Source organism: Lygodium microphyllum, chromosome 16 (genome assembly GCF_053477565.2).
Source record: "Lygodium microphyllum isolate KBCC chromosome 16, Lygodium_microphyllum_v1.1.10, whole genome shotgun sequence".
Classification (NCBI taxonomy): Eukaryota; Viridiplantae; Streptophyta; class Polypodiopsida; order Schizaeales; family Lygodiaceae; genus Lygodium; species Lygodium microphyllum.
In genome coordinates, this window is record NC_141150.1 from 6714484 (window position 1) to 6858662 (window position 144179).

Below are 144179 nucleotides of genomic sequence, written 5' to 3' on the forward strand. Positions count from 1 at the left end.
CAATTGCTTTTCATGGAGTCTGTATAAGTAAAGCTATTGGATGTGTAGGTAGGGGGTAGTTGTCAATATACGAGGGAGAATTGGAGGAGGTGTGCTTTGTGGTGGCCTAGTGGACGTGCAATAAGGCAGCCTATTCGATGGAGAGAAGAGGTTGACGAAAGTTGGTTGGCATGATTTATGGCCAACTTGCCTGCATATTTTGTGGGTTGCATGTGCATCATGCTGGGATGAAGGAAGTAGGTCAACATGTAGAAGAAGAAGGTTGGAGGCCTTCATAATCATGATGGTTTTGTTGGAGCTCATGCTATGTTAAAGGGGATAACCCATGGCCTAGTTATTGGGGTAGAAGTATTAACTGGTAGAATGACTTTGTTCTAATTGTGGTGGAGAATGTGGCATTATTTGGTTGAAAGAAGCCTATTTTGGAGTCGATGATAAGGCACAAAACATGTCTATTGGATGGCAAACCCTACTACAAATTTTATCATAAAGTATTTTGTTTAGACTATTCTTTTAAGGCATATCGAAGGAGTAGAAAATAGCTATCTCTATAAGGGAGGGGAAGTAATGTTGTGGATTGTAGTTCACGAGTTGGTCATGATTATCTAAGAGGCCGTTTCGGTTAATGTGAAAACTTTTCGATTTAAGACAGTTATTGTGGCATTTTCTCCTTGTCAAAAAATAAGAGTTGATCTTAAGGTTATTTATGTTTGTTTTTTCCATATGAATCTTATGGTAAGTGATTGAAGTTTTTTATGGAAGAAATTATCATTCTACAGTTAGTCGGATTGTGTCAACTAATTTTTTTGAATTTGGAGAGGCTAACCGAGGCCACAAGTATGTACAACACTCCTTTTTCTTTCATGTATTAGGTTGTATGGGAGGGTTATCCTCGATCACCACTCGTGATACATTATTTCTTGGTGCCCCTATTGCTATTGAGGAGTGCCAAAAATTGACTTTATTAGTTATTTCCAAATTGCTTTGCTTGAGACTATTTCAATGGCAATTTCTTTTCTGAAATTTAATGACACAAAGGGAGAGAATCCTCAGCGACGATTCCTCAAAAAATTAGATCTTGGGATACATCATCCAATGAATAACTGACTCGATCTTGAAACTCCAAATCTTAAAATTTCAATTATTGAATGAAGGTAGAAATTACTTTGAGGATTATGAAAAAAATCTCAAATTACAAAATCCTTTTGTTTCTATGGCATATGGAACTACCAAACAGGCGTTGTTACGCGAGCAGTGATCGAGAGCAAGCCTCACTCACAACCCGATAACGAGACATTAAGGAGTACCGGTTGGGGTAATTAACTTTGTCGAATGCACAACACAACTTAAAAAATTTAATTATTCAATCATATACCACAAGCCATACAAAAACTAAACAAAGCCTTTTATAGCTCAAAAATTTTTTAAAACCCATATACGAGTAGAGCATCACACAACCACAACACAACAAAAATACCAACAATTCGAAAATAAACCAAGTGAAATAAATTCTCATACCTTAACAACCTTGAGTCGACACTCGGCACTTCGACATCCAAAAGCTCCAACTTTCAAATTGGCATGACAAGAGCTCACTCTAGCATGAGATCCTCCACTCTCCTCTCTCACAAAATACAATTGTATAAGAGGGGGAAGGCCCTTAACTCTCCAATCTCATCTCCTTATATAGTTCTCTATCCATACTCACACATATTAGGCTTTTTGCTTTCAGTTTTTAGCTTTTGCTTTCCTACTGCTTTTCACTATTTTCGTTTTTTTTTTCCTATGTCTGTTTGCAACTTGTTTGGATCATAACTTCGTCATTTGAACTCCAAATATAGTTATTTGGGTACTCAAAACGATTGGAATGCATCTGTTCGATAAGCCATCGTGAGCAGAATTACGAAAATCTATCAAAAATAGGCAAAAATACTGATTTTTGCAAATCGTATCATTTTTCTCCATCTTTTATCTTGGACGACTTATTCCTTTCCTTGGCCTATTGTTATTGTAATTGCACACACTTTCAGCACACATGTCCTCTTTTTCTTCAAGAAATACGCGCTGACGATGTAAAACGTACAATCTTTCCTTTGATCCTTGAGTCTTCAAAATAAACATTCTCTAGATATGAACTTGTTTTCTATGCAGTGTGCCCTAGCAGGAATATGGTCTTTTGAAATGAACTCCGTACCCAATCATTCATGATTTGGAAAAATATGCAATGTTGGATCCATGATATGCAACCAATCAATCGATGCTACACATAAAAATAATGTATGCATTGAAGAAATTGTGCCTAGTCTATCTACATGTGATCGTGCGTCATGAAAAATGCAAACAAAATTCCTTGTTAATTTAAATTTCCTTATCCTCATCTCTAAACTCTCATTAAAAAAATATGATATACTCCGCTCCACCCATCCAAAATCTCACAATCACTCTAGAAAATGATGGTCCTCAAGATGCTGACCAAATATGAACAACCCATCTCACAATTGACGGCGTCCTTCACGACCCTCTAACTCACCCAACGTCCTTACACACTCAACCAAAGGTTCCTAGCTTTGTGATGAGTATCCCAAATATCGTATGTAAGAAATGTGCGTGCTCAATGACAGGTGCTCTCTCATGTGCGTGTGCATCTAAATTTTACTACATATAGCTACAACGGACCTCATGCCATGCAAGTGCTCAATGATGGTGCAAAACGTGCATAATCCCAACCCATGGCATGGAAGTATTTGATAGAAATAGGAGATGACCCCGGAGTGCTATGCATCAACAAGTGCAACGTGAAGTGCTCGTGAACCCATTATCCCTGTGATGTGCAAAAGTCTCGAAAAGAAAAGATACCTTGCTCCATAATGTTTGGTAGCTAATAACAAACTCCTACTTCAACCTGTCCAAAACAATACCAAGCTCGACCAAGGCTATTAAGTTTCACATAAATCAAACAGAATGACAGAAACAAATCCTAAGCTAGACAAACAGAAGAAATCCAATTACGAAATAACAAAACAAACTGTCATACAAACAACTAAGCTAGAAAAAATCAAACCTAACTACAATTTGACTAGGGGTTTTCACTTTTCGGAAAAATGCTTGACAGTGTTTCTTGATCGATTTAAAGAAACTAAAACTTTCCATGCCCTTTTGCAAAAAATAGAAATTTTCTAGAAAAAAGAAGATCAGACTATAGGATTTTTTTCCCTAGAATACACTCGATTGTGGGACCGTTGGAACACATCATTAGGCCCAAGAGAGAGAGCACTTGAAATGCTAAAAATTAGAAATTAAAGAGTCGAGCACCTTTGAGGAAGCATTAATAATAGCAATGGAAAAACAAAGAAATTTTGAGAAAATAAAAAAGAGAAAAACATTAAGAGCACCAAACATAAAAAATAAATACCAAAACTAGTAAGGGGATGGACAAAAGTATCAAATTTTAGCGAGACATAATACTCAATTAGCTCCGAAGGTTGAGGATCAACCGTCTAGGTAAATGTAAAACATGAGATTAGGAGCATTGAGAGGAAGACCTTGGGGAAGAGGAAGTGGGGGACCCATAGGAAAAACCAATCACGAAAACTTAGAAGGTACAAGAGGAGGCAATGGGAGGATATTTTTAAAGACCAATGGTGACTTGTTTTTTGTGTGGAGAGATAGGTCATATAAGCACAAATTATCCTTATCCACCTAGAGTAGGAGGGGATATGTAATGTTTACCTCAAAACCTTCTGAACAGACAAAATGATTATGGGATACAAATAAAAGACCATACCACATCCCAATCATCAAGGCCAATGAAAGAAGATAAAGGGAAAAGTGCCATTAATTGTATACTTCTGGAAAAATAAAGTAAGAAAAATAAAACAGTTGATGTAATGCTGCAATAAAAAGAATGAGGGATGTAGTAGGAGATTAACCCTAGACTAGTAAGGTTGGTGAGGAAAGAGGAAGGAATATAAAGAAATGAGAGAAGAAAGAGAAAAAAGAAGGAAATAAATTGAGAGCATCCAAGAAACATTATCATGCTTTTGATGCTCCATTGGGCGAAGGAGAAAGTGATTATGACCTAAAAAGAGATATGATGGGTAAGAGGGTCGATATATCTTTTGCTCTATTAATGGAGTTGTGCCCTAAGATCAAAGGACAATGGAAAAATTTAGTGAATCCAAAATCCAAGAAAAGAAAGAGAGGAACAGTGAGAAGTTTGAGTGTAGAGGAGTTACCTAATGTTTGCCCTATTGTTGATGCCTGATATAAGAATTAGAACATAGGTGAAGCATATATTGATGGAGGAGCAAAGTTAGTGTGATTACTTAGGCTTGTGTAGAGAAGTGTGGACTTTGAAATATTCAAGGATGAAAGATTTGAATCAAGCTTGCTAATCATGCTAAAGTGAGGTGCCTATTCATAATTCAAATTTTGGAAATCAAGGTTTACGGTGTGTTTATGAAAATTAATTGTCATGTTATGCCAATAGGGTTGGGATTTTTTCTGCTTATCCTAGCTAGACCATGGCTTAAGAAAACATGTGTAATGAAAAATTGAGGGAGAGGAATCATAATGATTTATGATTGTAGAGGAGTAGCAAAAAATTTTGATATGGCTTCGAGAGAAAAATTAGTGAATGAGGATGAAGTGAAGAAGAGGAGGAGGAGAGTGATAGTTTTGAGGAAGATGATAGTGAGAATGAGAGTTTTGAAAGTGATTCTCGTTAAGAGGTGTCCTCTATTGTAGTAGAGTTTGTAAATCTTGAGAGAGATGGGGTGGGACAAGAGAGTCAAGAATTTCTTGATGGTAGATGTGATTGTTTCAGAGATGAAGAGAGTATTGAGGCGGACTTTTTGAATTTTTCAGAAGATGATGAGGGGGAGGGCTTAGAAATTGAAAGATTTAATGATGAAGTTGAGGATTCGGATTTGTTGCCGAAAGAGATTGATGTGCTTGAGTGTGATAATGAGCTTCTAGGTGTAGGGGCTAATCGAGAGAGTATTGAGGTTACGGATTCTGACTCTTATTGTTATGGTGTTGTTGTTTATGACTCTGGTGATTTTTGTGAGTTGGTTGATGATAGTTTAAGTAGCTTTGGAGAGGGTTCTGTTTGTGAAGTTGCTAATGTTGCTTTGAGTATACCTAACCTAATACTTCTTGATATTTGTGTGGATGATTGTATGGTGGAATTGGGCAACAAGGAAGAAGACAAAACTTCATCTAATAGTCTTGCAATTTCTTTAAGTTTTTCTAGTGTTTTAGATCATGATTGCAATTATTCTAATAATTGGGGTTTTGAGGATTTGAAAAGTGATAAAAATGAAAATATGAAAGAAATTTTGAAAAAGTCTTTGAAAAGAATTGAAACATTGAGGAAAGAGAGATCTAAAACTAGCGAAAAGGAGATGAAAGGTAATTGTGAGGAAGAAGTTGAAGCGGACTAGAGAATCAAAAATGCGGATGAGGTCTATGGCCCTAATTTGTTACTTAGAATTTTAGTTTCTTATGAAAACTCTAGAGAGAATGTTTGTGGGGATGCTATGGAAAGGGTTGACCATTGTACTTTTGGCGTAGATGAGTTGGAGTCTTGTTTTGTTAAAGAGATGAGTGATTTCAATGGTTGTATTAGATAGACCCTTAATCTTGATGAAAGTGGTTCTCAAATTAATGAGAGTTAGGAGGGGATTTAGTTTGATATGAGTGATAGTATGATTGGGTGTTTGATAGTAATGGGATATGTCTTTTAGCATTTTCTAATTATTTTTTTGACTATATGGAGGTTTTTGCGGATGGAACTAAATTTGGCAACATAGAAAGGGTTGAAACCTTGTTCTAAAACCCTAGACTTGTCATTCTAATGCACAAATGTGACAAATAGTTGTGATATACCAAGTCGGAGCAAATGTCCCTTCATCACAAGTCTAACCTTTTCTGGCAATCAATAATGCCATGTGGCTTGCCTTTCAACTTTTGAATCCACTTAGTACCAATGTTGCTTTTGCCATATGGTAAGTTATATAAGTACCAAGGGTTATTTTTGACAATAGCATCATTCTCGCATCACATACAAGGATACGGAGGCATAGCGACGGCACTTTCCGACGCAAAATAGCAGCATTGCGATGCAAATAGCGACAGTGCTAAGACAAAAAAACACGGGCCAAAACTCAAGCACGTTATTTTGTGTGAACGAATGAAAGAGAAAGCGAAAGGGAGAGCAAAAGGGAGAGCAAACTCCATCTTGCATTTGAGAGGGAGAGGGAGAGAAAGAGAGAGAGAGGGAGAAGCAAAGCTTCTCATCGCCGCCGTCGCTGTTCGCAAAGAAGAGGAGGAAGTATACGAAGGGTGAAGAGTGTTAGCTATATATAGTCTGTCTATATATAGTGCTCCAGGTCCCCTCTATATATTCCTATCATGTGTGATCAGTTGACACACGTCTGGGGTTCCACTTCTGGTGTCTCATATCTCTCTTCTCTCCTCTCTTCCTTTTGTCTCTCGTCTTATTTGCAGTTTCCAACATGGTATCCGAGCTATGAGACCTATATATAGTCTGTCTATATATAGCTAACACTAGTAGTAGTAATAGTAGTTTTCTTGTTTGTTGTTGTTGTTTTTGTTGTAGTAGTAGTAGTTTTTTTTTCTTTTCTTGTTTTTTTTTAATTGTAGTAGTAGTTGTTGTTCTTGTTCTTGTTCTTGTTATTTCTTCTTTTCTTATTTATTGTAGAGGTAGTGGTAGTGGTTTGTTGTTGTGGTAGTCGTAGTCGTAGTCATAGTCGTCATAGTTGTGGTTGTAGTAGTAGTGGTGGTTTTCTTGTTTGTTATTGTTGTTGCTGTTTTTTTTTTCTTGTTTATTGTTGTTTAGTTTTCTTGTTTGTTGTTCTTGTTGTAGTAGTGGTAGTAGTAGTAGTTTTTTCTTCTTTTCTTGTTTTTTGTTGTTGTTGTAGTTGTTGTTGTTTTTTTTTTCCTTCTTCTTTTCTTGTTTATTGTAGTGGTAGTGGTAGAGAGAGAGAGATGTTTTGTTAAAGAAAATGTGAGAGGGAGAGGAAGAGAAAAAGGAAGAAGGAACGAGAGAGAGGGAATAAACATACAACATAATAAAGAAAGAGAAAAAGAGAGAGAGATGGAAGGAGAGAAGAGAATAAATGGATAAAAAACAAAGAGAGAGTGGTGGCGAGGTCCAGTGAGGTCTAGTGCAATACCACGAGACGAGAAACACTCCAACATACGTTAATTTATGGATGGATGGAGACTTTACATACGTTAATATTGCTAAGTTATAAGAGAAGAAATCCCTTCTTAAACAATTTAAGAAATAAAAAAAGAATGATAACAAAAAAAAATTGTTTGTCGTAACGTAGACAAAATGGAAAATGATGAACGTCGTGATGTTCAAGATCGCGAGGTGTATCTTAATCAGTGTGTCCCATGTCATTACTCTCAATGTAAGCTGGCAATTAGACGAAAACATCGATTGTCTATAGAACACGCACATCGCTTTAGCGAGTTTCAATCTAAGATCATTGATTAGGCGATCTCAGATTTTGAGCAAACGGTAAGAAAAGTGTATATCAATCATGCATTGTATTCGCAAGCTAATTGAATACCATATACAAAAACACTAGGTGTGGCTGGCAAATTTTCTATCCAGGGAGGTAACGTCTCATCCCAAGGAGGAGTGCACCCTTTGCAACTAGTTAGAAGAGTTTGTGGGCGTGCGATGGATGGAGTGCCTGAGCCAATCCACCACTTGGAAGGTACTACCCAATCTATACCACCAATACCAGAGGAGACAGGCAAACTTCCAGACTTACCTAATATCTTGGAGCCTGAGATGGAGGCAATGATCGCTACATTGATGCCCATGGATGTCGAGACTTTTAATCCGCTTAGAGAGGAAGTATCCATACCATTATATGATGGGTGCCAAGTATCTCGCCTGAAGACACTGCTTGTACTCCTAAGTGTGCAAGCAAAATATAGATAGAGCAATGGGAGTGTGACCAAGTTGTTCAAGTACCTTGTACGTACGCTTCGTTGATTTCTTTTCGGCACTCTCATTAAAAATATTTGTGCTTTTTCAAGGTGTTTTATGATTTTTTTTCAAGTTACTGAAGTATTATATATTATCACTTGCAAATACCATGCCTGAGTCTCGTGATGATGCACGACATGTTTTACGAAAGCTTGGCATGGACTACAACAACATCCATGCATGTGTCAATGATTGCATACTGTTTTGAGGAGAATATGAGACTATGGAGACATGTCCAAAGTGTGGTGTTCATAGGTATCGACAGGACTTGCAAGGGCAAACCACCCCTCAAAAAGTTCTTAGACACTTTCCGCTTATCCCTCGCATAAACCACATGTTTCGTACATCCGGCATGGCAAGCTTGACAGCATGGCATGCACAGAATAGGTCCACAAATGGAGTTCAACGAATATCAGTGGATTCACGCGCATGGAGCTACATTGACTCTACCTTTTCAGGCTTTGCCCGAGAGCTAAGGAATCTTCGGCTCCGTCTTACTATGGATGGCATGAAACCATTCGGTCTGCAATCAACTTCTTACAGTGTGTGGCCTATAGTCCTTGTCAACTACAATATCCCTCGATGGCTTTTTACGAAGAAAGGACATCTCATCCTTAGCTTACTCATTCCCGGTCGCTACAAAGTCTAAAATATGAACGTGTATCTTCATCCATTAGTCGATGAGCTTAAGATTTTGTGGGAGGAGGGGTTCACCGTGCAAGATATAAGTAAGCGCGGTGGTCGACGATCCGCCAATATTCGATCCATTCTCATGTGGACCATGCATGACTTTTCGGGATTCAAAGAGTGCTCAGGTAAGTAGGCTTCTGTTCTCGTTGGTAATATCTATCATAGCTCGTTCAAGTTTGTATTCACTGGATAGAGGTGTTGGGACAGGTCTGGTTACCTCAGGTTATCATGCATGTCCATTGTGCGGGCCACAGTTAGACTCCCGAAGGTCATGAACCATGAAGAAGATGGTTTATAAAGGACATGCCACTTTCTTGCCAAAGGGTCATGAACTCAGGGAAGGTTTTCTTGGACGACCTCTAGCATGCATGAATGCCCAAAGCTGGTACGAGCTGAAAATGATCCACACGGAGTTACATCCAAACGGAATGCGACGATTCTCAGTTTTCTGTGAGTTGCCATATTGGACCCACTTACAGATTAACCACTTGTTGGATCCCATGCATATTTTCAAGAATGTAGGCAGCTTGCTATGGGACCACATCATAGGAAAGAGAGACACTGTAGGGGCACGAATGGATTTGAATGAGGTAGGCAAGATAGAGGCACTTTGGTCACAATCGAGTGCTGATGGTCGCTTGCAGCTACCTCACTCCTTAGGTTTTGCCCACTAAAGAAGAGCGCATTGTGAAGCAAATAGTCAAGTCAATCCCCACTGCGACATGTATGATGCGTTCTCTTAGGTTTGCATTTTCTAAAGACGACCAATTATCAGGGCTAAAATCCCCTGATTGGCATAAGATATGTCATGTTTGTACTGTGAATGGATTGTAAGTGGCCTGCATATTTTGCTATTTGGAGTGTAGTCGTTATTCATAATGCTTTCTCGTTTGGGCAGTTTGAACTATCGATCGTGATCGCAGATGCCTTACTCCAAAAATACACGGGGCGATTTACACGTTGTCGACTTTAGTGCAATGGATCTAAGAGAAGGAGATTAAGACTTCCTCTATTGAATCTACGAGGTAGGAAGTAGTGGAGACCGTTTGTCTCTTTAAGAAATACCTATCTACCAGCATGCTCACGATACAAATCCACCTTCTTGTGTATCTTGTAGATGAAGTGGAGATTGCTAGGCCTGTCCATACGTGATGGATGTTCTTCTTGGATGCTTTATGAAAACCCTAAAAGGCTTTGTGTGACAATGAGCTCGACCAGAAGGTAGCATGGTTGAAGGTTGGTTGGTATTTGAGGCGCTAGTGCATATTTCACAATGGCTACCAACGATGGATTCAGACAACAATATGCTATGGTTGCTGAAGGACGATGATAGACTAACCGGAGATGTGGTGGTTGGAAATGCGGTAGAAAAAAGAATGGATGCTGCAATGGAGGAGAAAGTGAATCGCTTTTGTATGTTTCACCATGCCTCAATGGAAACGTGGCTCGCTAGGTACCAGCAAGCTAGGAAAGATCGAGAGGAAGCACGATCTAAATTTCAACGTAGTACGTGCCATCAACCGATTTGATATCCCGAGGGCATGGAGGAGATGCCAAGGTTTATGTCAACACGATGGTTGCATGGAGCTTCGACCATAGCGTCTCACAAAGGGGCGATGTCGGAGGGGTTTTTGTCGAAAGGTCAAATCCACCGGGGATCTGAAGTAGAGGGAAGTAGAGATAGGAGATGGAAGAGAAGATAAAGAATACCCAAGTGGTAAACACTACAAAGACAAATCACAATGAATTGAATCAATATGTATTGAAAGAACTTGGAATCTTTGCACTACTCAGAAGTAATCTTCAAGCATTAGATCTTCTGGAGCTTCTTCGTAAAACAAAATGTGCATCAAAATTATGGCTCCTTCTCTACTGCTCAGAATCCAAATCTAATGGTTCTGTTGGCTCCGAAAGGAGATTAAAACCCTAAGAAACTTGGTTACGAATCTCCCAGATCACTCCTCTTCTTTCAGTTCAATCTACAATTTTCATCCTGTTTGTAGCGATCGCGACATACACGATTTTGTTAATCTATCCCTCTTGTGAAAATCCCATAATTGGCTAAAAAAGCAACTAGCATTTTGCATGCCACCTAATCTAAAAACTTTTTCTAAATATTTTGGATTTTTTACAATAAATAATATCAAAAATAGGCTAAAATTATCCAAAAATCTAGTATTTTTGGATAATCCATGCAACTCACACTAGTACTAACGGCTCAGATCACATTGACTCTCTAGATTAATAGAGAAGTCGAATGATGATGCATTCCATACTTTTTCACATTGTGTCCTCATAACATCACGACATCCACCCCCTCTGAACCTGCACATCCTCCGGTATGTGCCAAAATCCTAGTTGTCACCGGATTCTAAGTCCTCCTCATCCTCTGCAACCATATCCTTTACTTGTTCATCTTCCATATCTTCCTAACTAGCCCCTGTATCATGACCACTATTTTCTTCCAAATCTGGCAACTCATAGGTAGTAGATTCCCGCCTTTTGAATAATTTGATTCTTTTCCCTGCTACTAGAAGTTTGATGGCTATCCAATCTAGCTCATTTAATCCATAAGTAGCATTATCAAACACATGTCTTACCAGATAGGGTCCAAACCATCTTTTGGAAACGTTACGCATGGCACTATGTTGGTTATCTAAACTGTTATCATAAACCAATACGCAATCCCCATCTAGTATGGTTCTTGGTCTCAGTCTATGTCTTTTGTCAAACCGTTTCTTGTTCTCTATCCTTGCTGCCCTTAACTTTGCAGTTGCTGCCTCTATGTCTTCTAACTTTCTTTCCAACTGTCTAATGCGTAAGGCCAACTACTCCTCTCGATTCAACTCCTCCTCCCAAGGTAACACACTCCATGTGACTGACATCTCTTCTATCGGCATGATAGATTTTTTACCATACATCAATTCTGCAGATATATATCCTGTAACAGTACTATTTGTTGTTCTGTCGGCCCACAAAGCATAAGGGAGCAATCATGGCCACTCTTTCACCTTCTCTCCACATGTTTTTGCCAATTCCTTCACAATAGGTGGGTGACGTCTTTTACTTTTTCCATTTTCTTCAGGGTTATAGGCTGAAGTTAAAGCAAGCTTTATCCCCAACCGTGCAAAGAAATCATGAGCTTCATCTGCATCCAACTCACCCCTATCTGGTGTAATTTTTCCCACACAACCATACCGATAAAAGATCTCTTCTAAGAGAAAAGTACGCACAGCATTTGTTGTCTTAGTATGTAAAGCTTTCCCTTCCACTTGATTAGTCAAGTCTTCACGAGCAAGCACAACATACCTCATTTGCCAAAGACCTATAGGCATTGTGACCAAATCCACCACCCACTTAAAATGAAGAGACAATGGATATGTGGGTTGCAATCCATTCCGATGTCTCAGAGTTGAATACATTTGACATGTCGTACATATTTCCACAAAATTTCCACAAAGTGAGCAACATCCTTATACATACCATGCCACCAATATCTTCCTTTGATCTTTGTAAAAGTACCCCAAACACCTCTATGACCAGCCCACAAGCTTTCATGAAATTCTTGCATTACTTTTACTTCTGAAGCTTTGTCACCCAAAACTCGCAATGGCATACCTTGTTTCTTTTTAGCATGTTTCCATAAGTATCCATCTTTTTTTTTTAAAAACCCATACACTTTCCTCTTGATTTTCTTAAAGTCCTCATCTGACCATTCATCTCTCTTTGTTAATGTACTGAGGTATTGACCAATTCTCAGCCACTCTCCTCCATATTTGTCTTCCAGAAACACTTCTACACAAGATAAAAAACATCTAAAGTGTCTTCTCTTTGTTGTCCAAGCTTCTCTTGATGCTATAGCAACACCTTACATTGCTAAATTCACTCTTGCAACATCATTTTCAGCCATAAGAAAGTCATCTCCTTCCTCCTCATTCATTATCCCATCTTCATTCTCATAATGTGCTCGAGATAACATGTCTGCCATTGGGTTATCTCTTCCTGCAATATGCTGGAATTCAAAGTTCAATGATTTGATGTATGCAATCCACCGGAGCATAGCAATGTCTGGAGTAGCACAACTAGCAACCACACCCAATAATGACAAATAATCGGTCTCAATGACTACATGAGCACCCATAAAATACTCCTTATCACATTTAAGGGCTGTCACAATTCCCCATAATTATCTTTTAACGTGTGGATATCTTCTCCGTCGTTCAGTCAATATTTTAGCACCAAAGCGAATTGCATATCTTTTTTCTTCCTCATCATCTTGCCCAATTGCCCATCCAATCTCGATTGGGTTTGTATCAATAGTAATAATGATAGGCTTTCCATGTGAATAGTCAGTCTTTCTCAATGTGGGAGCAAATTTGAAGAGTTGCTTCAATTTCTTCATTGCTTTCTAATGCTTCCTTTCCCAATGAAATTTCTGACCTTTCCTTAGAAGCTAATAAAGAGCATCTGCTACATGTGCAAAGTGAGAAATACATATCGAATAGAACACGCATGCACCCAAGAATCTCCGCACCTCTGATACATTCGTGCATGCATCTTGCATTCTATCAATCCCAACTATTTTTACTGGTGATGGCCTTCGCCCATAAGGCCCACACATATGCCCAACAATAAAAAGATCTTCAACTCCAAAGACAGACTTTTGTCCAAAAAGAATTAAATGCACCTCTTCTAGACGTGTCAAAATCCTCTCACAATCCACAATATGGTCTGCAACAAACTGTCTACATCCATGAGCATCCATCTCTTCATTCTTTTCATCCACTACACATCCTTTGATTGGAATATCATCCAAGAAGGACATAGTCAATTGTGATATAAAATCCCTGAGTACCCTATTCATAGCAATTGCCATGTGTGCCACTGAGTTTATTGCACCCTGTGGGAGAGTACACATCCATACTAACCCCAAAGGAGTCTTCATGGTTGTGATATCCCTGCTTTCAATTGCAAGCTGAAACTGATCATAACCCGAGTAAAGATCACCCAGAGAATAGATCGCTCTGCTTGCAAAAGTCTCTGCAAATTCATCAACCACAAGATCTGCACCCACATTTCTTATAGTCACTTTATTGACCCGTTGCATGTCTTGAATAAATCTCAAAGCCCCATTCTTTTTGGGTACAATAAACCAACGATTTGAGTACGGGGCTGAAGAAGGTTCCAAGATCTTCATGCGAATCTTTTCATTTAACAAATCCATCAGCTTTGGCAAATAAGCTTTAGGCACTGGAATAGGCCTCAAGTTCCATGGTACATGTGGCACAATAAATATGACCATAGGAGAGACAACATTTGGATCCACACAACCTATTTAGCTTGGCTGAAATGCAAATGCCTTTCCATGCCTAGCCAACATCTGCATAAACAGTCTCTCTTACCAATAGGCAAAAGAAACCCTTCTGCACCAACTTTCAATTCCTCTAATGTTTCATATGTAAAGTGATGACCTATATCTTTAGGATCCCATAAGCTTGGCTACCTTGACACTTTTTCATACATACCCTCACTCTCTAGTGGAAGTGGCAAAGTAATTGGTTTCACCTTTTTGTCAACTGTATTATATTTTGTCTCCACAAGTGCTTCAGCCCATCATAATCCTTCCTGCTAAGCAAACAATGCTATAACATCATACATATCTAAAGAAGATACTGACAACACTTTGTTTTCAGCCTCATTTTTTGCATGTATAGTTGTTGAAATTTCAGCCATAGTGTTAGTAATATTCAGCCCATAAAAGATGTCTGAAATGCCATCATTTTCAGCTAGCAATCGCAATTCTCTTAGTTTCTTAGTAGCCCATTTCATAGATATGTGTTCAGCCCTACACATAGCTTCCATAGGCTTAAACCAACATGAACTGTTTGCTGTAAATTGAGAATGACCACTACTAAATACATGCTTCATTCCATCAAGAGGCAAGTACACCCTCTGAACAACACTACTATAGCCCCGCATTACAGCAGTGCTTAATGAAAATCCAGATCTTTGAATTCCCTTGCATTTGGAACCAAAGGAGACTCTTGAAGCGTATCACGATTTCTAGGTAACACAAACAGTAAGAAATTAGACTGCTTTTCTCCCATTCTTGCTTCTAACTCTTGCATAAGCAGAATCATCGTCAAGCACCTTTGTTTCCATACACACACCTGTAATATAAAGCTGTCCCAAAATCGTTGCATATGAGGAATTATCTTGCACAAAGAAGTGTTGCTCTTCCTGTATATCACCAATCGTCACTTTTACATTAGGACATGCAGCATAGAGCTCCCCTGAAGAATTACTTGTAGCCCTCATTCACCAACCATGATCAGTGTCTATAGGCCATGCACCATTTTCATACAATCCATGCTCAATGACATTTATCTCAGACCCATGGTCAAATAAAGCAACACAAGGAGTTTCACGCTCCCCTATTTTCACTGCCATTTCAATGGTAGCTCTAGCCCAATGATTTCTTATGTAGTGACTTCGAGGAATAAATCCTAGAGTCTCTTCTCCATATTGTTGCATTTGCCTTACTCCACCATGCATATTGCTACAAGATAATGTATTTTCAACTGCTTTCTTCTCTTTTCCACATGATGTCCATTGATTAGTAGCATCATGCATAGACAATTCTATACTTACTTCATGTTCATATTCAGCCCGAATACCCAACAAACCAGTTTCCTCTTCAAATTGTAGCAATGCACTAGTGGTATCACCAAGAAACTGACGCTTCCTTTTAGTTATGTCAATGATCTCATCATGAAATTATCTATTGGCAATGCCAAGTATCTCTCCCAAGGTAAATTCCACCCGACTGTTTATGATCCGTTCTTCAAGAACCTTCTTAAGATCTGTGGCTGTCTCAATGTTAAATTGCAACTTATATCCTGCTGCTTGCCCTTCTTTTTTCCCTCTTGTCTATTATCTTGTTTTTTCTCCTAACTGACCTCTTCCATAACATGCTCGGGAGATGGCTGATTTGCAGCTTTAGGCTGATCCACGCTTCTTCTTCTCATTCTTTTAGATGTCCCTGCAATATCTTCATCTCTTTTTCATTTTTCTTCCACAAGTACATGTGTGTTTTGTATCTTTGCTAAATATGCATACATTGAATATGCATCTACCGGTGATTCCCAACCAGTTATGCCACAAATACTTTCCCTGAATGTAACATTTCACTATCAGTGACCTTTCTCTTTTCAGCTGCATGTAAAGCATGTGTCCATATTTTAGCCTTTGGACCAACCATCACTTGGCCATGCATTCTATCCAATTGTAGACCGAAAGTACAAGCATGTACCACTGCTTAAGCATTTTGGAGAGCCAAGTCTTCCAACAACTTCTGCATATCTCCCTTTCCAAAATTCAAAGCAAGAGGCAATCACCTTTCTTGTGCATGGATCTTGCCATCAGCACAATCCTTTCTCTCGTCTTGCAAACTATCACACCATATACATCTTTTTCTAGGCTTAGGGGTTGTTGCCCGTCCCCTTTCCTCTTGTCCTTTTTCGTCCAATTTTGCAACCTTCAATTGAAGTTCGTGCATGCCTTTTACCAATTCATCTAAGACATCTTTCCTAACAGAGGGAACAATAGCAGTACAACCATAGGGTTAACCATAGAAGTAGGTGGCTTACTGGATACTTCAACTTTTTTTTCCATAACACTGGGCAAGCTAGAGACACGCAATATTTCTCTTCTTCTATGCTTCTTCACAAGCGCAGTAACAACTTCCTTGACATGTCTCCACTCTGTTTTCAAACCTGTCTCTGTAGTCTAATCCTCCAGCAAATCATCAAGCTTCTCTTGAAGCTCAAGATCAGCTGCTTGTAGAAACAATTCAATTTTCTGACTTGCAAGAGCTTGCTGTTCTGCGAGATCCAACTGCTCAAATCGACTTTCAAATTCTCTTAACAATTCTGTACCCACAAGACCCTTATTGGGTTGTATAACCCACTCTTGAAAAGTCTTATGCATAATCAAACTGGTATCCTCAATATTAAATTCTTCCCTAAGTGTCTTCTTGAAGGATACCTAGTCAGCATTCTACAAGTATAATTCAGTAATCCATGCTTTCAGTTCATGAACAATAACATGTACAAAATACCGGCTCCATGCAGATTGAGCCACTCCAAAGAACTCCATCTTTTGAGCATAGGTATGTACATATGCAGATGCATTCTTGCTATTGAATAACTTCACCTCACACTCAACTACTTGTAAAGCATCCATCACAACACTATCTATTTGAGCAAAAGCTTGCATCAGCTGTTGTTATTGTTGTACTTGCATAAGCATATTCATATTTTGCACCCAACTATTGCAAAACATCACTGGAGATTGTATTCAAAGGTTCTCCCATCTTATCTTTCCTTCTTCTATGACGACCTTTCACGTTGAGTTCACCAATGTGAGAGGGGTTTTTGTTAAAAGGTCGAATCCACTAGGGATCAGAAGTAGAAGGAAGTAGAGATAGAAGATGGAAGAGAAGATAGAGAATACCCAAGTGGTAAACACTACAAATAGAAATCACAATGAATTGAATCAATATGTATTGAAAGAACCTGGAATCTTCGCACTACTCACAAGCAATCTCTAGGCATTAGATCTCCTGGAGCTTCTTCGTAGAACAAAACGTGCATAAAAATTACAGCTCCTTCTCTGCTGCTCAGAACCCAAATCTGATGGCTCCGTTGGCTCCGAAAGGGGGGGTGAAACTACATGACACCTGCTCACGAATCTCCTAGATCACTCCTTCTTCTTCTTTCAGTTCAATCTGCAATTTTTAGCCTATTTACAGCAATCGCAACATGTGCGATTTTGTCAATCTGTCCCTCTTGTGAAAATCCCATAATTGGCTAAAAAGCAACTAGTTTTTTGCATATCATCCTAATCTAGAAGCTTTTTCTAACTTTTTCAGATTTTGTACAATAAATAATATCAAAAATATGCTAAAATTATCCAAAAATCTAGTATTTTTGGATAATCCATGTAACTCACACTAGCACTAATGGCTCAGATCACATTGACTCTCTAGATCGATAAAAAAGTCGAATAATGATGCATTCCATACTTTTTCACATTGTGTCCTCATAACATCACAATAGCGAAGGTCTCAACCGAGAAGTGGAAATTCTCGAGGGAATGTAGTCCAAAGGTAATGACATGTTTAGGTTTTTTCGTATCTATATTTTATATGTGACAACTGATTGAGTGTTTGAATGTACATTACAAAATATATAATGCAGCGTGGTTACGAGGACAAAATTTCTACGTGGAGCGTATTGACAAAATGCATTCCAAAACACATTGTGGTATCATGGCAAGCTTCAAGCAAGAGAGCCGACGACGAGCAATGGATCCAACACGGTGTCGGATGTTATGAGGACACAGTGTAAAAAAGTATGGAATGCATCATCATCCGATTTCTTTATTGATCTAGAGAGTCAATGTGATCAGAGCCATTAGTACTAGTATGAGTCACATGGATTATCCGAAAATACTAGATTTTTGGATAATTTTAGTCTATTTTTTATATTATTTATTGTAAAAATTTGAAAATTTTAGAAAAAACTTCTAAATTAGGATGGCATGCAAAAAGCTAGTGGCTTTTTTAGCCAATGATGGGATTTTCACAAGAGGGACAGATTGACGAAATCGTGCACGCCGCGATTGCTGAAAATAGGCTGAAAACTGCAAATTGAACTGAAAGAAGAAGAAGGAGTGAACTAGGAGATCCGTAATCACGTGTCCTAGGGTTTTACCCCCCTTTCGGAGCCAATGGAGCCATCAGATTTGGGTTCCGAGCAACAGAGAAGGAGATGTAATTTTGATACACATTTTGTCCTACAAAGAAGCTCCAGGAGATCGAATGCCTAGAGATTTCTTTTGAGTAGTGTGAAGATTCCAGGTTCTTTCAATACTTATTGATTCAATTCATTGTGCTTTGTCTTTGTAGTGTTTACCACTTGGGTATTCTCTATCTTCTCTTCCATCTCCTATCTCTACTTCCTTCTACTTCTGATCCCCTCTGCATTCGACCTTTCGACAAAAACCCCTCCAAAATTGGTGAACCCGACGTGAAAGTCAGCGGAAGGCGAGTAGACATGGGTGACTTATCACGAGGCATAGTTCCAACAGTGAGCTCTATAGCGGATTTGAAGCACCTTATTATCAAGTATTCTTGGATAATTAAATTTGGAGATGCAGATATTGGTTTCAAAAAGTTTTTATTGAACACATGTAGACAGTTGTATGAGCAATAGAAGCAGATAGAAGAGCAAGGACAAAGCATGCTGGAAGAGGTGAAGACTGAAAAAGAGTATTTGATCAGGGATTATTTTCAGTGGATGACACAAGAATTTGGTTTCTTTGATGGGTCATATGCAGCAACATATCTCAACTATTTTGACATAGTGATGCAAAGGCACGATGTGCCTTAGGTACAAAGGGTTGTCTATTTTCTCCAGTTGGTGCAGCAAAATCTTAAGGACCGAATTGAGGGTATACAGTGAAGGCATGGTTCAACTTGGAAAGGGTTCAAGGATGCCTTGAAAGAAGAATTCTCTGAGTCTAACAGTGTTGATACGCATGTGCATGATAGCAGTGATGGAGATGTCTTGCCTACTGCAGTTTCTATTAATATAGATGATATTGGGAGTTTATCCAGTGATACTTCTTTACAGGTGAATGACCATGTGCATGAGACATATTCCTTACTTGAGGCTCTGGTTAATGAGCATGTTTGCAAGAAGATGTTACCCTGTGAAAGGCTTCTGATGAAGCTATAGTCGAGGTTTTCTATTCAAAGTTGGTGGTTGAAGTGTTTGCTCCAGAAGTGAAAGTGAATGCAGCTTGTGATTCTATGGCAAGTTTACAAGAGATTGCTGAAGATATAGAGATCCACAAGGAAGAGACTAAAGTGTTAGACCAAAGGACTATGCAAGAAACATCAGACTCTCTAGCTACTTGTTTGCATGCAAATGACAAAGAGCATGTTGGCAATATTAAGGTATTTTCTGAAGAGGCAAAGGGATCCATGTGTGGTTCATGTGAGACTCACTTGATTTCTAATTCAAGTGATGACTTTGATACTGCTGCTATGGATGAGGCTTGTGCTCAAGAGGTTCCACAATATTTGGAGCAGGGTAGTCAACAAGATGAGAAGGATGCATTAGATGATTGGACAAATGCATTAGAGGATGCCGTGGTGAGGGATGATGAGGACGCACAAGAAATTATGAATACTTTTCTTGATGTATAAGAGGCAGAATCATTGTTTGCTATTGAGCAGTCAGTTCTTGATGCCTTATGTATTACAGGCAACACAAGAAAAGATGCTTTGCAAGAGTACGTATCAAAGCCAGGAGATGCCGAGGAGAGTGTGCTTCAAGAAACCATGCCTATGGCTCTTACGCAATCAGAAGACCTTACTGGTGAATGCAAGATACCATTTGATGCTTTGCCAGGAACTACAATGGATACCTTATTTTAGGATGCTCATGATGCTATGGATGGCTTGGATATGGATGATGTTCTGAAGATCTTGGATGTGAAAAATCAAGAAGTAAAGTATCAACATGGGTTTCTTCCAAACCATTGGATTCAAAAGAAGCAACGGTGTTGTTATGTCTATGAAGATGGGCACATTGTGAGTATGTTTATGGTGTCTAGAGGGTCTTCAAAAGTGAAGCTATGTGGCTTGAATAAGTTGATAAAACCTTATGATCCAGCAGGGGCGAGTTTGGATGGTGAGATGTTCCTATGTTGGATGGAAGAGCATTGGATTTTTTATCCTAGAGGTGCTTTGTCTATGCAGCAGCTACTTTGGAAGATAATGTTGTGGCCCTTCGATCTAGGAGGACTATTTTGTGGCGCATACTGGAGGATGCGCAGGTTCAGAGGGGGTGGATGTCGTGATGTTATGAGGACACAGTGTGAAAAAGTATGGAATGCATCATCATCCGACTTCTTTATTGATCTAGAGAGTCAATGTGATGTGAGCCATTAGTACTAGTGTGAGTTGCATGGATTATCTGAAAATACTAGATTTTTGGATAATTTTAGCCTATTTTTTATATTATTTAATGTAAATTTCCGAAAAAGTTAGAAAAAAATTCTAGATTAGGATGGCATGCAAAAAGCTAATGGCTTTTTCAACCAATGATGGGATTTTCACAAGAGGGACAAATTGACGAAATCGCGCGCACCGCGATCGCTAAAAATAGGTTGAAAACTGTACATTGAACTGAAAGAAGAAGAAGGAGTGATCTAGGAGATCCGTGACCAAGTGTCCTAGAGTTTTACCCCCCTTTCAGAGCCAACGGAGCCATCAGATTTGGGTTCCGAGCACCAAAGAAGGAGATGTAATTTTGATGCACGTTTTGTCCTACAAAGAAGCTCCAGGAGATCTAATCCCTGGAGATTGCTTATGAGTAGTGTGAAGATTCTAGGTTCTTTCACTACTTAGTGATTCAATTCATTGTGCTTTGTCTTTGTAGTATTTACCACTTGGGTATTCTCTATCTTCTCTTCCATCTCCTATCTCTACTTCCTTCTACTTTTGATCCCCGATGGATTCGACCTTTTGACAAAACCCCCTCCGACAACGATTATAGATGAGATGGAGTATTTTGGGAACTTGCAAAGTATTATCACAGTGGATTACCATAGCTTCTCCATAATCCTATTCGATGTGCAGTGGTTCAAAGTGGTATTTGTTTGAAGAACCTGGGGCAAGAGTTCCACGAGTTCCGTCTGCATTTCTCGAAATAGATTCCGAAAAAAAATGGATGGATTTATGCGACACGATTGTGTTGCCGGCCCATTGTGAACAGGTGCATGAACTCATGTATTTTTTAATTGTATTACGACATGGTACATATCACAAAAGTTAAATCTCTCTTGTACGTGATTGTAAACAAGTAATTTTCTATCCAAACCCTCGACAACCTCGATGGTGGTATGTTATACTTTCAGCTCCCCAAAGTGCGAGAGTATATGATCAAAGCGATGTTCTGAGCATAGATGAGGACAATATGCAAATAGAGGGGTCGATATTGCAAGGGGTGGAGGCCATCGAAAGCTTAGAGCATGTAGAGGAGCCATCATCGGGTAACAATGATGAAAATACAGGAGTCTAAGAATTCTTTGAGAACGAGGTGGACTCCTGCTTTTGTGGTGACATGTCTATTGGACTTCCAGTGTATGCGGAATTGTGTCAGGAGATTGACATGGGACCATAAGGTACTTCATACTTGGAGCATCCACCTACTCAATCACTTATAAGGGTACATAAGATATACATTTTAAGTAAGATCATTTTTTTAAGATTTATATTATTGTGCTTTATATGATTTATATTGATTATGCCAACATCATTTTTTGTCTATGCAGGTGATCTTTGTGGATATTTAGATCATCAGGATGAGTCAAGGGATGAGCAACGAGGAGCTACAAGAGATCTTCACACGTATGTCTCCCAATCAGATGGCGAGATTCAAAGATATGGTAGACCAGGAGCTATCTCGGACACCGTCATGCCGCTCTATTAGATCTACTTCGGTACGCTCTGATGCTTGAGTTTCTAGTAGACGAGGTTGACGCTCCAGACTTGGGCCAAATGAAGGGAGTGGTTTAGGGGGATGCTACAGAGATCCGGATGTAGTGAGCCCGTGGTTGGCTTGGGATACAGGTGCTACTCCTCGCTCCCATGGCGGTTCAAGAGAGTATGGCTCATGCAGTTGCTGTGGAGGTACGGACGCAATGTCTCCGTCTCGTCATTCTGTTGGAGTTTCGTGACCTTCAGGATTTGTCACACCTGTGGGGATATCTACTCAAGTCACTCTAGCTTTTGCTCAGCCATCCGCAGGTGGCACCCCTGTAGGTGCTACTCCAATAAATACTACCTCGGTAGGTACACCAAATGTATAGGGGTCTCCTGGATATACCTAGGAGCGTGGTCGCACGTGGGAGAGGACCCATCTTAGGCATACCCTAGAGGGGTATGCCTACGGGGTATGCCTACCTTGTAGATGACAGGTAAGGAGCCATCATCATGAATGATGAGGGGAGGAGGGTGATGGCTCGCATGAGAGAGTTGTACCAACAAGTTTTTTAGCACAATGTCTTGGATCATTGGAAGAACATACCGGAGGAGAGTAAGGACTACATAGTAGCATCCTTGCGTCAGGAGTTTCCGGTACCAGCCGTAGCAGATAGGTTTTCTATGGGCTGGATGATGGAGTGCATGCGTGCATATATGTCACACAGACGATTGGACGCACATAAGACACTCAAGAGTGGGGCTTCACAACCCGAGTGGCTAGACGCATATGGCTGGCACCGACTCAGGGAGGAGGCTACAGATTCTCTAGGATGTTGGAGACAGCAGCGCGAGGCGGCGAGGGCACGACTAGAGGCCGGAGTGGTCCATCATCTTGGGAATGGCGGCCACAGGACATATGTGAAGGACATTGTATGTTTTTCTTTTGTTTTGCTTGCTTTTTTTTTGCGATATCCTTTGTACTGACAATTGTGTTTCTGACAGTTGTATTTTGTTTTCTTTGCAGCACTTCATTACAAATAGCGATCCCACAGGCCTTGAGACTCGATATGCAGAGAGGCCCAGTCTCACTGCATTGATCGACCGATTGTAAGGATGCGGCGGCCCTGTACGCCACTCATCTTTCTTATCCGTAGTTACTATGTTTAATTAGAATGCATTATTGTATGGTGGACTGATCTATAGTTGTTTCTTTTTTTTGTATAGTCCGTTCAATGTTCCTTTGTGGCGAGACGAGGTTTCGAATGGCAAGGATCTATAGCTCGCCCTTGGATCCCTAGAGCTCACACACCCTTCTTTTTTGGTCACATGATTTGTGTAGACATTTTCTATGTAGTAGTAGTATATTGCCATGATTGTACCGGTCGCTTTCATTATGCGATCATGTATTTATTTCATGTATAAGTGTTATGATTTGAGTACACTTTTCCTTTATTTATACAAGCATTGTACACATCATTGAAACTATTTTGTATGGCCCAAATAAAGCACATAGTGTGTGCCTTGCTACAAAAAAAAATCCATATTACCATCGCTATTAGCATCGAAAATTTACTCCAGGCGTCGCTATTAGCATTGCAAAATGCATCGCAAAGAGTTGTTATCAATGTCATTATTTGCATCGATTCAGTGTCGCAACACTGATACCAATGCAAATAGTGACGCTGATACCATTTGTTCTATGGCATTGCCAATAACGACACTTTTTGCAACGACGGGGGCAAGTTTCTTTATGAATATTCTTGTCGCTTTTAACATCGTTATAAGACCTATATCTTGTAGTAATAATAGCCATCCAATTTTCAAAATCTTGTGCTTCTTCAAAAGAAACGTGCCTATTTTCTATCATGTTGATAAACACGGACCTAGAACTAGATCAGCTATTGTGGATGCAAGTCAAACACACGATACGTTGTCAGAATAAGGAATTGTAACTCAAGTGAATTAGGTTCCAAGATAGATTAGCTTGGACTCATAAACACAATCTTGAGTGACTCAAATTGATAATGCCATTACAATGAAATGAGTGTCAAGTACATGCTGATATAGATTTTGGGTAGTACCACTTTTCCTCTCTGTGCTTATGGAATTTTGGACATCTCTTCCTAGAGCATACATAATTGTCTCTCTCATATACAAAGCCACTTATGGGCAAGCCTCTTTTGGGCACACATCCAACCTCTACGAGCATTCATGTTAAGCATCATTTGCTATTCTCAACACCCCCCCTCAAATGACGAGTCTCTACCCTTGCTAGCTTTTGCCAGCCCTGCATGTAAAACATGGACCAAGAGACTAGCTCTTTGGAACCGTAGTCAAGTTAAGGCTTTGAGACTTTACATCCTTGGTAGGTTTTTTACATCTACTATGGGAAATTCTTTGTTGTCAGTAGGAAATTTATTTATCTTCTTGTCGCTTCTAGTCTTCTTTGTGAGGTTCTTTTGGTATTTCTTTCTTAGTGAAATTGAAATGAGTATGTGCCTTTTTCTCCCGTCTTCTTGACACAATCTTTTTGCTCAATGCTTTTGTGATGCATATACACAATTACATTGTTTAGACGTCTCTTAAAGCTAAAGTTATACTCTACATGCTCTACTTCAACCGAGCTAAAGTTGACCATCTTTGTACTCTACATGCTCAACTTCAACCGAGCTAGCTGGAAGAACCTTCATAGTCTTCTCCAATTGAAACCTTTTATCCACTCTTCTCAAAGAATATCCATTAATTACTAATACTGCATATACTTGTCCCATTCGTTGTTTGTTGATCTGAGCCATAGCTGATGCTAGGAGGCATATTCCACGGTGGATTCCGTGAGGTTTTACGGTGGATTCCGTAAACTTAGATAACCGGGGCTCATACACAAAGAGGATTCTTTGTGCGAGAAGTTGATGGGGACGCCTGTCCTTTTCGGGCGTTTCATTAATTTAGTGTGTACGTGGGTGATTCCATAGCGGGTGATTCCGCAAAATGCATATTAAATTAATAAACGTTTATGAGTTTAGAGTGTGCACTCGTAATAAATTAAGGTTAGGATTTATTTCTAACCAGTTGATTTATTTATGTAGCTGAAGACTGCTAGGTATTCACTTTTGTCGGTTTAATTGTATTATTTTACTAACGATTGTGAATGCTTCAGTTGATGTGTAGAGATAGCAGCAGTGGCGGAGGAAAGGATTGGAGTTTAGCGAGTATTCGACCTTTGGATTATATTTTTATAGGCGCCACGCCTATATTTTGTTATGTCTATTGAGACATTGATTATTGATTATTATTTTGTATGCGCCTATGCGCACGGATATGTTATTTCTATTTGGACATTGAGATTGGGTGTGCCAGACTCTATGGGCACCGTCCATTAGCTTTATTTCCTATTTTTGTAGAAAGCAAACTCAAAAGCTAAAAGCTTGTCATATTTTTGTAAATTGGGCTATTATTGAGCATGAAGATGGAAATATACATAAAATACATGCTTTGTGAAGCGCACACACAAGGCATGGGGGGAGATTGAACCCAATTGGTCTCTTGCTTCTTGTCGTTCATGCTTTTACATTGTTTTTTGTGCAAAAAGGTAGAGTTCATTGTTCTTGGGGACCTTCTGGGATTCACTACGTGAGCATACTGAGACCGATCTGCGCACCAATGGTATCAGAGCGGAGCTGAGATCAAGAGCTTCCTATCGCTATCAATCTCGGGCGAAGGCGGAGCTCCAGGAACGATCGGGCTCTACAGTCAATCTCATCGCGAACCGTCGATACAGGCAGACTTCTAGCGATCAAGAACCCCTGTTTCTACTGTCAGATCACGAAGGACCAGGCTATGCAGGCGGAGGACCACGTATCCATCTCCTTCATCAAGTCGTGGAAAAACCAGAGATAAGCTTCATTATTCTTCTAATTATTTCTTTCAAAAAGCTCAAGAGAAAGCTTAGAAGCTTGGTTAAGAGCAAGAAAATCAATCGATTGGTCTGAAGGAGGCCCGCGTTTTTCACACCGTCACGAAAAACGCCCCCCCCACCAAATTTTGACGACTGATCATCAAGCTTATTAAGATTAATTTTCTTAAGTCAAGCCAAGCTATTCAAGTCACACAAAACAAGAAAGTCACCAAACTCCGGGTCCTGCGCATCAGAAGTCAAGTTCTGCAAGTCGACTGGAATCAAGTCCTACAAGTTCATCAAGTCCGCCCAAGTTCTGCAAGTCTACAACTCTGCAAGTCGGCTAAGTCTGCAACTCTGCAAATCAGACTAGTCAACTGGAGTCAGAACTGACTAGTACTCAAAACTCCTAGAAGACTTGTTCCTACACAAAAACTCTGAACTGGAAAGTTGTTCATGGCAAAGTGTTTTACCTATCTACAGGTTCGCTGAAGTATTTTCAGCAAACGAAGACGAAAGTATTGCAGATTTTCTAAAAATTGAGAAAGAAATACCCAAAAATACATAGCCTTGTAACCCCGAATTTGAGCTACGCTCATCCCGCTAACTTGATTTTGAGTGAGAAAGGTTTATTGAGTTTTACAGGATGACGACCCCACATATGGATGATCCTATGACTGAAGACGACCTACCTGAGCCTACCATGGAACAAAAGCTGGATCTAATCATGCTACAATTGGAAGAAGAACGAGGGGCTAGGCAAGCATTGCAAGCGCAATTGACAAAATTACAAAGAGTGTCTACTGACAAAGAAGAACCTCAAGCTGAAGATTTGATTCGACGTACCATCGATGCCACTCTTGAAGCACAAACCATTCGCAAGGAATCAAAGATAAGTAAACGAAGTTTCAAATTTCGCACTTTCAATGGTATACGAGAAGGAAAGACTGTTTTATCATTCATTAGCCAGTTTGATGACTATTTCCATGAGGAAACTTATCCAAAAAAAGATAAAATCAAGTGTGTAACTAATCATCTGATAGACAGAGCATCACTTTGGTGGACTGTAGTACGCAAGAGCATAGAATGTCCTACTACTTGGGAAGATTTCAAGAAGAAGTTCATGCAAAATTTCCTTCCACCGCAATTTCATGAGAAGGCTATCAAGCAATGGGATTTACTTCAACAACGGGATCGTGAGCCTATTCCACAGTATACAGAGCGTTTTTGGAATGCACTCTTACAGCTACGCATGCTTGAAGACGTACCAGAGACGACACATAAGCGAAAGTATATGTCTGGACTCCTTGGACATTACTACGCTGAAGTGAACATGTTCAAGCCTGCTACCCTTGAAGACGCCATCTCTCTAGCTCACGACACTGAAGATAAGTTACGCGGAAGAGACAGACGACCACAGCAATTCCAAGCCAATGGTAATTATGGATCTAAACAATTCAATTCCAATTTTAGAAGGTTTAATCCAAGTCGTTTCTCATCATCATCTTTCCGCAAGAATTGGGCTAAACCACCTGCATTACCATCCAATGTCAATCCAAATCCTAAGCCTATTCCACAAGCAAATCCAAATGTACCCAGACTTCCAGCCATTGCAAATAATGTAACCAAAGCCAAATCAATAGTATGCTATAAGTGTCACCAGCTAGGGCATCTCGCAGCAAATTGTCATTCAAAGAAGCCACCAACACATATCAACTATCTTGGAGCCATGGACGAAGACGAGCATGAGGATATGCCTGATTTCACTGAAGATGAGGATGATCCTACTACTACTTCCGACACTTTACGAGGTATGCCTACTCCACATTCATTATTAACTATGAAATGTTTGGTGCATGGAAAGGAAAGAACTATCTTGCATGATGATGGTAGTACTCATGACTTTATTTCAGCAAAATTGGTAAAGGAATTGAAATTACAGACTGTACCTACGCATTATTGCATAAAAGCTGCATTTTTAGGTACTAGGTACAATGGCACACAAGAAGTACAAGATTTAGAGATTCAAATTGGTTCATATATTGAAAGACGAAATTTCTTAGTTGTCCCATTACAGTCAAGCGACATTATTTTAGGAATGCCTTGGAGACACCAGCATAATCCAAATATAGATTATTCCACGCACACAATGAATATTAATTTTCAAGGAAAATCTATTACATTATATGGTATGCATGCATCTAATATTTTTCCACTGCTTTCGCATACTCAAGCAAAACGTGCACTACGCAAGAGTACTAAATCATATCTCATTTGGGTGAATGAATTGCAAGCAAAGGAAAATCATATGCATCCTAGGCATAAGGAATTTCTTGCATATTTTAAGGACTGTTTTGTAGAAGACCTACCACCAGGTTTACCACCTTCACGTCCAGAAGACCATAAGATTGATTTAATCCCTGGCACACAACCACCTTGCAAAGCACCATATAGGCACAATCAAATAGAGCAAAAAGAAATCCAGAGTCAAGTTGAAGAATTACTAAATAGAGGCTTAATTCGACCTAGCATTTCTCCATTCGGTGCACCTGTACTCTTAGTCAAGAAAAAGAATAATATCTATCGTATGTGTATTGACTACCGAGCATTAAACAAGATCACTGTAAAGAATAGGTATCCTATACCTAGAGTTGATGACCTTATGGACAAACTGCAAGGATCTTCTATATTTAGTAAAATTGACCTTAAGTCTGGATATCATCAGGTGAGGCTAGATAAATCCGACATATTTAAGACTGCATTCAGAACACAGTTTGGCCATTACGAATTCTTAGTCATGCCATTCGGATTAACTAATGCACTTGCTACTTTCAGTAGAATGATGAACCGTATCTTTCTGCAATATCAGTATTATCTGATTGTTTTCTTTGATGATATTTTGGTGTTTAGTCAAAGTGAAAAAGAGCATTATGAGCATTTATCATTAGTTTTTCAATTACTGAAAGAAAATCAATTGTTTGCAAATCCTGAAAAAGAGTGAATTCTTTAATACAGAAATTGAGTATTTAGGTCATATTGTATCAAAAGAAGGAATTAAAGTTGATCCTAAGAAAATTGATGCAATATTGCATTGGCCTGTTCCTAAAAATGTACATGAATTACGCTCATTCCTTGGTCTTGCTAGTTTCTATAGGAAGTTTGTACGTAATTTTTCATTACTTGCTTTCCCATTAACCAAACTTCTTAAGAAAGGAATTGTTTATCAATGGACTGAAACTCAGCAGAAATCCTTTGACTTACTGAAACGTGCATTGACCAATGCCCCTGTTCTACAGTTGCCTGACTTTAACAGACCATTCTTTCTAATTGTGACCGATGCTAGCGGATCAGGAATAGGAGCTGTACTAATGCAAGACAATCATCCAATAGCATATTCTAGTTCTAAGCTTAAACCCTCTGAGCTCAAATATTCCACTTATGATAAAAAACTATTAGCAGTTGTACAAGCATTAAAACAGTGGAAACACTACTTAATGGGTTCAGAGTTCATGATAAAGACCGACCAACAAAGCATTAGACATTTACTTAGCCAACCCCAAATTTCTGACCGACATATCAAATGGGCTTCCTTCATTCAAAGTTTTCATCCTATCATTCAATACCAACCTGGAAAAGAAAATGTAGTTGCTGATGCATTGAGTAGAAGACCTGCAATTCATAATATTTCTGTCATATCTTTTGATTCTTTGATTGCTATGAAAGATACATATCACCAGGATATTACTTTTCATTCTGATTGGCAAAAATTAGTTCAAAATAATTTCATTCCTATTGATTCATTGTCATATAATGATGGATTTATGTTTTTTGAAAAGAGACTGTGTGTTACTATTCCATTCCGATCTTTTGTTTTGAATGAAATTCATTGTCCCCCATATCAAGGTCATAGAGGTATCATATCTACATTACGCATGTTAACTGAAGATTTTTATTGGCCGCATATGGATGCAGATGTATCTAATTTTGTTTCTGAATGTTTGATTTGTCAAAGAATAAAAAGACATCATGGTAAACAGTATGGATTACTAATGCCTTTGTCTATTCCATCTAAACCTTGGGAACATATTTCTATGGATTTTATTACTGGTTTACCAAATACTAAATCTAACCATGACATGATTTGGACAATTGTAGATAGATTTAGTAAGCAAGCATATTTCATTCCATGTAAGAAAACTTTAACAGCATCACAAGCAGCACAGTTATTTTTGAAAACTATTTTTACTAACCATGGACTGCCAAAAGTAATTATTTCAGATCGTGATTCTAGATTTTGTAACAATTTTTGGATTACACTGTTTGCAAATCTAGGCACAAAGATTGATTTCTCATATGCATTTCATCCAGAAACAAATGGACAAACAGAAGCCACAAATAGCACCATTCTAGATCTTTTACGTGCATATACTATCTCTAAACCTCAGACATGGGATACTCATTTGCATTTATTACAGTTTGCATATAACAATACACCGCACACATCTACAAAGAAAGCACCTTTTGAAGTCATCTATGGATATAGATTATCTACACCTGTTACATCTTTGTCTAATAGAATTCAGAGTGCTGATGATATTGCTACTATGCATAACAGTATTTTTGATGAGGTTAAGGATATGATTGCTAAAGCCCAACAATCATATACCAAACAAGCCAACAAGAAAAGACAAGCTATGAATTTCAAAATTGATGATCATGTTTGGCTTAGAATAGAAAAACGTAGACTGCAAAGTGTAGATAGACATCCAGTTGTCAAATTAGCTCCTAGATTCTATGGACCATTTAGAATCATTCATAAGATTAATGATAATGCATTCAAGTTAGAATTACCATCTCATTGGAAAATTCATAATACATTTCACATTAGTTTATTGAGACCATTTAGAGGCCAATTACCTATCCACCCTGTTTATGAAAACCCACCTTTGTTAGAGGAAGAGACCGAAATACTTGAACCAGAAGCCATCATAGACACTGACTATATGACCACAAGAACTGGCCGAAGGTATTCTAGATATCTAGTTAAATTTAAGAACCATCCTGTAGAGGAAGCACAATGGATGCACCTTAGAGACTTAAATGCTTTCCCCACTCTGTTAGCTCCACATTGAGCTAATAGCAATTGAGGTCAATTGCTATCCCACCCCGGGGGTATGATGCCAGGAGGCATATTCCACGGTGGATTCCGTGAGGTTTTACGATGGATTCCGTAAACTTAGATGACCGGGCCTCATACACAAAGAGGATTCTTTGTGCGAGAAGTTGATGGGGACGCCTGTCCTTTTCGGGCGTTTCATTAATTTAGTGTGTACGTGGGTGATTCCATAGCGGGTGATTCCGCAAAATGCATATTAAATTAATAAACGTTTATGAGTTTAGAGTGCGCACTCGTAATAAATTAAGGTTAGGATTTATTTCTAACCAGTTGATTTATTTATGTAGCTGAAGACTGCTAAGTATTCACTTTTGTCGGTTTAATTGTATTATTTTACTAACGATTGTGAATGCTTTAGTTGATGTGTAGAGATAGCAGCAGTGGCGGAGGAAAGCATTGGAGTTTAGTGAGTATTCGACCTTTGGATTATATTTTGATCGGGTCACGCCTATATTTTGTTATGTCTATTGAGACATTGATTATTGATTATTATTTTGTATGCGCATATGCGCACGGATATGTTATTTCTATTTGGACATTGAGATTGGGCGTGCCAGACTCTATGGGCACCGTCCATTAGCTTTATTTCCTATTTTTGTAGAAAGCAAACTCAAAAGCTAAAAGCTTGTCATATTTTTGTAAATTGGGCTATTATTGAGCATGAAGATGGAAATATACATAAAATACATGCTTTGTGAAGCGCACACACAAGGCATGGGGGGAGATTGAACCCAATTGGTCTCTTGCTTCTTGTCGTTCATGCTTTTACAATGTTTTTTGTGCAAAAAGGTAGAGTTCATTGTTCTTGGAGACCTTCCGGGATTCACTATGTGAACATACTGCGACCGATCTGCGCACCAATAGCAGTCTGATCCAGTGTATCACGCTCTCTCCCTCCCAAAACAAGGTTTAAATGTTTTTGAATCAGTTCAAATGCTTCATGTGAATGCATTGCCTCTAGTTCCCTCATCTTGGCTTTGACTTTATCCACCTTGGTCAACTGGTTGTGGTGGAGCCACTGAATGGCTTGCTCCATCACATCCTCGACCTTCTTCTTGTATGTGGCATCCATCTTCTCGATCCTAGAGTTGCAAGCAACACCGTCGTAGAATCCTCATCATCATCACAGCTTTGCTTTCAATTGCATTGCTACAAAAGCACACATGCAGAGAGAGCGCCCACGATTGATTGTCTTGCAGGTGGCCTGCCTATCTACAACCATGATACCACTGTGTCGCTCCCTTGGTGCCCTCGCACGACTTGCTCATCCCTCCTCCCCTACTCCATCACAGGTCCTTCCTACCTTTGCTTCCCGATCCTATCATGAGAATTTCGTAGACCACTACAACAACCCTAGAAACGTCAACTCCTTTGACAAGAATGATCCCAATGTCAGCACCGGGCTGGTTGGAGATCCCCCCTATGGGGATGTCATGAAGCTGCAGATCAAAGTTGACCCTGAGACTAGGAAGATTGTGGATTCCTACGTCAAGACATTTGGATGCAGCTCTACCATTGCTTCTTCATATGTTGCTACTGAATGGATTAAAATAAGGGTATGGACGATGTGGTGACTATCAAGAACAATGATATTGCAAATCATCTGGCCTTGCTACCAATGAAGCTTCATTGCTCCATGCTCTCACAGAGGACTCGTAAGGACGCCAGCAAGAGTCTAGCCTATGGAAGACTCATTTAGCATCCCTTGACAATCGCCCCTACAACAACTATTAGTCAATCAACCATGGTTTCAAGAGGAAGATGGGCAAAGAGGAAATCACACCACTAGCTACCTAACTCAACCATGGCTCTAATACCATGTTTATAAACACGGACCTAGAACTAGATCAGCTATGGTGAACGCAAGTCAAACACACTATACATTGTCAGAATAAGGAATTGTAACACAAGTGTATTAGGTTGCAAGATAGATTAGCTTGGACCCATTAAGACAATCTTGAGTGACTCAAATTGATAGTGCCAATACATTAAAATGAGTGTCAAGTACATGCTTATGTAGCTTTTGGGTAGTATCACTTTTCCTCTCTGTGCTTATGGGATTTTAGACATCTCTTCCTAGAGCATACATCATTGTCTCTCTCTCATACAAAGCCACTTATGGGCAAGCCTATTTTGGGCACACATCCAGCCTCTACATGCATTCAAGTTAAGCATAATTTGCTATTCTCAACATATCACAGGGTAGAAATAGCCAATGCTAATAATTAGATGTATGAGAGGTAATGTAAGAGCTAAAATGAGTTGTGTATTCATTTTATTGTATTATAATTTTTATTCTTGAGATTTTGGGATAGTTCTAAACTTCTCAAGCTGTATTCTCTCATCAATAAGTATTTTATTCATATTTACATTTGAAATATGCTAATCCATGGATATATGAGAAACTATCTAGGTTGAAAAACTCCCTCATTAGGAACTACATTTGACTTCACACCACTTAAAAGGGACAATGAGGTGTCATAGACATCTTATGAGTGTACATTTATCTCTTTGGTGTATGAAAGTATATATTGAGCAATATATTTCATAAAGACAATATCATGAGTAGCTAAAATATGCTTAGTTTGTAGATGATATAGCTTGTACCCTTTTCCTTTACTATTGTGACCAACAAAGATGCATTTTATGCCCTTGCCAACCAAGTTTTTGCATTATTTCACTAATAGTATGCATAATCCATGAAACCAAAAATATCAAAGCAGACAACATATGCCCTTATACCATACCAAGGCTCATATGGAGTGATAGATTGCGGTGCCTTGGTGTTGCATCTATTAAATATGTTAACTATGTCAATTGTTGCCTTTTAATCATGCATCATGCCATCTCCGTGAGAGACATGTTCTTTCTCTCAACTACACCATTTTGTGGTGGTGTATGCGATACTTTATAATGTTGTTTGATCCCATGCTCAACTAGATATGCATTAAACTCCTTGGACATATACTCTCCCCTTGGATCAAAATGGAGGGTTCTCACTTTATATCTTGATAAATTTTCAACCATGCTTACAAATTGTATGAAGCACAAAGACACTTCAAACTTAACTTTCAAAGCATATACCCAAACATGTATGGAGTAATTGTCAATAAAAGTCACGAAAGATAGGTAGTTTGTCATTAACAGTGGTGTTTAGATTAGTGGAGGGGTTTTAGTCAAAAGGTCTTATCCACCATGCATCCAAGAAAGAACAAAGTAGAGAATAGGATATAGAAGAGAAGAAAAAGAATAGATAGGAGCTTTAGATGGATTGCAAGAATGGTAAAAATCAAGTGCTCTTCAAGACATTTCCATACATCATGAATAAATTATAAAACCTTCTGCCAAGTCTGCCAAAGCCTTTGCACGAGATAACAACAAAGGTCAATGATTCAGAATCTACATATATTATATGTAAACTTTGTTGTACATCCAAGACAAAGAGTCCAAACAATCCAAATGTCAATAGGTTTAGATGATTTCTTGGTAGGAGAATCCCAAGTACTTCTCCCAAGAGCATTATGTATTAATAGAACATAAGAAGGGAAACAAAAGCCCTGTATGGGGCTCCAAACACACTTCAACCTTATGTATTACTAGTTATCACAGTACTCATAAGCTAATCATTTGATGGCTAAACTCCCAAGACAAATGGTTCTTGGATTATCTAGACAATGTCTACTACTACTCAAAAGTAATCTCCAAGCATTAAATCTCCTCGAGCTCCCTATTATACCCAAAAACGTGCACCGAACACTAGCTTCTACTTTGTTGCTCAGATGACAAATCTGACGGTTCCCTTGGTTCCGAAAGGGGAGTAAAACCCTAGGACATGTGATTCGAATTCTCTTGGATCACTCCTCCCCTCTTCCTATCCGGAATATTGTTCGCTACATGAAAACTGTGATCGTGTAATTCAGGAGCCCTTCTTTTTTTCTAACGAGATTTCCTAAAACTCATTGAAAAGCAACTTACTTTCTGTATGTCACCCTATTCTAGAAGGTTTCTACACCTTTTTATGATATTTACAATAAACAAAATTTAAAATATCAAAAATAGGCTAAAATTATCCAAAAATCCCATATTTGTGAACCGTCCATACTATGGACACTAGCACTAATGACTAGTATGACATTAACTCTCTAAATTAATAAGAAAGCCAGATGATGATGCAATCAAGGGCTTTTCACACTACGTCCAAGTGTAGCGGCATGACAACATTGGACCACAAACATCCTTATGTAAAAGTTGCGATCTTACTTCTCTCTCCTCTGTATGTGTGTTCCATTAAAGGAATATTATCATGACCCTTTATATCCTTATCAAGCAAGGGTGAATGGAGCTTCCATAGATTTAGCATCATAATTAAAAAATTATGGTCACATGTGGTTGCTCAACTATTGAGCTGATGCTTCATAAAAAAACCTTTACACTAACTATAACTATTAGTTACAAACTAGTTTTGATACCAATTACTCTAATTAAATACATTATTTTGTGTATTTGTATATAAAATATTCATATTATGTATTTATATATAACATATTCATATTATGTATATTATATTATTCATATTATGTAATAACAATATTAACTACTCATAATTTTGTGTGTGTGTGTGTGTATTTGTGCGGTTGGCGGACCAAAATATGCTATAGAATACCATAGAATCAAATTACAATGCTTGATTTTAAATAATGTGGTGAAAATGTATTTCATAAGTTAAAAATTGGATTTACAACATCATAATGGATGCAACATGGCTATGCCAAGATGGACAATTTCTTTAGAAAAAGTTTATAGATCCAGGATCGGGCCTTTAGGTGGATCAACATAGCTACAAGTTCACATTTTAGGGAGTGGGTAAGCTAAGAGCTATCTAGGGTGGGGGATCTTTTGAAGACTACATCGTTTCTCTTGGTCCGTATTAGCTCTAGCACTCTAAACCATCTTGCTATATGAAGCATGCCTTAGAATGTGAAGTGCCCTAATTGTCACTACACCAGTGCACAACATGACCTAAAACTGGTGAGAAATAGCGTGCAAATCAAGCACCAATGGAAAAATCTCGACATGGAATGTCTTGTATTTCTTTAAGATCTTTAAGAAAGGACTAGGTGCTCCGCGCCTAGACTCGCCCATGCGCTTCGCGCCAAGGTAGGTGCGATTTTTGTGGGCGGAGACGGGTGCTGGATGCGCGGCATCCACCCTTGCATTTTCTTTTCTTTTTTTGTGGAGAGGTGGGGGCTGCCACGTGGCACCCGCCTCCCACCTCTCGTTAACTTATTGTATAGATGTATAGATGTAGACCATGGTGCTTCCGAGCAGCATGGCACTAACCCCACGTACTTCCAAAAGAAGATTTAGTGCAAAGATGGGTTTTGGTATCTACTTTTTGGTGCATACAGGTAGATAGGCCTATGGGCCCAGGAGGTGGAAAAGTGGAGACACCTTGGGCAGCCAAAAAGGCTCATTCCTCCCTCAGAGACTAGAGACTAGAGAGCGTCGAGACTCTTGACTCTTTCTATGACTTTCCAAAAGAATGGCTTCGAGACGCGGGCTGTGAAAGGACAGCCTAAGCCCAACAATCAGTATTCCCGTTTTTCTCTCCCGTCTTCCCCGGGCCTACTCAAAGCAAGTGCCAAGCACACAGACAGACAGAGAGAGAGCAGCAAGTGTGTGAGGGAGAGAAGGAGGGAGGGAGGGCGCGAGTGGCCCTGCCACGCTCGCACCTGCAAAGCACGAGGTGGGCCTGCAACCCACCGTCCCTTCCCGAGACACGCCCGCCTTTTCTTACCATTCCCCGAAGTGGCCGCGGACACGTGGCCGGATTTCCCGCAGCTCAGAGGATTTTCCAGTCGCCACATAATATCGCCCAGGCTGTCAGTTCCTGATTGGCCAGGTTCGCTTGATCTACGTGGCCCAATTAAGAGTGATGTCACATGTAACCTGCCAAACCTTTCAAATAAGTCGAGTTTCTACGGAGTGACATGCCCTTTTTCTTTCTGACTTACGATCATTAATTTGAAATGCTAGAATATACATCTAGCATGACCCTTAACATACATCAACTTCATCTCGCCAATTTGGAACCTCTGCCCACCACAAAAACAATTCCCAACTCTGGTCAAAGCCCACAAACACTCGCTTTGCTTGCATGAGCTAGTTTTAAGAAACTGGAATACCATGTTCAGAGCTTTTCATGTTGTGCTGATGAATCGGAAAATGATTGGCAAAGCAAAAAAACTCATGTGCAAGCTAGCAACAAACTTTTCTAAGGGGTAGAGCCTTCTCCTTTGGCCTACAAACTGATTGTGAACTATAAAGTATGTGAGCCAATGAGTCCGTCGAAGAGTGTAGAACCTAGTTGGGAATCTTTTGTGTTTTAGAACTTACCAAACTTTGGTCAAGCATTTGCTACATTCATTTCCTGCAATCAGTCACAATGAATAGCAACCTTCTTGAGGCTTACATATCCTTTGTCACTTACTCTCAAACTCCAATACCATTCCTTGCCTAAGAACCATCATCTACAAATAATATTGTAGTTTGAGATGCAATTGCAAATTCAGAGTGAAGCACCTCCTACCTTTGAAGGCCAATGTTATATGCTCTTCCAAAGGGGGAAATCTAGAGAATGTTTTCCTCCTACTAAGTTAAGGAAGGCACCCTTGAAAAAGTTAAAATGGCATAACTCTTCCTTTGAAACATATAACTTTCAACTCTAAACAGACAAATTTTCCCAAAAAGCTTCCACAATCTTTGAAATCAAGGCTCACGAATCAAAGACAATTATACGATTGCTTATTTTAAACTCTTTTGCCTCAAACCTTCATTGAAGATAAACACAATGTAATATAATTTACATTTATCATCCCATAAAGCACTCAAAAGATTTGGTGGGCATGATGAAAATGTACTACTCTTGTGGCATCTATGTTTTGAAACATGTCCACTTCACAAAAAACCAACACATCCTAATTTTCTCTATTACGATGGGATTGGTGTCTACATTACAACAGAGAAAACGAAAACTCGTAGTTTGCTTTCACCTTTTATTATCTAATCGATAATTTATGCTTTGGCACTCTTTGAACCATGTTTCTCTTCACACCCACCTTAGGCTAATAGCATGGATCCCTCTAGTATAGTAGGTACTAAGATCCTCTCCACCTACAACATAATGGACGTATAGAGGGGAGAATGAACTTGTGCATGCATTATCCATGGGCTAGCACTTTATGGATACACTTCATGCAACTAATGAATAGGAACAAACACATGGGGACATGCACACCCAAAGTCAACTACTTGTAACATTCAAAACTAGCATGTGATAATGCTACCATAAGACCTTACTTATTGGTCAATTCTTATAACCACGTCCAACTCCATGAAAGGTGTTATGACAAATGAACCTTTACCCCAAGTTATCATCCATATAGAAATCTATCTATTCTGTATATTATTGAGAGCTTTGTTGTGGAGATCTTGAACCAACCAAAAGACTCCCGAGCCTATGTGGCATAAGGAGAAAGAGTTCGGTATTCAAGAAAAAAAGATGGATTTTTCTTAAAGGGTGAGTAGGGGCTATATTTATTTCTATAATTTTCCCCACCCAATAGAACACAGGTATGCGTGTGCACGTGCGCGCACATGCACACACACACACACACACACACACACTCTCTCTCTCTCTCTCTCTCTCTCTCTCTCTCTATATATATATATATATATATATATATATATATATATATATATATATATATATATATATATATATATATATATATATATATATATATATATATTGAATTGAGGATATAATCATCGAAAGGGAAAATGTGAGTCTTTGAAAGTTTATATGTGGCGCGCTCTCTCTTTCTCTCTCTATAGAGAGAGATGAATTTCCTTTCTAAGTAGACATATGAAATGAAATTGTATTTTAATGGTTGAACATGTTGATGCAATGTATACATACTCTAAAACCATACACAAATGCACATAGACTATAAAAAGACAACCAATATATGCACACATATATACATATGTGTGCGCACATATGCAAACACATACACATATGTATGCATGTACTAAGACATGCTTATACACATGTAAATATATACAAGTGAAATAAAAACGAGAGAGAGAGAGAGAGAGAGAGAGAGAGAGAGAGAGAGAGAGAGAGAGAGAGGATAGAGAATGGACATACATTTATAAAACATACATATACATGTGTACACATGCACACATATGAGGTGAAGTAAGGTAAGATACAATAGGAAGTAAAGGAAATGAGAGAATATAAAATTGATGAGAGGGAGAGAGAGGACACACATTTATGAAACCATACAAATCCACACACACACACACACACACACACGTACATGTGTACACACACATATAAAGCATAGAAAACCAAGAATAGGTAAAAATAAAAAAAAGTGTGTGTGTGCCTGTATCACACACACACACACACACACAAAAAGATCCCCACACCCACATACATAGATTGATTACATATTAATAATTATCTCTTAAATGTTATTATAAAAATCATATTTAACTTACTATATTATATATATATATATATATATAGTTATTTATTATAATAATTAACATTAAATTATTATATCAATTACTTACAAGTATAATTATACATATCATTATATATATATATATATATATATATATATATATATATATATATATATATATATATATATATATATATATATAGTAATAAGTAACTATAATTATACACATGATGTACTTACACATTAATCAAATAATATATGTATTAATTATAGCTATTAATAATTTTATATAGTTGATTATGTATTAATTAGTCATCATTAAAATGTTAATTAATTGTAATAAAAATGTATAATGTATACATAGATAATAATTAATAAATAGGTTAATGTATATATGTATTATATGTTATGTATCTACATTACTATATAATTATAATATATAATATTACTTAAAATATTATTATTGCAACTAATAATTGTTATATATGTTTGTCTTTCATGTATTATTTGTATTAATGTTAGTGATAATATACATACTATAATTATTAATGATTTTATATAGTTGGTTGAATATCAATCATTTATTATTAATACATCGATTCATTATTTAAAAAAGATGTATAATTGTTTATACATATATAATTATGAACATATGTTATTAGCTATTAATTATGAGAGAGAGAGAGAGAGAGAGAGAGAGAGAGAGAGAGAGAGAGAGAGAGAGAGAGAGAGAGAGAGAAGAAGAAGAAGAAGAAGAAGAAGAAGAAGAAGAAGAAGAAGAGGTGGTGGTGGTGGTGGTGGTGGTGGTAGTAGTAGTAGTAGTAGTAGTAGTAGTGGATTTTCAAAAATTATGTGATGTTATTGAATTAGTATGTGAGGATAATATGCATACCATGATAGACTCAAGGTGAATAGAAATTACTATTAAATGTATTTGTCTTTGAGAAACTCTAAGAAATAGTAATAAGCTTTCATTAGAGATATAACTTAGGCTTGACCATATTAATATTAGTCTTTCGCTCCATATATGTTAGTGAGTGCCACATCCCCATATATTGTATTTTCATGTATTTAACATTGTATTAATCTAAGTTGCCAAAGCTTTCGAAATTCAAATTATATTACTTATATCAAACTTCCATGAACCCTCTTATCACATGAATCATGCTTTCAAACCTTGGGCAAAGCATTGGGAGAACACTGGCACGAAGCATTGAGAGAATTTAGTTGTGGAACCCCTGGTTAATGTTTATGTTAGCTTGACCAATTTTCATAACCATAATCATTGTGGGACATACTTTAACTTGTTGAAAGGGCTACCCACATTGGATACAACCTAGGGTTGAAAATAAATTTTTTCTCTTATGATATAAAAGCATTTTATAAAGGCATTCATAATATGGAATTTTAGTGGCTAATCTAATTAAATTTTATATTATCCTAGAATAAAATCAAAATTATTGTTCTAAGGTTAAGCAATTTATATTTTTGAAATTTTCTAAGGGCTTGCCACAAGTTCCCATAAATGCTCTAAGTTTGGGGTGTAGTCTAAAGGAAGTTAAAACTTTATTTTATGTTTTTTGTCTAAAGTTCAGATACATTCACCAAAATGTTTATAGAGGATTTGAAACATGTAAAGATGTTCAAAACATGTAGTCTAAAGGAAGTAAAAGTTTTATTTTATGTTTTTTGTCTAGAGTTCATCTACATTCACCAAAATGATTATAGAGAATTTGAAACATGTAAAGATGTTCAAAACATCCTTCATAAATATATGATTAATAATAGATTCTTCCATGGTGCCCCCTTTTCTAGGTGCAAGCATGTCAGGGGCTCCTATTTGTAGGAGTTGGAATTGGCTCATTTTTTAATGGCCTAATAGTTTTTTTGTATACCATTCCCTCTTTTATTCATTTCAATCCAACTCACTTACCTTCTAGTGAGCTTAATGTATACAATAACTTTTATGTTCCCTTACGCCAAGCCTTCTAGTTTCTCTCATTCTAGTTTTTATAAACAACAATCATACATCCCTAAAGTGTCCCTTATTTTGATATACATTCTGCATGCTATGAAGGAACCTCTATGAGATTCTTAGGTATGATAAATGGTTTTATGTCATGGTAGTTATATCTTATCTATTAGCATGTATTATAAAGACTATTGGCAATTTGCATGCTATGAAACAACTTCCATGGAATTCTTAGGCATGATAAACATTTTTATGTCATGATGGTTATATCTTATCTCTCAATACTATCACCATGTATATATATTTTATGTAAATTTTCTCTCTCCATGTGTAGTCTTGTCCATGCATTGTCCCCTTATCTCACAAGATGCCCCTTCAAAATGCATATGTAATCTACCTTGCTTTTTCACATTACATAAGTATGAAGAACATTACACTCAAAGTTGGTGTTTTCTAAAGCCTTGTAACTTTTCTAGACTAGTTGTTGTGGTCTATCCATAAAGCCTTGTTACTTTTTTATAATAGGTCCTAAAGGTTCCATTGCTATGTTAGGTTGAACAATCAAGTCCTTGTGAGGGGGACCCCCTACACCTTCCTTAGATTTGCAATTGAGTAGGTTGAAGAGTGAAATGAATGCTTTGGCCTAATGTGGAAAAGTCCTATTGTACTTTCAATTGGCTTGAGTTTTTCCTCAATTTTGAAGCACTTGGTACAAATTAATGGAATACCTCTCTGCTTTTATGAAAATTTAAATGTAATTGGATTATCTTGATTTTAAATTGCATGTTACAAATCAATACAATGCCTACTTTCTCAATGATAATTTGAAGGAGGTTAATTCAAGATGAAAAATCATTGTGAGTACATTGTCCTTTTAGTGCATTTATATAGGTCATCATTTTATATGTCCATTTTCCCCAGCACATACTCTACATTAGGTAATTTCCCCTCACATGCTTTTTGATGACAAGGTATTCATTTACATTCTCGATTACTAGGAACTCAATATACATTCGAAAATATGACGTTCTTGTCATTAACATCCTATAGCATTGTATTGTGTGTAGCACATGACAGGCATGATGAGGATATAAAAGATTCGTATTGAACATTTATGGTAATGTAAAGTGGTATGGTGGTTATTCTCTACGATCATCTAGTGCATTTACTCTTCAACTTTTAGTATTGCTAGAGAATCAATGTGGATGAATTGAGACAAAATCTAAACTTCAAGAAACAACTCATGTGTTGGTCGTTACATCAACATGTTCCAAATTATCAATCATATTATTATATGGTGCATCAATGCTTTTAAGAAATTTTATTTTGGAAACATTCTAATTTTTTATTTAAGGTTCTAAATACTCATTCACACATAAATGATAAGATGATGTATATAATTGGCCAAAAATGTGCATGTAAAGAAGCTTTAATAAAAAACAATCACATTAGCTTCCTGTACATCCTTGGATAAGCTATGACTTGGTTGCCATGTCTAATATGCAAATATATATTATGATATGAAGACCTTTTGATTTGAAATTGTTGAAATTTTATATTTATAGCATACTCCTTTATTTCATAAATCTTAAAAAAAAAAACATCCAATAGAGATGCCCTACTACATGCTATGATAATGCTAATGCAATATAGGGGTGAAGTTGCACGGGTAGGTGGTAAAGCATAAGGATTAAGCAATCAAGAATATATAAAGAGTGCACAGATGGCAGACATGAACAACATTGTAACTTATTTCCCAAAGGTTAGCTATGAAAAATGCAGCTACGTATGTATATGGTATTTGGTGTTTCAGACTATAACAATATGCATAATACCATATGTGTTTCACATTGTAGGAATTTTCAAAAGAATAATATAGTTTTCTTAAAACCTATAGGCAATATTGTATACAAAACTACATCATATACTAACATTTCATATTGTTAGAAATCTCGAAGGACTTTTGGAATCACCCTACGATGGCTTATTCAATCCTTCCCAAAAACATTTAGGTTGTGTCACCAGGGTAGGAATAATCATAAGATGCTGGAAAGGTAATTTTGAAGTATAAAGAGTGCTAAAAACAATTAAAGGGGTGCCACATTTTTGTTTTGCTAAATTGTGTGCATCCTTCTCTTCTATGTGTCCCTTATTCTCTTTCTTCTCCCTCTCCTCTTTCATCTACCATGGTCATGAGAGTGAAAGACTGTAACTCTTACCTTTATTGCTTAAGCACCTTTGTAGTACTGTTAGATGCTGAGCTTTATCTCTCATCAACCCTTTGTTGTAGATGAGTGTGACATGCAAGCATTAGAGTTTGGAGAAGAATTGATGGATGCAATATTTCCATGAGAATGGGAGCGAGGAGAAAGTAGCCTTTTGTGTGCACCTAGGGAGCTATGAAACCAGCGGTGAAACAATGTAGCCTTTTGGCTACACCTAGGGAGCCATGAAAACCACTAGTATATGTGCAATAGAAAGACATTGTAAATCCTTTAATATAGATTTGTAATATTTAGAGGGGTTCAACTTAGAGAGGGTGTTGTTTGTTGAATAGAAAATGGGTATACTTTATTTATTGAAAAACAACATATAACTATGTACAAAATAGTAGTGAACCTTAGTGCAATGCAGCTTACTAAGAAGAATTAGTAGAGTCCCTCCATATCATGGAGATTCCCATGGTGTTCAAACTAAGGATATGAGAGCAATTGACTAGCTTGACTTTCGGTAGATAGAGCTCTTTTAACCTAGATTAGTTGAATTGAATATGTGATATTTTAAAGCGTTGTCTTTCTAATGTCATATGGTTCCAAGATAGATTTTTTATGGTGTTTCTTTGCTTTTCCTTTATTGTTTGTGCTCTATTTATTCTATTTGCAACTAGTTTTGTGAAGATTTGCCTACAATATTTGTGTCCACACTCAAAAGAGAATAAACATGGTGATGTGTAATAGATTACATTTAATATTTTATTATCTCATGTCTATAAGAATGTCTTAAATCTCTATTTCTAACCATTATAGAATTTTAGTTCAACTTTTGCTATTACTTTTCATGCTTTTTGCCTTCCAAACTCTTGTTGTTCATTTCAATGCTTTTTTCGAAATCCTTTTCTTCTATGCATGATTGCAATGTGTTTCAACCATAACCATTTTATACAAACCCAGAATAGGGTCATTAGGATACTCAAATCAAAGAAAAAAAATCACTCAACATAAGTCCTAGCACACCGGTAATGGTCTTTGATACTTAATTTGGGTCACTTACATTTTCATTATATTTGTGGTTTACCAATTTTCATGTACTTCTTGGAGTTTATATGATGGAAATATTTATTTATTCCCAATTTTAGGCGCACACACACACACACACACACACACACACACACACACACACACACACACACACATAGAGTAGTTGTATACTAGAATAGGCCATAGACTACACTAGAGTAGACCAAAGACTAGAGTATTTGTATGCTAGACTAGACCGTAGACTATGTTAGATGATGCAAGGTGTAGGTGTAGGCAAAGACCGAAGCATACATTAAACATAGCTCCTAGTGTAGGCTAAGTGTAGGCGTTGGCATAGTTGTAGGTGTAAATATAATTTTAGGCTAACCATAAACTAGATATACTATAAGGAAATGGAAGCATAGTAATGACCATTTTCGATGAGATTAAGTGGTGTCGCTAAAAGCATTACTATTAGCATCTCTATTTGTGTCGCTATTAGCATCTCCATTTTTCTCACTATTACCGTAGTATTGACTCTAATAGCAATGTTAATAGTAATAGTGACTCTAATAGCATCTCTATTTGTGTTTCTATATTATAGCAATGCTAATAGTGACTATAATAATGACACAAACAACAATGGCATACTAAGAAAAAAAAGCCAATATTTGAGCATGGCATTTTCCAAGGTCATAAACAAGCCAGAGCAAGAGAGCAAAAGAGAAAGCAAGTGAGCTCAAAGTAATGGAGGTTGAGAGAGAGATAGAGAGAGAGAGAGAGAGAGAGAGAGAGAGAGAGAGAGAGAGAGAGAGAGAGAGAGAGAGAGAGAGAGAGAGAGAGAGAGAGAGAGAGAGAGAGAGAGAGAGAGGTCATTACTATTGCCACCACCAACACCACTATTCGTGAAGAGGGAGGAGATGGATAAGGAAACGAATAGAAGCCACAGAATATATATATATATATATAGGGAGGGAAGGAGGGAGGGAGGGAGGGAGGGAGGAAAAACTAAAGAGATGGAGGGAGAAATGAAGAGAGAAAATAAAGATAGGAAGGAAGACAAAAATATAGAGAGGAATAGAAAGAGGGAGAGAGAAAAATAAAGAAAAGAAGGGAAAACAGAGAGAGAATATTGGGAGGGAGGGAAAGAGAGATAAATAAAGAGAGGGATGGAGAGTTAAAAATAGATAAATAGAGAGAGTTAGAGGTACATAGAGTAGAATGCTCTTGCCATATACATACCCACAAAGGAAAAAGGATGATGTCGGGGGAGATAGTGGGACAAAGGAGAGGTGACCCTTCGTCACTATAGAAGATTCCGAAGGGGTGTGACCAACCAACCTAGGAGAAACTTTTCCCTCCTAGTAATTCGAAGCCCATATAGGGAGCCTATCTCATCAACTTATCCCTCACATAAGTACTGTGAGTGGAGAATATGAAGAAGATTTCAGGTGAAGATCATTCAAATATAGGTGGAAGATCATTCAAATATAGGTGACTAGATTGTAGGGATTACAAGTTGTTTCTAGGTTCTTTTGGTCTTTATTAGCATGATGAAAGTACTTGCAAGATATAGAGCACTAGGAATTTATTGGGACATATTTTCAAGCATTTACAAGTACTACATGCTATTCCAAGCCAATAATAGATTTCTTACAGTTATTACAAAGAAATAGGGTACTAGTGGTCATTTTGGTGGTATTATTCACTTTCTATTACAAATGTTATAGGGTATTTCATAGTTTATATAGGGCTCATACACATTATTGCTCATGGTTCTTAGTACCCACAAGTCATATGTAGGTTATTGTAGGAGGTTTAGAGACCTTACTTTGGACCCATTGGTGCTTGAGAAAACAAAACAATGAATTTACAATGAGCTGTTCTTTAAAGCAAAGAAAGAATATTTCCAAAATATTTTTATTCAATTTAGAAGTAAAATGTGATAGCTCATCTCGAAGAGATATTTGTTAACTTCATTTTAAATTAAAAAGTTCCTCATTTCAATATCATGGTGGAAAGTTATAACCAAATTTGTGATAGGAGGTATACTTGGACTGCACTTTGACAATGAGTTGAAATGGCTAGAAATAAGGGAAAGAATAAAGCCAATGAGGATATCTAGCAACAAATCAAAGAGGGATATGAAGTGATAACTAAGCAACATCATGATGAAGAGGAATCACATGAAAATGGTACATATAGCATGCTAAATGCCACACTTTGTCAACATGAGGCTAGGCACACCCCATCAAATGTAATAATCTTGTTGCAAAGTTAGATCAAGTGGTTGAGTAGATGGTTTAGTCAAATTACCAAATGAAGGAAGTCATAGAATAGATGGTCATGCTTGTGGCATAAAAAATGCCTAGATTAGGTCAAGTCTATTATCGACCACATTCATTATACACATTGGTATTCCCTCTTCAAATCACACGTAAGAGCGACTCCATGGCATGGCATCAGGTCCCCAAAAGACACACTAGATAGGTCTTGAGATGACTTGTCACTTCATCACAAACTACAACAACCATTCCATGTCTCACGCTTGACCAACAATCCATATACGTAGCCTAGCTCACTGCAAAAGATGACCCTCCTAATGTCCATAGAGACATAGGATACAAAGCTTATCTCTCTCATAACAATGGTCTCCCATAAAACTCTCATAGATCCCTAATAAACATAACTCTAGCTCTTTAAGCACATCGATTGTTAGCTTCCCAACCTCACTAAAATATCTGCCAATATATAGGTTATAATATGACCTGAACAAACATAGCTCTAGCTCTTTAAGCACATCGATTCTCAGCTTCCCAGGCTCACTAGAATATCTACCAATATGCAAGTTACAATATAACCCTCTTGAAAGCACGTCAATCCCTCTAGACACACATGTAGCCTTGACGTGGATAGCATGTCTTGGAAATCACCCCAAGTCATTCTCTCAATTCATGTAGGTTGAATAGGGATTATAGTATATCCAAATCAACCACAAGATGCCACCATGCTATTCCTTGATTCTCGAGCCAAGGTTGAGGATGATATTTCACTTCACATTGATTTTAGGATCACCCATTCGCAATCACAACCTCATAGTGGAAATTTCAATGTCGCTCATCATACAACACATTGATGATGTAGTATGCTAACCTTGTATATGATTTTTTTGCTTTATAGCTATATGTAGTCCCTTCCATACCTATATTTTCCATCTTTACCTTACCTAATGAGAGTTTTCCCCCCTTGTTTCGTATAGATAGAGTTTGAAAGAAAATACTTGATGTATGTAGCCCTTCCCCAAGGTTTTTCAGCAGTGAATGCTCAACATCATGACATAGGGAAGCCCAAGTTCTTCATAAATACATTCGAGAGTATACACATCCAATATGTCCTCAACTTTTAGGTGAATAATCAATGAAGCAAATGTCCAAATCCCAAATACATCCAACAAAGCTCAATTGTGAAGCTCAAAGTGCATCTTAAGCATACATAGACACATAGATTAATACCAAGCTTCTGTATGTTTATGTAGAGTACATGAAATATCCATATAGGCATGTAGAGTACCTGAAGCACTATCGAAGCAAGTTAGGAGCTAGTGATGATTACTGAAAGCTAAATGGGGGGTAGCTAGGATAGCTAAGTCATCTAGCACATTTGACACTAGTTGTCTTGGGGCCTCTACTACTAATATGGTTGATGGAATGAGGCACATAGGACTCTTACAAATGCCCAAACACTCACCAAGAAAGGCTCGAACAAGTTTGAAACAAGAAGCTGGAGTAAGAAAAAGATCAATGGGGCTGATGCATACCTTAGGGTGTGATTGCTATGAAAGCTTGAGATAAAGCTCTTTTTTTACGGCTAAAGCAAGTGATGAAGAAGCAATACTTTTTTAGATTGATTATATCTACCTTTTACGTTCCTTCTTTTTGACAAATCATGATATATAATTTGGGATGTTAGGCGTATGTTACATTAATGAATGAATTATGAAATAATATTCAATTTATGTGGCTAGAATGGTGGCATGCCTACATGCCCTCCCACCCAAATTTATTTCCCATTTATAATCTTCACTATTTGCATAAAAAATTTAATGTACAACTATCGTTATTTTTTATGCTATATGAATTGCTATTTCCAACATTATATGTGTTGGTATTTGCATCACTAATACTAATAATAGCGATGCAAATAACAGTGGATCTATCACATCCATAATAGCAATGCGAATAGTGATGATGGGGGAAATTTTCTCCATGAATAGTTCCGTCCCTTTAAACGTCAGTGTTGAGTCTATATGTTGTAGTAATAGGCCTAAGCATAGGCTAGACATGGCTTGGTATAGACTAAGGGAAGATATAGACTCATGTTTAGCCAATGTGTATGCCTAGATTAGTACATGCCTCAGTGGTGCCTAGCCTCTACGTAATATAGTGGTTGGTTAAGTGTATGCTAGGTATGGTATAGACATATGGTAAGCTAAATATGGCATAGATGAAAGGCAAGAATAAGCCTACATTGAGCATGGACCTATTCTAGAATCTATGCCTATGCCTAGCATATGCCTATGTGTAGTGTAGGCTAGCCTAGATGTAGGTAGAGGCATAAGTAGCTCAGTGTAGCCTAGGCTAAGAAGAGAGTAGATCAAGGACCTGCACTTATGCAAAGCTTAGCCTAGTATATATATATGTGTGTGTAGTCTATGGTCTACCTGTGTGCCTATACCTATGCGTCAATTGATCAACCTATGCCTATTTCTTAGCATATGTGTACATCCATGCCTAACCTATACCAAAGGTAGCCTAGCCTATATTATGCCTATCCTAGGCTAACTTATGCATAGTCTATGCTAGATTTTGCATAGCCTATACTCAGTTGTGACTACATATGCATAAGTAAGAATTAATATTGGCAAAAACTTGGCTAGGGAGTAAAAAAATCAGCAGTTGCTTAAGCGATGACAGGGGTCGTTGCTTAATCGGCAAAACCATCCTTTAAACGATGTCATTTGAATTTTTAAATGTTTCCCTCGCTTACACGAGGAGGATTGTTGCTTAAGTGTCCTCACGAAGGCCATCGCTTAAGCACCATGTGTGTGTAGTCTATGGTCTACATGTGTGCCTATACCTATGCCTCAATTGACCAACCTATGCCTATTTCTTAGCATATGTGTACATCCATGCCTAAACATAGCCTAGCCTATCGTATGCCTATCCTAGGCTAACTTATGTGTAGTCTATGCTAGATTTTGCATAGCCTATACTCAGTTGTGACAACATATGCATAAGTAAGATTTAATATTGGCAAAAACTTATCTAGATGTAGATTTAGTTGCATGTTGCACATTGTGATCATAGGGTTGTGTGCATATATAGTTAATGGCACTACTTCTCTTGATGTGTAATGTTTGTGAATATGTTTCTATTCACATTAAAAAAATATCAATGTGGTAGAGATCCTCATCTTAAAATCTCGACCTTGATATTTGAAGGAAGAATGTAAGTCACATGAGTAGTTTATGGAAAGAGTATATGCCTTATTTGATGCCTCACTACAAGAGATGAGTTCTATAAGTATATGACTAGTCCTCAGCCTTCTTGAATGTAGACAACACATAGACTTCACTAACAAGCCTTTTTACATCATAAAGTCCATACACAAGTCGGCCTCTTGCATCCTTCTCATTGATATCATTGTTGTTACTAATAGCAACATCCATGCTTTTATTACATTCGATTTACTATCTCTAACTCCTATTGCAACTGGTCCATCATCTCCATCAGTGAGGCCATCCAAAGAGAGAAGTAATAGTTGTGGATGCGGAAGCAATAGAGGGTTAGGTATTTGGTCGAGTGGAATAGGTAAATGATGTGTGGGAGGTTCTTTCGATGGTTGGAGTAATGCCCCATCATCACTAATATACTATTTTGTTGACTACTAAGGTACAAGATGTGTGGGAGGTTCTTTCGGTGGTTGGAGTAATGCCTCATCATCACTAATATACTATTTTGTTGACTAATAAGGGGTATATATGCACATAGAAAGGTGGTTGTGAGCTACCTTTGTTCCATATTGTTTGCCAATTATAGGGGTCCTTTTCTTGACTTCTTTTATCAAGACTCTAGTGTGCAACTCAAGGAAATGACCAAGACAATCTATAGGAGGTTTTTTAATCTCGAGCATATGAGGCTTAGTGATTGGATACAAGAAAATGTCACATATCCTTTATATCAAAGGCCTTTATTGAAGAAAAACGCATTACAAGATAAGGGTATAGGGGTCCTTTTCTTGACTTCTTTTATCAAGACTCTAGTGTGCAACTCAAGGAAATGACCAAGACAATCTATAGGAGGTTTTTTAATCTCGAGCATATGAGGCTTAGTGATTGGATACAAGAAAATGTCACATATCCTTTATATCAAAGGCCTTTATTGAAGAAAAAAGCATTACAAGATAAGGGTAGGGTACAACAAGTCTAGTCTCCAATACATATATTTGTAAGTGTTCAAAACTACTAATCGAAGCAAGCAAACATAATGATGAAGATAGGAATCTTTAGTCCATAGTAGAAGGAGGTAGGATGAATAAAATGAAACACCATGGATCTTCCCATTATAGATGAGGATCATCAAAACATGGGAGGTTGAGTTTGTTAGTACTCAATCTCTTTGTTAAGTTTGTATGTCATTAATGTTGTGATTTGTTTTATTAATACTAGTGATGTTGCTATTTTACACTTTGATATTGTAGGCAAATTTCCATTAGCCATGAGAGAGTGCATGGGTGGTGGTATAATATGTTGGATACATGCACACACTTCTACTGAGAGGGCTATATTGTTGAGCAAGCGGTGCAACACCATAAGAACAAACATACATAAGGAGACATTTAGAAATCTTTACATTGTCTTTTAAATTTTAAGCATAGAAAGTTTTTGTTTTTGCCCATCTCTTTTTCTCACATTTATGGAGATAAGGCAGTGAAGCAATAGACGAGGCTAGTCGGACCTTAAGGGATCAAATGAGTAGGAAGAGAATGTGGAAGATGAGGATTATAACTTCCAAAAGGAGCTATAATCTCGCTATTAACATGTATATTAGGCTTAAAGTGGGTTTTATTGTAATTCAAGCAAAACTTTGGCTTATAGGTGTATACATAAGTATCACACATATGTATAGAATCTCATTACTCAATCATATTGGAACTATGCAATTCATTGTGACATTCTACAATGTTTCTCAACATCTTTAGTATGATGATGCATGCATAACACTAATAGCATATTAATATGACTGTGTGATGCTAACATCTAATTAAATCAATTCATTCTAATGTGATGAGATCCTTGTTATAATGCATAATGGGTAGCTCTCTACTGCTTATAATTTTTTCTGGAATCATAAATGGGGAATCACAATTGCAAATTTAAGCACATTTTACCTAATGCCTAAATAAGACAATGAGAAAATCATCATTTTTTCCCCTTTTTATTACATATAGCTCTAGTATCTGGAAAGAGATGGATTTGCTTCATCGAGTCTCACCAAAGTCTTTACAAGATTATGTAAGAAGGAAAGTGGGTCAAATTCTTATGAGTATGGTGGAATATTGGTGAAGGAGGTTCCTAAGCTCTGAACTTGGAAGCACAGGTTGAGAAGAGTATGGTGTCCCATACCTTCGAACAGGCTCAATATGATCCTCATGAAAGTCTTGCCAAATAAATTGCCCAGCAAGGAGAGGCTATCCAAGATGGGAGTTTCCTCACCTATGTGCCGCTTGTGCCAAGTCCATCAAGAGTCTGTAAGTCATACTATGACATGAAGACTGTGCTGTTTGGGGAATCTTGACATCTCAATGAAGCATCTCTAAGAGTGTGTAATATTTTGAGAGTTGTTACTATCAGGTTTTTATGGAATCATAGAAAATTGAAATTACATGCAGTTGGTTGTGGATTTCGTCTTCGAGGACAACCTTCGCCACACGACCTTAAACTTCACTTTTTTCAAGGCTGCTTCTCCAGTGATCTCCACCCTCGTGTACATGATGTCGAACGGTCGAACACCGCCCAACTTGGCCATGGTGGCCCAGGGTCCCAGGCGACAGATCCCAGTCGAGAGAGAGAGAGAGAGAGAGAGAGAGAAAAGTGGGCCTTGATTATCGAGTGAGGCATAGTACCCGCTTCATTGCATTGGCTTCTTGTCGAATGAGGTAAGGCAAACATTAGGGTAGGGAACATCAGCCGGACAAGTGATAATGATCGAGTCGACCTTCGGTTCAAACGTTTTTTTTGACCGGCTGTATACTAATAACTCATACTACACTAGTACAAGTGTCTTAGTCCGCATTATTATAACTACAACAACACAATCGTTAGGATGATGATACTCATCGGACGCGAGAGCTTCTCTCACCTGGATATTCCTTCCGGGGCCTCAAACTGGCAGCTGGCTAAAATAATATGTTCAGCTGAAGCCTGGGAATATATATAATAACCCCACTACCTCTGCAGATAGCTACGCTCGCAGGGCTTGCGGCAATTTGTGTCACTTACTCTGCTCAGTAGTACACGTGAATACGCCACTTAATGCGGTTAATTAGAGGAGGTATTAAGGGAGTGACAAGGCCGTTCGACCGGTGATTCATAAATTAGCAATAGCAACTCAACTTAGTAACGACAAAATAGATTGATAAGAAAGCTGCAACAAATCACCGGACCGGGGGGCGCTATGGAGTTATTCACATTAACAGAGTTATTATTAACAATATTATCAGACAACATTGATAATCCATGCATGAGCAGGCTATCTGTATCATACGACGTCGTCGAGCAGGAGCAGTAGCACGAGCAGTAGTACTACTAGATCTGGATCATAATAAATGAAATGAAATGAAACAAATATACGGTGTGAGGGGAGCTGGAGAAGAAAGTCTTATTGTTTCTGTACGTAAATTAGCAGCTACTAAGTATAAAAACAAGGGCAGTGCCATACTTTATTATTTGTACCACCCGTTAACATTAAAATTAATGTTGATCGGAATGTTTTAAGTCGGATCATCCTTAGACCCTAGGGTCAATCTCGAGTCTCCCACAATATCCCAAATACATATTCTCAGCCCAATATAATACTTCTGCCAGAAACTTCACAGTTTCTTTATTTCCACCTCAGCCTTCTATCTAACCCATATTCTCCGCTTCACAGTATCATGGAGGCTCTCACTCAACCTTATATGCCGCCACGGCCAGCGCCTACAGCAGTTGTAGGTAACATTCGTTTGACCTTCCTGTGTGTGCATCTGCCCTAGTCGGAGTCTCCTTAATGCCATCATGTGTGTATGTTCACCGAGTTGGACCTGCTTGTTGCGTTCCGCCATATCGCGTCACATGATTAGGGTATTTATTATTGACACCTGTAGGGTTAAGGAAGTCTTGCATGTTATTCCGCAGTCACTAATGCATAGCTGTGCTACCAACGACTACTCGGCAAGCGTCGGCTATGGATCCTGCGTTTCATGGTGCTTGGTTAAAGCTTAATGTTTGAGGCTTGCATTGCAGCAGGGTCTTCTTGCGTAGAGCAGGCTTAGTCAGTACTGTACTTATATGATTATAATCTTAATCTCTCACATGTAGGCACGTCCTCTAAAGCTCTTGCGCATGCTAGATAATATTGATTGTGACTAGTGCAAATGTTTCATATTGCAAAACTTCGGGTCTTAATATGATACTGAGATTAAGCCGAGTGCGGAAGATCAAAACACTGTACTGCAGCAGTATTTTCACACGAGATTTTTTTGTACTGTGTGCCGATGTTTGGGTGTGTGAGTTGCGGGTATCTGAAGAGGTAGCATGATTTTATATTGTCTTCTGGGAAAAGTCTCTCTGTATCTGGTAGCTAGCATGTCCTGTACTGAATTGTGGTCTTACAGACTACTAGAGAGCGAATTGCGTTCGCTTAAAGTAAAAAAGAGCCGAAAGGACACACAGCTGCTTCTGTGGGATAGATCAGTGCCTAACCTCTGTCGCGATATAGAGCATCTATACTCTATCGCCGTATGTTTAGAGGGTAGAAAGAAGGCCTATCTAAACAGTTGAAGCACTGCTCATCCTGCTCTGCATGCACATACATATTCGTTCCATTCAAAGCTTCCCTGGACTGTCCTCTGAATGGTCAGATGCCATACATAGATCCAGCAGCATGAGTAGTACTACTCTACTGTGCCCCGTCTACCGTAATAATAGTCAAAAGATCAATCACTGTAGCTTGTGAACTGAACTAAAGTGGTTTGCTGCATTTGCTTTATTCCTCAATTGAGAGCATTGCTACATGACAGCATGCAAAAGAAATAGGAAAACCAACGAAAATACTACCGTCAATACTGTGTTTATTACTAGTACCCTAGTAAGCTTGTAGGGCGCGCACATGATCACTTGTAATAAGGTATAAGTGTAAGCACGCTTTCCTCCCTTCATTTTTCGGCATTATTAAGCTTTGACCTTTCGAGTGCTTATCTGATCAAACAGTGGGGTTGTTTTGGGTTTTGGACTAGAGTGTTCCGCAAATCAGTGGGGCAGCGTCAAGGCAGCCTTCCATTCGAGCGTAGTTGAAGGGAGTATTAACATGGATACGACTACTTCGGTAATGACGGGCGACCTTTCTTCTTTAAGCAGAGAGCAACAGCAGCAGCAGCAGCAAAATATCAATAAATCATTGACGAGTCATCATCAATTTGATACTTGCGAGGCTGCCAAACCTCACTACAGCACCACTTATGGCGCTTATAACAGCTCTTCCTCTTCCTCGTCCCACTACAACTCTCCATCGGACCCTCACCATCCCAACTTCAGCGATTTCTTTAGAAACCCTAAGCATAACAGCTTTTACCCGGCCTGTACTGACAAGAGTGCTGGGTCCTGCTACAAGAGTCTGATTCACAATTTAGGCTTGCCTTGTGTTGCTGCGCCTGACTATGGTGATGGGGATCGAATTCCAATAACTGGTCTGCAAGCTCTCAGCTCGAGAATGTCGACCGATGTGGATTTGCTGAGCAGCATAAATGGCAATGGCGCAAGGAAGCTTCCAGACACGTCTCTTAATGATTATGCTACGGTTGCAGCCCCAGCTGGTAATGGGGCAGGAATAGGGAATGAAGCTTCATCGACACTGGGTACCGCCTTGATTTTCTCCTCTAATACTCCTGCGAAGTATGGCAGCGGCGCTTTGCACCTCAAGTATAGCAGCACTGATCATGTCCAACACTTAGCGGCTGCGGCTGCGACTGCCTCTTCATGCAGAAGAAGTCATGAGCAGCTGCAGCCTGCGACGGCTAGCACGCCACCTCAAATCTCAGCTTATGCATTGAGGCACCTTCTCACAGCTTCCCATCCTAGCAGTTTCATCAACAACACCAATCTGCACCAACACGAGTTAGAGGAGGAGGAGGAGGAGGAGGAGGAGACCACAGGAGCTGCTTGCATCACTGACGGTGATAACATTAACAACAAGAATGCACGCCGCACAGCAGGCGAGCCTCATCTAGAGCCTCTGACTGATCTGTCTATGCGGTCGGCTTACGATTCTGCTGTTGGGCGGAGCAATCTGACGTACAACCACGGCAATGTCGCCATGAATTTGAATTCGTACACGGATGTCCACAATCTAGTAAACAACGTCGACGTGATCAGTATGGCCCCGTCTAATACTTTCAATGCAGATGACCGTGATCATCATACGACAGCCGGCGCAGATGATCAGCACAGCTCTAGTCCGACGATAAGCTCTACTGAGCAGAGGCGAACAAGCGTAGATGACGCTGTCTGCAATAATATTGATATTATTCTGCATCCTCAAGCGGCCAGTGATCACGCTGGCAGTGCTACTGCGGTACTCGAATCGACATCGAGGAAGTCAATCGACACGTTCGGACAGAGAACGTCCATCTACCGTGGAGTCACAAAGTAAGTGAAAGACACAAATCCGTGATACACAAATCCATGCAGGTTAAACAACATCGTTTAATTGAGATCGGGCTAATTAATCTCTCGATTTGCTACCTATGATTATCAGACATCGCTGGACAGGCCGCTTCGAGGCTCATCTCTGGGACAATAGCTGCAGGAGAGAAGGGCAAACCCGCAAAGGAAGACAAGGTACTGTAGGAGGCGGTTAGATACTGCAATATTCACCCAATCACTGCCTCATCTAGCATGTGTTTCAAACCTCATTGGGAATATGCCACCGATGATCAGGACGTAGTAATCATCCGACACCTTTTTAGATTTGGATTGTTTGTTTCTCTGGTCAGATTTATATGACACCTTTCTGTCCTGATTTTGTTTCGCATAATTAATACTCTGCGTCACCGCGGCATGCAAAACACGACCAACAAAATGCTGAAATGCGCTTGCGACTTGCGATATTAATGCGAATGGGGGGTGACAATATCTTATGTGGACCTTGCTTCCACCAGTCTATCTGGGTAAAATGATCAGATCATCTAGCTTACGCATCTTACTTTTAACAACAAAAAAACCGGGAACTAATCAAACCCAACAAGAAACACTTCCCTTTGGAAGTTGATCTGAGATTGCAGCTTATGTGAACGATTACACTGTGGTGCAGGAGGTTATGACAAAGAGGAGAAAGCAGCCCGAGCTTACGATCTGGCAGCCCTGAAGTACTGGGGCCCGACGACCACCATTAACTTCCCGGTAACATGTCAAACTCATTGTATTTGACGTGTTTGAATTCAAGTGTAACATAATTATATTACACAGTTTCTATCTGATCGTGATTCTCTATGTTTGTGCTTGTCGTATGAACCATACAGCTGAGCGATTACGAGAAAGAGCTTCAACAGATGAAGAGCATGACCAGACAAGAGTTTGTCGCATCTTTGAGAAGGTTCGTTTGCGTAACTAATTACAACTGCTAGCTATCAATAAATCGGAATCTATGTGGTTTACATATAGTTACCGTGGAGCATCATTTGTGCCGGGCTTTCATGTGCAGAAGGAGCAGTGGGTTCTCCCGTGGGGCGTCTATGTATCGTGGAGTAACAAGGTTCGTTCGTTAGTGCTTCGATCCCCTTACAAATGTTGTTGTGACATGTTATATGTGGAAGTGTTAATTACTCTTATCAAAGGCTGGGAATGATGATGAAACAACTTCCTAGAGGCACTAGTAGGTCAACAATGTCTACGCTAGTCCAAGCAACAGTTGTTCAGGCCTAGAATATGACTATCAATCGGTATCAAAGTGGCATCCATAGGAGCTCATGCTTGGAACAAGAACCCAAAGGAGTCAAGCTTGGTATCGAGCTCAAGGATTCGAGTAATGGTGGGAAGTTCTCACAACAAGTTTTGATGGTGCTTAGTTATCATTATTCTACATTATCTTCACTTATAGATGACTACATAGTGTCGAATACTGCTCATCCATATTCAATGTTACAAACATATGACAAAACATCGAAATAGCAAAACCATATTCCAAGCCATTGAACATAGTAGGGACTTGACTTATGAATCACCTCCCTAAGCACCATTATTTTATGAAAGAAAAGTAAACAAAATTAGACTAAAGTTGTGCCAAATTATAGATAACAGTTGATGTGAGCATAAGGTATATCTAGTGAGGGTATTAGGTGCCCTAGTCAAGAACTACTTCCCACTATCTCATTTATGAATGGGCAGACTTGTATGGGAAGCCACCATTGTGATGGATTGAGAAATCCACCTGAGTCAAAAGGGACCCTATTGGCCACTTCACCACCAAGAATACTCACAAACAAATAAATTATCTAGTGGACTTCACTAAGTTGCTCCGTAATGAAAATCCCACTCTAAACAAATGCCTTGAGTGGATCCATTTATATCCATATAAGAATAACATGTGATGTCCCACCACTCATAACTCCAAAAAAGAGATTAGGGCGTTATAATATTACATTTAAGGTCATGTTTCATGGCATGATCCTCTTTCGAAAGTTTTGCCACTAATAATGAGAAATGCCATAAGATGATGCCCTAAAGGAGATTATCTTTGTCCATGAGATACTCCAATGTGGGTAGAAAAGAGAGCATTTCATGGGAGAGGTAGCATAACTCTTCAAGTTCTCACAAAGTTATAGGGAATCCTCTCCTTGGTCCATATTCCTCATTTTCACGAGTATGTCTAGATTGTACCTTATACATTAACAAAGGGTTCCGTATTCACATCTCATGATATTGATATTAGAATCTAATGAAGCTAATAACTTACACGAAGTTTGTAAGTCACTGGGGATTTTCATTAAGTGTACGATAGGTGAATGCAAAGCCACTCATGCTCATCACTCTAGTAAAATCCTGGATGATGGAAATAATACTCCTCAAAATGGAAGAGAGACATATCTAGGGGAATAATTGCTATAAACAAAATCATGGAGTGTAACTTAGTATTTGAAGCATGTTTTTCTTGAGGGTTTCCCAAGATGACACCATGTAAGCATGGAAAGAGTAAGGACTGGCATGGTCGTAGGAAGCTTAATTGTTGGTAAGGGGCTTATGAAGATTTTATTAGCTAGGAGACGAAGTTATGCCAATAAATTAGCAGAGAATGTAGAAGCTAGATTGTTTGAGGTTACGTAAAATATGCATGCTTTGTTTAACAAGATGGACATATAAGCTAGTAATGTTTTGAGAGTGAATGTAGATGCTACATTGATTCAAGAATCAAGATACAAAAGATATGGATACTTTGATTGAGACTGTGAATTGGTTACAATTGCTACCCAATTTGAGGTATGGGAGTGCGTAGCAGAAGTTGAGATGGCACCACCACTTACACTCGTTTAAGCTACATAGGTCACTAGAAATGCTTGCTAGAAGATGGGAAGGATGATGAGAATTTAGTAGGATGTACAACAAATGTGCATGGTCTATGTGCTGATATTTCTTTAAAAATTGAGAAAAATTTAAGAGGGTATGTCTAGCTCATACGACAAGCTTTAGCCTATGCAATTATTAAATATATAATATAAATATGTTTTTCAAGGCAGTTTTCTTATTTCAAAATCCTATGGAGTTATGGTCTATGTGATGATATTTCTTTAAAATTTGAGAAAACTTTAAGAGGGGATGTCTAGCTCATATGATGAGCTTTATCCTATGCACTTATTAAACATGCAATATAAAGATGTTTTTCAAGGCATTTTCCTTATTTCAAACCCTATGGAGTTTGCTTCTTTGTGGATGCATAGTGTGGGTTCTAGAGCTAGAGGGGATGAAGTTATTTATTCTGCATTTCTATTTATGTTGTAGGAAAAGTAGGTATGGATGATGGAAATAAGGGCCACATGTGAGTATACTTTTTTGAGAAAGATACAAACACTCAATGCTACCTTATGATTGCATTTAAGGATGTCATGCATATGAATATATATTGATTGAACTACATGAATTTAGGATATCATATGATCTTGGAGGTGGAAAATGGATTTACTACATGCATATGAGGGAGATAGGCATTTACATTTAAGATCGAGGTGGATATAATGATGCTAATGACTTATGTAAGAATTGTATCTTGGTTTTTGATCTAGAGGGTGGATGATGGTTTGTGTGCATGATACTTTGGGTGCTTGCTATTTCGCCTTTTAAGCTAGATGGATTTGAGTCATTTAGCACATGTTGGAGGATATGCAAGTTTAGAGGGGGTGGATATCATATGGCTTGGTGATCAGTATGGAAAACACTAAGTGTGATGGTCTCCATGAAATTATGATATACTACCTCATGACTTCAGGTTCTTGAGGATAGAATTATGTTAGTACAATGGTCCTTGCATTAGATATACTAGCATGGCATGACACATCCTTGTGGATAATTTATTTTTTAAACATTAGAATTCACTCTTGTGCTTATGCTTTTCTATTTGTTAAGATAGAAAGTAACGAGGAAGCTTGATTTATGGGGGTACAATGCTATCTCTTTTGGGGAAAAGAGGCAAACTAGGTGTAGTGGAAGAGAAAAGAAAGCATGTTTTGAGGGAAAAGGACAAGCTACATGATTGACATGCCAATGGGGGACTGCTACATAGTATAATAATGCTGATTATGAGACAATGATATTGGAAGAAGCTACATGTATTTTTTTGGATTGATGGTAATTCATGAGTGCAGAAGGGGAGGATCACTAGTGCAACATCTATGCCATGGGAGAAAAAGCTTGTACTAGTGTGGAGAGAGGGTTGCTATCATCAAGATGATGAGCTTGAATCCATGAACTTTTGGGATCTTATCACCATTTTGAGAAGAGATGTTGACGTGTTTGGGACAGCCTGGTTGTTAGATTCTTGCATAGATAGATTGCCAACGTGATTGGTCAAAGCTATTTTGTAGTGTTAGGAAAAGGAAAAATCGCTCTTGAGAATGGAAAGATCATCAAGATTAGGTTCTCATCTTCTTCAAAGCCCATTTTTAGTGTTAAAGGAGGATCAGGTGTGTCTATCAATGCCATCTTGTAGTACAAAACATAAATGGAGATGATTATAGATTGGAATAATTGAGAAGTCAATGTATTGCTATGTCAGTGCAGTGATTATCACCTATAAAGTTGATGCATAATTTTGTATTGGAGTCAACTACTTTGATGGGAATGTGGAGAAAAGAGATGAATCATATGAAGGGAGGCTTGGAGAGTATGAGGGCTAAAATTTATTTGGTTAAGGAACGTGAAGATCTTGTTTTATTTACTCTTCTGATTATAAATAGATATGAAATAGTCATATTCAACCTTCAATAAAAATAATGATGATCTACAAGAGTATTATACATGAATTAGGGAACTTGGAGTAGCGCTTAATTCATTGCTTCTATTTAGGGTTCTTCATCATCGATAGGGTATTGTTATGCAATTTGGGATCTATGGGGGATCTTGGGATATGAATGTATTCAAGAAGACAAATGATAAAAATACACTTATATCTATATTGGAGAAATTCCTCATGAACTAAATAAGCTTAAGGTATCGAGTATATGGTTCAGATTGCATGATGAAATATGTAGCTTGTACCAATGAACTGCAAAGGATTTGTCTATTGCTTTGCATGTGACCTTTGACTAAGAGCCAATCTTGCTCTCTATATTAATTTAGGTATACATTTACTTAGATTCAATCCTAGCTAAGTTGCCAAACTTTGTGGATGCATAAAGAAAGCCCCTTGTTTGATCCTTTATATGTGCATGAATGTATGGATGAGGCTCTCTTGCCCGACCAAGGTGCCTCAGAGAGAACTTGAGGTGTATAGCCCTAAAACTAGGTAGTTATAATAGTTGCCCTTGCCTATCAACAATGCCTCTATATACCATATATGACCATGTACCCCCACATGTGACCTCCAACTAAGAGCCAATCTTCCTCTTTCTACTAAGGAACTCCTACATGCATTTGGATGTTAATCCCACCTCTAGTATTTCAAGCTGCAAACTATGTGGTGCATAAGAAAAGCCCCTTATTGGGTTTTTTACAATTGTATAAATGTACGGATGAGTCTCACTTGCCCCATTGTAAGAGAATTTGACCAAAATATTAAAATGGGGGCAAAGTAAAACTTCTACAAATGAACTCCAAACTTGTCTGAGATTGCAATGAGACAAGGAAGGTGAAAAAGGAATCTTTGATATAACTCCCTTGCCCCCTTTCAAAACCTAAAAATTCATCTATCAAAGGAAAATTCTTGAAGGTCCTAAAAATGTATTCTTCGACAAGTTTGGAGTTCATTTGTGAAACTTTTGTTAGAAATCAAGCTCACCGTCAGTGTGTCTTCATCTCTGACCGACATCTATGACAGCTAGTGTGTACAGCTGTCTACATGTGACTACATTAAATAAGTCGGGTTAGTAGTCAGTTAGTGACCAGTCAGTCTAGTCTACATTTACACTAGGTCACTTTGTCTTGTTGAGTGTGTGCTTTTTAGTTTAGTGTGTGGAATATGAAGAAATGAGCTTGGGAGCCTGAAGGCTCATGGATATGGAGTTTTTCCCTTTCTCTCTCTCTTCTCTTTGAACATAGTATCAGAGCCTTACTTGGTGGACCTCCTGGAGCAAGAGGGAATGAAGATGATCTACAATTGAAGATTTGTGTCATTTTCTCAAATAGGCTGAATGCCATTGAAAGCTGAAGGTATGCACTGAGTGATTACCTACTCTATGGGTCAAGCTGCAGGTTGTGGCTTGTTCAGAGCCTTGTGGAGGCTGTATTGAGCACTAGTGTGTGCTTCATGAGCATCAAACTTAGCAAACAGAGCTGCTGGAGTAGAGGACAGATCTGCGTGAACTGCGCCTGTTTCCTGCTCTCAGTTGTTGGGCTGCATCTCATCAAATGCTGGTGCATTTGGTCATCAAGTGCTTGATTATGACAGGTATGAAGTGTTTTAAGATGGCAAGAGGTAAATGCTTGACCTTAAGCTTTGACATGAGCTGAAATCAGAGTGGGCAGATCTGGAAAAAAGGGCAGCACTGCTATATACACAGTATACATGGTATATGCAACACATTGAAGAGCTTTGGAAGCTCTCTGACAAGCCCAGAAGCACTCTTGGAGCATAAATATATGCTGGAGATCATATGTACTTGTTGTGATCCATTGCAAGCTGATTTTTGTAATTGAAATACTCAGATCTGGAGGATTTAGACAGGCTGAAAACTGTCATTTAATATGGACAGCAAGCATTAGTTCCTTACTGAAGCATAGTGTGATATTTGGTGACATCTATGAGATGTATGTACTGACATATGTATGTCAGAATGTTTATGGGTTGAGAAAAGCATTAAGTGCTACTGAATGCTGAAATTTTTGGAGCTGAAGCAAATACAATCTTGTCTTGTTGGCTGAGTACAAATTGCAGAAGTAATGTATGACTTTGCTCATTAGAGACAGACAATCTATTGTCACTACATAGTCACGCATTGACCTTGTCATATTGGAGCAAATGTATGATTTGGATTGAAGACACTTTGAAGTGGTTTGGAGCTTGTTATGCTCAATTCTGGTTGACTGCAACCTGCAACTGAATTTGTTGACACTTGTATGTGCTGGTTATGCACTGTTCTGTGCCTTTATGCTCATGTCTTGACTGCCAAATGTACTAGCAGCTACCTCGGAGATTTTAGAACATGTATGACATGATTACCACTCAGTTTTGAATTTGAAATTGCTGCTGGTTACTCACAGTTCACATTTTGTAGACTGCATGTATGTACCCTGGCAGTGAGGTTACATAAGCTTAAGCTGAAGCAAACACATAGCTTATGTATTGACAGTTATATCTACAGTTGAGACCACTTGTTTATGGGTTGTTTTGGGGTGTTAGTGGGCTGAAATACCCTAGTTTTTTTCTGCAATTTAGTGCAGAAAACTGTCATAAACTGTTACGGACTGAACTTAGTCAGTCATACTTATTGGATTGCAGGGAGTCAGGCACTTGATAGGTAGTCTATTGCATCATGGCTAATGCACATGGGACTGACAATATCACTCAGATAGTTGGAGAGAAGTTGGATAATAAGAACTTTGCATTATGGAAATTCAGAATGAAAAACTTTCTGGTTGGCAGAGGTTATTGGGATTTATGTACAGGAGATGAAGTTGCTCCTGAGTTGCCTGCACACAATCCAACAAATGAACAGAAAAGAGCCTACAAGCTATGGAATGAAAGAGCATGCAAGGTGCTGCATTGGTTTTCCTTATGTATATCTGATGCTATGGTAATTCAAATAACTAGATGTGAGACTCCGAAGGATGCTTGGGTCATACTGATGAAAAATTATGGAACTATGACACATGCAAGAAAGATCCAGCTGAAACAGTAGTTCAATAACATGTCTAGGAATGGCAAGAGCATCCAGATGTATACCACGGAGATTAAGACTATAGCTCATCAACTTGCTACTATTGGCTCAAGTGTATCAGAAGATGATATGATTGCTGTTGCCTTGAATGGCTTAGGCAAAGAGTACAAAGCTTTTGATACTTCCATTTCTGTCAGAGAAGAGCCCCCTAGCTGGGAAGAGCTAGTTGCTTTGTTGCTGCATGAGGAAGTCAAACTTGGTTTGAATATAGGTTCTAGTGCATCTCAGAGTAGAGACACTGTGTTATACTCTAGCCAACGTGGTAGAGGATCTAGAGATCGTGGTTCATTTCGAGGTCATGGTGACACTCGTAATACTTATGGCCAGCAGCAGGTAATTGGCATGGTGCAAATACACAAGGCCAGCATGGATCTGGTGGGCTTAGAGGTAGGGGGAGATCACCCCGAGGTAGAGGTGGTGGATCTGGTTCATGGCAGTCGACTAATCAGTCCAACAGGGACAAGGGCTGCCATTATTGTGGTCGGTATGGGCATATTGCAAAGGATTGTTACAAGAAGTAGGGAGATATGAAGGCAAAGGGCACACAGCATGGGCACTATGCATCTTCCAGTGGTACTCATGATGAGCCAGTTGATAGACTCTTTGCCATGCAGCATGTATCTAAAAATGCATCGAGACATGATAGAGATGACAAATGGTACATTGACTCTGGAGCATCAAACCACATGACCCCGCATGGAGAGTGGTTTGATGAGATGGTTGCAGGTACACATGGTCATGTATGTACTGCGGATGACACCCAACATGACATTAAGCATAAAGGGATTGTTCCTCTTATGATGCCTGATGGCAAGAAGAAAGGACTGCATGATGTATTACATGTCCCGACCATAACAAAGAATTTTTTGTCTGTGGGTCAAATGGCAGAACAGAATTTGCAAGTGAGGTTCAACAAAGATGGGTGTTTCATTGAGGAGTATGGAAATGGCTGCAAGTTAATTGCCAAGGGCAGACGGGATGGCAGGATGTTTACATTGGATGCGACCATTCCAGGACTAAAGGCAGCCATGTTTGCACATGATGAGAGTGCCATTCAGGATGTAGAGATTTGGCACAAGCGGATTGGACATGTCAATGTACAAAAGCTGAAATCTATGCAGCAGAAAGAAGTATTACTTGGATTACCCAAATTCAAGTATAATGACTTTGGTCATGTATGCCTTGTATGCCAGTTTGGGAAGCAAGCACGGTTTCCTTTCATGAGATATGTAAAAAACAGCACTAGGTCTTTACAGTTGGTGCACTCTGACGTTTGGGGTCCTTCACATAATGCTTCTTTTGGCGGTGCACGGTATTATGTCTCATTTATTGATGATTTCAGCAGGTACACTTGGCTTTATATCTTGAAGCATAAAGATGATGTGTTTGATGCATTCAAAGACTTCAAGAAACATGCTGAAAATGAATTGGGCTATTACATATCATGCTTGAGATCAGATGGAGGAGGTGAATATGTCTCAAACTACTTTGACAGATATCTTGCCAAACATGGGATTAGAAGACAGCTGACATGCAGTTATACACCGCAGCAAAACGGTGTTGTAGAGAGGAAAAACAGGGTGTTGATGGAGTCAGCTAGAGCTATGCTGAATGAAAAATGTCTGCCAAATGGTTATTGGGTTGAAGCAGTGGTGATTGCTATATATGTGCTGAATCGAACCCCTATAGCAGGGATTCATGATGTCACTCCATATGAACGGTTGTATGGTCATAAACCTGATATTTCACACTTGAAGGTATTTGGCAGCATTGCATATGTGCATATACCGGATGAGAAGAGGAATAAATTGGATCCTAAGGCAGTGAAAAGTGTGTTTATTGGATATGCATAGGAATGGAAAGCTTATAAGTATTATGTACCTTCTACGCATGAGAGACTCGTAAGGCAGAGATATGGTATTTGATGAGTTAGCATCCTGGTATGGGACTCTTGCTGCAGTGCCTACTGATGGCTCACCCAGTATGAGTCATGCTGAAAATGCTCCTGCAGAGAGTACTTCCATGAGTGGTCAGACAGGTGATGTATCATTTACAGTGAGTCCTTGGACAGGATGATTATGGAGTCGCACTACTGCATCCACTGACATGAATATGTCAGTGAGGGGGAGAACAGATAAGGAAAAAGAAAAGGTTTTTGAAGATGTAACAGGTCCACTCACTGCAGGTTATGATTCATCTAGCAGTGACAGCTTAGACAGTGAATTGGGGATTCCGTCTGTTATGATGCCAGGTGCTAGGCAGATCTGTTATGTGCCGCCTCATGAGAGGCAAGCTCACAGTGAGCCACAACTCAGGAGATCAGAGAGGGTCAGACGACCTGTTGACAGGTATACTTACATTGGATATTCAGCCCGTCATTATGCTTATATGATGAAAGTAACAAGTTTTAGAGAACCAAGTAAGTTTGATGAGGCAGTTGCAGATGAGAATTGGCGTGCTGCTATGGATGAGGAATATTTAGCCTTGGCTGAAAATGGTACATGGGATTTGGTACAGTTACCTGAGGGCAAAACACCTATTGGATGCAAGTGGGTGTATAAGGTAAAATGTAAATCAGATGGATCATTGGAAAGATATAAGGCCAGGTTGGTTGCAAAAGGGTATGCGCAGCAGGTTGGTCTTGATTACGAGGAGACTTTCAGCCCTGTAGCAAAGATGGCTAAAGTTAGAACTGTGATTGCCTTGGCAGTAGCTAGAGGTTGGAAACTATGGCAGATGGATGTAAAGAATGCATTTCTCAATGGAGAATTACAAGAAGAGGTTTACATGGAATATCTTGAAGGCTATGTACATCCAGAATTTCCAGCACATGTATGTCGGCTGAAAAAGGCATTATATGGGCTGAAACATGCACCCAGAGCATGGAATGCTCGCATCAGCAGTTATTTACAGCAACATGGTTTCCGATTGGGAGATGCCGATCTTAGTTTGTTTGTGAAAAAGACAGATAATGGCTATGTTTTTCTAGTTGTCTATGTTGATGACTTAATCATTACAAGAGATGATGAAAGTGGGATTACTGAAATAAAGACGTGTTTACAGGCTGAATTTAAGATCAAGGACCTTGGAGAGCTGAAATACTTTTTGGGGATTGAGGTTGTCTCTACACCTCAAGGCATATGGCTGATACAGAAGCAGTATGCTCATGACATGTTACAGAAATATGGTATGGCTGATTGCAAGCCTATGGATACGCCTTTGGAGCAGAATGTCAAGCTGCAGATTGATGTTGGGACAGAGATTGAGAATGTTACTGTGTACAGATAGATGGTAGGCAGCTTGATCTATCTCACAATCACTAGACCCGACTTGAGTTATGCTGTCGGGCTGATCAGTCAATTCATGCAGAAGCCTCGCAAACCACACTTGGATGCAGTCATAAGAATTCCGAGATATGTAAAGAGTACCACAGATCATGGGCTGTTTTATGCATATGGGAAACCCCTTGACTTGATGGGGTACACTGATGCTGACTGGGCTGGTTGCACGTATGACAGGAGGTCAACCAGCGGCTATGCATTTGGATTGGGAAGTAGCATGATCAGTTGGCAGAGTAAGAAACAACCTACAGTTGCACTGTCTAGTACGGAAGCAGAGTATCGTGGTGCGGCCTTAGCGGCTTGTGAAGCTAAGTGGTTACAGAAGTTGCTGAATGACTTGGGAGTACACTTGGACAGCAAAGTCAAGTTGTACTGTGACAATTTGAGCAGTGTTATGTTAGCAAGCAATCATGTTTATCATGCAAGATCAAAACACATTGAGGTTCACTATCATTTCATCAGGGAAATGGTTTTAGCATATCAGATCGACTTGGAGCATGTGAAGACTGAAGACCAGGTAGCAGACATCTTTACCAAATCACTTGGTAAAGATAAGTTCATTCACTTTAGACAGCTACTTGGAGTGATGCAAATGATTTGAGTTTTGTTTTTGAGCTTGAGGGGGAGTGTTAGAAATCAAGCTCACCATCAGTGTGTCTTCATCTATGACCGACATCTATGACAGCTAGTGTGTACAGCTGTCTACATGTGACTACATTAAATAAGTCGGGTTAGTAGTCAGTTAGCGACCAGTCCAAAGTTAGTCAGTCTAGTCTACATTCACACTAGGTCACTTTATCTTGTTGAGTGTGTGATTTTCAGTTTAGTGTGTGGAATATGAAGAAATGATCTTGGGAGCCTGAAGGCTCATGGATATAGAGTTTTTCCCTTTCTCTCTCTCTTCTCTTTGAACAACTTTTACTATACCCTTTTTTTTTGAGGGAATATTTGGTCAAACACTCTTACAAGGCCATTTTGTGACCTCAAATTCCCCCTAATGCCTCTTACACTTTCTCTCTAGCATTAGAGAGTTTAGCATCCTCGAAGGAAAGACCATGCAATCATTGTAGAGGGAGGCCACATGATTGGTACCCTACTGTGCTTGCTTCTTCTCTATATGCAATGTCGCTAATGTTCTTAAATTCTTGTGGAGATATTTCATCTTACAACAAGCAAAATACTAAATCATTTTCAATAGTAGAAGTTGGAGGAGCCATGAGGAGCTAGATACATAGAAGACGAAATAAAGTAGTGGATATTGAGGCGTACATACATGTGAAGACCTCATAACCACAACACAAACACTAATTTTGGGAATACAAAGAGTATATATAGAATGAATCAACAATAAACAGAGTGGTCTATGGAACATGATAAGAGGTTACATAACAACCCTCTCTAAAGCTTAGTAGTGCATATCTAAAGTTGATCACAGAAAACAAGATGACTGCTTCTCAAAGAGACAAGAGTAAGCAGGATAGATTAGACTAATCTTAGCCAACAAATAGAGCGACCAGCAATAATGTGCCCCATTAGTATAGGTTGCGCAACCCAAAATAGGAAAAAAATGTCAATGAGTAAAATTATAAAAAGTTCACATAAATAATGTGACTAGTCTACCACAATTTGGCAAAATACAATAGCGTGTCTGCATGGACAAACTTGTTCCATGAGATGTACTAACTAGTGAAAATTTCAAAATTCATCCACTATTAGCATAAGGTATCTCACCTTCACCAATGAGTATATATGGGACTGCACAAATCTATCTTGTGAAGTCCCTAAAAGTAGAATTTTGTTGAGAATTCTACTTGGACATAGGTGTTTCATGCTTCTTTCATGTAACACCATTGGGGAAAAGAGACAGAACTCGTGTAAAAAGTTTTGGTAACCCCTTTACCAAACCTTGATGTCTAGCTTATAGAGGAGAATGGAAGTGCAAAGAAACTATCCTCTTGATGAGGAATCCAAAGAAACTATTCTCATGAAGCATGCTCCACCCTAATCTTCTTGAGTGTGATGATAATTTGAGTGCAAGCCAATTGACTCCATAGATGAATCGAAGATTGAAGCCTAAGCTCGATACATAAAGAACTTTAGTACAATTGTACATTGATTGTGACAGTTTGGCAAGAGAGGATAGTATCCACACCTTAATTAAATGTTGAAGAATTGTAACCTCACGGTGATAAACCTCCTCTTGCATGGAGATATTAGATCCAATCATGTTATCCACAAGCCAAGTCTTTTGTAATGATGAAGTCCATGTAGTGTTCTTTACCTCATACAAATGTATGAAGAGAGACTATCATTCTAGCCGTTCAATTTTAGACCCCTTTCCTTCTTCCTTCACCCCAAATCAAAGGTTAAAATTTCTCTTCCAATATTTGTCTTCCAAATGATTTGCCCTCCCATAGGGGGACACTTGGGATGACTCTTGAACTTCTTATCTATGTATTTGTATTTATTAATCTACTCATTTTATTTTATTCCTTTCTTTTACTTCTTCCCATACCTAGTGTGCCAACCATAAAAGCAAGGCTAGTAGAAATGGGTTCTCCAAAAGCTACCTTGTTGTCTCTCCTATCTTGCTCTAGGATCATTGGCATTACCTACTCCCATGTGATGGTGAAGAAGTCTTGTAGGCAACACCATTCCTTGGTAAGAGATGATGTCACAAGAGAGTCATAATCATATCCTAAGTAATGGTCTTTCCAAAGGATGCTAGTTCATCCCAAATCTTCTCCATCTTGTTGATGCAGTTGCTCATGATGGAAGAATGTGCAATAGAAAGTAGTTGAAGCCTCATCTCAAGAATTGTCAAATGAGAAAATCTCTTTACTCATTATAACAAAGGTGTTAGGGTCTAGACCTTGCCAATGGTAAGGATGCAATAAATTAAATAAGGATTGGATCACTATAACCGAGGAATAGAAAACAATGGACTTGAGGGTTAAGTGTGTCCTATAGAGTTGTGAAATCTAAAAAAGCATTTGAACAAGGATCCATAAAAAGTTGGGGATGAGAATAGTGAGAGAATCTAACACATCAAATGTGTCAAGGATAGCCTCCTATTTGCAAAACCATGTGTTGTAATTTGTTCCATCCATCTTTTGGTAATTATATGTGAGGTTGGGAAGGATGGGCACTTGAATTAGTGTTGTGCCATGGGGATGAGACAAGATATAGATATATGTAAAGAGAAAGGGTGAAGGGAAAAATGAAAATATAGGGATCTAAAGGAAGATCATTCATGATATACATCTCAATTTGTGTCACGATCATGTTGATCCTCACAACCTTCTTGATCACAATGGTCTCTGTTGGGTCTCACAATATTGGTGGTCTTCACAATCATCCTCATAGTCTTATTGGTCTTTTGATGGTGTTCATGGTCTGAATCAAGCTCTCGATTCACAAGATTCCCCCAATTATAAGATGGTTCTACGAAAGTAAGCAATAGAAGGACACGAACACAAAGATAAAAGGAAGAGAGAGAATAGAGTATAGCAGAAAGAAATTTTCACTGATTGTAGATGAATGTTGAGTACAAGAAACCATTGATAACTCAGAATCCAAGATCGACTTGAAAACATAATCGTACTGAATCCTCGAGGAAGTTACTATATGTATATTCTCTACATCACGTGCGTCCAAGGCCTATTTATAAATATCCTTATTTGTGAATTTTTCGTAAATAAAACATAACCCTTTTCTATTCAATTTGTAAATAAGACCTTTATGTTACGTCCTTCTATATGTAAAAATGGTTTAAAAATGGTATTTTAAAAATACCCTCTTTTTAACTCACGTGATGCACACATATTTATGAGTAACTTACTCAAGAATGAGTCCCAATGTGTTTCATGTGGACATGACACATGGGGTTCTTACCTAGAGCTAGGGCACTCTGGTTGTCCATGCATAGCTAATTGGGTCTAGTTTGGGGAAAGCTAATCTTTGCCAACATATGATGGAGTCACATTGCCTCCATAGTAGTTGAGCAAACGGTGTAGTATTGTGTCTCTATAGAAGAAAGCACCATGGTAGGTTGCTTCTTATTGCTTCATAAGATAGCTTGTGAACTAAGGGAAAAAAAGCAAACGCTATAGTGGACCATCTCGAATCCTCATCTCTTGCTTAATCAGAGTTACTCCATCCAAAAAGAGTGGCTTCCTTACTATACATAATCCCACAAAATGGAGTCCTTACTATACATAATCCCATCCAGTGAGCTTGAGTAGGAATCTTCATGAAAGAAGATAGCAAAGCCACCACAAAAGATATGTGGAGTTAAGTGTGAATCAACCAAATCAAAGAGCCAACAAGTCACATGTAGCAAGTAGCATTTGGAACGGGATCGGTTGTTAATAACTTGAAGTTGCCATCCATGGTGTTAAGAGTGAAGCAATGCGGAAGCAAATGAGCAAGACAAAGAGTGAACAAAGAGAGAAGAGAGACAGAGAGAGAAAGAGACAATGAAACACATAAAATCTGCAGTGAAGAATGTTGTATAAGAATGTAGAATTATACATGGGTGCAGAGAGAATATCAGTGTATGGCTCCACCTCGGAGATATTGGTCTCCTTCAGCCCCAGAGGGTAGTCTCCATGGTCTGTAGCATGAAATTTGTGGGACAACTTACTGAGACTACTGAAGACAAAACTTATAAATAGGCTGAAAATAATGGCCAAAAAGATGTAAGTCGATTGTAATTAATTCAGATGACTGATGCAGTTCGACTGCAGGCCACATGGCACTTGGCTGACTACCTGTCACCACGTGGCACCTGCCTCTCTAGAAGATGACTAGCTAACACCCCTTCTTAGATCCTGGACAAGGTATAAGGCGGAGGGATTTGGAATGTCAGTGAAGTAGAGTCTAGGGATCGACAATCTTCCATCTCAAAAGTCACCAAGAGCTCTTATACATATCTCTATTAAGAGATGAAAATCCCCCTTTGAGTTTGATAAACCTCGTGGCCCCAAAAGAAATGGAGAAGTCCTAAATCCATCATCTCAAACTTCTAATGTAAGACTGCCTTCGTCTCTGTGACCTTCTATGCATGGTCACTTGTAACAATCAAGTCATCAACACACAAAACAGACAACACACGACCACCTTTGAAAGTTGCACATAAAGCTACGAATTAGCCCTAGGGTGTGGATATCCCAATTTTGCCTGAAGAAACAAGTCAATCTTCTCATTCCAAGAATGCGGAGACTACTTCAAGCCATACAAGGCCTTCTTCAACCTGTAAACTTGCCTATTTGAGGAACCAAAACTAGGAGGCTGTTGTACATAGATCTCCTTCTTCAAATCACTATTCAAGAAGGCCAACTTCACATCCAACTAAAATATGGGTCATCTCCTATGACCAGTGAAAGCAAGAATAACATGGATCATTGCCATACAAGCACTGGGGGGACAAAAGTATCATGGAAATCAATGCTTGGGCGTAGAGAAAAACCTTTAGCAACAAGGTGGGCCTTGTGCTTGTCCAAAGAGCCATCATTATGGTACTTGGTCTCGAAGACCCATTTGACACCAATCACCTTCTTACGAGAGGGAAGAGGCACAAGGTACTAAGTGCCATTCCATTGAATAGCGACCAACTCAGCATCCATCGCTTTCTTCCAATGGTCAGACTATAAAGCCTCCTTCACGGAGGTAGGCTCTCTATCCTGCATAATACGAGACATCAAATAGTAGTTAGAGGAAATAGGCTTTATAGAATGTGTTTGGTTCCTTCTTGATTGCCATGGTCCTCCTTGGGGTTGCCACTCCTCAAGGACCCCCTTGATCCCTTGAATCTCAGAGTGTGTCACGGGCCCAATAAGGAGACTAGATCTCGCCTCGGTACTCGTGAAGTTTCTGGAAGTTCCACTAATGATGGAGGAGCAATCGGTGAATTCGGTGGCTGGAAACTAAGCTTCTCATCCGAAAAAGAGCCCTCAAGAGTTAGAGGCTCTAGAGGAATAGTTGTTGGGGCTCAGATATCATCAAGATCTCCAAGAACAAGGTGGTCCTCACCCCCCTGTGGGGTTGGAACCTCCACAAATCGAATGTCACGGCTCATGTAGACATCTTGTTAACAAGATCATACAAGTGTTAGCCTTGATATTGCAAGCTATAGCCCACAAACACCTGTCTTTTGAAAGTCTCTTCAAATTTGTTACGATGTGTCTTGGGGATGTGAACATAGGCATTATACCCAAAGACTTGGAAATAAGAAACAGCTGGCTTTAACCCAAAGCATGTCTCCTAAGGAATAATACCAACAACAACGGAAGTAGAGGAAGGATTAAGGGTGTGAGCAGCAGTAGCCACAACGTCAGCCCATAGACAGTGAGGTGTTTGACGATGCTCCAGCATGGTATGGGCCATCTGAATCACACTACGATTCTTCCGCTCCAAGATGCCATTCTCCTGAGGGGTGTTTGTATTAGCAAACTCTTGGTGAATACACGATGTGCAAAAAAATGAGAAAATTCATTAGAAACAGACTCTCTATCCTTATCCGATTGTAAGTTTTTCAACTTCTCTTCCGATTGGTTCTCTTCAAAGAGCAACCAATCCTTAAAGTTGGAGAAAGCCTTGGACTTCAGCTTCAAGAAATAGGCCCATGCCATCCAGCTCTAATCATCCAAAATTAGCATGGAATGCAAGCTCCCCTCTAAGGGATTCCATCCTCATCGGTTACAAAGATCAGTAGAAACAAGCTCCAAGAGTGCTAGAGACCGCCTAGAAGACATACTGGGAACAACATCACAAGTCTGCTTCCCACGGATGCAGGATACATAAGGCTACTGGCTCACCACAATATCTAGCAAACCCCAAATAAATTGGACCTTAGATATCTTTTGAAGGTAATCATAATTGAGATGTCCGAGCTGAGCATGCCAAAGCTCGGAATGAGTTTGAGAGGTAAGAAGAAGAGAAGTCAAGTGAGAAGAAGACCGCAACTTGTAGATTCCATTCTCCTTATAACTTGAAGAAATAATCTGTCTTGTTCCTCGATCAAGAATCTGAAAAGAATCCACATCGAATTCGACCAAAAGACCAAGGGCATGAATCTTGTGCATTGAGAGAAGATTATATCCCAAAGCCCGCACATAAAGTACCTTAGATGCATGGCCACCACCACATCCATTTGGAATAAGATGCATGTTGTACCGTTAGTGAATAAGAATATATGAACTATCACCAGTGAGAATTTGACCATGGGAAGGTCACAAATGAGCAACACTTGTTGAAGGAGTCATGTCCCAGGAGGGAGCACTGTCAACAATCGAAAACTCAGTGAATGGGGTCGTTGTCGTGCCGCTACGCACACATCGTGTAAAAAAATCTAGAGTGTGGCTTCCTTTTAGATTTAGAGAGCCATTGCCATTTTAGACATTAGTGTTAGTGTTCATGGTTCAAAAATATTAGATTTTAATCAATTTTTAATATTCTACATATTATCTCTTGTAAAAAAATCTACAAAACTATAGACAACTTCTAGATTAGGATGATATATAAAAGAAAGCATGTAGCTTTCACCTAATTTGAGAGGATTTTATGTAAAAGGAGAGATTAATGAAATCGTGTGACACGCGATCACTGTTTTCAAGCAGTGAACAACACTCCGAAAGTGGGTGATAAAGAAAGAGTGATCTCGTAGGATCCTGGTTAGGTGTCCTGGTATTTAACCCCCCTTTCGGAGCCATTGGAGGGATCAAATTGGCAATTTGAGCAGCATAGAGGAAGGTATTATTTTGTACACGTTTTTGTTTATTAGAGTTATATTTTCTCATAATGTTGAAAGAAACTGACAGGCTTCATCTTTGTTGGTATTCTTTTGTATTTTCTAATTCTTTTTTTTGAAGTATTCTTCTACATCTTTAATCTCTTCGAACCCCTTCTCTTCTGTCTACTCCTCTCCTTGAATCTACCTTCACCCTGCTGTCACTTATCTTTAAGAACTTGGCTTGAAACCTTCAACCCTTCTCTTGTCTCTACCATCTCTGGAGTCTAAGCTCTTGAACCCCCATACATTCTTCTCTTGCCAAACTCCTGTGGTGACCTTCAACTCTACGCGCTGTGACATTGGTGAACCGAGACACAATGAAGACACCTCTTGGACATTATCACAATGAAGACACCTCTTGGATTGGCCCGCATGTGCACTCTACTACAAGGTGCAACAAACTCCGTAGCCCATATGATGAATGCCATGCACAAAGTCTTAAGGGACTTTATTCCACAACTTACTCTTTCATTTTTTGATGATGTACCTATCAAGGGATATAAAGTCAATGAAAAGAATGAGGAGCTTGACGAAGATGGTTTTAGGATATTTGTAGTTAACCATATTCATGATTGTGATAGGATTTTGACAAGGCTAGAAGAGGTACATCTTACCCTTTCTAGAGCTAAGTCGATTTTTGGAGTAGAAGAACTGCCTGTGGTCGGTCATCTATGTGGCCCCTATGGATGCAAACCTTCTTCAATCAAGATAGATATCATTAGTAGAATGCAAGAAAAATGCACAAATGTTTCAGAGGTGAGAAGATTTCTTGGCGCATGCGTATTCTATCTCATATGGATACCACATTTTGCTCATGCAGTCGAAAATCTTTATCAATTATTAAGAAAATGCCAAAGATTCTCTTGGGGTAATGAGCATACTCTCACTATGCGTAAATTAAAGAAGCTATTAATTTCAGCCCCCACTCTCAAAAGGGCTGATTATTCAAATGGTCAGCCCATCATCCTTACTGTGGATACAAGTCCCATTGAGATAGGATGGACTGTTGGCCAAGAGGATCTTGAAGGTAACATGTATGCAATTCGTTTTGGAGCAAAAGTTCTCAATGAACGTCAAAGAAGGTATGCACAAGTAAAAAGGGAGTTTTGGGGAGTTGTAACAGTATTAAAGTGTGATCGTGAATACTTTAGAAGTGCCTCCGTAGTGGTACAAAATGATTGTCTTCCACTCTTGGGCATGATTACCAATTGTTCTACACCCAACATTGCTATGCTAAGATGGATTGCATATATTAAATCTCTCAACCCCCAATTAAAGCATATTGCAGGAAAGGTGAATCTAGTTGTTGACATGCTATCACGTGCAAGATATGACAATGAAGAAGAGCTGATGGAAGAAGATGAAGCTGAAGAATCTATACTTGTTGAATTTCATTCCATGGCTGCTGAAAATACATTTTCACTTATTGCATATACTGATCCAAAGCTGAAAACAACAAGATGGTCAACTAGAAGCTAGCATGCTCATTGCATTGCTTAAGTTTTAGTTTATTTCCTTGAATAATATTATTAAGAAGATTGACTGAAGATCAGCCAATATACGCAAAGAAGAAGAAAGAAATGTCTGTTCGAGTTTTAGGTAACAAAAGATTGCAACAATAGGTAATGAAAGAATTTCATGAAAGCATGTGGGCTGGTTTGCAATTATCACCAAAAGAGGCCTTTGTCCAAACCCAATAGATTTTGGTAAAAAAATTGAATATATCTTTTTCAATTCGACAAGTAGTTCTCATGTTACTAATGCTCATATTGTCACTTAGGGAAATACCAGTTTCCTTTCAAAATTTCTTGTATCTGTAAATAAAATATATAACAGTGTTCACAACATAGCAAGTCTCCACCATTTTCACAAAGATTGAGAGTATTGAATGTAGCGAATCTCCACTTGAATGTCCTCAATATGAATGGATAACTTTAAGCTTTCATAGTTTGCTAAATGTTGATCGAATTTTGCTTGTAAAGAGACATTCCATCTGCAATGTCACCATTTGAATTTCATCAAGTCCTCGAGTCTTCTTTATGAATTGTGCCCTATCAAGATTATGCTTTAGAAAAGATTTTTGTGCCCAGTCATTTATACAATTTGCAAATTTGAGACCATACTTTGCAATTAATCAAGCAATGCTCCACAAAACATTATGAATGCATTGAGGAATTTGTGCCTAGCCTAACTACATGTGCTTGTAGTTATGAAAATAAAAAAGAAACACAAAAAAAAGACTGATAGTGACACTGACTTAAGAGTTCAAAATGTTGGCAGAAGACTTTGCCTCAAGTTTACAATGGTAGAGGTGCATCGTCATGACATCCATCTTCTCCAAAATTGCACATCCTCCAAATGGACCACAACTATCCATCCTCATCACCGCCCAGCTCAATGGTCAATGCAATCTCATCATTTCAATGTCCACATCTTCATCTTCATCGCCTCATGGTTCAAGACCGTTATAAATCTCATCATCCAACTCCTCAACTGCATAGACTATAGCATCTCTTCTCTTGAAGAGTTTGATTCTCTTTACTGCAATTTGAATCCACAAGGCCGTACCATCCTCTTTACTCCTCCAAAATTGCACATCCTCCGGATGGACCATAACTACCCATCCTCATCACCGCCAAGCTCAATGGTCAATGCAATTGTTGAGATATCGAGCTCCACTCGTGATACGCCAGGGTGACCGTTGTGTATTTATGTCACCGACTTGTCAGTTGCAGATGCGGTTGGTACACCGTCCCTGAATAATAGCTACATGATAGCTATCCTTATCTACTCTAGTTCGTGGCTCAGTTAGTATGCCACCTTAGTTAGTTGAGTTTGGTTTGAGACCCATATCTAGGGTTCTTCTATTTCTTTGTACTTGAGTTCTTTTTGGCTTACACAACTAAGAAGAGGAAAACTGTTTTCAGCCTCCACCCTTGTGTGTCTTCCCCCATTGTGCAAGCAAGAAAGCTTCAAGCGAGACTCCTTCCTTCTCTCCCACAATCTTGACATGGTATCAGAGCCTTGTTCGTGGTAAGGAGCTCAAGAAAGCAAGCCAAGCTCGCGGTGGTCTGGTAAGAGGAGCAGTGTTGCTTTCATTTCCTGTTTTGGGAGCAGATCTCTGCATGTAGCACAGTCGGAAATTGCAGGAGTGCATTGTCTCAGGTTGAGACGCCCTTCGCGGTGAAGCAAGAGGGCAGTATATGCTGCGGGAGAGGGCTTTAGCCCATGGCGACCTTGTTTTTTTGATTTGAGGCCATTTCGGGGCCTGTTTTGCAGACGGAAGTTTTCTGCACGCACTCAAGAAAAGGCTCAGTTTTATGCTGTGCGACCACTGTTCTACAGGTCGGTGAAAATTTACCGTAGAAATTGCATCGTATGCTTGTGCGCAGAGACATTGGGAGTTTCAGAATCATCCTTGGTTCCTGTTTATGCAAAATCGTCACTAGGAAGTGACTGTGTGGTCAAATACCACTTTCGCCAGTTTTGCAGATTTTCCCTTGTGAGGGTGAAGCTGTGTTTTTTGCAGTGACAGAATTTCTTGCAGTATTCTGTAATGGCGTCTGATTCTCTTTCACAGATTGTCACTGAAAAGCTTGAGAAGAACAACTTCCAGGTATGGAAGTTTAGAATGACGAATTTCCTTATGGGAAAAGGATATTGGGAATTTGTTGCAGGAAATGAAGAAGAACCAGTTCTTCCTGATGTTCCCAATCAACAACAAATGCAGGCATTTAAAACATGGCATGAGAGAGCCAGGAAAGTTATGTATTGGCTGTCTATCAGTATTTCAGACTCTATGATTGTGCATATTCAGGATGCAAGTACGCCAAAGGAGGCATGGGATACTTTGTAAAAAATGTATAGCACAAATACGCAAGCCAGGAAAATGCAGCTCAAGCAAGAGTTGCATAATGTGCAAAGAGAAAGTATGAGCATCAACGACTACCACATGAAGGTGAAGAAGATTGCAGATGCACTTGCTTCCATTGGGTCGCCAGTGGAAGATGATGATTTAGTTTCCGTGACCTTGAATGGTCTAGGAAAGGATTATGCACAGTTTCGGACATCCATTTCAGTTCGTGAAAGATTTCCTGATTTTGAGGAGTTGATTGCTCTTCTAATTTCTGAGGAACAGAGAAATGGTGGTGCATCTTCTTCAGGAGGAACTTCAAAAGAAGCTGTCTTCTACTCAAATGCTGGAAGAGGTAGAGGCAGAGGTAGAGGAGGCCGATTTGGAGGCCGTGGCAGAAATCAGAATATGCAGCAAACTCAAGAAAACCAGTCCTATGGAGGAGGACGTGGTAACTCTAGAGGCAGGGGGAGCCAAAGAGGTCGTGGTGGATGGCAAAGAGGCCAAAATGCAAACAGTAATGTTGAATGCTACTACTGTGGTAAAATGGGTCATATGGCTAAAGACTGCTATAAAAAGCAGAATGACATCATGAATGGAAAACTGCAACAAGGGAATTATGCATCTTCTAGTAGACAAGGTGATGACAGAAATGAGCATTTGTTCATGGTGCAGCACATGAACAATTCTATGACAAGTGCAGAAGAAAGCAATGATGTATGGTATGTTGACTCAGGTGCATCAAACCACATGACATGTCATGCAGAATGGATGGAGGATGCAAGGAAAATGGAAAAACCAGGATTTGTGGAGACTGGTGATGATACTGCACATCCTATTGTGCAGATTGGAAAAATTCCCTTGTCTATGCAGGATGGGAAAAAGAAATACCTGTCCGATGTATTTCATGTCCCGAATATCACCAAGAATCTGGTTTCTGTCGGTCAAATGGTTGAGCAGGGCTTGCAGGTCAGATTTAATCCTCATGGATGCTTTGTTGAGGATATGAAAAATAAAGGTCGCTTGATAGCAAAAGGAAAGAAGAAGAGTAGAATGTTTACGTTGGATGCAGACATGTCTGAATTGAGTGCAGCAATGTTTGCACATGGGACCGGTGTAGTTGCAGATATTGATATCTGGCATAAACGCATTGGTCATGTTAATGTACAGCGACTTAAATCAATGCAGGCCCAAAATATTGTTGCAGGATTGCCAAAATTCAAGGTTGCAGAAATGCATAAGGTATGTGAAGCCTGTCAGTTTGGAAAACAGGCAAGGAAACCATTTCCTAGACATGTTCAAGAGAGTGAGAAGCCATTGGAATTAATCCACTCTGATGTGTGGACTACTAAAGCTGCATCTCTTGGAGGCTGTCATTATTTTGTCACTTTTATTGATGACTATAGCAGAAAAATTTGGGTGTATTTTATGAAAAAGAAAAGTGAAGTTTTTGGGCATTTCAAAACCCTTAAAGCTATGGTTGAAAAAGAAACAGGTCTGCAAATAAAATGCCTGAGGTCAGATGGAGGGGGAGAGTACCTCTCAAATGAGTTTGCAAAGTTCTTGCAGGAGCATGGCATAAAGCAGCAATATTCATGCAGTTATACCCCACAACAAAATGGAATTGCAGAAATGAAAAACAGGCATATTGGAGAGGTATCTCGTGCCATGCTCAATGAAAAAGACTTGCCAGATTTTTATTGGGCTGAAGCAGTTGCTACAGCAGTCTACATAATGAACAGGACTCCCACTGCAGCAATACATGGAATGACTCCAGAGGAGAGGTATACTGGTAGGAAACCAGATATTTCTCATTTGAAAATTTTTGGTTGCATTGCCTATGTACATGTGCCAGATGAGCTGAGATCCAAGTTGGATCCAAAAGCTGAGAAGTGCATCTTTATTGGTTACTCTCTGCAGCAAAAAGGGTATAGATGCTATAACCCTTCTACTCGTAAGTTTACAGTGAGCAGAGATGTTGTTTTTGATGAGATGAGTAGCTGGTATAAACCAGTAAATGTGATTGATGATGTAGATGCACAAAATGGTAATGCTGCACAGAATTCACAGAAGCAGTCACAAAATATTAGTGGACCTGGAGCGTCCTCTAGCAGTGGTTCACATTCTTCGCCATGGACAGGCAGATTGAGATCAGGAGAATCTTCTCAAAGTAATGCAGATAGTGGTATGCAGGTATCACGAAAAGGAAAAGAGAAGGTTGATCAGCCCATGTTTGATGTGAATGCAGGTCACTCTTATGTGGATGGTGAATCCAGTGGCTCAGAACAGAGCATTGATGATGAGTTGGGTATTCCTTCTATTGTTACACCTGGAGTAAGGAAGACCAGGGATGTTTTGAGAGCACCTGGGAGTGAACCCACTTTGCGCAGGTCTACCAGAGTTAGGTATCCTGTGGATAGGCTGAAATATGATGGATTTACAGCCATTCACTATGCATATATGGTCAAGGTGATACAGGAACCAGAACCCACTTTTTTTGAGCAAGCCATGGGAAAAGAAAAATGGGAGAAAGCCATGGATGAAGAAATGGATGCCTTGGAAGCAAACGCTACATGGGAATTGGTACCTTTGCCTAAAGGTAAGAATGCAATTGGCTGTAAGTGGGTTTATAAGGTGAAGCACAATGCTGATGGTTCTGTGAACAGATACAAGGCAAGATTAGTAGTCAAGGGTTATGCACAAACATATGGCATTGAGTATGAAGAAACATTCAGTCCGGTTGCAAGGATGGCAACCATAAGAGCAGTCATTGCTATGGCTGCATCAAAGGGATGGTCTTTACATCAGATGGATGTAAATAATGCCTTCTTGCATGGTGATTTGCAAGAAGAGGTCTATATGGAGCAGCCACCAGGTTATGTGCATGCTGTTCATCCTGAGTTTGTTTGCAGGTTGAAGAAAGCTTTGTATGGCTTGAAGCAAGCACCTAGAGCATGGTCTGACAAGATAGGACAGTATCTTGTCACTATTGGCTTTCAGATTTCCAAGGCAGATTTCTCACTTTATGTGAGAAAAACAGAGAAAGGTATTATGCTACTTGTCATTTATGTTGATGATTTGATTATGACAGGTGACAGTGATGAAGATATCCTTCATGTGAAAATGCTATTGAAGCAGAAGTTTGAGATGAAGGATTTGGGAGAGCTGCGTTATTTCTTGGGCATTGAGGTGATTAGATCACCAAGTGGGATACAGCTCTTGCAGAGGCAGTATGGATTGGACATGTTGTCCAAATATGGGATGACAGGCTGTAAGCCTATTTCAGTTCCTTTGGAGAAAAATGTGAAGCTGAGCGCAGATGCAGGTGAGCTTCTGGAAGACCCTACTATGTACAGACGCATAGTAGGAAGCTTGATTTATATGACTATTACCAGGCCAGATTTGAGCTATGCTGTTGGATTGGTAAGTCAGTTTATGCAGGCTCCAAGGAAACCACATTTGGATGCGGCTAGACGCATACTCAGGTATGTGAAGTCCACATTGCAGTATGGACTATTTTATGAGACTGGGGTTCAGATACAGTTGCATGGATACACTGATGCTGATTGGGCTGGTAGTATTTCTGATAGACGATCTACCAGTGGATATGTGTTCTCTTTTGGGAGTGCTGCAGTCACTTGGAGCAGCAAGAAACAGCCTACAGTTGCCTTGTCGAGCACAGAGGCTGAGTACAGGGGTGCAGCAATGGCTGCATGTGAGGTAGCTTGGTTGCATAAGCTACTTTATGATATGCATCAGTCTACAGATGGGCCAGTTGTCATTTATTGTGACAACATGAGTAGTATACACTTGGCAAATAACCCAGTCTATCATGCTAGAACAAAGCACATTGAGGTGCATTATCACTATGTGCGAGAGAGGGTTTTACTAGGTCTTATTGATCTAGTTTATGTCAGCACAGAGGATCAGGTAGCTGACATATTCACGAAGGCATTGGGCGCAGAGAAGCTGCGCAAGTTCAGAGACCTGCTTGGTGTGCAGGAATTGGGATTGAGCTCGAGGGGGAGTGTTGAGATATCGAGCTCCACTCGTGATACGCCAGGGTGACCGTTGTGTATTTATGTCACCGACTTGTCAGTTGCAGATGCGGTTGGTACACCGCCCCTGAATAATAGCTACATGATAGCTATCCTTATCTACTCTAGTTCGTGGCTCAGTTAGTATGCCACCTTAGTTAGTTGAGTTTGGTTTGAGATCCATATCTAGGGTTCTTCTATTTCTTTGTACTTGAGTTCTTTTTGGCTTACACAACTAAGAAGAGGAAAACTGTTTTCAGCCTCCACCCTTGTGTGTCTTTCCCCATTGTGCAAGCAAGAAAGCTTCAAGCGAGACTCCTTCCTTCTCTCCCACAATCTTGACAGCAATCTCATCATTTCAATGTCCACATCTTCATCTTCATCGCCTCCTGGTTCAAGACCGTTATAAATCTCATCATCCAACTCCTCAACTTCATAGACTATAGCATCTCTTCTCTTGAAGAGTTTGATTCTCTTTACTGCAATCGGAATCCACAAGGCCAAACCATCAAGTTCTACTAAGGAATATGTAGCATTGTCATGGAGATGCTACACTAGATAGGGCCCAAACCATCGTTTGGAAACCTTGGACAAAGCACTATATTGGTTGTCTAGACTGTTGTCATAGACCAATACCCAATCTCCCTCTTTAATTTCTTTAGGCCTCAATCTGTGTTTGCTATCAAAGTGATCTTTGTTACAAATACTGGGCTCTTTGAGCTTTTGAATTGCTCTCTCAATATCTTTAGGTCTTCCTTCCAATTGATGAATACGAAGTGCCAAAAGATCTTCTCTAGACACCTCTTCTTGTTGCCACGGTAAAGCACTCCAAGTAAGTGTGCAAGTCTCTGTAGGCATGAATGGCTTCTGTCCATACATTAACTCAGTTGGGTTGTAACCTATAGTCACACTATGAGTAGTGCGATCAGTCCATAAGACATAAGGCAACAACCTAGGTACTCTCAAACCCGTCCATCGTATGCTTTGGCCAAGGTTGTCATAATCGGTGGATGGCCTCTTTCGCTCTTCCCGTTGCCTTCTGGATTATATGCCGAAGTCAAAGCAAGTTTAATGACAAGGTGAGAGAAAAACTCCCTAGCTTCATCAGCATCCAGTTCACCTCTATCCACAGTAACTTTTTCATATACATCCATATCTGCAAATAACATCCTCCAATAGAAACATAAAAACCACTGAAGTAGACTTTGTTTGTAATGCTCTTCCTTCCACTTGATTTGTGAGATCTTCTCGTGCCAAAACAATGTTGCACATCTGTCATAAACCAATAGGCATAGTAATCGGGTAGGTAGGATGAAGCTCATCTCTATGTCTCACTGAAGAGAACAATTGACAATTAGGGCCTATCAACAAAATATGAAATATCTGTATACATACCTCTCCACCAATAGCATTCTTTGATCTTCTCATAGATCGCCCATATAGCTCAATGTCCAGCCCAAAGACTTACATGGAATTTTTTCGTGATCCGCACCTGTGAAGCTCTATCACAAAAATCCATATCATCATAGGTGCGTATCATGAAAGAATTCCATGTAAGTCTTACATTGATGATACGTATCTGAGAACTTCCACTTGATTTGTGAGATCTTCTTGTGCCAAAACAATGTTGCACATCTGCCATAAACCAATAGGCATAGTAATCAAATCAAGAACCCACTTGTAATGAATACATAGCGGGTAGGTAGGATGAAGCTCATCTCTATGTCTCACTGAAGAGAACAATTGACAATTAGGGCCTATCAACAAAATATGAAATATCTCTATACATACCTCTCCACCAATAGCATTTTTTGATCTTCTCATAGATCGCCCATATAGCTCAATGTCCAGCCCAAAGACTTACATGGAATTCTTTCATGATACGCACATGTGAAGCTCTATCACAAAAATCCATATCATCACAGGTGCGTATCATGAAAGAATTCCATGTAAGTCTTACATTGATGATACGCACCTGTGAACTTAGGACTCCTGGATTTTATGTATCCAATCCACCTAAGCATCACAATATTTGGAGTAGAACAACTTGTGAGCATACCTAGAAGAGGCAAAACAATCACTCTCAACCATCGCAACAGCACCAATGAAGTATTCTTTGTCATTCTTGAGAGTCGTGACATTTTCCAAAAGCTCTCTTTTAACTTGTGAATACCTTCATTTCCATTCATTTAGTACTTTCGTCCCAAACCGAATAGCATACCTATTCCCATCTGTATCATCTTGGCCAATAGGCCATCCAATGCCGATAGGAATAATATCAATAGTAAGAACAATAGGTCTTCCACACTCATAATCTGCCTTTCGAAGAGTCGGAGCAGCTCTTAATAATTTCTTCAATTTTTGCATGGCTTTAGTATGTTTGATCTCCCAATAAAAATGTTTCCATTTTCTCAAGAGTTAATAGAGATCATCTGAAATATGAGAAAAATGAGGAATCCAAATAAGGTAAAACACACAAGCTCCAAGAAACCTGCGAACCTCCAAAGTAGAGGAGTAAGTCTCACCAATCTTTTCTATGGTATCAATCTTTGCAGGAAAAGGATTTGTTTCTTAATATCCACACATATGATCAACAATCAAAACTTCTTTAGCTTCAAAAATGGACTTCAATTCTGACAATGTCAAATTTACTTCTTCTAGTTTGCAAAGAATCCTCTCAACATCTCTAATATGTGAAGCAACAAAGAACTTGCATCCATTGTCATCTAAAGAATCATCTTTTCCTTCTTCCAAACAATCCTTAATAGGTAAATCATCAATGAAAGGCATGGTAAGCTCAGTAGAACCTTGTTCATCCCATTCATCATATTAGCAATCGAATTATAGCTCCTTGCGGAAGCATATACATTCGGATAAGACCTAGAGGTGTCTTCATCATAGTCAAATCTCTGCTTTCAAGGGCAAGTTGAAACTGATCATATTCGGAGTAAAGATCACCAAGAGAATAGATAGCACGTTCGGCAAAAGCTTCAGCAAACTCATCCACAATAGGTCGAGCATCAACATTTCGAATAGTGACCTTGTTTACTGGTTGTAGGTCCTGTATGAATCTAAGTGTTCCAATCTTCTTAGGAATTGTGAACCATCTATTGGAATATGGAGTTGAAGATGGCTCTAGAATTCCCATCCTAATCTGCTCATTCAAAAGCTCTATCAATTTGGGCAAGTGAGCCCTCGGTATAGGAATAGGCCATAGATTCCAAGGGACATGCGGAATGGTAAAAATAACCATTGGCGTTACAACCCTACGTTCAACGCATCCAATATTATGTGGAAAGAAAGGAAAATATTTTTCATGTCTGCTTAACATCTCTTCAAGAAGTAGAAAATCTTCACTCCCAATCTTCATCTCTTTCAATGTCTCAGCTGAAAACTTATGCCTGATATCTGTAGGATCTCACAAAGGAGGTTGCATAGCAGGTCTCCTAATCATCTCATCAATGTCAAAAGGTAGGGGTCTTGCAACTGGTCTAATATTCTTGTCAATTGTCTTATATTTTGTCTGAACTCTGGCTTTATTGCTACAATCTACAGATTTCACCCCTCGATGAAAATACCCTGAATCTTCACTCCCAATCTTCATCTCTTTCAATGTCTCAGCTGAGAAAACTTATGCCTGATATCTGCAGGATCTCACAAAGGAGGTTGCGTAGCAGGTCTCCTAATCATCTCATCACTGTCCAAAGGTAGCGGTCTTGCAACTGGTCTAATATTCTTGTCAATTGTTTTATATTTTGTCTGAACTCTGGCTTCATTGCTACAATCTATAGATTTCACCCCTCGATGAAAATACCCTGATAAACACAAATTTTGTTGTGTATAGACAGAAACACCCAAATCTTTTTGCTGAAATATGTTAGTATGGAATACATTTTGCTAAGTATCCTTAATACCGAAATTCTTTTGAAGCATTAAATTAGCAATCTCACAATACATCACCAAAGAATGAACAGGTAAGACATATGACATCTCTTGATTGTTAGCATTTAGCAAAACCAAAAGTTCTTCCATGGTATCTGAGCATGAAAGGCCATTATAGAGACCATCTATCCGGTCCTTTTCTTGCAAAACACTTGCAATCATCCATTCTTTTTCTTTTCTTTTTACATACTGCCTGGCAGCTCTAGGCATGTTTGAAATATACTGAAAACACAAGGTACTTTCAGTGGATACACCATAAACATACGAGGAAAAACTACCATTGTGAGGAGGCGAGAGCTTTCCTTGACTTGTACCACTATCGTCTTGCAAGACAGTGGTACCTAGCAAAAATTCGGCTCTCCTGTTGGAAGAGGGGAATCCCGCAAAGAATATTTATACCATTGATGATTAATACAAATAGTCATGAAGTGGGCAGCTCTCTTCCCATCCTTGCTTCAGATCTGTGCGTAGGCAGATCCATAATCCAGAACCTTAGTCTCCATTTGAGACTTAGCAATAAAAGGCTGTTCCAAAATAACAGGATAAGAACAAGAGTTTTGTGCAAAGAAATGATAAGACACCCATTTCTCCAATAGAAATCTTCAGATTTGGACAAGCAGTATATAAATCTCCTGGAATGTTGTTGGCCGTACGCATGCGCCAACCATGATCCACATCAACTGGCCATCTACCAGTATCATATAAGCCTTGCACAATTACATTAATCTCGGAATCATGATCCAAAAGAGCAACACAAGGAGTCGCAATCTCTCTAATCTTGACAATAGTTTCTGTAGTCGGACAATAATCTAATCTTGACAATAATCTTGACTTATCTTTCAGTAACTACTCCAGTTGAAGACCATAGGTAGTAGCTTCTCTTACCGCCTCTTGCTTCACATAAGAAGAACATAAGAGAGATTCCTCTAATAATTTATTCATACCTCCTTTGAAGAAATTTGTTTTAAGTGGTTCTTTTGTATCTCCAAGACATATCATCATGTCCTTCCAAACCACCGACTTAAATCTTTTCGTCTCTTCAAAGTCTTGACAATTCTTACGCTCATGGCATAGACTATCGCACCATATGCAACGGCGAACACGATCATTTTTGTAAGAATTCATAGGAGTAGAAGTTGGGGTTGGGTTAACTGGTTGTTGATCTCTTCTGGCCATTTTTATTTGAAGATCTTTCAAGTTCTTTGAAAATTTTTCCACCATGTCTTCGATAGTTGGTTTAGCAGATGGTCTGACAACTGCCGTAGGAATAGGCATAGGCATAGGCATAGGCATAAGCATAGAATATAGAAGTAGGCATATACATGGGATGAGAGGTAGAAGAAGAAGTGAAAGGAGTAGTAGGAGAAGTGGAGGTAGGAGAAGACATCGTTAGAGGTGTTTGGATATCGTTTTGTAAACGAGTCTTCCATCTCTGTCTCTTTGTCAATGTGGAAATCGCATCAACAGCATCTTGCCAATCCATCTTTAATCCCATAGGCTGCGTATGGTCTTCAAGAAGCTCTCCCAACTTGTCTTGTAGTTCAAGATCAGCCACCTGTAAGAATAACTCCACCTTCTCCGAGTTTAGGGATCTTTGTTCAAGTGCATCGAACTGGTTGTAACGATCTTCAAATTCATGCAATAACTCGGAGGCAACAAGTTCCTTATTGGGCAGATAGACCCACTGTTTAAATGTCTCAATATAGTCAAAAAAAAAATTCAAATGTATTCTCAAAATATGACATGTGGATGTATATTTAATTGGTGATGTGTCAGAAGCAATGGAAGCATAAACAAATGTTGTAATAAACTGTTGAATAGAAGGGGAGAAGAGAAAAGAGAAAAGAAAGTTCCAAGGAAGTGAACTCGGAAGAATGCTAAAAAATGGAATCCATATACCAAACAAGACAATGATGCTTACAACAATGAGTCACCAACTCATAGGCACTAGCACCGACGCCCTCTTAACAAAACTTGTAGGTGATGATGTGGAACTATGGAGGGAGTCCCAAAATAAATAGGACAAACATATACCATAAATGGCAGTAGTGTTGAGAAACCACTCCAATTCACACACTTCATTTAGGGCTTCACATTGACAATCCAAAAAGGGATGGTGTCCACATTTTGGTGACTTATTTAGCTATGTGAGCACCACCCTAGACAGCTTATGCCTATAAATAGGCAATCACTTCATTCATTTATTACTTCTACCACTCTTCATTCGTTCTTCACTCCTCTTTCTACATCATTAGACAACCTTTCCTTCTTTCACCAGCTCCTTCCACTACCCTTACACCCCTTCAAGAGGACATTGCGATTCGTGGTTTGTGACTGTCTTCACCCTTCCTCTTCTGCTTCAAGTGCCCTATTCCACCATCAAGCCTTTCATTTGGAGCATCTTGCATCTAGCGTCACTATCATTTTCTTGGGGTCAACATCCTTTTCCATCAAGCTCCACATTCACCTGTGTTTTTTAGTATGGAGACCTTTTCCTTGCTTGACATCATCATCTCTAACTTGAGCTCAACATCCTAGCCTCTAGAGATAGTCCATATCATTAAGCATCAATGATTTTATCACTCGTCTATCAGAAGAGTTGCTGGGACCTGCATTTTTGCAATTGGCTCCTCCTTCATCACCTGGCATCACTCGTCTCTCAAAGAGGTTGCTGGGACCTACGCTTTTGCAACTCTTGACTCATCCTCCATTATCTAGTCTAGTGTCATCATTATCTACCTAGCATCAACATTTGGGCTGCTCTCTCTATTATGTTTAACAACTTCGATACTCTGGGATTCGCAATTTCCTACCTAAGTCATTACCTAGCATCAAAGGACTGTGGTTTTCTCCCTCAATAGTTAGTGATCGTTAGAGGACTGTAATTTACTCCCTCGACAATTTTCCTTCACCTTCCAATGATTACTTTGATAGCCCATTGCATGGAGGACTGTATTTTACTCCATTGTGCAGATTTTCCATAGGTGCTACCATGAGATTCCAACAAGATAGTGTAGTTATCTTTTAAGCTTCGACTCCCCTGTATTAGTTGTTTTTCTCATCGCATGATTCAATGCATTATTATATTGCTCTTCTTGTGTTTTTGAGTTTCTTCTCTCTCATTGTTTGCCATTGTCGTGATGTTGTGTGTCTACTACTGCAAACTTAAGGGTGGAGTTTTCTGCCAACATTTTGAATTGTTAAGTCAACATCATTACGAGTCTTTTTTTTTGTTTCTTTGTGTTTGCATGATGCACAAGCATATGTAGTTAGGCTAGGCACAAATTTCTCAATGCATTCATAAGTTTTTTTGGAGCATCGCTTGATTGATTGTAAAGTATGGTCTCAAATTTGCAAATTGTATGAATGATTGGACACAAAGATCTTTTCTAAATCGTAATCTTGATAGGGTACAATTCATGAAGAAGACTCAAGGACTTGATGAAATTCAGATGATGACATTGCTGATAAAATGTCTCTTTATAAGTAAAATTCGATCAACATTTAGCAAAATATGGAAGCTTAAAGTTATCCATTCATATTGACGACATTCAAGTGGAGATTCGCTACATTTGATACTCTCAATCTTTGTGAAAATGGTGGAGACTTGCTATGTTGTGAACACTGTTACATATTTTGTTTACAGATACAAGAAATCTTGAAAGGAGACTGGTATTTCCCTAAGTAACAATATGAGCATTGGTAACATGAGAATTACTTGTCGCATTGAAAAATATATATTCAGTGTTTTTACCAAAACCTATTGGGTTTGGACAAAGGCCTCTTTTGTTGATAATTGCAAAATGAAGAACACTTTTTATTATGGGAAGATGTTAAATTCCCATGGTTGATTGACCTACGAAAGTGTCTTGCAAAAGAATCTAAACTATCAACCTTTAGTATGACAACCTTGAATGCTAGTTTATCTAAAAAACAAGCTAATAGCTTGGTTGGAACAAGTAAGAAGAGGTTGAAAAAGTAAAAAGCTTAAAATGATTGATATTGCTAGTCGAATTGGAGAGGTACTTTTGTCATATTCAATGATGTCACACTAGTGAAGCATGATAAAAATGCTAAAAGCTTTCCTTAAGCTTCTCACTAAGGAAAAAGCTAAGAGATTTTTTTTACACTGTGTGTTTTAAGCTGCAGAAAAACCGGTATAAAATAACCAGAATACAGGGAGATCAGATCATGTTGGTGGAAGACCAATGATGGAGGTGATGGAACGAGGGCCACTTGTGCCAAGAAACAAAGACGTTGCTAAGATGAAGAGAAGCAAGAATACTGCAACAAATCCGAAGGGAAGAAAGCTTGAAGGTGGTTCTCAAATGACATAGTTGAGAGAAAAAGAAGTCAACTCAATGCAGTGAGTCCTCAACGAAGTCTTTAGAGAAAGGGACACCTGGTTACTCCTTGACAACGAAGGGAGGACAGCAACAGAAGATGATCGTGTTTAGGTAAGACAGAGGAACAATGATTGTCGGCTGTGACAGAGGTCGAGGATCATCATGAGAGACGACACAAGTCAATGTAAAGCTGAAGTGCTAATAAAACTTGCAATGATAGTGGATTTCGACTCGAGACAAAGGTAGTAAAGAATCGATGCTATTGATCCCAAAGAGCTTAGAAGTGCACTCGCTGCTACAGAGGACGATGGAAGAAGAAACCATGAAGACAAAACGAGTAGCAGTCCTACTAATGAAATCGAAAGCTTAAGATTGCAAACGATGCATTGATAATGAACAAATGAAAAGCTGGCGATTAGAGAGAGCGTTGCTCGAGACCCTTATCCATAAGTTGTAAAGTGGACTGCTATGTCTAAATTTCTCTAATTATTCGTTTCTCTAATTTTCTTACTTTGAAACTACAAGTTAGAACTTCTGACCATTCAATCAGTGCCATTTGTCATTCGTTATATGGCCTAACGGAAGACTATGATGTTGAGTACATGCACGTGGACTTGTTGGAGGTGGCGGCTTTTTATGTCAAGCGACTCGCTAATATAATGAGGAAATTCTTGTGCCCAAAGAGTTGTTTGTGGGAGAGAAGCTCTACAAAATGTTTGTGCCTACTACTTTTTTCTAGTCGGAGGAGCTGAAGACCATCAAGAGACTTGCCTATCTCCTAATTCAATTTTGAAGTTATCTTGAAAATTGATTCTATTCCTTGTGTGTAACAATCAAGAAACCTATGAACAAATCATGAAGGTTTTGTTCTTACCTCTTCTTTTCAATTTGACTTATGTAAATGATATTTCCAGTCATGTTATGAGTAATCTTCCACGCTCCCATCTCTCAAAGCCTCCTTGCGACGAGCAACTTTATGAATCCCCTCCGTGTGAATCCTATGCGACACCTGGTGAACGCGACGTGAAAGCGTCGCTTCTAATTATTGAGATGGGAGACTCTTCAAATACTTTACCCACTTCATCATGGAGTGCTTCGTTTTCGACTGATGAGATGAAGAATTTATTGCAAACTCTATCTTCGGCGATTATGATGCAGAATCAGCAGATGGAGTTATTTATGCAGGAACATCAGCTACATCCACAACATTTGTCTCAACAACAAATGCTACATCAAGAACAAAAGTATGCACATGGAGTAACCAAAACGATCGAGGCCGTGGTGAGTGAACACAAATTATTTGATGGTCGGAATGTTTTGACTTATCTTAAAACATTTGAAAGTCAGATGCTCTTCTTTGGAGTTCCTACCAACTGGAGTAACTATTTCTTATAACTTGTCATGCTTGCTTTGCAGATTAGAGTGATTGATTTATTTGTGTTAGATTCAAATTGGAATGTCTTCAAGAAGACACTCAAATATGAAAATTAGGCAATAAGTCGACTTGAAAAGAAGAGGTAGGAACAAAACCTTCACAATTTGTTCATAGATTTCTTGATTGTTACATAGAAGGAATAGAATCAATTTTCAAGATAACTTCAAAATTGAATTAGGAGATAGGAAAGTTTCTTGATGGTCTTCAGCTCCTCTATGGGAGGTTTCACTCAACTGCCAAGACCCACGGACCGCTTATTGTTTCAAGCGTTCCAAGCCGAGCACTAATGGCTACCTCTCACATAACCGACGCGCCATCCATACCTACGGGTGTAGTGAGCTTACCTCCGTGCCGTTTGAGTTACCTCCTCTCCCGCACACTCCGGTAGCTCCACGATCCAAGTGCAAGCTTCAAGCAAGCTCCATCCTCAAGCTCCATGCTCCAAGCTCCATTGCCGCGAGCAAGAGAAGAGAAGAGAAGAGAAGAAGAGAGGAGAAGATGGAGAGCTTCTTCTCCTCGGTCTCTCACCCTCACACAGTCACTCCCTCACACTCTCACACTCCCTCTCTCAAGCACAAGCTCAAGCAAGCAAGAAGAAGAAGAAGAAGAAGAAGAGGTGAGCTACTTTTGGCCACACACAAGAATGAGCTTCTCATTCACTTTTTAACTTTATATACAAAACCCTAAATCCCTTTTGGGCGGTCATTCCCTTTTCTCCTTTTTACATGGCCGTCCATAGCCTAGGTCCTTTTTCCCATTGTCCTTCTATCTTCCTGGCTTTCTGTCCACCGCCCGTCTATATTTACAAATTGCACGGGTGAGAGCCGGACGCTCTTTTACAAGATTTTAGGGTGCGCCTTTTTATTTTAAAATGCGCCTTTCCCCTTTTGCCTTTGCCTTGGACTTTTAAGGTCGCCCTTGCGCTTTTGGCCTTTTCTCCTTTTCTTTCTTTAGTCGGGCTATCTTTTTTCCACGTTTGCCCTGCGTCTTTTCCACTTCCTTTTGCTTTCTTCGTGTTGGGGTTAACATTACCTCCCTCCTAGACGAGTGCCAGTCCCATGGTACTCACCGTCGTAGGTAGTAGCCTGTAGCATGCACCGAAGACGTGGGTGACAAGGACGCCTGTGGTCTTTTCCACTTCCTTTTGTTTTCTTCGTGTTGGGGTTAACATTACCCCTCTCCTAGACGAGTGCCAGTCCCATGGCACTCACCGTTGTAGGTAGCAGGCTATAGCATGCACTGAAGACGTGGGTGACAAGGACGCATATGGTCTTCGTGGAGGAGTGTTGGTGGTGGTGTGGCAGAAGGTCCTGGGGGCGTGTTGGTGGCCAAGGTGGCTGGTGGAAGGTTGTTGGAGTTGGTGGTAGGGCTATGCTGTGTTGGGGATTGCATTAATGGCCAACACATGTGTTTGTTTGTTGGGGATTCTGCTTATGACGATTCGTTGCGGGCTTGTCGAAAGGGAAGGGATAAGCATTCATAGTTGGGTGTTGATGAAGAGTAAACGACACTTTCTTTAGAGTCTTCAACACCTACAATTGAAAATCTCTCATGTGGTCTTTCCCTAAGGGGCAGTGCTAGTCTTCGTTTCATGCACAAGACATATTTTGATTAGTTTGGGAGACAGGTCGAACTCTAAGCAAGCCTGGAGTATTGTCTTGCACTTGAGGACCCAAACCATGTATATACTTTGGTGTAGATATTATGTGAGTGCTCGTGCATATTTAGGTATTACTTAGCTAGAAGATTGTCGGACTGGTTCCTTATATAGCAATGGGTCAGTGAAGGAAGGGCTTAGTTGATGGAAAAATTTGTCGATGAAGACGGGGAGTACACTTGAAGATTGCTTAAGACATCATTATGGTCTTGTCAAGGCAATGTAGCATAATTAAGCTCTGTGATGTCTTAGCTTTTGGTAGCTAGTGGCTACTCATAGTGCTTGAAAAGTATGGTGTACTTTTCCAGTGTCTTTCATGCCGCGCTTACCATTGTTGATTGTAATGGCATTGAGATGGAGTGCAAAAGACTTGTGCAAGTGGTCCAGGGTGACAGGTCTAACCATAGGCGAGGCGAGCTCCCTAGGTATGTCCTGCCCTTAATGTGCCCTGACCAATTGCGGGGGATATACAAAGGGCTAGGGGATTAGGGATGGAGCTAGCCGACCAAGGTCACTGGACGTACCTAATTTGAGGACCCCTAGGTGCGGTGCTGTGATCGTGTGTGTGTTTTTTTTTCTTTTTTTTTCTTTTTTTTCTTGCTTTTTTTTTGTAGGAAAAAAATGAATATAATCAATGTCATACATTGAGGCTATTAGCCTTTCATTTGGATTGAGAAATGTTAGGATGCAAAGGCTATGAAGGATGGATATTACAGAGATGATTGTGTCACCAGCCTTGATGCTAGAGGAACTGTTGAGATGAAGAGATACACTTGAGATTTTGCAAACCTCCTTGCGACACACTCGATGTTGGTACAAGCGAGGTAACGACTGTCGTGAGCCAACTATAGAGTTTACCCAGAAAGAGAGCGTGTCCCATGAATGTGCTTTGGACCATGCGATGGGGGTGGTTGGCAAGGGTGTTTTTGGCAACGTGGCTTCACAATGGTTCATTGTGGGGTTGTTGGTGTTGCGGTGATTGGGTATTGAACACTTTTGCCCAAAGATCTGTCTCATCTTGTATCCACTTGTCGCTTCATAAGAGTACATGCATGGCACATGCCGCAACTATAATAAACCAGTGCAATGCAAGGAGACATCACTGATCTGAATTCTATGGTGTTGACTTAGACATTTATCACCTGCGCTTGATTAGTTTTCTCTTTTGCTAAAGACGTGAAATATATTAAATGCAGATATGAAAGTTCATACAAGTCGGAAACATGTCAACACTTAACAACCCGGGAACACTTAACCATTTAAAAACAAACAGTTATGGCCAGTTAGCATTTGATAATCTCTTTATGCATCATAGGCTACTCGATTTGTACGAGGCGGGGCGAGTCTGGGTGGCTAGGTGATTGGGGCTTTGCTGGTGTGGAGCTTCCGTGAGGTTGAGCAGGGAACATGTCGGCCGGGACATGAATGGTGTAATCCCGGCCCGCTACCGTCTCCAGAATGTCTTTAAATAATTCATTAAATTATTCTCTTTTCCAAGCTGCCCTTTCTACCTTTGAGCATCTGGGGCCCGAGCGGGAGCTGGGAGTTCGTGCCACTAGTACTGCCACCTGTTGCATGTTTCGAGTCTCGACTTTCCTGACTCAAGGATTCTTCGGCCTTCGCCCTGGGCAGTGTTGCTTAGGGCCTCGCTTCTTGGCATACCTCTTGATGGTGGGCACATAGCGCTCTGGTGGAGGGGCGCGTGTCACATGCTTCCGCCTTCTGCAAAGAGCGTCTTTGCATGCTAGATCTCCATGATTCTCCATGCGTTCTGCCGCAAAAGGAAACCTGCAAGATGCACTCCAAGGGTTAGACCTTGATACAAGATACAACTGTTTGCATGGAAGGGATTTTAGTGTGGTTTATGAAGTGCATATGACAAGAAGGGGAGGGGTGAGGCATGCGGTGTTTGTTGTAGAGGAATGGCCCCCATGCTGATGTTCATGTTGCCTCCAGTCATTAGCGGATATTAGTTTATGCTAAGTCGCGTGGATTGGTTGTCATGGAGTGGGATAGGGCACATCCTCGGAAGGGTAGACCAAAACGGAAAGGTGTATAGAAAGGGACTGTACCCTGTCTACAACATCAGTGTTGTTGGTCAAGGCCTCCTATGGCGGTAATGTGGGTTGCATGCCCTTCACTTGGAGGTGGGAATGCTCACACAGCTTTTAAATGTGTGATGAGAAGAGGACTTGAGGAGCTTAGCCTGTTAGACCCAACTCTTCTGCCTGCGCTTGACTATCATTGCTTGTGTGTGTTGATATTATTTATACAAGGTGACACAAGAATCAATGTTTATTTATATACATATTTATGAGTCCATGTCACTTCACGAGGATAAGAACCAAGTGTAGAACTCGGGGTTGTACCGGAGCGTGGCACATGCATTTAGTATTCGTGGCAGCTGACTTAATACTGTTAGATATTTTGCCACGTCGAGTAGCATGGAACCTTGATCGAGTCTACTGGCAATATGTAACTCCTCCTCAGTGAGAACCTTATCAATAAAAGGGCGCTGTAGCTTAGTCCCAGCTAGGTCCGTACCCCGAATGCCAGTGAGCACTCGAAGGGAAGTTGGTGCCACGTAGGTTGGGTCTCTTTGAGACCGCCATTTGGCTAGTCTCTCTTCTGAGACTGTCATGATTCGAGTCCCTAGTTTGGCCATTACAACGCGGCTTTCGCACCAACGCTGCTCAAATTGACTCTGGCTTGCTAACATTCGCTTTAGTAGCTCTATGTCTACGAGATTTGGTCGGCAGAGTACTTCATTGAACGTGACGGTTAAGCGCAATTCGTCAGCCTCGTCAGGGATGAGTCGCATATGTTCATGCAAGAGCCTGTCGTAGTGCCCGTTAAGATGTTCTCATTCTTCCCATGATAGAGGAAATGTCAAGTAAACTCCAAGTTGCTCCTTGGGGATCGTGTCCATGTCCACAAGGACGTAGACACGCGCGACCACTTTGAGCTTAGCCTCCAACTCAGTTAAGCATTCTGCGACACTTCTATGTTCAATGAGGGCTTGGTCGGTTGCTATCTTATGCAAAGTTGTAAGAGTTTCCTTAGGCTTTAGCATGGTTGGGGGCTCAGGCCTAGATGAGCAAGATTGGTCAACGCTAGGATTTCTTATGCTCTTGGGGTTCTCACTTTTCTCCTGAGGTTTTGCTGCTATTTCATCATGGTTCTTCTCGGATGTGACTGGTATAGATTTGTCACCGTGTTGTGAGAGCGTTGTATCCACTCTTGATTGATCAATGTGAGTTCTATTGTCAGTGGATAGAGTGTTGCAAGCAACTGTTGATGGCAACGGTTGCTTTGGTTTTTCAGAACACACAGATGTGTTTGAAGTTTCACCGCTATTAGGAGAGGCATCAGTGGGTTCATTGGTGGATGGACTCGATGCTTTATTCATCAGCTCTCTAGCGCCCTTCGTCTCAATGTTCTTGGGGTCCACAACCACCTACAACTGTTGTTGTTTTCTCTGCTTTCTCCTCTTTTTCTTGGTCAATGAAGGTGCCTCTCTCAACGACTCAGGATCCTGGGCTATATCGACCATTGATGTGCTTGGTCGGGTCTCCGCATTTCCTTTCTCTAGTGTGTCCTTATGGGACATAGCCGTGGTTTGCTGGATAGCCTCGCCCGGTTGTGAGGGCACAACTGCCGCTCTTTTTTGAGAGTCTAGCTTTTCAACCAACTCCCTTGCGTTTGACTCCTCCGTCCTAGGCTTTAGGCACTTTGAAAGTGCTGGAGTTGTCGAGGCATTTGGTTGCGACACCTCCTCCATAGGTAAACTACCAAGGACACGTTCCACAAGGGGCATTGTCACAGCCAAGGGCTATGACTGCTGTGGTCCCTGATTGGAAGTAGTAGCAGCTAGTTTAGTGGGCTAGCTACCTTTGGTGGATTGTGGTGTCAAGTCCCTAGGGCAATCAGAAGTGGTTGTGTCTTTTGTTGGCCTTTGAGCACTCATCTATGTAGATTGAGCATGAGTTGATCTGGTCACATTAGGTTGCTCGTGCATACCCTTGGTTCGAGAGCTACAGATGTCATCATGTCCCACTTCTTTGACGATTGGAAGCTTGGATGGAGATAGAGATTGGAATTGAGCAGTCGCCCTTGACAACTATTGTAGTGCTTCCTGTGTTTGTTTGGGAGAAGAGGGCGTAGGAGATCTAGGACTCCTAGGTGGATGTGGCACTAGCTGAATGATTTTCTCAAGGCTATTAGATGATTGTGCCATTTGCTTTGTTGAGCGAGTAGCCTTGCCACGAGCAATGTTGTGCCTATAATGTTTGTTCTCCCCTTGGGAAATCAAAGGCTCATTGGGCACTAATGGCTTTTGTGCACGCTCAATGGTTACATATGACATCTGCTTATTAAGCATGCTAGGTTGAGGCTCTGTCTTTCGAACACTCATGTCCGGTTTCTTACCTCGAGACGTAGAGTTTCTCTTAGATTTCCTCCTATGCTTCGTTGCTTTTGATGCACTCTGATCTTCAGTCGACCAGGGAGGTTTGGCAAGGGGTTTTGGTACCTAAATCCATCGGTTGCCTGCATAATACCCTTGAGCCCGAAGCAACTCTTTGGATATCCATCATGGCGTTGTGCTAGCTCTCCATCGATGCCTTCGCCTATAAGGCTTGGGCTTCTTTTGTGGTCTTCTATGATTTTTGTGAATCCAAACCCTGTCCTTGGCCTTGTCTCTTGACCTTCTTGTTTCCGGCATGGCCTCACTCACTGGTTCTCGTTGTTCGACCTGTGCTTGTATCAACTCTTCCAACAAGTCCTTGCCCTCGTTTGTAGGCTTGACTGTTATGTCATCACCTTCCTTGCCTTTCCCTCGAGGTTTGATGAGGTCACCCTTGCTAAAGGTTGTGACTATCCTCACACCCGATAGTGTCAGGTGTATCCTCTGTGCTACATAGTCAGCCTCACACTTGGTCGCCCTTTTGAAGGGTCTTCCTAGGAGGGTTTCTTTCCCGCAGCTAGCACTATTTGGAGGAACATGAAATAGGATATGCAAGCTTTCTGTTTCAATTGTCGCAAGGATTTTGCACTTCCCTATGAGTGCTTGTGGGTGTCCCCCATAAGGGCTAAGAGTTGCACTAGTCGGTGTGAGTTCTGGTTGGCCTAGTAGGGTCCATGATTCATAGGTCAAGATATTAAAATATGCTCCTTCATCAATTAGAGCATCAATAGTATGCTCTCTTTTCGCGGTGAGTTTGACTCTAAGATCAGCAGGTGGTACTATGTTTTCATCTTCGGGGTCTTGGCTTGTAAATTTAAGCCTTCTAACAGATGCCCTTGAGTCCCCACTTGCATGACTAGACGTGGATTCTCCACCAATGTCTTGGGTTGTCTGTGCAGTGTTGCTCAAGGTAAATCTCTCGTCAAGAGTGTCATGTCTAGTCATCTTGGAATTTGTAGCTTGCTGATGTTGCATTTCGCTCTGACTAGACATGGTATGAACACAATATCTTTGTGTTCTAATGGCGTGGCCTTTTTGGCCTTGATGGCTAGTTTGGCCCATTGATGTTTTAGGGGTCTCTGTTTCTCTCTGTTCGGGTATGGGCTTTTGGTTGCTCTTTTGCGAGTGAGGATACATGCTCATGTAGAGCCATTACTCCACTAGGGTTCAATTTGGAGGACCTGTCACGGCGTGCATTTTCTCTCCAATCTACTTGGGGGAGGTGCGGAGGGGGTAGAGCCTCCTTTGTGGGGGTTCGGGGGGGGGGCAGTCCCCCTCGCTCCGCATGGCCGTTACGGTAAACACCATATGTAATTTGGAGGACCATTTATAGCCAAATTTTGAACTACATGCTCAAATTTTAGCCCAGTGATGGGATCTGTGATGTGCCTTTAGCTCTACATAGCCTTTGGGGTCAATCTCGGGGTTTAGATGCGTCAAAATTTATATTCTAGATACCTGTCCGATTTTGACAGTTTTCTATCTGATTTTCAGGAGTCCGATTATTAGAATCGAACGCCTGATTTTGGGTTGGTCCGATTGGCCCAGTGGTCCGATTTTGCTCACGTCCGATTCGGAGAATCGGATCAAACAGGGTGGTCTGATTCTGACTGGTCCGATTTTGACTGGTCCGATTCTGGGTTGGTCCGATCGGACGGTTGTCCGAGCGTCCGAGTCCGAGTGGTCCGAGCCGGACGGGTTGGTCCGATCGGACGGGGTTGGTCCGAGTCTGAGTGGTCCGAGTGCCACGTGGCACATCCAATCGGACTAGTCCGATTCTGGGAATTGGACCAGACTGGTCCGACTCACTCTCAGTTGGGCGGTCTGATTCTGAAAATCGGACGGTCCGACTCCTGAACTCGGGTGGTTCGATTCTGGGAATCGGACCACTGCGAGTTGGTCCGACTGCGTCGGCGGCGGGCGCGATTCCCGCACGTTTGATCCCTTCTTACTGTCTGTTGTACACAATCACCACAAACTTTCTAGATCTGACTAGAGCACTTGTTGGAAAACATCAGACTCACCTGGAGGAGCATGAATCGTCGGCGCCTAGAAATCGGGGTGGCGCTCCCTCGTCCTGTGAATCAGTTCTCTCTCTTTCTCTCTCACAAGGAAAACCAAGGAACTGAGGTCTGTCCTGGCCTCCCAAGGTCCTGTCCCAGCACTACAGAACCTTACAGCTAGTTCCCTGTCCATGTCTCACCCAGAAACTTGAATCTGGTCCCCTATTTCCCTGTTTTAACCTGTTATACAGCAACAGAAACCCTACTGTTTACTTGTTTTTTCTTTGTTTTTCTCCTATCCTAAATGCATCCAAATCACAAAATAAACACCTATACTACATTCCACAACATAAATCTCAGAAAGCAAAAAACCTACTTGCCAAAGAGATCGAATATCCTCTTCAACCCCCTCGCTTCCTACCTATCTACCTCAAGTACCGGTTCCGGTAAAACCCTACTCCAATGCTAGATTCGAAGCGTGCAAGCGCTCAAGGCTTGAATCCGTTGGTCCCGGACGGAACCAAAATGTGGGAGGTTTCACTCAACCGCCAAGACCCATGGACCGCTTATTGTTTCAAGCGTTCCAAGCCGAGCACTAATGGCTACCTCTCACATAACCAACGTGCCATCTATACCTACGAGTGTAGTGAGCTTACCTCCGTGCCGTTTGAGTTACCTCCTCTCCCGCACACTCTAGTAGCTCCACGATCCAAGTTCAAGCTTTAAGCAAGCTCCATGCTCCAAGCTCCATTGCCGCGAGCAAGACAAGAGAAGAGAAGAGAAGAGAAGAAGAGAGGAGAAGATGGAGAGCTTCTCCTTCTCGGTCCCTCACTCTCACACACTCACTTCCTCACACTCTCACACTCCCTCTCTCAAGCACAAGCTCAAGCAAGCAAGAAGAAGAAGAGGAGAGCTACTTTTGGCCACACACAAGAATGAGCTTCTCATTCACTTTTCAACTTTATATACAAAACCCTAAATCCCTTTTGGGCGGTCATCCCCTTTTCTCCTTTTTACATGGCCGGCCATAGCCTAGGCCCTTTTTTCCATTGTCCTATCTTCCTGGCTTTCTATCCACTGTCCGTCTATATTTACAAATTGCACGGGTAAGAGCCCGGCGCTCTTTTACAAGATTTCAAGGTGCGTCTTTTTATTTTAAAATGCGCCTTTCCCCTTTTGCCTTTGCCTTGGACTTTTGAGGTCGCCCTTGCGCTTTTGGCATTTTCTCATTTTCTTTCTTCAGTCGGGCTATCTTTTTTCCGCCTTTGCTATGTGTCTTTTCCACTTCCTTTTGCTTTCTTCGTGTTGGGGTTAATATCCTCCGATTGGAAGAAAGTAGTAGTCACAAACATTTTGTAGAGCTTTCCTCCCATAAACAACTTTTTGTGCACAAGAATTTCCTCATTATGTTCATAAGCGAGTCCTTGACATGAAAAGCTGCCAACTCCAACAAGTCCACGTGCATGTACTCAACATCATAGTCCTTTATTAGGCTGTATAACGAATGACAAATAGCACTGAGTGAATGATCGAAGTTTTGACTTGCAGTTTCAGAGTAAGCAACTTAGAGAAACGAATAATTAGAGCAATTTAGATATAGCAGTCCACTTTACAGCTTATGGATGAGGGTTCCGAGCAATGCTTCCTCTAGTCAGCAGCTTTTCATTTGTTCCTTATCATTGCATCCTTTGCAATCTTAAGTTTTCAATTTCATTGGCACGACTGCTACTCGTTTTGTCTTCGTCATTTCTTCTTCCGTCATCCTCTGTAGCAGGGAGTGCACTTCTAAGCTCTTCGGTGTCAATAGCATCGATTCTTTACTACCTTTGTCTCGAGTCGAAGTCCACTATCATCGCAAGTTTTGTTAGCACTTAAGCTTTACATTGACTTGTGTCGTCTCTCATGATGATCCTCGTCCTCCGTCACAGCCGACAGTCATTGTCCCTCTCTCTTGTCTAAATATGATCATCTTCTGTTGCCGTCCTCTCTTTGTTGTCGAGGAGTAATTGGGTGTCCCTTTCTTTGAAGACTTCGTTGAGGACTCACTGTATTGAGTTGACTTTTTTTTTGAGGACCACCTTCAAGCTTTCTTCCCTTCGGCTTTGTCGCAGTCTTTTGGCTTCACTTGATCTTAGCAGCGTCTTTGCTTCTTAGCACAGGTGGCCCTCGTTCCATCACCTCCATTGTTGGTCTTCCGCCAACATGATCCGATCTCCCTGTACTCTAGTCATTTTATACCAGTTTTTTTGCAGCTAAAAACACACAGGATTAAAAAAAACTCTTAGCTTTTTCCTTAGTGAGAAGCTTAAGGAAAGCTTTTAGCGTTTTTATCATGCTTCATTGGTGTGACATCATTGAATATGTCAGAAGTACCTCTCCAATTTGACTAGCAATGTCAATCATTTTAAGCTTTTTACTTTTTCAACCTCTTTTTACTTGTTCCAACCAAGCTATTAGCTTGTTTTTGAGAAAAACCAGCATTCAAGATTGTCATACTAAAGGTTGATAGTTTAGATTCTTTTGCAAGACACTTTCATAGGTCAATCAACCATGGGAATTTAACACCTTCCCATTACAAAAAGTGTTCTTTTGCAATTATCACCAAAAGAGGCCTTTGTTCAAACCCAATAGATTTTGGGAAAAAAACTGAATATATCTTTTTCAATGCGAGAAGTAGTTCTCATGTTACCAATGCTCATATTGTTACCTAGGGAAATACTAGTCTCCTTTCAAGATTTCTTGTATCTGTAAACAAAATATGTAACACTGTTCACAACATATTAAGTCTCCACCATTTTCACAAAGATTGAGAGTATGGAATGTAGCGAATCTCCACTTGAATGTCCTCAATATGAATGGATAACTTTAAGCTTTCATAGTTTGCTAAATGTTGATCAAATGTTGCTTATAAAGAGACATTTTATCTGCACTGTTATCATCTGAATTTCAACAAGTCCTGGAGTCTTCTTCATGAATTGTGCCCTATCAAGATTACGATTTAGAAAAGATCTTTGTGCTATGTCATTCATACAATTTGCAAATTTGAGACCATACTTTTCAATCAATCAAGCAATGCTCCAAAAAAACTTATGAATGTATTGAGGAATTTGTGCCTAGCTTAACTACATGTGCTTGTGCATCATGCAAATACAAAAGAAAAAAACAAAAACTCATAATGATGCTGACTTAACAGTTCAAAATGTTGGCAGAAAACTTCGCCCTTCAGTTTGCAGTGGTAGACGCGCAGCATCACGACAACGGCAAAGAATGAGAGAGAAGAAACTCAAAAACACAAGAAGAACAATATAATAATGCATTGAATCATGCGATGAGAAGAATAATTGATACAGGGGAGCCGAAGCTCAAAGGATAACTACACTGTCTTGTTGGAATCTCGTGGTAGCACCTATGGAAAATTTGCACAATGGAGTAAAATGCAGTCCTCCATGCAATGGGCTATCAAAGTAATCATTGGAAGGTGAAGGAAAATTGTCGAGGGAGTGAATTGCGATCCTCTAATGATCACCAACTATTGAGGGAGCAAACCACAGTCCTCTGATGCTAGGTAATGACTTAGGTAGGAAAACGCGAATCCCAGAGTATCGAAGTTGTTAAACATAGGGAGAGCGGCCCAAATGTTGATGCTAGGTGGATAATGATGACACTAGACTAGATGATGGAGCATGAGTCGAGAGTTGCAAAAGCGTAGGACCCAGCAACCTCTTTGAGAGACGAGTGATGCCAGGTGATGGAGGAGGAGCCACATTGCAAAAACGCAGGTCCCAGCAGCTCGTCTAATAGAAGAGTGATGAAATCATTGATGCTTAATGATGTGGACTATCTCTAGAGGCTAGGATGTTGACCTCAAGTTGGAGATGATGATGCCAAGCAAGGAAAAGGTCTCCATACTAAAAAACACAGGTGAATGTGGAGCTTGATGGAAAAGGGTGTTGACCCCAGGAAAATGATAGTGACGCTAGGTGCAAGATGCTCCAAATGAAAGGATTGATGGTGGAATAGGGCACTTCAAGCAGAAGAGGAAGGGTGAAGACAGTCACGAGCCACGAATCGCAATGTCCTTTTGAAGGGGTGCGAGGGTAGTGGAAGGGGCTGGTGAAAGAAGGGAAGGTTGTCCAATGATGCGGAAAGACGGGTGAAGAACGAATGAAGAGTGGTAGAAGTGGTGATAAATGAACGAAGTGATTGCCTATTTATAGGCATAAGCTGTCTAGGGTGGTGCTCACATAGCTAAATAAGTCACCAAAATGTGGACACCATTCCTTTTTGGGTTGTCAACGTGAAGCCCTAAATGAAGTGTATGAATTGGAGTGGTTTCTCAACACTAGTGCCATTTATGGTATACGTTTGTTCTATTTATTTTGGGGCTCCCTCCATAGTTCCACATCATCATCTACAAGTTCTATTGAGAGAGCGTCGGTACTAGTGCCTATGAGCTGGTGTGGTGACTCATTGTTGTGAGCATCATTGTCTTGTTTGGTATATGGATTCCATTTTTTAAGCATTCTTCCAAGTTCACTTCCTTGGACATTTCTTTTCTATTTTCTCTTCTCTCCTTCTATTCAACAGTTTATCACAGCATTTGTTTATGCTTCCATTGCTTTTGACACATCACCTATTAAATATGCTTCCACATGTCATAATTTGAAAATACATTTGAATTTTTCTTTTTGGCTATATTGAGAGCTTGGACATCCTTATCAAATCTACAAGGTCAATTTCTATGTGTTTAGCATGTTGAGCCTTGGTATTTCCATCACTAATGACATGGCCATATTGTTCAACATGAGTCTTTATAATGATTTATATTATTTGATTATATGATATCTTGCGCATTTCTCAAAGCTAGCAAGATTTAAAAACTTCATTAATGTGATTTTTTCCCTAAATTGAAGGTTTAATATGATATCCATGCTTTCCTTTCACGACTCGTCTCGCGAAGAAATTTCTTGTGATTTGTTTGCTATCTTATTCTTTAACTTTTCCTTAATAAATCCAATATTTTAAGGCATTCATTCAAACATGAATTATTTAAATAGAATGTTAATAACACGATCTTCAATGAAATTAATGAGTATAAATAATAAATACCACTTTATTATTGCTTGTATATTTCCAACTTAGAACATGGGTTAAGAGCCAGGAAAATAAATAGAGTAAATGAGAGCTCTATATGCCATTAAGCAACCTTGGTATCTCTGAGTGTTTAATGTAAATCAAGGCTCCCTATCAAATGTGCTCATTCTTTGTGAAATTTCTATGAATGAAACAAATCCTTTTTCAATTCCATCTATTAATAGTTCCTTAAAAGGACACCCTTTTGTATGTCAAAAATGTATAAAAAGGATAACTCAAATGTTCCTTTCTTTGAACCTACATGATAGGCTTACATACTTTTGGTTACCTTCTCAAGCTTTGTATCTTGTCGTTGATTAGAATATTCTCTTCAAATAGAATAGAGTGACACATCAAAATTCTTGTTGATCATATAAACCTTGTAGAAGACAAAGAACACTTGTAGGGGTACCTAGATAGAAGCGAAACATGAATATGTTTTAAGGTTTCTTTAGGGAGGCATTCATAGTGAATCCTCGTAGTTCTCCAACATGCTCATGCAAGCTCACCCAGTTTGGTGCTCACATATGTCTCCATCCATGTGGCCTAGCATGAAGGCACTCCTAGAAGGGGAAGGTCAGTCATAAATGTGGTAACCTGACTCACTAATGTCTTGCCTAGTTTTTCCACTAATAACAATGCCTAGTTCATGACATCTACACTAGTCGTAGACAACTTATGGAGGTTTGCAAATTTTTTATATTCTTCTAGTGTTGATGACGATGTTGCATGGTGAGCTTCATTGCTACCTATTCAATTTTGCATATTCTCTCTAGGTTGTAAAGTCAAAGTCCACCTAATCTATCATATAGCGATGTCCACATCGATGTGGTAGGGCTCTAATGATTTTCAATCCATAGTAGTAACAATGCACATATTATGCTGACTAAAAGTTCCAAGAAAAAAGTTCCCTAATCATATCCCAATAACAAAACATTGAATATGTTATAGGCTAATGTTATTTTAATAGCCCTATAGGAGTGTCACATTGATGAGGATCAATTCATTATTGCAGCAGAGGTGAGGATCATGTCGTTATTGCAAGATTATTAGTAGAATGCCCCAAAAGGTATTGTTTTGAAGGTGATCATAAGAAATCAAAGATCAAAGAAGGTATATAGATGGCCACAAGGTATAGTACATATAGCCACACTGTGACTTTTTTGCTACAAAACTCATTTAACATGTCAAACCCCAACAATATCTTGCATGGCCATTTTCAAGAGCACGATGGCAAAAAACATACAGGTGAGGGTCGCTCTATCACCTTGTTTATATATTTGTTTAGGAAGACGTACAAGCACAACAATCATGACATCCTTACTATCATGTTTAGAATCAAACTCTTAAGGCATTTCAATCATGCCATTATAGTTATGAAGTTTGGAGCTGAAGCTGTCAGAGTGTTTGAGAGTGCAATTAAGGTCAATGTGTAGAGGGTAAGGGGCTCCTTGAAATCACTTTCAAAAGTCCCATGTATGGTGAGAAATTATTTCACCACAATCACGGACAAAGTATATGCAGAGGGAAAGGGTTCGCGGGGATTCTCTTTCTAAGTCACGAGATGGGTAGCAACGTATTGGATCACAAAGAAACTTTATGGAGCTCTAAACTTGTGTATTTCCTTTCATGGGAGCCAAGTAATGATATATGATTGGTGATCGAAATATTTGTAGTAGAGGAATTTGTGATAGCGTGCAGTTGAGAGGAACAATGAACACGGGGTGAGAGTGAAGGAGGCGGCGAGGAATGCATGGGATGATACCATCCAGCCCCAGCACACCTAGCTGATGAGCATGACTGTGGGCACCGTATCCAAAGTAGGAAGCTGGTGAGGAGGGTTGGCAGGAATTGGACCATGAGGCGATTTGACTGATATAGTGGAGAGGGTAGGCCGCCTATAAATGGTAGTAGTTGCTGAAGTTGGCTGGCCAGCATTTAATGCAGGTCAGACGAGCAAAACGGAATAAAATATGCGAGATGGAGTGCTTCAAACTGTCGCGTAAGCTCCATAGATCTGATCGACGACCCCTGGCAACAAATTCTTCCTTGGAAATGATAGAAACAGGCTGCCACGGGACAAATGCAGGGATAAATGTCGACCTTAGGTTGTCAGTTCGTGTGTGCGTCTAGTCTGCCTCCAAGCTTTGATTATTTTAATTTACTACCAGTTTTATTGTTATTATTATTATTATTTGTACGAAGCGTTAAAATGTATTAAAAAAAGAGAGTGAATTTTAGAGCTGCTAGTGAAGAGGAGCTTCAATATAGAGGATCTGAATGTGATTTAAGTTGATTCATGATGTAATCTAAAACCAGTTGTATTATTGCTATCAGCCTTTTATGTGGCCGACCTGCTAGTTTGGGGCCCTATTCAGGCTAGCCAGCTTGGTTATGATTATGGCCTATGTATGGGGTAAGTTGTCCCTCCTCCAGTCACTTTAATATACATCATATTTGTAGGTTCTATTAGAGAGAGGGAGTTGGTGCCCATAGCCAGTACTTCAGCATTGAGCCTGTGCTATCTCCTCTTGATAGCCATTTCCTGAGCATCTCTATTCTCAGTTCTTTTGCATTGTTATTCTTTCTTTGTAGAGTTTCTCTTCTCTCGTGTTTATGTAGTCAACAAAAGTAGATTCTCATGTTGTCATTGTTGCATCCATCTCATGCATGATTTCAAAGGTTCATTGCTTTCATTTATGCTCATCTTTTACATTAAAGGGGAAGGTCATAGTAGGCCTCTTCGCTCAACGCTGGGTTTGGTGATGCATTTATCACTCAAGACACTCTATTGCCAGCAAGGGAGTATGAGAGGGTGGTAGAGGTGAGACAGTTGAGCCTCATCCATATGTTCCACACAAGTGCAAAGGACTCAATGAGGGGCTTCCCTTCTGCACCAGACAAAATTTGGTAGGTTTTGAAAACTTGGAGGTCGAATCGATATCCAGGTTCATGATGAGCTCTTTTTCTTGAAAGAGAGTAGAATACACTCCTAGTGTGAGCTCACATGAGGGGACATTTTGATAGTCTGCGAAAGGCGGGGAATCCTTGGTGACGTATTTGTTGTAGTGGCTTTGTTGATGGGCGAAGAGAAGACTCGCTATGACTACTTTCTCTTTTCACGAGTTGGTATGATCCACATTGACATCAAGTTCTCTTTGAGACACCTTGATTTTGGCTTGATTGACCATGACTTGGGTATTCATGGTCCAATCTAAGGGTCATTATCATATGTACTATGATGAATCATATCATTCTATATTATATTGTACTAGATCGCCCATGATTTAAGAGGGTGTCAATGGATTTGTCAATCCATATGTGTGAGTTTGAGATTTTATTATAAAATGTATTATTGGTGTCGGTCTGTTATGGTGCTAACTTGTGATTTTAGGCCCTATTTGGGTTGGTGGACCTAGTCATGACTATGGCCTACATATAGGCCATGTGTTCCCTCCACTCACTTTAGTAGACACCATACTTGCAAGGTTTGTAAGAGAGAGGGAGTGAGTGTCCACATCTAGTGATTCACAGTTGCTTCTGTATGGTATCATCTCGGTATATGGATTCCATTGCCCGAGCAATGTGCAATAAACATAACCTTTGTGTGTCTCAAAGATCCTGAATTCAAAAGTAATTTGTATCTAACTCGCATGATATGCTGCATGTGTAATCTGTAATCGAAATCATAAGCAAGTTAAGCATGCACATGTGTTTCAGGCAAAGATAACTTGATGGAGATTATAAAGAAAATGGGTAACCTTGATGGAGCAAAGAAAGTGCTCCTTAATTCTTTCTCTTACCATTCAGCTGTTAACTGGAAAATGATGCACTCATTGGATACTCGCTCTTGCACTTATGGCTATACCGTGGAGAGTTAGAAAGAAGGGTACACTATTGCCCTCAAGAGCATTGCCCTTTTTTGAGAGAGAGAGAGAGAAGTATACCTTTTTTCTTTGATTTTCTAAATGAGATTCTTTTTTTCTCAAAATTTAAGTTATCTACACATTTCAAAGCTAAGTGGACAACTTAACTAAAGTTAACAGTGGATAAATTTTTTGAGACTTACACCACATTGTCACCACACCATTGTATAATCATATGCCCTAAAAGGCAATGCTAACAAATAGCCCAAAATCGTTGGTAATTATCTGAAGTGCTTGCTGGATACTAATCTTAGTGACAAATTTAGGTTCAACTGGAAAATTTTCTTGAAAAGGAAATCCTCTCTCACTTTTGATTGTTATTGTGCTTTCTCCAATGCTTGGAAGGCCTCACATAATCGACACCACATGCCGGCGACACTGCACGAATCTTTTTCAAAGTCTATATTCCAATGTGATTCCTTTGTTCCAAACAATTCCATTATCAAGGCATTCGTCTTGATGCATAAGTTTGTTAGGGATGTATGAGTGGAGTGAACTTGTTATTATCCAAGCTTAATCCACAAAACTTTGGTCTGGAAAGGCACCGTCTTAAATTCATACTAGCTTGTGCTGATGCTTGTATGCTGTATAACTTCTACCAACAATTGAAATGCTCAGACATCATCAACACGGAAGATGGCAGGCTCGGATTGGAAGAGTTGCTGGAAATAAAGATCTGTACCTTGGCACTTTCAGTAAGTCTTTTAGTAATGATTCACAGTTAGCTGTACAGGTTGAATCGGCATTGGGGGAAGACCTGCATTGGCTTGGGATATTTAGAATTTCAAGAGAGTTAAATGATTTGCAATCTTCTAACATATGTATACATACATGATGATCAGGCACACAAGAAGAAGCAGCTGAGGCGTACGACATCGCAGCTATTAAGTTCCGAGGTGTGAATGCAGTCACCAATTTTGACATGAGCAGATATGACATTTCCAAGATTTGTGCCAGCACAGTGCTTCCTATCAATGCTCTGGCTAAACGCATGGTGAAGGACGATGGAATCCGTCTGCAGATAAATAACATCAACAGTAATACTGGCAGCCATGCGAACAACTTCATCTTTAGATATGCTGATTGTGGTCAGAATGGTCTCCTTGGCCTGCAGACGAGTGACCTGAACCATTTCAGTGGTTTGACGAAGAGCGCGCAAGAGTGGGGACTTTTGCAGTATTCATCACAGGAACCCCAGAACCCATTGACATGGACGAAAGCTGCAGGTGAGCAGGACTATCAGAAGCCCGAGTTTAGAACTGATGTGGGCGTGTTGCCTTTCCAGCACAGTAAGTTCCTTCAGTCCATTGAAGGTGGCAAGAGTGGCCTACACATCCACAACTTCTTGGGCCTGAACGGTACCACCGGCAACAGACACTCGTTACAAAATCATGGACCTCAAGCTGAACCGTATTCCAACAATAGCAGCTCTCTCCTCCAGGTAGGGACCATTTATCCATATTACTGGAACACTTAATACATTAGAAGAAGGTTGTTTTCAATGCAGGTACATAGATGTATGCTTCCATGGTCATATAGATAACGTTCTTGTTTTAATCCAATGTTGATCAATTCGTGCCAATACAGATCATCACATGCATGTTATGCCGAAAGCGGCGAATTATGCATGTTACAAACCACTCTTACTCATATCTGGTGCCTAGATCTGTTATTAGGATACGTTTCCACATGTCTGTTCAAGCGGAAAATGCACCTCAGTTAATGCATTAGTACCACCAGGTCAATGTGCACTTGCACTCCATAATATGCACCTATGTTTCTACATCATCGATACTTACCTGCTTGAACCGTTCATGTCCATGCACAGCTTCTTACGCATTCAATGATTTGTTTTGCTTTTGCATATCATTAACGATGATGGGTTTTGCTTTTCGCATATCAACATCATTAACGATGATGGGTTTTGCAGGAGACTGCTTCAAGATACTCCACCAAGAGCAGTGGTTTTGAACAGCTTGCGGCGCCTGGACTTTATATGCAGGAACAGCATGAGCAGCAACAGTATATTGATCGCGATCAGCGTTTGCATCAGCAATCGATTGCAGCTACTACTACAGCTAGCCTTGTGAAATCTAATTACAGCAGCTGCAGTACCGTTAATATGGATGACAACCACGTTAATCACTGCAAGTCCACTGCTGCTGCTGCTGTGACGATCCCATCGATGACACCGAAAGCAGCAGCAGCAACGTTCTCTCAGCTACTCTCCCCAACGCCCATTTTTGCAGCTTGGAATGAAAGCTGATAATTTATATTCAGAGAGCAAGCTGGAAATGATTCCACTAGCGAACTCTGATCGATCAAAAGCTTATATATAGCTAGTACACATGTCTTTGTAGCCTTAACCGGACCTGTACCCATATAACAACTATCAATAAGAGAGGGCGAAATTCCCCTCCGTAGATCGACCATTACCGATAATCCAGGCCCTTCGACTGTGCCCGCCGGGAGAGAGACAATGACTTAGCCTCCCATTTTGTTTGTGGCATAGGTGCCAAGGGAAACAAGAGCGTCTGTGCAGGACAAAAAAAGGTTGTAGCCTACTTCGACAACGTATATTATGTATTATTTTGCTTTGGCGCCATACTCGCATTACTTTGTAGATTTTCTCGTCACTAACAGATAAGAAACTAGCATTCATAGTGATAGGTTTTGCATGTCTAGATGCTTCTCAAATTTCTTTTCTAGTAAGCACCAAGCTATGGTTCGAGTGTGGGAGTTCAAACCTTGGATACACTTTTCAGACTTACATAAAGTTCAAAGTCTTTTAAAGCATTACTCAAAGTTCAAAGTTTGCTAAAAAAGGAAAACAAAAATTCAACCACCCATAGATGCTTTGTGACAGAAATTATGTTCTAACCACCCATAGATGCTTTGTGACAGAAATTATGTTCTTCCTTAGACTTTCTTAGAGTTGTGGAACCATACTCCACATGAATATGCAAGAAAATAGAATGCAAAAGGTGCTCTGTCGAGTTGAAAGCAACGATAGGAACAAAAATATGTTACATTGCTTTAAACTAAGCTTTTCGTGTGCACAAGATGCCAATAACATTGCACTTTGGGTGGTGACATTGTAGGTATCATTGGTTAGTTGAGAGTTTTGTGTTGAGGCTCACCATTAGATGTATACCTACTTTCTACAATCCCCTTAAGTTGAAAAGGCCAAGTGATAGAAGGTTCAGAGTATCAACCATGAGATTATCAATTAAAAATAATAATATAAAATATCAACCATATAAGACATTGCCAATCACCCTTTGTACTCCAAGGGCATTGATACAAATTCATAGATGCCGTATTTGTAGAATATACTTTAATCATGAATTTTCCATTGATATAAGTCACCCTTTTTCTTTATGAATATGTGAATTCTATTTTGACTAACATTCAAATGTTACGTCCATCGACTACATCTTTTGGCTTTATCCTAGGCCTTGAAGAACCCTTCATGGAGGAGCCTTGCAAAGGAATCCTTAGCTTTTTAAGGCATTGAATTTTGAATAATCGGATCTTCTAAATTCACATGATAATGTAATATATTATTGAGTGATTTCCCATCCCCCGTCTTTGCAAATAAAAAGGGTAGGTTGAGACACATTATTTGTGTCGTTAATTTTGTGAAGTAAATTTTCTAACTAAAAATTGATTCCAATCATTCAACAAAATGATGCTAAATGTATGGTTTTGGCATTTTTTGAGTGTCCTTAACCATCAATAGACATGTAAGACACATCACAATAAAGAATAAAGCCAAATAATTTTAGTTAATATAGCATATATAGTATCAATATGTAGTATGTATCCATATGTAGTATCCAAAGACGAACCTTTGGATGCGAATGAGTTTGACATATATTCGTCTTCTATACTTGAGAGACACAAAGTTCTACCTTTTTGTTACCTCAAATGGGTCCATTGCCAAATATGTGAACTGGACCATCTAACGGGTATTTCACTATCCTAATAAACAACAAGAATCCACTATTTTACGGTGTCAAAGAGTTTACTGTTCATGATATAAATCATGGGATTTTTATGAACACAGGAGAGTTTAACTGGAAGTTATATGAGATGTTTGTATACAAAATTCAGGCATTGTTATCCAATAACCACCTTAGTTATACAAGTTCTTTTAGCATCTAACTTTCAGTTATACCATGTATATTTATGAAAAATAAGTCTATGGGAACTTACAACTTGGACATCTGGAAGTAATTGACAATCTGCAGGATAAATCACATTAATTCAAATACAAAAATATGGTCGGAATCCAAAAATAATGCCAAAAACTGTCAAATGTTCACTAGCTCCATATGGGACCAGAAGTAACTGACTTAAGTGACTAGCAAGTGACCTAGGCTGGTTAAAAAGTGACCAGGGACTGAGCACGAAGCAGCCCACGTTTTTCGATGTAAAATCCGGGCTGCACTGTCTGAGGCAAATTGGAGAGAGCTGGAGCTATGGTGCATGAAATGGAGTATGCAAACTGAAGATTAACAGGTCCAACTACTGAAGATGTAAACATGCTGAGGGCTCCATTTCTCTGCCTCTTTGGTCTGACGAAAATGCATGCTGAAACAGTCTATAAAAGAGGGAAATTTGAGAGAAGAGTATTCAGCCTGCTCTTATGCACGACTTCTCTTCTTTTGTTTACCTTATTCTTGGTCCAATGAAGCTCGACTTGTACCCAAGTACTTGAGTGACTTTGGGGCAAGCAAAGGGTGAGGATATTGAAGACTTATGGACTGTTATGGGCTGTAATAACCAGTCATAAACAGGGCAGCCCATTGTTATGATCCCTTTTTATGAGCAAACATGGATTTTTAATGGTTGTAATGGAGGGAAATGACCTCTTTTCTTCAGGACATTGTTCATAGATGATCAAAAGTGCTTCTTCTCGAGTTTATGCACTCATTTTGAACTTAATTATGGGTTGGAATTTTTTGTTTTAAAACAGGGCTGAAGCTAAAATTATACTTTTTCAATTCATTTCATGTATCTTTGGCCCAAATCTTGGATGCATTTGAATCTATCAACAATATACTTGTTCCAAAGGGTTGAAATCCATCTATGTACATGAAATAAATGCCCTTAGAGCTTGTATTTGACATTCATAAATGAATTGGGAATTTGAAAATATCCTTTATGATATGATGATGTATGTATCCTGAGGTATTTTATGTAATCAAGTTAGTCTTATTCCTTCTGTTCATGTATGCTAAGTACATAGTGAGAAGGCTTGAACTCTTCTTTCGTACCTGAATCATTTCTAAAGCCTGGATCTTATTAAACCTCAATACATTTTTCCTTTCCGAATCTTGAATCCTAAACTCTTTTTTTGCACTAAAAGCCCCAGTGGTAGACCTTTAACTCTTAATGCGACGACAGTGGTGAACCCGACGTGAAGGTCCGTTGCGGAAGAAGTCCAATGGGAGAATCATCAAGTTTGGGAGGAGATGCTTTGCAGCAGTTGGTTCGTCTAATGCAAGAGAGCCAACAACAACAGCTGCAATTTTAGCAGCAGTTGCAATTGCAACAACAATGGAGACAAGAAGAAGAGCGGATTGATGCTATTGCCATTAAGGCCTTGGAAGCAGTTGGGCATGAGCTCAAGCAATTTAATGGGAAAAATGTGTTCTCTTTTATCCACCTCTACACTGACAAGATGGTCTTCTTTGGAGTTCCTTAACATGCTTGGAGCCGTTACTTTGCCTGCCTTGCTGTGCATGGTCTCTAGGACCGAATTCATGGTCTTTTCATAAAAGATGCAGGATGGTCTATGTTCAAGAAGGCTCTTCGAGAATAATTTTTCCTTGAAGATTTTGGCCTTATGACAAAGAAAATCTTCACCGAATGGGTTGAAAGGCCCAATATGGGACTAACTAGTACTGCTCTTCATCAAGAGTTTAAAAGCAAATTTTCCCAACTAGATCCCGATGACCAACAAGATATGGAAAGTCAAAAGATTGAATTATTTTTAAAAGCTGCAGATTCTTCTCTTCAGGAGAAATTGACTGACCGACTTGAAGACCCTGACTCTGAGTCGGGATTGAAGATTGCTTGGAGTGATGTCACTGAAGCAGTTAATATGATTGCTCAAAGAGAGCGATTGCACCTAAGATGGGGATTAACCCCTGTAACAACTGAATCTATGAAGGAGCCTGTTCCAGTTTCTCGACCTCCTGTCTCTATGGCCGAGCAATCAAGATATTATATTGTTCCTTCTCCAAAGAAGGATGTCATGGACGAGCTAATTAAAAGCATGTGGGATCTCCATCTTAATTAAACAGAAATTAATTCTGAAGTAGAAAGGCTTGATGTAAAAGTAGAAGAAAGGGGTCGGCCAAGTGCCTGAAGGCGTGCACGAGAAGGCTTTAAAAGACGCTGCATTTGGTGTGATAGCCTTCATCATGACAAGAGGGAGTGCGGTGCATTCCGTGAAGCTGAAGCACAAAAATTAGTCTTTTGGAAGGATGGTAAAATTCATGCAACCGAAACCTGGCTTCCTCTTGAGCCAAACTTCGGCAACCGTGGCATAAAGAAAAGATTGGAGGATTTGGGAACAAGAACGGCCTATGTAGCTGTTGATGTTGCAACTTATGGGTTGCAAATTGAGCCAACTAATGAAATTGTTAAAGCATGTAAAACTAATGCAAAATCTAAAGTGTGGACGCAGGCCTTGGAACGCATGGAGCAAGGCAAGGCAACTAAGGATGATTTAACCACTGCCAGTCAATGTATTCGAGGGAGAACCGGATGGTCCGAGCCTGTGGATTCATTTTCAGCTTTTTCCTGGTTAACTAAAATTAATAATCAAGAAGCCATGATAGAAGAAAAGAGAAGAAGAGATGAAGATATTGCCGGTCCTTCTTCTTTAGGACCAACTAAACGCATAACAAGAAGTAAACTAGACCAATAGAAGGCTGTTGAAGATCCGCCGCTACCAGAATATGACATGGGAGATGCCCCTCAAGTAAAGAAGACTGAAGGAAAAAGAAAAAGCAAACATCGCAGTTACAAGTTGCAATCTGACATAGAGACCGCAATGGATCTTAAACGGATCCTAGAAGAAAGGATTCTTGGAAGTAGAATTGAATTTACATTAGGTGAAATTCTTGATATTGCAAAATGAGGATTTCATGATGTAATAATTGATGTAATTAAACGAAAAAGACAATATGTTGGTGAGGAAATTGAAGAATCTATACATGCTTTTTTGCAAGTACTTCATGTATATTTGTAGGATGAAGAGAAGCTGAAAACTCAAGGGATTCGATTGGAGGCAATCAAAGAATTGATTGCAGCCATAGAAGCCAAAGATGAAGACATTTATGAAGCAGAAGCTGAAGAAGCCATAATGGTGGAAACTTCTCAATCTAAAGTGCAGCCCATGCATAAGAAAGAGACTCTTCTTCACAATATGCAAGAAGAAAGTGAAACTCACTTTATTCCTAGTAGTCACTATTCCTGTACCCATTGGGCAAGGGCGACTACTGAAATTGTTGTTAAAATCGGTGAGAAAGAAACTCCATGCATTGCCCTTATAGACCATGGTTCAGAAATTAATGTTATGTCAAGAAGTCTTTATGAGAATGGTGGATGGCCCATTGATCTGGACCCAGGATGGCGCATGAAGGTAGCCAATAACTCTTCTGGCGATCTTTATGCAGCATGTCCTTATGTACAAGTTACTATTGGTAATGTAAAAGATGAATTTCATTTCTTTGTTCAAGATTTTTGCAGTTATCCAATCATTCTTGGACAACTATTTATTTCCGAGTCTCGTTTAGAGACAAAGGCTCTTGATGATGGTTCATCATATTCTCGGATAAGAAGCAAGGATAATGAAAAAGCTGTTCAATTCCTAACTGTTTGTGTTAATCACCATCGGAATAGGGATCGATTAAGAGATCATCGTGTTCCCCCTAATGCCCGAGAATTTAAGGGTTTTCAGGTAGCGCTGCTATAAGTGGAGGCTATGGCATTGCATCATGTCACAAAAAATTGCCTCCACATATGAAGGAGGAAAGGCCAAAAGCTGATTTGCACGTTTTTTCAGCCAATGGAGTGGGCTGTTATAAATAGTTTTCAGCCACCATGAATAGGGCTGAAAGAAAGTATTTGAGTCATATGGAGCAATAGCTGAAGCAAATTGATGTTTTACCTACAGATGAAGAAATTTCAAGACTATTTGATAGGATGAATTATAATGATACAATGGCTGAAATTTATACAGCCATTCATGCAGAAAATCAAGCTGAAAATCAGTCCATACAGGTATGTACATTGGATATGTATGACATAATTCAAGAGTTTGCAGATTATGAAGCTTTTGGACAGCCAAACAAGGATGGAGCAAGAGTAGAAACAAAGTATAAAATAGTTGATAAGAAGGTCAAGCCGGTAACTACTACTCTACCACCTGAAAGCAAAGGACTGGCAGAAAGGGTTTCCAAACAACCAAGCCTTCGTGATCCTAAAGATATTGGTCACCAATTTACAGTAGAAAGTCTACAAAAGCTGAAAATTGGTGACAACTCTTTTCTCTTGCCAGCAGAGCTTAAAAGCAAATCTTCATGCAGATGTTAAAGAACCATGGTAAAGCTTTTTCATTTCAGCCACATGAAATTGGCTGTGTGGATCCAAGCATTGTGGCACCAATGGTAATTTTTACAGTCTCACACGTGCCTTGGAATCTTAAACCGATTCCGGTTCCAAGGGCTCATTTGCCTAAATTATTGGAGCTTTTAAATGAAAAGATAAAAAAGCAAATATTGGAGCCATCTTTAGCTCCATATTCCAACCAATGGTTTACGGTACCTAAGAAGAATGGATCTTTACGATTCATTCAAGATCTGCAACCCATCAATAAAGTCACTATAAGAAATGTTGGATCATGACCAATTGTGGATGAGTTCGTCGAAGCATTTGCAGGAAGGGCAATCTATTCCATAGGAGACTTATATTCAGGCTATGACCAATTTCAGCTTGCTTTGGAAAGCCGTGACATTACCACAATGAAGACGCCTCTTGGCCTAGTCCGCATGTGTACTCTACCTCAAGGGGCTACGAATTCAGTAGCTCACATGATGAATGCTATGCATAAAGTATTAAGGGATTATATTCCTCAATTGACTCTTCCTTTTCTTGATGATGTTCCAATCAAAGGATGTGAAGTTCATGAGAAAAATGAAGAACTCAATAAACTTGGATGTCGAAAGTTTGTTTTTGATCATATTAATGATTGTGCTCAGATCCTGTCTAAATTAGAAGAAGTTCATCTTACTCTTTCAGGAGCTAAATCTGTTTTTGGAGTTGAAGAAGTCCTTGTGGTCGGTCATATGTGTGGTCCATATAGCCGAAAGCCTTCTCCATCTAAAATAAATGCAATCAGCAAAATGCAAGAAGAATGTACAAATGTTTCGGAAGTGAGAAGATTTCTTGGTGCATGTGTCTTCTACCTTATTTGGATACCACATTTGGCCCATGTCGCTAAAAATCTTTATCAGCTTCCAAGAAAGGGCCAAAGGTTTCTATGGACAAAAGAACACACTCAGGCTATTCGAAAACTCAAGAAAATGCTGACTTCAGCTCCCACTTTAAAGAGGGCTAACTACTCTAATGGACAACCCATTATACTCACAGTGGACACAAGTCCTATTGGAATATGATGGGCAGTTGGTCAAGATGACCTTGAAGGCAACATATATGTAATCTGCTTTGGAGCGAAGGTTCTTAATGAACGACAAAGAAGGTATGCTCAAATTAAAAGAGAGCTGTGGGGAGTAGTAACTGCATTAAAATGTGACAGGGAGTACTTCATGGGCGCACATATTGTAGTTGAGACAGATTGCCTTCCACTCTTGGGCATGATAGCCAACTGTTCCACTCCTGACATAGCCATGCTAAGATGGATAGCCTATATTAAATCCTTAAATCCTGATTTGAAACATATTGCAAGTAGAGATAATCTAGTTGCTGACATGCTTTCATGTGCCAGATATATGGATAAAGAAGAAATGATGGATGAAGAAGAATCAGAGTTTATAAATGATGATGTTAATGCAGGTACAATAAAAATTACAGCAAGAACAACAGGTTCAACTGTTAAAACAACTTTTACATCAGCAAGGAATGATGAATCAACCAAAGAAGAACAATGGATAGCTAGTAAACAACATATTCCATGTTTTGTTATGGTTTGTTCACACTTTAAAGAAGAATATTATGTAGATGATTGGCTAAAAATTGGCCAATTTTTTAGCACTATGACAAAGAAGGAAGAATGGACTAATGAAGAGTTCAAGAGAATTAAGAGAAAAGCCTATGGTTTTTTTCTTAAAGATGGCTATCTTTGGAGGCATGCAAAAAAGAAAGGAAGGGTGCCTGTTCGTGTCTTAGGTGACAAAAAGACACAAAGACAGGTCATGCAAGAATTCCATGAAAGCCTATTGGCTGGTCATAGAGGCATATGGAGTACTTTTGCCAAAATAAAAGAGAAATTTTGGTGGCAAAACATGTATAAAGACACTGAGCATTTTGTTGAGTCTTGCCATGTTTGTCAAATGTATTCTATGGTAAAGCATAGAGATGGGCTTCAGCCTACCTATCCTTTATCCATTCACTATAGATGGGTTATTGATTTAGTAACCATGCCTACAGGAATTTGGAACATGAGATATCTAGTACTTGCTAGAGAAGATCTCACAAATCAAGTGGAAGGAAAGGCCTTGACAACAAAATCCACTCATGCTGTTTGTAGATTTTTACTTGAAGAAGTATTTTGCAGATATGGATGTGTTGCTAAAGTAACTGTCGATAGAGGAGAATTGGATGCCGATAAGGCTCGCCATTTCTTTGCTCAATTGGGAATTAAGCTATCTCTTACTTCAGCATACAATTCTGAAGGCAATGGTAAGAGTGAAAGAGGTCATGAACCAATTCTTAAAGCTTTAGCAAAATCATGCAAAGGAAAGTTGAGGGAATGGCCTAAAATGCTACCATTCGCATTATGGGCTAATAGAACAACCCATAGTGCAGTGACAGGATATATGCCAGCTGAACTCATGTATGGAAAGCCACCTATTATGCCTATTGAGAAATCCATTGTCACATGGAGTATCTTGCCTTGGGATGAAGGCATGAACAAGGAAGAATTGCTGTCTTTACGCATAAGGCAACTTGAAAGAAGGCCAGAAGATGTTAAAATAGCCATTGAAAGGCTAAAAACATTAAGATTAAAGAATAAGAAGAGGTTTGACAAGCACCATCGACTCCGTCCAAGAGATATTCAAGAGAATGACTAGGTTCTTGTTTATGATAGCACCCTGGACAATCAATATAGTGTTCATAGGAAGTTAGCCAAGTGATGGTTTGGACCATATGTTGTAAAAGTAGTACATCATAATACTACTTACTCTTTGGCTGAAATGGATAGGACCATGATAAAGACTCCAATAGCTGGGAAACGAATCAAACTCTTCAAATGAAGAGAATCTTGAACTTATGAACTTGATGACTTAGATATAAGCCCTCTACTTGAAGACATGCAAGAAGAAAAAGACTTAGGGAATGAAGATGAAGAAGAATACCCTCCTTGACCTATAATCTTATGAAATGGCACATGCCGGAGGATGTGTAGGTTAGGAGGGGGTGAATGTCAAAGAGTTTACTGTTCATGATATAAATCATGGGATTCTTATGAACACAGGAGAGTTTCACTGGAAGTTATATGAGATGTTTGCATACAAAATTCAGGCATTGTTATCTAATAACCACCTTAGTTATACAAGTTCTTTTAGCATATAATTTTCAGTTATACCATGCACATTTATGAAAAATAAGTCTATGGGAACCTACAACTTGGACATCTGGAAGTAATTGACAATCTGCAGGATAAATCACATTAATTCAAATACAAAAATATGATCAGAACCCAAGAATGATGCCAAAAACTATCAAAAGTCCACTAGCTCCATATGGGACCAGAAGTAACTGACTTAAGTGACCAGCAAGTGACTTAGGCTGGTCAAAAAGTGACCAGGAACTGAGCAGGAAGCAGCCCGCATTTTTCGGCGCAAAATGCGGGCTGCACTGTCTGAGGCAAACTGGAGAGAGCTGGAGCTATGGTGCATGAAATGGAGCATGCAAATTGAAGATTAACAGGCCCAACTACTGAAGATGTAAACATGGTGAGAGCTCCACTTCTCTGCCTCTTTGGTCTGACGAAAATGCATGCTGAAACAGTCTATAAAAGAGGGAAATCTGAGAGAAGAGTATTCAGCCTGCTCTTATGTACGACTTCTGTCCTCTTGTTTACCTTATTCTTGGTCCAATGAAGCCCGACTTGTACCCAAGTACTTGAGTGACTTTGGGGCAAGCAAAGGGTGAGGATATTGAAGACTTATGGACTGTTATGGGCTGTAATAACCAGTCATAAATAGGGCAGCCCACTGTTATGATCCATTTTTATGAGCAAACATGTATTTTTAATGGTTGTAATGGAGGGAAATGACCTCTTTTCTTCAGGACATTGTTGATGATCAAAAGTGCTTCTTCTTGAGTTTATGTACTCATTTTGAACTTGATTATGGGTTGGAATTTTCTGTTTTAAAATAGGGCTAAAGCTAAAATTATACTTTTTCAATTCATTTCATGTATCTTTGGCCCAAATCTTGGATGCATTTGAATCTATCAACAATATACTTGTTCCAAAGGGTTGAAATCCATCTATGTACATGAAATAAATGCCATTAGAGCTTGCATTTGACATTCATAAATGAATTGGGAATCTGAAAATATCCTTTATGATATGATGTATGTATCCTGAGGCATTTGATGTAATCAAGTTAGTCTTATTCCTTCTGTTCATGTATGCTAAGTACATAGTGAGAAGGCTTGAACTCTTCTTCCGTACCTGAATCATTTCTAAAGCCCGGATCTTATTAAACCTCAATCAATTTTTCCTTTCCGAATCTTGAATCCTAAACTCTTCTTCTGCACTAAAAGCCCCGGTGGTAGACCTTCAACTCTTAATGTGAGGACAACGGGACACCACTTTTGAAGTACTTGAGGAACATTTACTCGGTATCTTTAATGTATTAGACAATCTACTTCAAGGATTTCTAGTAATTTAGAGTTGATGTACAAAGGATATGAGATAAAACATGCATTTCGTAATAGAACTTTGGCTTCGTGCATATAATCAATTTTCTAATATTTCAAAGAATACAATACATAGGGCTCAATAGTTAGGAAGGAAACAATGAAATATTAGGCACCATAAAGGTTGCTATACATGAGAGGTTGTGGTACAACCACTCTTGTCTTAGCCACATCAATTTTTGATAGCCTTTTATTTTTTGTGGCACATGAGGTATAATTGAATTGGTGGTACACAAAAAAAGTGGGTGGTTTTTGGTAAAGCAAATGCCATCTACACTAAAATCTCTCATGTAGCATTGCTCTCCTTGTGAGTAAAAATATCTAACATGTCATGCCAAGGTCTATGTTGATAGAAGGATCTCTCTCTTTGTCTCTCTCTCTCATAAGCTTTTGACTTACCAAGTATTATTTATCTTGGGAATGTAAAAGAATGATAGAAAGATTAGAGGTGTAGTAAAATCACCAAAACTTACCTCTCATTGTAAATTAGTTTCTCAAGAGGAGCTTTGATAGCCTCACAATCCTAGTAATGCTTTCTTGGAACTCAAGTTACATCTTAGATCTAGGTAGTGAGCACTTGATAGTTGGTGGGAAAGAGCATACTATGGTCATGATGGGCAAGAGGGTAGGGTAAGCATGAGGGAATTTTTGAGATCTAAAAATATCTATCTAAGGGAGTTCGACCTAAATATTCTCTCAAAAAATGAGGGCATTGTAAAATTTGTGCAAATGAATTTTAAATTTATCGAAGATTTCATTTTAAGAACCTAATCTTTAATAGCTTTTTGTTCATATACGGGTTGTTAGGGATTGGAGGTGGGACAATGGAGTTATACCAAAGATTTCTTTTTGCATAGGAGAACTGTTGCCATTATGTTTAGGGAATATTATCGTTACACTAATATTCCCTAGGTTTTAGGAATATTCCTATTATACCTATGGAATATTATTGTTACACTAATACTGGGAATATTGCAGCTACACTAATATTCACTACGGTTTTTCTAGGAAAAAATGAAACTTTGGTAAAACTTCATTATTTCACTTTTAAATTGTAACCACCCATATATTAATGGAAAGGTTTTGAATATTATGTTCTAAAATTGAAACCTCTCAAAAGTTTGTAGTTCATTTGTAAAAAGTTTACAATGCCTCCATTTTTAGAGGGAATAGTTTGCTCAAATTTCTTTAGAGGATAATGGTGTAGTAGTTGGAGGGTTGTGATGGTGATGGTTGCACTTGAGGTGATATCACTTACACACAAATGACTATGATACAATTAATCGTTTCATTTTTGTATCAAATTCCAACAATGTTTTAGATATTTAGTGAACACAAGGGATGGTTAGATTGTTGAGATGTCGAGCTCTACATGAGTTGGCATCCACTATGTACCTTCATGATGTAGCATCATATTATTCAATGGCATGTTAGGTGATAGTGTCGTGCTGTTGCATGTCCACCACTGCGAATCTGAGGGCAGAGTTTTTTGCCAGAAATTTGAACTCATTAGTCAGCATCATTAGGAATTTGTTTTCCGTTCTGTGTCTTTTTGTTTGCATTTTTGCATGATGCACAAGCACATGTAGATAGGCTAGGCACATTTTCTTTAGTGCATTCATAATTTTTGTGTGGAAGCATCAATTGACTGGTTGCATATAATGGATCCGACTTTGCATTTCTTCTCGATTGCGCCTAAGTTGGAAGGATAACAGCATAAGTTGGAAATGAAGGTGAAACTTGGCATTTGATTAGAAGGCCAAGTTAGATCTTGACTAGGTTAGTTAGTCTTATGCAACCAAATCTTGTGCTTGGGACCTTATGCAAAGCTAAATGAAAGTCTTGAATTCGACCCAAAAGCTCGAATGGAATGCTTGCAAACTCTACTTGGCATCAAATGCTTTTGTAAGGTCAAAATCAAATTCTTCTAGAATTGTCAGAATCAAATGACATCATCAAATGCCATGAGGTTCGAAAGCTTGTGCCCTAGGAAGAATCAATGCCTTGGAGACTTGCAATCAAACATCTAGTTAACATGGGAAATCAATGCATTGTGATCAAATGCCACACACTGAGAAGCACTCAAATGCTTAGTGATCATATCCGAGAAAGAATTGTAATCGGATGCCATTCTAGAGCAATCGGATGCCATTCTAGAGCATGGCTCAAAATGCTAGAATCAAATGATTTGATTGACTCAAATTCCTTTATTTTGCAACCCAAATAATAACAACATATGTTGTTTTATTGAATGCTTTGAGCTCATGGCCTATCCCCAATTTGCAATCAAATTGGAGGACCCTCAAAATCGATGAAGCTTGCTGAATTGAATCAAACACCTAGATGACCTCACAATCAAATCACTAATATTGGGAATATTGCAGCTACTCTAATATTCACTACATTTTTTCTAGGAAAAAAATGAAACTTTGGTAAAACTTCATTGTTTCACTTTTAAATCGTAACAAACTATATACTAATGGAAAGTTTTTGAATATTATATTCTAAAACTAAAATCTCTCGCAAGTTTTTAGTTCATTTGTAAAACGTTTACAATGCCTCCATTTTTAGAGGGAATAGTTTGCTTAAACTTCTTTAGAGGATAATGGTGTAGTAGTTGAAGGGTTGTGATGGTGATGGTTGCACTTGAGGTGATATCACTTACACACAAATGACTATGATACAATTAATTGTTTCATTTTCGTATCAAATTTCAAATACCTTTTAGATATTTAGTGATCACGAGGGATGGTTAGATTGTTGAGATGTCGAGCTCTACATGAGTTGGCATCCGCAATAATGTACCTTCGTGATGTGGCATGATATTATTCAATGGCATGTTAGGTGACGGTATCATGATGCTACGTGTCCACCGCACTGTGAACTTGAGGGCATATTTTTTTGCCAGAAATTTGAAGTCATTAGTCACCATCATTAGGAATTTGTTTTCTCTTGTGTGTGTCTTTGTTTGCATTTTTGCATGACGCACCAGCACATGTAGATAGGCTAGGCACATTTTCTTTAGTGCATTCATAATTTTTGCATGGAAGCATTGATTGATTGGTTGCATATCATGGATCCGACTTTGCATTTCTTCTCGATTGCATGTATGGTTGAGCACCACATACATTTTTCTAAGCATGTTCTCTATGACACAATGCGTGAACAAAGGTAGGCTTCTTGATTCTTTGTAGAGGCTTTTTGATTCTTTGAAGAGGATTTTTGAAACTTAATAAGAGATCTTTGCCTTACTTTACTTCTTCTTGAAAATTTAATTGTATAGTGTTTTTGCGACAAGCGATTTCTGTGGAGGAGAACTTCTATCTTGCAAAGCATCCCTACGATAAGCAACTTATCGTGGACTCATGTGTGTATTCTATGTGACATCTAGTGAACTCGATGTGAAAGCGTTGCTTCTGATCATTGAGATGGAAGATCCACCTTCTTCATCGATTGCTTCTTCCTTTTCGAGTCGATGAGATGAAGACTTTGTTACAAACTCTTTCTTCCACCATTATGATGCAAAATTAGTAGATGCAGTTATCTATGCCAGCAGCAGCCAGTTGGATCAACGATGACTGTTGCATCAAGAACATGAGCATATGCATGGTACGACTAAGGCGATTGAGGCTATGGTTAGTGAGCAAAAATTATTTGATGGCCAGGATGTTTTAGCCTACATTAAAGCCTTTAAAAGCCAAATGTGCTTCTTCCGAGTTTCAACCAAGTGGAGCAACTATTTCTTATAGCTTATCATGCATGCTTTGCATGTTAGAGTGACAAATTTGTTTGTATAGGACTATAACTAGGATTCTTTTAAGAAAGCGCTCAAAGATGAATATTTTCTGGAGGATTATGGTATTGCTACACAAAAGACATTTAGAGAGTGGGTTTATTAGCCCAACAAATGACTTTTTGCTTCTGAATTATTGCAAGAGTTTGAAGAGCGATACAACTAGTTGGATGCACTAGAGCAAAGAGCTTTGAACTCAAAGAAAGTGGAGTTATTTTTACAGACGCGACTGATCCTACACTTCAGGATGAGTTGGGAGAGCTGCTAGAGGACTGTACGCAACCCATGGGATTGAAGATGCATGAGTAGGATGTTGTTGATGCGGTTTCTACACTGAAAAAGAGGCGAAGATGGAAGGCTTGCTTGTAGAATGAGATGCAGTCACCACCAGCAATGTCTTCTCCTACCAGACTTTTCCTACTTCTTGTGTTGCACCATCCACTACTTCTCTTATTTCTCAGCATGTGACTATGCTTATGCCTATTTCTATTGTTGTTGTTAGATCAATTGCAAATCTGACTGTGGAAGATATAATGGAGGAGATATCAAAGAACTTAAAAGACCTAAAAATCAAGATATCTAAAAAGGAGTAGTAGCTGCTTTGTCTAGCTCCAGTTTTAGCCCCAACTTTATCTACCCCTGCAAATTCTTTCAGGATGGAAAAATCTCAGAGAGTTAAAGCCCTTGTTGAGGAGAAGCCGAGAAGAGATGATGATTAGTCTCTTAAGGTTTGAAGAGGGTGACTAGGAGGAGTGATCCAATTTCTCAGCCTTCTTCTTCAAGACCAAAGTAGAGGATGGCTAATGTTCACAAGCTGAAAGTACAGGAAGATCAAAAAGCCCTAAAGACAAAGGATTTGAAACTGAAAGAGCAACCTGGATTTAAGCTACTTTCTGACATTGATAAGATTGAGGAGATTGATTCTGATGAGGAGGTTACTAATGGTATCTATGATGGGCTATCATGCTCAAATACTATGGAGGAACTTTCAACATTGTTGAAAACTAAAAATCAAGAGTTGTCATATGTCTTACATGTCCATTCTCTAGCGATGAATTGCGAAATTGTTGATTTCATACTACAAGAAAATTTGGGTGCTAAGAATTCTCAACAAAAGTTTTCTTTGTTGAAATATTTCAACAAAAATATTTACAATGTGTTCTTTATACATAGAAAAATTTGTGACTACAAGGGTATTTACAGCAAGAGTTGAAGTTTGCAGGTTGTATAGCAAAGAAGCCAGAGTACATACAAAATATAAGAGAGTTGATAAGAAGGTCAGATTATCTTTGGGCAATGATGAGGATTTGCCAATGTTTATGCCATTTATGGAGATGGATATGGATATAAATGTCAATATGGTCAAGGCACAAACAAGACTTGTTCCATTGAAGGAGGAAAGAGAGTTTGGAGTCACAGGATTGTCTAGCCACCACCAAAGAAGAGGAGAATGCTATGGAGAAGATTTTTGCAGGAGAGAAGAATAAGCCATTGGATGCTGCGGTGATCTACGAAAGCATACCTACTTTGATCCACCCATATGATCTAGGAGGATGTTGTGATAACCTATGCCAACTTACCTACTTGTCATATTATCGAGATGATTACCCATATGATCCTGGTGGGAACAATGTTGCAAGTGATAAACAAGTTGGCATATATTGGAGGATGTACACGTTTGGAGGGGGCGGATGTCGTGACGCTACGTGCCCACCATTGCAAATCCGAGGGCCAAGTTTTCCACCAAGAATTTGAGGTCATTAGTCACTGCCATTAAGAATTTTTTTCCGTTGTGTGTGTTGTTTTTTGTTTGCATTTTGCATGACTCACGAGCACATGTAGATAGGCTAGGTACATTTGCTTCAATGCATTCATAATTTTTGTGTGGATATCATTTGATTAATTGTGTCACATGGATTCAACATTGCAACTTTTCTCGAATCATGAGTGGATAAGCACAAAGTTCTATTTCAAAGCATAGGCTTTAGCGAAAGAATCACAAAAGACAAGGTGGCCTATTGAAAATCTTAGTGGAAAAGAAAATCCTTAACGCCTCAAAATAAAATGGGTCCCTAGTTCAAGTAGGATTAAGCTCATTGATTTTGGTAGCACTATCGGAGGTAGAAGGAAGTAGAGATATGAGATGGAAGAGAAGAAAAAGAATAGACAAGAGGTAAATACAACAAAGACAAAGCACAATGAATTGAATCAACATGTATTGGCAGAACCTGAAATCCTTTGTCCGGCACTACTCAGAAGCACTCTCCAGGCATTAGATCTCCTGGAGCTCCTTCGTAGACCAAAAATGTGCATCCAAATAATAGCTCCTTCTCTGCTGCTCTCGGAACCCAAATCTAATGGCTCTGTTGTCTTTGAAAGGGGGGTAAAACCTCAGGACACCTACTCAGGGATCTCCTAGATCACCTATTCTTCTTCTTCTAGTTCAAAGTGCAGTTTTAAACCTGTCAATAGCGATCGTGATGCGTGCGATTTCGCCCATTAGTCTTTTTTATGAAAAATCCAATAATTGACTGAAAAAGCAACTTGCTTTTTGCATGCCATCCTAATCTAGAAGCTTTTCTAATTTTTTTTTATTTTTACAATAAATAATATCCAACATATCTAAAATAGGCTAAAATTATCCAAAAATCTAGTATTTTTGGATAATCCATGACATGGACACTAGCACTAATGTCTCCAATCACATTGACTCTCTACATTAATAAAAAATTTGGATGATGATGCACTCCAGAGTTTTTCAAACCGTGTCCGCGTAGTGGCATGACATCCACCCCCTTTGAATTTGCACATCCTTTGGTATGTGCCAAAATCCTAGTTGTCACCGGATTCTGAGTCGTTCTCATCCTTTGTAACCATAACCTTCACTTCTTCATCTTCCATATCTTCCTGGCTAGCCCCTGTATCATGGCCACTATTTTCTTCCAATTCTGGCAACTCATAGGCATTAGATTCCTGCCTCTTGAATAATTTGATTCTTTTCTCTGCTACAGGAAGTTTTATTGGTCTCCCATGTAGCTCATTTAATGCATAATAAGCATTATCAAACACCTGTCTTACCACACATAGGGTCCAATCCATCTTTTGTAAACTTTATGTGACTTTTCAAGAACTCACAAGTGTATTCTGTGCGAAAACGGATTGATGAAGCCCAAATATGTGCAAAATATAAGGTAGTAAAGAGGATTCTACACTAAAAAAAAAGACTTAGGTCTATGTTCTCTATGTCCTTTTAGTGGCAAAATTCTATTTCATTATACTCTATACAATGTAAGGATGTATGAAACCAAAGACAAGCAAATGATTTGTCGTGTGAACAAATCTTAGAGCTTTCTAATGTTGTAAGGGTCAAATATCTTCAGTGCTTTTGAAATAACAATAGGAGACTTTTGTGATGCGTTGGTTTTGTGAGTTACAACAGTTTGCTCTCTCCTTATAATCTCCCTGACACGTAGCTTTCTCTTTCTCTTCGAGCATAACTCTCGCCTCTCTCTCTATGTGGTTTCTTGCTTTTATCTATGGAAGAGGGAGATAGTGAGGATGAGGAGAATGCATATTTCTTGCATGTCTTATGTGTTGGAAAGAGAGAGGTTTGAGATTGAAGGTTCAACCTTGTGCATAGATTTTGTAGGTTTAATCCCTGCTTTTTGGACTTTCTTTGGTGCTTTTGGGAGGGGTATCAAGTGGTGCACAACGAGGGAACCCGAAGCCTAAGAAGATCAATTCACTGTAAAAAAGAAAAGATTAAGGGAAGACACTCAAAACAAAGAAAGCTCAAAGTAGGGACTTTATATGGTGCTTTTGGGAGGGGTATCAAGTGGTGCACAATGAGGGAACAAACTGGTCTCAAGCCTGAGAAGATCAATTCACTATAAAAAAGAAAAGATTAAGGGAAGACACTCAAGACAAAGCAAGCTCATAGATGGAAGGTGGCCAATTTTTCCATAAGACTATCTCATAAATAGAAACATCAATGCTTCTCCTATTGTATTGTGTCTTCTCTCATCTCGTCAAGGCTTGCTCAAACCATCCAAGATCTCCAGCTAGTGCTACAATGCCTTAATGCATCGAATCAACTGCCTGTGCTGGAGAATGTAGCAGCTCACTTGCCTTCCATGAATCAATCACTTCTCTTAATCTTCTTGGATCTTTTTGTTTTGAAAAAAAACCATATAAAGCAAAAAAAAAATCCCATTAAAAATACAAAATCCTTTCTTCATGATCTATGGCTTTGATACTCACATCTTTCACTCAACTAGAGCATTAAGTTCAAATATGTAAAGAGAAGGTATGCTGAATATACTATCTCTCAAAGGATTAAGTCCATGAATATTATGGATCCAAGTTCTTAAATTGGCATGTTATCTTGCTTTCACATTGAGATGGAGGATGTTTTTTGCGGATCATTGTTGAAGATAGTTCTTTTTGAAGACTCTGTATTGTTCTTAGTGTTAGAGTTTGGTGGAGGCAAGGATCCCTTCCTTACAAGGATCACACCAAGTTAACCTCTTCCTCATGGACTTTGTTTCCTAATTGGCAACATTCCTTGATGGTGGTTCTTCAATAAGGTTGGCGAGGATGCTCAACTTCTTAGTGTGGAAGCATGATGAAGTTCAAATATGTGTAAAATATAAGGTGGCAAAGATATATGTCTTCTCTATCTCCTTTTAGTGGCAAAAATATATTTCAATATACTCTATACAATGTAACAATGTATGACGTCCAAGAGAAGTGAATGATTTGTCATGTGAATAAAGCTTAGAGCTCTCTAATGTTAAAAGGGTCAAATATATTCAATGATTTTGAAACAACAAAAGGAGAGTCGTGTGATGGGTTGGTGTTGGGTGTTGCAACCATTTGCTCTTTCCTAATAATCTCTCTGACATGTAGCTTTCTCTCTCTCCTTGGGCATAACTCTTGCTTCTCTCTTTGGGTGTGATTTTTTTCTTTTATCTATGGAAGAGGGGGATATTGAGGATGAGGAGAATGCATATTTCTTGCATGCCTTGGGTGTTAGAAAGAGAGAGGTTTGAGATTGAAGGTTCAACATTCTACATACACTACAAGATACAAGCCTCATACCGACGTTCAAAGTGATGAAAATGTTCATAAATTTTTTTCCCCATAGTCGCAAAAAACGTTGGTATTAGCGATGCCATAGAACAATCACTATTCTCATCGCTATATGCGTGCTATATGAGACATTGATATCTACGCATATAGCAACAATTTACGATGCTAACTGCGATACTAATAGTGACGCATGTAGTAAATTTGCGATGCTAATAGCGACGATTATAGAAAAAAAAATTGTGGGAAGGGCTGCCATAAATAACATTATGTGCTTTATTTGGGCCATACAAAAGATTTATAGTAAAGTGTGCAATGCTCGTCTCCATGAAGGCAAAGTGTACTTGAATCCATAAGACTAATACATAAAATAAATACAAGATCATGTAATGAAAGCGACGACACAATCATGGCAAGATACAAAGGATGATAATAAGATAGTGTATTGAAAATGCCTACATAAATCACATGACCAAAAAAGAAAAGGATGTGTGCTCCAGGGATCCAAGGGCGAGCTATAGATCCTTGCCATCCTAAAGCTCATCCCACCACAAAGGAGCATTGAATGGACTCTACAAAAAAAGAAACAACTACACATTAGTCCACCATACAATAATGTATTTTAATTAAAATTAGTAACTATGGACAATAAAGATGAGTGACTTACTGGGCCGTTACTTCTATACAATCGGTCGATCAATGCAATGAGACCGTGTCTCTCTGCATATCGAGTCTCTAGGCGGGTGGGATCACGATTTGTAATGGAGTGCTACAAAGAAAACAAAATACAATTGTTAGAAACATGATTGTTAGTACAAGGGATATTGGAAAAAAATAAGCAAACACAACAAAAGAAAAACTTACAAAGTCCTCCAGATAAGTCTTGTGGCCGCCACTCCCAAAATGATGGATAACTCCTGTCTCCAGTCGTGTCCTCACCACCTTTCGCGTTGCTGTCTCTTCAACGTTTTGGAGAATCTGTAGCCTTCTCCCTGAGTCGGTGCTGGTCATCCACATCTAGCTACTCGGGCTTTGAGGCTCCACTTTTAAGTGCCTTGCATGCGTCCGATCGTTTGTGTGACATGTACTCATGCATGCACTCCATCATCCAACCTATGGAAAACCTATCTAATGCAGTGGGTACCAAAAACTCCTCATGCAAGGATGCTACTATGTAGTCATTGCTCCCCTCTAGTATGTTCTTCCAATGATCCAAGACGTTGTGCCGAAAAACTTGTTGGCAAACTCTCTCATACAAGCCATCACCCTCCTCTCCTTATCATTCATGATGATGGCTCATGTCTTATCATCTACAAGGTATCCATACCCCTCTGGGGTATGCCTAAGATGTGTCCTCTCCCACCTCTGGCCATGCTCCTGGGCATATCCATGAGACCCTATACATCTAGTGTACCTACGAGGGTAGTATCTCTCGGAGTAGCAACCATAGGGGTGCTACTTGTAGAGGATGATTGAGAAAAGTTGGAGTGACTGGAGTAGATGTCCCCATAGATGTGACAAATTCCATAGGTGACACAACACAACGAGACAAAGACATTGCATCAATACCTCTGCAAAAACCACTTGTGCCACTCTCTCTCGAGCACGAGAGCCAGGAGTAGCACCTGTATCCTGACCCAGCCACAGGCTCATTGCATCCATGTCTCCACAGCATCCCCCATAACCACTCCCTCCATGTGGCCCAAGTCTGGAGCGTTGACTCATCTACTGGAAACTGAAGCATCAAAGCGCACCAAAATAGATCTACCAGAACGGGCTGATGGTGTCGGAGACAGCTCCTGGTCTGCCATATCTTTGAATCGAGCTATCTAATCTGGAGATATACATGTGAAGATCTCCTGTAGCTCCTCGTCGCTCATTCCTCGACTCATTGTGTAGATCCAAATATCCATAGTGATCACCTGCATAGACAAAAATTAATGTTAGCATAATCAATTTAAATTAAGCAAAGCATGGTAATATAAATCTTCAAAAAATGATATTACTTAAAACACATATCTTATGTACCCTTAAAACACATATCCAAGTATGAAGTATATTATGGTCCCATGTCAATATCCTAGCAATACAACTTCGCATACGTTGGAAGCTCGATAGACATGTCACCATAAAAGGATGAGTCAACCTCATTCTCAAAGAATTCTTGGACTCTTGTATTTCCATCATTGTTACCTGTTTCTGGCTTCTCTACATGCTCCAAGATTTTGGCAGCCTCCTCTACCCCTTGCAATATCGACCCCTCTATTTGCATACTATTCTCATCTACACTGGGAACATTGCTTTGATCATATGCTCTCGCACTTTGGGGAGTTGAAGGTACAACATACCACCATCGAGGTTTTCCTGGGTTTGGATAGAAAATTACATATCCAAAATCACATATAAGAGAGATTTAACTTTTGTGACATGTACCATGTCGTAATAAAAGTTTAAAAAACATGAGTTCATGTACCTGTTCACAATGGGCCGACAATACAAACGTGTCATGCAAATCCATCCATCTTTTTTAAGAATCTATTTTGAGAAATCCAAATGGACCTCGTCGAACTGTTGGCCCAATTCTTTCAAGTACCACTTTGAACCACTGCACATCGAATAGGATCATGGAGAAGCTATGGTAATCCACTGTGATAATACTTTGGATTAATGACCCTAGACCCTGCACATCCCGCGCAAGAGAAATTTCGAGTGATCTCCTACAATAAAAAACTTTGGGCTAAGTGCTCTCTCCACGTGCATCAACAAACACCAGCCCCGTGTCGCGTATAGGAAGCTGTGGCTAAAAATCGTAGCCCACGTGGGAACACTCCTTCATGGGACAAAAAGATAATGAATTAAGTGTAATTTTTTAAATTAAATCCCCTCCCCTTCAGCCGTTGCATGGCGAGGAGAGGGAGTATGAGTAATATTGTGGAGGGGCAAGGGGAGGAGGGCATGCACCCTGCCACGTGTTTGGCTATCCCCCCCCCCTTCAAGCTTTATGAAACCCCCCCTCCGAAGCTTGAAGGGAGAGAGGAAGGAATTGGTCGTGTTGCTGCCTACCGTGTGGAGCCGCCCGCCTGCTGTGCCACCAGGACTGCCACCCTCGCCTGCTGTTGTGCCCCATCATCTTTATCTCCATCATCATCATCATCATCACCATCATCATCATCATCATCACCATCATCACCATCATCATCATCGTTGTCGTCATCTTCACAATCATCTTCCCATCCATGTCATCTGCCTGTTTTCAGAAGCTTGGAAGCTTCTAATTTGGAAGCTTCTAAGCCAGGTACACCCGTGCCTTCCCCGATTTTTAAAAACCGTGTCTTGCAAGGCCCAATTTTTGCGCAGGGAAGAAATCTCGGCCTAGTAGACAGTTTTGGAAATTGGATAAAGGGCAAGGAGAGTTCGTGGAGTCGAAGTCTATTGCATCAATGGCTCCTAAGCAAAGTTCGAGAGGAGCACAGGTAGGAGCTTCCACCCCGAGTATGCGAATGGATAACGCCCCAATTCTTAATGCCCAGAATCTGATAATATTCTCGCATGAAAGGATGCATTAAGCATGTCTTTAATTCTCGTAGGATTATATACTCATTTAATTTACAAAATTTAGTTGCATGTTAAGTATTTGCAATTGCTCACACTTTCGTGGTTAAGGGTAGTTGAAATTCTGAATGTATGATGCATAAGTAAAAAGACAGAATTGTGCAAAGGCATCTTTGTTGCATCGTGTATAGGATAGGGCTTATGACACATAATGCACTTATGAAATAAATTCCTGGTTGTGACTCATGTAGAAGATAATCGTAGACGGTCATTAAATGATGTCCAAATAATCGCAATGCATGGAAGGGATTTATGAACCTTACAAATTGCATGCAATGTCAATCCTTTAATTGCATAAAGACAAAAGGTCTATGGTTTTTGAAATTGCATATTTGCATGGAATGATACATCTTGCAATTACTTCCATCTTTTAAGGAAAGTCTTGCGAACTCTAGAAGAAATCATTTGCATCTTTAGAGGAAAGATAATTTTTAATCGTGGGTTGGTTAGATCAACTAAGTAATTCGCGTATAATTGAGTAGCTTACGTGAAAGTCATAAAGGTACGATTAGTTAGCATATGACAATCACCTCAGTGTGCTAGGTAGGGTTAGGCTATGATAAAATTTTGCCTAGTATCGCACTTGGGATGCCGAATTAAGACTTCCGATCTCAAAGGTCCTACCCATATTTACGAAATGTTAGGAATATTTAAACACCGTGCAAGAACGATCTAGGGCTCTCACCCTAATGATAATTTGACCAAATACTAGACCTCCGTATGAATTTAGGAACCCTAGGGTCAAAACGACTATCAGCCTAGTAGGGTTAAGGTTTTGGATTGAGTCAAGAGGCCTCACAATCCCTACATCTTGATCAAAGGTATTCTTGACCAAGGAATACAGTGTGATGAGAAAAATAATCCCACAAGTTAGGTGCTGACACCTATCTTGTGGCACAAGTTGCAACGTCGTATGATCTTGTGTCTAAATGACAAAATTAGTATTGCCACTCCTTAGAACAAGTTTAGCGAGTTCTAAGTACAAGTCTAATTTTCTAGAGGATGAGGAGTCATCCTGCTACATCACCCTTCCGTGGGGTTTATTTGCCAAGTTAGGGGAGTTATGAATTTGCCAAGAAAGCAGTTGACCAACCAAGTTAGGGCAACGAGGTTGCCTAGGATTTATTATCCATAATTTAAGGATACCTAAGGTAGTGACAATTTGGGTCAACAGGGTATAAACCCTAACCCAAGGAAAAAGGGATAAACAAGCAACTCGGCTTACGAAACCCTTGGGATCTTGCCAAGTCGTGATTGATCCCGGATCGAATGTTGGATATATTCGGAGAGAAGGATTCACACCTTAGCAGTTGGCCATACAAATGACCACTAGAATGCTCGTGATTGTACACTTAGCAGCATTGTTTGTACTTCTTTGCTCAAGGAACTAATGCCGAAAAAATAACTAATGCTTCAGGTTGAAAGCCTAGAGGGAGAGGCAGCATGAGTTACCTCTGACTGTCTGCCTGACCCTATTCAAGGGGGTTGTTAGCCACGCCTGGTACGTGGACCAAACCCGCCGCAAGAGGTCTGCTACTTGGAGCAGAAGGACGCTTGGGTGCTAGGGGAGGCTCTGGCTAATAATCCCTTGTCTTCGGATCCTGCACAAGAGGCCAACATGACTCGAGATGGGATCTTGAGGCCCGCATACTAGTCAACAGGCGGAACTTGGAATAGCGATCCCTAAGGATTGCTGGAATAGCCTTCGGGCGGATTATATGATGTATTCCAAAGACTAATAAATAAAGATTAAATGTTGAAAAGAAACTTGCTTGACATTGTTTTTTTATGTTAGTGCCTAAGTTACGTGAAGGAACCAGTGATTAATTGGTTAATTAAAGAAGCTATTTTTGCTTGTCAAACTAAATGTGGTAGGTAATTAGATAACTAAAGCAACCCGAGGAAAGTGCGGTGGATGTGACCCTGGGTCCGTTCTATGGAATGGTGGTCCCGTTTGGTCGAGAACTTTTCTCAAAGGAATTGATAGCAAGGTAACAATGACCTAGAATCTAGGAAGCTAGAGTCCCGATTTGTGCTGTTTTAGGGGAACGGAATGGGACTATGCCTTACGGGCAGAGGTCGAGCTTCCTATCCTCTCGTTTTCCATTCTCCTTGAACTAAGTGCAATATAAATCCGCTTCGACCCTGATGTTTCTGTGCAAAGTGGTTCGACGCTAGCTACCTCATAGGAACTTGACCATTAGTAAAACTCTGATTCAGATCGGTCCTAAGTGGGAACGGCCAGAATGCTTTTGCTTCGTGGCAGACTCGGGAAGACCTAAATCACAAACCCCGTGACATTCCTTGGGAGTGCCGAGCAGCATTTCTGGACTCTCTTACCGATGGGCCGCTAAGACGTGTCCTACAGGTAGACAGGGGGACACATTACAAAAGGTACTATCCAATCTATACTGTCAATACTAGAGGAGACATGTAGCCTTCCAGAATATTCTACAATCTTGGAGCTTGAGATGGAGGCAATGGTCAATGCATTGATGCCCATGGATGTTGAGACATCCGATCCGCTTACAGAGGAAGCATCCATATTATTATATGATGGGTGTCGAGTATCTCACTTGTAGACATTGCTTGCACTCCCAAGTGTACAAGCAAAATACATGTGGAGCGATACGAGTGTGACCGAGTTATTCAGGTACCTTCTACCTATGCTTTGTTGATTTCTTTTCGACACCATCATAAAAAACAATTGTGCTTTTTCAAGGTGTTTTATGATTTTTTTTCAGGTTACTAAAGTATCATATATTACTACTTACAAATACCATACCTGAGTCTCATGATGATGTGCGACATGTTTTATTGAAAGTGACATGGACTACAATAGCATCCATGCATGTGTCAACGATTACATATTGTTTTGAGGAGAATATGAGACTATGGAGATATGTCCAAAGTGTGGTGCTCACAGGTAACGACGGGACTTGCAAGGGAAAACCATCCCTCAAAAAATTCTTAGATGCTTTTCGCTTATCCCCCATATACATCACATGTTTCATAAATTCGACATGGCGAGCTTGACAACGTGGCATGCGCATAATAGATCTAAAGATGGAATCCAACGAATATAAACAGATTCATGCGCATGGAGCCACATTGATTCTACCTTTCAAGGCTTTGCACAAGAGCCAAGGAATCTGCAGCTCGATCTTGCTATGGATGCCCGGAACCCATTAGGTCTGCACTCAACTTCTTACAGTATGTGGCATGTAGTCCTTGTTAACTGCAACATCCCTCCATCGCTTTTTACGAAGAGAGGACACCTCCTTCTTAGGCTGCTCGTTCTTAGCCGCTACAAAGTCAAAAATATGGACGTGTATCTTTGTGCATTAGTCGATGATCTTAAGATTTTGTGGGAGGAGGGGGTTGCCATGTTGTGGAGGATATGAGCAAGCACGATGGTCGATGGTCCGCCAATATTCGAGCCATTCTCATGTGGACCATGCATGAATTTTTGGGATTTGGGGATTGCTCAGGTAAGTAGGCTTTCGTTCTCATTGGTAATATCTATCATAGCTTGTTCAAGTTTGTATTCATTGGATAGAGGTGTTGGGATAGGTCTAGTTACCTCACGTTATCATGCATGTCCATTGTGTGGGCATCATAATTAGACTCCCGAAGGTCATGAATCATGAAGAAGATGGTATATCAAGGATACGCTTCTTTCTTGCTGGAGGGTCATGAATTGAGGGAAGGTTTCCTTGGACGACCTCCAGCATGAATGAATGCCCAAAGCTAGTACGAGAAAAAAATGGTCCACACAGAGTCACATTTAAACGAAATACGATGGTTCTCAATTTTCTACGATTTTCCGTATTAGACCCACATATAGATTAACCACTCGTTGAATCCCATGCATATTTGCAAGAATGTGGGTAGCTTACTATGGGACAACATCACAAGAAAGAGAGACACTGCAGGGGCACGAATGGATTTGAAGGAGATAGGCAAGATGGAGGCGCTTTAGCCAAAGCCATAGTCGAGTGTTGATGGTCTTTTGTAGCTACCTCACGCTCCTTGGGTTTTTTCAACTAAAGAAGAATGCTTTGTGAAGTAAATTATCAAGTCTATCTGCACTTCGACGGGTATGATATGTTCTCTCAAGTCTGCATTTTCTAAGGATGACCAATTATCACGGGCTAAAATCTCATGATTAGCATAAGATATGTCAGGTTTGTACCACGAATGGATTGTAAGTGGCCTGCGTATTTTGCTATTTGGAGCTACTTGTAGAAACAATTCAATTTTTTGACTTGTAAGAGCTTGATGTTTTGCAAGATTTAACTCCTCAAATTGACTTTCAAATTCTCTTAATAACTCTATAGCCACAAGACTCTTATTGGGTTTTAGAGCCCACTTCTGGAAAATTTTGTGGGTAATCAAATTAGTGTCTTGAATGTAAAATTATTCCCTGAATGTCTTCTTGAAATCTACCTAATTAGCATCCTACATGTATAATTTAGTAAATTGGGCTTTTAATTCATGTAAGTGACCTATACAAAATACTAGCGCCATGCAAGTTGAGCCACCCCAAAGAACTCCATCTTTTGAGCACATGTATGTAAATATGCAAATACATTCCTACAAAACATCACTAGAAATTATGCTTGAAGGTTCTACTATCCTAACTTTTCTTTCAATGACCTTTCACATTGGATTTACTAATGTTGGAGGGGTTTTAGTTGAAAGGTCGTATCCACCAAGGATCACAGAGAGAAGGAAGTAGAGAATAGGAGATAGAATATAATAAAAAGAATAAACAAAAGGTACACAAGTTAAAGAAAAAGCTAAATAAATCAAAGCACTATGTATTGATAGAACCTACGAAGATAAAAAAATTCCTTATCTAGAGAAGAAATCTCCAAGCATTAGATCTCCAAGAGCTCCTAGGTAGACCAAAAATGCACACCAAACACTAGCTTTTTCTCTATTGCTCAGATTGGGTGGGTAAAACCCTAAGATACCTAGTCCAAACTCTCTAGATTGCTTCTTCTTCTTCTCCATGTTCAAAGTGTTGTTTTACTGCCTGTAAACTATGATCATGCACCACAGGAATTCTGGAGCCCCTCTTTTTTTCATGAGATCTCCCAAATCTAGCTTAAAAAAGTCACTTCCTTTTTGCATGTCACTCTATTCTAGAAGTTTTATACACATTTTTAGTATGATTATGAAAACTAATATCCAAAATATAAAAAATAGGCTAATTTTATCCAAAAATCCCATATTTTTGAATCATTCATACTATGGACACTAATACTAATGACTAAGATGACATTGACTCTCTAGATTCATAAGAAATCTGAATGATGATGCACTCCACATTTTTTCACACTATGTTCATATAGCAGCATGACATCCACCCCCTCTCAACTTTCATATCCTTCAATATGTGCCACTAATGCACCACCGAGGTCAAACACCCGTAGCATCAACTTATTGCTCATCATGCACATAAGAAGGTATCCCACTAGATTACAGACTAAAATAAGTAGCATTTGCACAACTCTATCACCATACCAAGCATCCACTCCAAGGTCATCTAGCCTTGGGTGTGCATCATATACTAGAGGCTATTGAATCTCCATCAATGCACCCATCAACAAATACATAGCAATATGCCTACTCTTTCAAAGTCTAGCGCATGAAAATCTTCTTATACTGACAATTGTGTACCACATTAAATATAAATTGAGCCTCACTTGTATCCAACACATTCTGACCATCTCAAAAAATAGTGAAGCAATCCATATTTTGAAGCATCTTTGAATTGCCTATCAAGGCCTTTGACAAAGCATTTGAAAAATTTTCCAATTGTGGAGCATCATACATAGGATCCTCTATTTGCATAGCCTTCAACTCATGAGTTGTCTCAAAGACAACAACTATCTAATGCAAATCATATACTTCCAGAAAGTCACCAATCTCTCTCTAAGTCCCTAAATCAAGTAAAACATGAGCTTTGTAAACCTCTTTAGATACATTAAGAATATCTACATATGTAATGGCCGAATCTTCCACTACAAGATCTTCCAAGGCATCTGTGGATGTCTCAATATCAAACTGTAGCTTATATCTTGGTTATTTCCCCTCTTGTTTGCTATCATGTTATTGCTCCTTCCAACCTCTTCCATAACATGCTCGAGAGGTGGCTCATTTGTAGCTTTAGGTTGATCCACACTTCTTCTTGTCACTCGCTTATGTGTCCTTGTATTATCATCTCTCTTTTGTTTCTCTTATGTAAGTGCATCCATATTTTGCCCTTTTGCTAAATATGCATCTACCGATAATTACCATCCAGTTAAGTCATGAATGTCTTGTCCTACATGAGACATTTCACTATTAGTAACTTTCATATTTTTAGCGGCATGCAAAGCATGTGTCCATATTGTAGCCTTCAAACCAACCATCACCTAGCTAGGCATTATATCCAACTATAGACCAAAAGTAGAAGCATGTACAATCGCATAAGCATTTTAGACAGCCAAGTCTTTCAACAACTTTTGCGTACCTCCGTTTCTAAAATTCAAAGCAAGAGGCAATCATGTTTCTTGTGCATAGATCTTGCCATCTTATCAAAACATGAGTTATTGTACCAAGGCCGTCTGAATGATAAGCAGCACAATCATTCCTTTCATGCTGCAAACTATCACATAGCATACATATTTTTCCTAGTTTAAGGGTTATTGCTTTTCCCGTTTCCTCTTGTCCTTTCTTAATCAATTTTGCGATCTTCAAATAAAGATCATGAATGCCTTCAACAATGCATCTAATACATCTTCCCTAATAGTGGGAACAACACCTGTAGCCATAAGGTTAGCCATAGAAGTGGATGGCTTACTATATACATAAACTATTTTGCTTGTAATAGTGGGCAAGCTAGATAAATGCAATCTTTCTCTCCTTCTCTACTTTTTCATCAGTGTAGTAACAACTTCCTTAATATGCTTCCACTCCATTTTAAGCCATGTCTTTGTTGAGAGATCTTCTATAAATCATCAAGCATTTGCTGCTTATAGAAACAATTTAATTTTTTGACTTGCAAGAGCTTGATGTTTTGCAAGATCTAACTACTCAAACTGACTTTTAAATTCTCTTGATAACTCTATAGCCACAAGACCCTTTATTGGATTTTAGAACCTACTCTTGGAAATTCTTACAAGTAATCAAGTAGGTATCTTCAATGTAAAATTCTTCCTTGAGTGTCTTCTTGAAAGCTACCCAGTCAGAATCTTGTCTGTACAATTTAGTGACTCGGGCTTTCAATTCATGTAGAATGTAGAGTGACCTGTACAAAATATCAGCTCCATGCAAGTTAAGCTACCCCAAATAAGTCCATCTATTGAGCATAGGTAAGCAAATATATATATATATATACATTCTTGCCATTAAACAACTTTATCTTATACTCTACTACATGTAGAGCATCCATCACAACAGTTTTTGTTTGACCAATAGACTACATCACCTGTCATTGTTGTTGTACCTACATAATATGGGGGATTCACTAGACATCACCTGCGTGTAAGAAATATATGAAAATACCCCTTATCTACCCCCTATT

The 144179-nt window shown here is 39.5% G+C and overlaps 1 protein-coding gene across 1 annotated transcript; it reads left to right on the forward strand.

The window, feature by feature from the left end:
- The first annotated feature begins 55635 nt into the window (after positions 1-55635).
- LOC148022496 (uncharacterized) lies at positions 55636-113668 on the forward strand. Its single transcript, XM_087695466.1, has 8 exons — positions 55636-57058; positions 57168-57250; positions 57723-57811; positions 57931-58004; positions 58113-58163; positions 111541-111617; positions 111765-112363; positions 112853-113668. The coding sequence occupies exons 1-8, from the start codon at positions 55722-55724 to the stop codon at positions 113186-113188; spliced, it is 2646 nt and encodes an 881-aa protein (XP_087551592.1). The 5' UTR covers positions 55636-55721; the 3' UTR covers positions 113189-113668.
- The last annotated feature ends 30511 nt before the right edge of the window (positions 113669-144179 follow it).

What these genes read in the sequence shown, in the direction of transcription:
- LOC148022496 (XM_087695466.1), top strand. Translation starts at nt 55,722, where the DNA reads ATGGATACGACTACTTCGGTAATGACGGGCGACCTTTCTTCTTTAAGC. An exon ending in ATGTATCGTGGAGTAACAAG is followed by an intron (nt 58,164 to 111,540) that starts GTTCGTTCGTTA and finishes TGAAATGCTCAG; the next exon opens with ACATCATCAACACGGAAGAT. An exon ending in TCTGTACCTTGGCACTTTCA is followed by an intron (nt 111,618 to 111,764) that starts GTAAGTCTTTTA and finishes CATGATGATCAG; the next exon opens with GCACACAAGAAGAAGCAGCT.